This window comes from Manis pentadactyla, chromosome X (genome assembly GCF_030020395.1).
Source record: "Manis pentadactyla isolate mManPen7 chromosome X, mManPen7.hap1, whole genome shotgun sequence".
Lineage (NCBI taxonomy): Eukaryota > Metazoa > Chordata > Mammalia > Pholidota > Manidae > Manis > Manis pentadactyla.
Genome location: NC_080038.1, coordinates 32,888,076 through 33,032,254, shown reverse-complemented (window position 1 = coordinate 33,032,254; position 144,179 = coordinate 32,888,076). Strand labels below are relative to the sequence as shown.

Genomic DNA, 144,179 nt, shown 5'->3' with positions numbered 1-144,179 from the left:
TGTCCAGCAAAAGTCGATCACAGGTAATTTAGACCTGCAACTACTGCATCTAGCATAGAACCTAACTTATACTAAGTGTTCAAATACAATTTGTTCAATGAATGTTTTAAAGGCTTTCAAATGACCCTGTGGTCTTAGATTTCCAGTCACAGGGCTTCATAAACAATTTAACTACCAGAAAATTTCAGATTCATTTTTTTCTTCCTGAATATAAATTATATACTTTCAGATTTCTTATCTAGCCCTTGTCCTGAAAAAGGATGTCAACAATTTTTTTTAACAAAGGAGTGGCCATAACGGGGAAGCAAGGAAAAGGAAATCCTATTTTTTGTATCACTACACATGTGATATTGTTGCTGGATTAAGTATTTTAATTTCCAGACCTTATAGTTTTCTATCTTCAAAGGCGAATCTGTGCACTTGCTTTCCTGGTGAAAAAAATTTTTCAGCCATTATATGCCTTTAATACTATGTAGAACTTCAGAATTTAAAACTTTTATCAACCTAAAAGGTAACAAAGCAGGATGGAAGATTCAGTTTTATTTTCATTTTTATTCCCTTCCTTTCAGCTCTCATTCCACATTTGTGAATGCTCTCAGCACTAATAACCTTCCTTTGGGGCCTTCCTCTCCACTCAACATCTCAAAAAAAAAAGCATTCCCTGATGTTCAAAACTTATCTGTCATTTCCAACTAGACCTCAATATTATGACAAACTGCTCGAACTTTCACAGCCAGGCCATTTTGTTCTGTTGAACATTAAAAAATCTCACATAATACCAAACTAAGTTACTCTGAGACCATGATAAAATGAAACCAAACAGGGTCACCTCATAGGTTTGTCTAAGCACAGGCAAAATCAGTTACTGCCTCTCACAAAATCCCCAAAGGACTGCCCTGCTTTCAGACAGCATCTAATGTAGAGCAAATCTCTTCTTCCCTGTTCCTTCCCCCAAATCATATATTCAAAGCCCAAATCCTATGATACTTTCTTCAAATATCTGTTACTTGAGACACCCCACTGTCCCTCATAATGTGTGTTTTCTCTCTGCAATGAGTAAAATTCCAACTTATTTAACAACAGGTGTCTTCTTAGTCATCTTTGGCTGAAGGGCAATGACATGCTATTCTGGGGAATATTTTCCATTTAATCTACAAATATTTGAGAGGTGTTTTTAGAGTTGTCCAAAGCCGATATGCCTGGCTTCTTGTTTCATCTAATTGGGAAGTGTTTATTAGACAAGTTCATTTATTCATTCCAAAAATATTTATTGTGCATTTACTCCATACCTGGCACTGAGCTAAGTGCTGCAGATAAGGAAATATATAAGATGTAGTTTACTTTCTCAATGAGCTTACACTCTGGGAGGCAAGACTAACATATAAAAATATAACTTCAGTACAGGATGATAAACTGTATAGTAGAGGTAAGAACCAAGTAGGTAGTGCTTTGCATAAGAGGGCAGGATTACTCTACCTGGGAGGGAAATAGAACACTTTTATGAAAGAAGTTATTTAGCTGATAGGAAAGATGATCAGTGCTAATCAGTCGGACAATGGAAGAAGAGGTATTCTAGGTGGAGAGGAAGCACTTGAGGTAAATGGAATGCCTGGAGTGCTTGGAATGAGAAAGTGTGCTGCAAAGAGAAGTCTGGAGAGGAAGTCTGGGCAAGGCCCAGGTCATGGTGGGTTTAAATGGACTTAATCTCACAGCAACAAGAAGCTCGCCAGAATTTATGGAGGAAGCAATACAACTATAAACTGTGGCCCATGCATTCAAAGGGTTTACATTCCTATTAGGGAAATGAAACACACATACAAAACAACCAGAGAGTAACACAGCAATAAAGAATTATAGCACCCACATTGTCTTTGTCTACCCAGGAAATTGCTTGTAAATAGTTGTAAATACCACTCTTTGCCAGAAGGTACTCTCTGGCCACAGGAGCATGCTTGTTCTACATGTGGGAGAGTTCAGAAGGGCCAAGTGTTAACTTTTGCCCCTTCACTTACACCAAACCTTGAACTGATAAGGAATGGAAATTAGTGTATAAATATCTCTGTGTCCTCAGCTCTCAGTAGGTCAGTTCCAAGGCATGTTTTACATTATATCTAAGAAAATGCTCATACTTCCTCTTCCAATAAACTCAGAGTCTGCTTTTTCAGACCCCCAAACTAAGACAAAAATGAAGTAATAAATGATGTGTTACAGTCTCTGTTGGCTCTAGGAACTTCTGGAAGATCCCACTCTTTTTTCCTTTTATCCTCCAACCAGTATGGCTCACCCTTTTGGCCCCAGCACCTTGTTCCATATATTGCTCATGACCTTACCCCTATGTAGTTAACAGTCTATCCTCATGGTGTTCATGGCTCCAGGGGAGATTCAGCCTGGAAAGCCATGACTCCCATGAAAAGTTGTGGCTCTTACTCTGCTCTTGGCTAGGCGAATGAGTTGTCTGCCTTTCAACTTTCAAATGAAATCATCGCTCTTTGGGGGCACTGAGACCATTGTCAGTCACTGTAGCCTCCCAAATATTCATAAGTACAACAGCAGTGGCTGGGTAAAAACATTTTTCCAGATAGTGGTCACTTGGAATTCTCTGAGTAATGACAACCTTATTACTGGAATTGGCTATAAGTTCAATCATCTAAACATCCAAGTCATGGACCCACTGAGACTGGAGAAGAATATTTGAGCCTATTTCTCTGAAGGACATAGTAACTAGCCAGGTGTCTATTCTTGAGTCAGCTCACATTCCAATTATTATTAGCTGCTTACATCAGTAAACTTGTATTTAGCATGACACCTGTTGCAAATTGGATCATATTTCTTTATGCCTGCAATAACAATTTAAATCTCTACGAGCAGTCAGAATTTGGCATTGAATCTATTCCTATAACAGCATTAAATGGAAAATCTTTTTGGCATGGTGGGATAGAGTAAGAAGTAAAACCAAAAATAGAAATTGGAATATGATGTCTTTTTAAATGACTGGCCAAAAGCTAGTAAGAACTTTGAAAGTATGTATTAAAAAATAAAATGTGGTAAATTAACAGGTTATAAAATCAACACAAAACTCAATAATGGGGATGGTGGTTAATGGATATATACTTTTATTAAGACTCATTGAACTGTGTACTTAAAATCTAGGTGAAAATTTAGTTTTAAAAAGTCCAAAACTTGTATGAGAAAAACGATAACACCCTTCTGAAATATACAAAAATACACATGAACAAATGAAAGAACATACCGTGTTGTGGGCTATTAAAATTTATTATCACTAAGTTGTTAATTCATCTTGAGTTAATTTCTAAGTTGGCATACTGACTGAATATTTAATAATATTAAAGAATAACTATAAATTTCTTGATGTGATAATGGTATTGCAATTACATTAAAAAGAATTCTTATCTTTTAGAGGTACATTTTGAAATACTTATGAGTAAAATAATATGATTATCTGGGATTTGCTTCAAAAAAATCCAGTAGTGGAAAAGAAGTTATTGAGGCCATAGATGAATCAAGATGGCCATGTGTTGATAATTGTTGCAACTGGGTGATGGTATAAGAGGGTTCATTATACCACTTTCCTACATGTTTTTAAATTTTCATATTAAAGAGTTAAATAAAGTGCAAAGAATTTGTTTTTAATAAATCAAATTCTATTTATGGATATCATAATTTTCTATTTTCTCCCCTTATAACCATTGATCAAACAAACAAAACCTCAAAATATGAATCACTGTTTTCCAAAACCAAAATGAAAAGTAAGAAATGAAGGAAGGAAGGAAGGAAGGGAGAGAGAGGGGAAGGGAGGGAGGAAAACATGTATATATGATCTAATAAGGTTAGAATATATTGCAGATATTTTCTTCCTCTTGCAGATTCACAGTGCACATTAGCCAGTTATTCTTAATCAGATGAAATCAGAACTATCGGGAGAGTTATATATTTTCTCTTATTCTCTACATATAAGTGAAGCCCAGTCATCTGTCATTTTTAAAAGTTCCCCAGGTGATTCTAATGTACATTTTTTCATAAGAGTCACTGTGAGCATATTAAATGCCTAGAAAATTCTTGCAGTCAAGAAACTTGTTTGATATTGCTTACCTTGATATTTCCCAAATTTAAGGAAATCTCTTATCATGTAACACCTCTTAAGATCTCCCCATACCAGGGTTCTATAACAGGCAGCAAAATGCAAGCTTTATGCTTCTTTGAATGCTGTTTAAATGTTAGGAGCTTGGAATAGACTACCTCCAAGGTATCTTCCAGCTATAAAATTTGCAAACTCTAAGTAAGGCCCAGATCTCTAGGGATGAAAAGTGACCATCATGATTAACCTGTGCCTTTGTTCAGCCAAATGATTCCATCAATCAACAATATACCAATGAATTCAAATGTGCTTTTAGTCCATATTTTTGACAGCTTTCTGTCTTTCAAACACACTCCCATATCTCATCCCCCACCTTTCAGCTCAAATATATCATCTGAATAAGATTAGTAAAATCTTTCCAATGTATTTTTCATTTTTTAGTGGAAGAAATGGAATTTATGACAATACCTTTAAAAACAAGCTTTGCCAACAGGATAATTACAGCTTTCAAAGAGAAAAGTTTAGGAAAATAGCTTTTTATTGACCCCTCCAATTAAAATGCAAACCTTAGTGGGAGCAGAGCCCTTTGGGAGTTAACAGTTGTTGCTAGGGTGACCAACCATTCTGGTTTGCCAGGGACTGAGCTGTTTCCTGGGACACAGGCCTTTCAGTGCTAAAACGGGAACATATCTCAGACAAATCAGGACAGTGGTTGCCAACCACAGTTTGAAAAGGACGGAGAAGGTGTGCATTCTTCCCTGGGAGACATTATGCAACTGCCTTTGTCTTCCAGCCTTTTTCTACTCCTACCTGCATAGTGGCTGCATGTGGCTCAATGTCCTCCATTCCATTATTACCTTTTCTTGCTGTGGAAGTTGAGGTGCTGCATATTTTCCAATTTTACTCTGAGTATTTATTTGTCATCCCGTGGCAACAAGAGGAATGAAGAGTTGGAGAGAGCATCTTTGGCTGATACCTGTTTACATTACAACTGTGCTATATGTGGGTGAGGAGGCAAGGGCAGGGAGAGGCACATGTTGGAAGACATGATGTTGACTGGGAGGCACGGAACATAACTTTGCTCATCATTGCGCAATAGGCCAGTTGGTGCCCAGTTTGCATTGTCCCTTATTGATTGGTTAGACGATTGACAAACACAAAATCAAAGGCTTCTTTGGATGCATTAAAAAATTCTTTACCCAATCCTCCCTCATAATTTATTTGTTGTTTGCTTGGTTCTAAGGGCACCAAGTACCAATCACACTGGAAAGCTAATGCTTTTCAAGTAGTGTATTGCTACCATTCTAGCTAAGTTTATTGGACTGTAAAATCACCAGAGGGGACAGATTATTGGTCACCATTTCTATTGGTAAGTCACTGGGCCATAAACTGCAAGCGTTACACAGAATAACAAGACTAACTCCTCTGCTTTCCAGGCAACAGGGTTTTAAAAAAAAAATACCATACATTTATTATTTCTCAGTTTCTGTGAGACAGGACTCTAGGAACAACTTAGCTGAGCCCTCTAGCTCAGGATCTCTCATTGGTTGCAATCAAGATGTGGATTGGGGCTGTAGTCTCCCTTGGGAAGGATCCACCTCCAAGTTCACTCCCATGGCGGTGGGCAGGAACTTGCAGGTATTTGAACTGAGGGCCTCGGTTCCTTGCTAGCACTTGACTGGAGGCCACCCTGAACTCCTTGCCACATAGACTTCCCCAGTTGGCAGTCTGCTTCATCAAAGCCAGCAAGAGAGTCTGCTAGTCAGAGGGAAGTGTCACAGTCTTGTATAACTAATCAAGGAAGTATCATCTCTTCACTTTACCTTATTCTGTATGTTAGAGGCAAATAACTAGGTACAGTTCATACTCAGAGGGAAGGGATTACATATGGATGTGTAGGAGGTAGGGATGATGAGAGGCCATGCTAGCTGTCTGCATTCCATTTAGTAGTTTTGGAAGGAGCATAGCAAAGCGGCTGGCTGAGCTGCCTCTGAAGCCTTGTTTAGATTCCTGGCATTGCCACCTACTAGCTATATAGCCATGAAAAAATTGCTTAACATCTCTAAACTTCAGTTTCCTTATCTGTTAATTCAGAATAATGATAGTACTTAGCTCTCAGGGTGGTTGTGAGGGTTGAAGTTAAATGAAATCACTTATATGTACATTTAGCATGGTGCCTAGCATGTGGGAGGTACTCAAAAGTGTTAGGATTGGTTAGCCAGGGTTCCCAGCAGCACCCTGAGAGATGGGCAGATAGGTTAGGGAGCAGAGAAGGAGAGGAGGGCAAGCAAGGGTGGAATCTCAGCAAAAATCCTGCAAGTGGTAACACAGCCTGATCCTGCAGATGAACTTTCAGTGTGACAGTTGTATCATCTTGAGGTCAGGCAGCTGTGCTTTCATCCTCGCATGCTGTATATCCACTGCCTAACAACCACCCACATCAGGGTAGAGTAGGGGAATGGATACTCCCAGCACTAGCCCTCTGACCTTGTGGACAAAGCAGCGAAGCTGAGGGCAGCTCTCTGAAGAAGAGCTGCTACAGGGGCTGGCCTCACAATACAGAGAACATTGACATTGGTGGAGGGAGGGCACATAATAGTTAAATGGTAAAAAATGGCCTGGGTGGAGCCCTGATAATGTCTAGTATATTACTCAGTTAAACAACAGAGGTTCCAGATTGAGTAGAAGGGTAAAACAAGTTCACAGAAAATTGTGATTAGATACAAAGTATAATAATTGCTGTAATTGAAGTTTCAGATGGGATCTTGGCAGAGGTTTCAACCAAGTCTTTACAAGAGAGGACAGAAAAGAAGGCATCCAAAATGATCTTGAATATTGGTCATGATTTTAACAAGTAGAAATGAGAGAAGTAGCATGAATAAAGGCACAGAGGTAGGGAATCTGGGGTTAGGTTTAGGGAACAATAAGTAATTCAGTTTTCTTGCAGGATGTACTATGAGTAGAGGGGAGAAGCCAACCATACATGGGTTGGGGATAAATCACAAAGAAGCTTGAATGTAGGAATGAGAAATTTGCATTTAAATGAGAGGGAACTGGGTAGCTACTGAAGGTTTTTAAGCAAGTAAGCTATTGTTGCTCTACTTCAGCGAATTTATTTGACTTTGTTGGATATGATGGACTGGAGTAAGAAAGAAAGGGTAAGGGAAGATAAATTAGAAGCTTGTCACAAAAGACAATATGAGCTGTTGTGGGGATTGGGAGTAGAGCAATGGCAGTGAGAATGGAATATAGGAGGCAGATGCAGATACTGAAAAGTCTGAGGGTTTACTGATGTGGCAATTGACTGGATATAGGGAGGAACGGAGAACAGACTTTCAGTCTTTAGGAAAGAAGAGAGTTTGTTGGGGAACATAATGAATTTGCCTTTGGATCTGTTGAATTTGAGATGCAGTTGGGTTATCCCAGGGAATGATGTCCATCAGGGAGCTGAGAACATGGGAATAGAGTGTGAGGAAATCATTGAATTAAGAGAAGTAGGTTTGGTAGGTGAAACCATGGGCACTGGTGAACTTATCCAGGTTTAAGAGAAAAAAAAATAATGACCCATGACAGAGTCTTGGAAAACCTTTAGGAGCAAGAGGAGGACAAAAACCAGTGCAGGAGACAGAGAAGGAGTATCCAGAAGTTAAAAAAAAAAAGATCCTTCAGTGTCATAAAAGTCAGAAGAGAGAGGCTGAAGAAGAACATGGGAAGATGGAGAGGAATAGGGAGAAGGAGACAGCATTGGGACTGACAATTAGCAGGTCATCTGTGACACTGGTGAGTGGTTTCAGCGGGGCAGCAAAACCATTTCAAAGGGGTAAGCAATGAGCAGGTTATGATCATTTCCTTCAAGAAGTTTGACTGCAATGAGTTTGGCAGCTTATGGGTTGTAGGATATAATTATTTTTAAATACAGGATAGACCTAACAGTGTCAGCAAAGGGAAGGAACTGTAAAACAGGAGTAATTAAAAATATAAATTGATGGAGCCAGATCTAAAGTCTCACAAGAAGAGACTGAGGTCAAGATAATATATGTATTCTTTTCCTGTTCTTACAGGCACTGGTCAGGTAAATACACTCATTCATTACAGCTTTCTGTGGTTGATATTGTTATCCTCCTCATTTCCTTTAAGCTTAGAATCTTTTACACTGTTACTCAAATGGTGTCTCTAGTAAAGTATCTAATTTCAGATGAAGCTTGCCATTTGAGAGAGCAATTTGCAAAAGATGATTACAGCAGGGTGAGGAATCTTGGATGCCTGACTAGCAGTAAAAGCTCACAAATCCACCCTCCACACTCATCATTATGGAGGAAAGAAATCACCCCCAAACAAAATGCAATTTCCACAACTAATTTTTGGTTTCTGTATTAACTAAAGGTTACAGCAGCATTTATAAATGTAAGGACTTGGGGACAAGCTTGTTAGTCAGAGGCTCTAAACTGAACCAGAAATGGAAAAATCCTAAGACTAGTCACTATATTATTTTTGCCTCAGTTTATTTTTGTTGTTGTTGTTTGGATTTCTTTTCTCAAATACCTGGGGAAGGTATTTGGGGTTCTAAAATGGAACTGGGAATGAAGAAAATAAAGCTATCTCTATGACATTATTAGTATTTTCCCAGAGTATCATTCTGGATTACAAATATAAAATTAAGCTTCTTAGATGCAAGACCCTACCTTATGCAGACATTGGCAGTGGCAGCTGGATTCCCCTGCTCAGGGCTTGGAGGCGGTGGTGGTGATGCCTGAAAGCTGTACAGAGCATGCTGTACCATGTAGCTACTTTCCTGCTGCTAGATTTATATATGTCATGGTTAACAAAATAGGAATTGATTTAACCATATGGTATGTGCATGAGGTGGTTTCTTTTTGTCAATCTGTAGCCCACAAGAAAGAGAAAAACCTAAGGACCAAACAATGGAAAAGAAAAAATTCACAGATATGTAAATTAAGCAAACATTGCTGAAATAAAAAGAGCCTTGAATATACAGATGTGAATGGTGTACTGCATCCAAGGAAAATTTGATACTGAATGAGCATGCCCGTTATTAATGTGTCAGCTCCAAACATACCCTTCTGTATTCCACTTGGTGATGCTGGGGCTGACTGACACTCTACAAATTACATACTTCATTTGCCAACTACTTCCTTGTTAGGCTCTGACAATAGGGAACACTAGAGGGATATTAGAAGGCAGGATAAGGGAACATCCTTCCTTCCATTTGCATGATACTCCCCATCAACGTAGACCCAGCAAAGGCACTTTGTTCGTTCCTGTCTCCAGCTTCTTTCAGCATTGCCGTAACTGAATGTTCTTGCCCCTTCAGTAGAACAGCAGCAGCTTGAACTGCACACTCTTTAGAGGTCTGAGGTTCAGCTCTGCAGGGTCTTTTCAAGCTCCTGAAGTGATAACAACAGCCAGGCACCACCCCTTCCTTTGGGATTGGAGTCCCCACCTCCAAGCTTATAGATTCTGATCATCTCCTCTCTTTGTTTTCCCAGTCTTAGGAGTAATAGCTGTTTCCTACAGATAGTGTCTCTGGGTTCCTCCAGTGTTCTCTTATGTTCTTCCAGCCCTCTCACACCCTGTGTAAGTTTTCTGTATTAAATCCTCTCTGTTGAAATACCTAGTATGGTGTCTGTTTTAATGACTAGACTCTGACAGATAGAATGAGCAAGCATAAAACATATCTTAGTACATTTTCTAGACTTTAGGAATAATGAAGGTGTCCCATGGGCATAAAAAGATAAAGATAAAACCATACTTGTACAGCTGGGAAAAAAAAGATAAGGCCACCTGCAAGGGAAAAAATCAGGTTGAATTCTGACTTCTGCACAGGAGTATTTAACCCTAGAAAATAGTAAGTGCAGCAATGCCTATAAACATAAGGGAAAAGGAGTCCTATGAATATTATAACCATCTAAAATGTTGTTCAAGTACAGAACCAACGGACTGGAATTCCCACCAGTTGCATCTTCTCTCTGTTTATGTGGAATCCGTATTCTGTCCCTCTCAGGAAAAATGAATCTAATTGGGGTTTGTTCATGGAACCCTTCTGCTTGGTATTCCCCCAACTTGCCATCTCCTCCAAATTCTCGTTTCCCCCCCTCCAGTAGTACAGGGAAAGTCCAGGGATGGCTAAGGAGACATCCAATAAGAGTGAAAGTCCGGTCTCCTTTTCTAGTAGATATCCATAACCTTATGAGTAGTTCCCTTTAAGCCCCTAACTTAGCTTTGAAAAAGGGAAGCATCCTTCCCCAATCCAGTCAGAGAATACCAATGTATGGTAATAGTGAAGGGTCAAAGCAGCTCACTTTATAGATACTAAAAGATTGTGGGCTCTTCCCCAGTTCTCCCTTTATATTGGCTAGGAGAGGGATGGGGTAGGGGTAGGGTGGGTGGTGGTAGTTTTTGTTTTATTTTTTTTTTAATCTCCAATTCATATTCCTTGCAAGGGGGTGTATAACCCCAAATCTAGATAGCTTGATGAACTTAGATTTAGGGTACTAGTTAGTCTTTTGTCATCAACTTTGGGCCTTAACTGTAATTCTAGGGCAACAGGAAAATTCCACTCAACATGCGGTTGCACAATGAACCATTATTTTTGAGAAAGGTTAATCAGCCATTGGGTTACTCAACTGTTACTTTCAGTTGTATTCCCAACTGTACTTCTTAATGTACTGTGCTTAACTCAAATAACTAAATGAATGTGTTTAGCAGAACCACAAAATCTTAGCTCTTAGTTCTGATGTAGTAATTTATTTTGCAATATATAAAATTATATGTGCTCTAAGGAATGGTTTGTTAAACACTTTAAGATTATGAAATTTATACAACTGAATATACCCTATCCACATCTTGGGTATTTCCCCAAAAACTTGCAAAGAGAAACATCAACTTCTGGTTAGCTTTGCAAAGTAAAGTGAGTACGAGCACAATCTATTCATTGTCTGAGATGAACATACACTAGCATCGTCCATTAACAACTCTAATTAGGAGAACCTTCAATTAAAATAAAGCAGGTCTTGGGCTGAGAATAAACATGACAGAAAACAGTCAGGATCTGCTAATTATCTAATCACTAATGGACATTACTTACTTGAAGGATATTATGACTCATAAAAACAGTGAAATTTTTAAATTAAAGGACATATGCTTATTGTAAAATAAGTTAAACAAGACAGAAAAGTATAAAAAAGATCATAAAAATTTTCTCAAAACCCCAACCTAGAGATAAACACCTTTAATATTTTAGTGAACATCCTTATAGACATATAGGTAATGTCCTTTTTAAAACATCATATTTCGTCACTGTGTTGGGTATCTGTAACATACATTACCATTCCAAATGCTTCTCAATTTTCTCCATAACCTCTTCACATTCTTTCATTTTAGAGAAGTAAGATAAACGATTATCCAGTGTCCATTTGTAGACACACATCTGAGCTTGCGGGGTCGGAGGGTCAGGGAGATCTCTAGGAACCTGGAAGGTGAAGAAGTTACAGAGAATATTGAGAAGCATCCAGAAAGTTCAGGAGTTGCCCTTTATTTTAAGAAATTTCCCAACTTTGATAAAGAAGACTTTATTTAAAGGGAAAACTTTAGCAAGTTAGTTTTGCCTTATTGATCCCATGTCTGTGTTACATCAGTGTTAACATCTTTTTGTTTTCTTCTGTGTAGATCTTTTTTATAATTGTCTTTTTGGTGTCTCCTTTAATTGCCTAAGCAGGACTGCCACCTAGCTTCAGTTGCTAAACTTTCAGAATGTCAGAGCTTCCATCAAATAATGAGTGTCCAACTTGAAGGTCCCTTCAAATACCTTTATCACATATCACCTCAAGTACCTTTATCAAAGAGTGAAAGAGGTCTTTATTTGGACTATTAACAGTCTATGCTTTCTTATATTATCTCTACAGGCACTGACGATTTCAGAAGAAAAATATAATGATTTATCCTTGTGTGAACAGAGGATAACAAGAGTGAGCAGGACTTTGGCCACCCAGAGGATAGAACAAAGGAGAGTATGCCCTGGTCCTTGGTTAAGAGTGGCCAGCAAGGCTATCTATCCTTCTTCCCCAAGGAGATATTAACTTTCATACATCACTCAGAATATCAGGTGCCTTGTAATAGAAATAATTACTTGATAACTGACAGAATTGGTACTCAACCTTGACTGCACATTAGAATTCCCTGGGAAGCTTTGAGACAGTATCAATGACTAGGCCCAACCTCCAGAGACACTGATTTAATTGTTCCAAGATGTGTCTCAGATATCAGTGTTTTTAAGCTTCTCAGTGATTCTGCTGAGCACACAGGGTTGCAAGTCACTGATGGAAACGAATAGAAGGGAGAGGAAGTCTCATTGTGTCTATAGTTTAGATGGTGCGAGGTGTCAGTTTGAGCATCTTTTGGGGAAGGAGATATGGAAAAAATGGCAGGAAGTTTTCCCATTGTAGTCATTTGTGCTTCAGTGCTGTTTCCTTATAAGAAGGATAACTATATAATCTATCATCCCAATCAGGACAGTTGTGAAAGTGAAAGTGGGAGGTATGAACAATTATGCTAGGAAAACCGTTGTTAACTGTAACTGTCCAGGCAGACTGGGACCAATTGTCACTGAATATAGCTATGGCCTGTCCTCTCCTCTTGGTCTCAGTAAATCGCCTAAAGATAAGTTATACTGTTGTTAGTGTTTTAATATTTGCTGTTGGGAGACCTTTAAGTCACTTTTGAAAACATGTCTTTATCATGTCAAATTTTGGCAATCGATTTTTGGAAAGTCATTTTTTTTTGAGGGCTTAAAAAAATCTGCTTCCCTAGGATTCTTATTTCAATTTCACTTCTTCACTACCACTCCTTTGCAAGAGACAGGAAATGAAACCCACATTCATTGCCTTCTTTTTTTTTTTTTTTTTGCCACTGTGGATACTTTTCTGGACCTCCAGCCATAGTTTAATGAGAGAGGAGCTAGAAACAACTTGTTCAAATTAAGCTTTTAGTTGGTGTGTGGATTTTGCATGCACACACTGGGTTCATTTCCCATTAACAAGGATAATTAAATGTTAACTGGACTTAACACATTTGTGAATGCATAGTCTTAATTAATTGCCTTTATTGATTAGTTTTGTTCTTTTGGCCAAATGAAATGTCTGTGGAAGCTCTTTAAAGAAGTAGAATGTCCTATAAGTGGAAGGCATTCTTTTATCATTGGAAGTTTGTATTTTAAAACAGAGAGAATCTTCATTTTCCTGGGATGATTTGATTCAGTGTGTTTTCAGTTTTTTTTTTTTTGACCTGAAAACCATTTTAACAAATGAAATCTTACATGGAAATTCAATAAATAAAACAAGCTAAAGACCAGTTGCTTGGGTTGAAGTGAGAACAGGTGATTGGGGTGGGGATGAGGAGAAGGGGCCATGCCTTGCCTATTCGGTCCATTCCCCTCCTCTTTTCCAGATAAGGGTAGAGGAAGGGAGCAGAGGAGTAACTTTGGGTTTGGGAAATCTATGTCTTATTCCTAGTTTTAGTTCCACATTTTTGCTATGGCCCAAAACAGTAGTTTACTTCCACAAGTTTCCTTTTAAATAGAGAATGATAATAGATTCTGCCATCTGCCAGCCACTCAGAGATGATAGGTGAGCTCAAGGTGATAAATATGACATATTTCAATTTCTGCCAATAACAATTTACGTGAACCTATTTTATGTTTGTATAATAAAGTTATTACTAATTATTAGAAAAACAACAAGCCCAGAGAGAGAACAGGAGTCAGAAGTTTAGTTGTTGAGTTAAAGAGTATTTTAGCAAGAATCCTACTCTCTTTATATATTTTGTTATTCACAAAGCCAAAGTGATAAGCCTATAGTTTTGTTTGTTTCAAATTTTCTTCCCTTACGACCATTTTTCCATTAACTGGTGGATGGATAACAAATTGTAGTATATCTGCATAATGAATTATTAATCAGTAATCAAAAGAAGTAGACTTTTGATACTCACAAAAACATGGCTGAATCTCAACAATATTATGCTGAAGGAAATAAACCTGACACAGAGATCCCCATATATTCTATGATTTCATTTTTGTGACATCTTAGAAGACAAATCTAATCCATAGTAACAGAAAGCAGATCAGTAGTTGCCTGGGGCTGGAGGTGGGGAGGCTCGATCAACTAGCATGGGGTTCAAGGGACCATTTAGGTGTTTGGGAAAAGTTTTCCACCTTAATTGTGGTGGTAGTTACACAGGTTTGTAAATATGTTAAAACTCATCAAAGTATACACTTAAAATAGTCGCCTTTTATGTATATAAATGACATGTCAATTTAGTTCCTTAAGAAGTTTCATTTTCCTAGGACAGTTTGTTCTTGGCATGGATGCCAATAGAATAAGGTGAAATATTACAATGAACTAGTCCTCTGCAAAATATAGATCAGCTGGCCTGCTTTTATCTCTTGGATGCTATTATATCTGATTCTAGAAGCTTAGACTCTAGATGTGAATATTATTATTATATCTATTTCTGTGTTTATTCCTAGTTTAACTTTATCATCTGATTTATTTTATTTTCATCCCATTTTAATGCTCTTATTTTTTATGTTGAGATACACCCATGCAAGTTATGTGAAATCCTTCCTAGTCCAATGTAGAAAGAACATACATCATCTAAATTAAATAGAATACAATAACTTTATTTGGGTTTCTTTCATTGTGGACAAAGGTAATGTGTATTTTCACCGAGCTACACTTATATACATACTAACACACATACACACAACTACTAAACATTAATAGATTTAGAAGCCTGATGAAGTTGGTGGATTTGAAAGGATATCAACTATGATAGGACTAATAAATGAAATGTTTGTTGTTTTCTCTGACTCTTCTCCTAAAATAGAAATTTAACCAAGCATGACCAACAGCCAACACCCTGTAGGTGAGAAAGCTGGCAAGAAATAATTCTACAGAATTCACTGGAAAAGTATGATGCAGGTTTAGATATTGTTTATCATTTTAATTGTGGCAATGGAGATTAACAGCAATAAGCCCTGCTGTGGATTTAGGAATGCTCAAAATTAGCTTTTCTTTCATGGAATCAAAGGTGTCTCATGGCATCAATGAACTGTGCTGTTCAAACATGTGCTATTGAGAAATGTGCCCAAAGAAAAGTAAATAAATGAAGTTTTAGATAGAGAATTGCTGAAATAAATCTAGAAAGAGCCCTTATTAGGCACTTCCATATCTTACATGTGAAATATATAAGATTTATAAAGAAATATGTCCCCATAAAGTAAGAATAAGGAAATCAGGTTGTAAAACACAGAACTAAATTTGAAGGTACAGATGATGCCTGTATGTGATTGTGATTGGAATGGGCAATGCAGATATGTTGATGAAATTAAAAGTATCTAAAAATTACAGTTAAAATTTGTTCAAAATCCAAAAAACAACTAAATAAAGGTGAATAGTATAATATAAAAAGTAGAGCAACAAACATCATGTGTAATTTTTGTATCGGTTAATATTTGCTTTGTTGTAGGTTGAGTACCCTTTCTTTAAACTGTTTTTCATAAACAGAAATGCACTATTAACAAACAAATTACCCTCTTTCTCTCTGCTATGAATATTCATAAAGGAACAATATTACCACACAAATACTTTTCTTTCCATAAGTTAAAAGCAAAAATGAACTAAAATTAGGTTTCATATGTTGGAGATTTGCAGCAAAAGTATGGCATCAATATTATGCTCATCTTTGACTCTTGCCAGTCAATTTGTGGCCCATAGATAGATGAGCAGCAGCCGCATTACCTGGAAACTAGAAATGCAGACTCACAGGCCCCACCCCAGACCTCTTCAATCAGGATTAGCATGTTAACAAGATATTCAGGGAATTTGCATGCACTTTAGTTTGGAAACCCAGTTCTATACCATCAGTGTAGCCAGAATTATTCTAGAAATTGCTAGGGTGACCAAACATCCTGGCCTGCCCTGGACTGAGGTATTACCCTGGATTTAAGGCTTTCAGTGCTGAAACCAAGGAAGTCCCAGGCAAATCAAGATGTGTTGATCACCTTAAAATTAATGTAAATTCAATTTTAGAGTTGAGGAGGAAAAAAGAAATGGATGTGGGGAAATTACACTCAATTTCCATTAGTGTTAGGTCTTCTCTCATAGTCTATGTCTCTACTCACTAATTTTAAGCATTAAGAAAACAGATGCAGTGAAGAACAGCTCTCTGCTCTCAGATATTGAAATCTTACAGGTCTTTAGGTCCTCCTATGAATAAAAACATGGAGTCTAGGGTCAAAGGCTTAAGAGTTAAAAATCTGTTTTGTTCTGTCAGTAAACTTCTTGCCACAGCATTAATACACTTGATAGTCTCAGTAAGGCATTTTCTTCTGTTTCTTTCCTGGTTTCTCGTTCAGGATTGTTGAATAGCATCTCTGGCCTGCATGTGATTAACTTATAGTTGCAAAATCTCTAAGGAAGGCCACCCGGGATAGAGCTGTTTGCTCTTGTTAGCTGGGAAAACAAGGCTCTGTTTATTCCTTGTGCTAGTGTCAGGGGGACCCTGGCTTAATTCCAACACAGGTCTAAGTGTTGATTTCACGCAAAGGGATTATCTTAGGCATCTGTGAAAGTACTAAGGCAGCCTCATAGGAGCCATCTGACTCAACGCTGTGACTAGGGAAAATTGCGTGTAGAAAATACACAGTAATTTTCTTTTAACACATGTGATTAGCAAATAGTATGAAGTCAAATCAAATAAATAAAATGTCAATGATGCTCTCATTTGTCATAGACACTAGTGTTGGTTATGAAATCATGCCTGATAAATGTTCCTTTTGTATACTACTCACCCCCTGAGTGTGGGATGGGTAGTCAGTCACTGAAGCAGATGCTGCTGCTGCTCTGCCCGTAACCCCTCTAATCCCTTTACCATTTTCATGCTTCCTGGTGTTATGCAGGCTTGCATTCCCAATAGCCAGCACCTACATTCATCTTGTGGTCCATAGGTAGACCAGCAGCAGCATCACCTGGGAACTCACAGGTCCCACCCCAGACCTCTTGTATCAGGATCAGCATGTTAACAAGATGTCCAGGGAATGTTTTAGTTGGCTGACTGCCCTCAGGCAGCTGGAGACTGATTTGCCTGGATACATGGAAACCTAGAAGTGCCTGGGAATCTATATTCCCTGAGAGCAGCCTTTAACCAGTGACTGACAGCAAAGAGAATTAATATTCCAGCTCCCTCACCTGCTAATGGGGACAATTCTTAGGTGTGTTTTACACTGTCTCCATAACTCTCCTATGAGATTCACCCAAAGCAATATATTCCTTGGAGCACTTCTTGCTATCACAACTTGCCTGGCCCCCTTTCCTTCCTTGTCCCATTTCTCCATTTGCCTACTGCTTTTTCATGGAAATACCTCCTTATAATTTACTTTCATATGAACCTTGTCTCAAGGTCTGCCTCAGGGCAACCTAAACTAAGACACTCATGCTACATAATTTGAAAAGCATCCAAATCTCTCCTCTCTCAAAAAGATAGAGGTTTATACAAATAGACATGCAAATGGCCCTGAAACATATGCAAAAGTGTTATACCTTGATCATGCTAAGAGAAATGAAAATTAAAACTATACTGACATACTAGTTCTAATCTGTCATAGGGACAAAACTTTCAAGGTGTGAGAATATATCCACTGCTGAGGCTCTGGGGAAATAGGCAGTCCTTTACAGAGCTATTGTAACTGGAATTCCTTTGGAGGAGAACTTGTAACATCTTTACAATATTACATATGCACTTAATGCTTTGAACAAGCAAACCCACTTCTAGAAATCTAGCAAAAATACAAGATGACATATATTTAAAAAACTATTCCCTTCACTACTACATATAATAGCAAAAGATTAGAAATAACCCAAATGTCCTTCAATAGGAGACTGCTTGAATTAACAATGGTATATCTAAACAATGAAGAACTAGTTAGTGTTAAAAAGAAAGGGGAAGAGGGGCGGAAGATGGCGGCGTGAGTAGAGCAGCGGAAATCTCCTCCCAAAACCACATATATCTATGAAAATATAACAAAGACAACCCTTCCTACAATAAAGACCAGAGGACACAGGACAATATCCAGACCGCATCCGCACGTGAGAGAACCCAGAGCCTCGCGAAGGGGGTAAGATAAAAGCCCCGGCCCGGCGGGAGCCGAGCGCCCATCCCCCCAGCTCCTGGCGGGAGAATAGGCAGAGCGGGAGGGAGACGGAGCCCAGGACTGCCGAACACCCAGCCCCAGCCATCCGGGCCAGAGTGCAGACACAGTACGTGCCCAGGGGGCCCTGGATGCTAGGGAAACAGGGCAGCAAGAACAGTGAGCGGGCACCGGAGGCCGGGTGCCGGAGGACATAAGAAAAGCATGCGACCAATTTTTTTTTTTTTTTTTTTTGGTGTTTTGCTCTGGCAAGCACTTTTTGGAAGTCTTAAAGGGATAGGGCCCCCAATACTAGGAAAACAGGGCAGCAAGAACACTGAGCGGGCACCGGTGGCCTGGCGCCAGAGGACACCAGAAAAGCGCGCGACCATTTTTTTTTTTTTTTTTTTTTGCTGTTTTGTTCTGGCGAGCGCTTTTTGGAAGTCTTAAAGGGATAGGGCCCCCAATACTAGGGAAACAGGGCAGCAAGACCGGTGAGCAGATGCCTGAGGCTGGCACTGGAGAATAAAGAAAAACGAGCGGCCACCTTTTTTTTTTTTTTTAATTAAAAAAAAATTTTTTTTTTTTTAATTTAAATTTTTTTTTTTTTTTGTGGTCGTTTTGTTTTGGCGGGTGCTTTTTGGAAGTCTTAAAGGGGCAGGGTGGGACACTTAATCCAGAGGTAGGTAATCCCGGGATATCTGGGCACCCTAATCCCTGGGCTGCAGGGAGCAGGGAGGCCCCTTACAAAGATAAATAGCCTCCAGGCCCCTCCCCCTCCAACACGACTCCACCACTTTGCAGCGGAGGCACGAACCAGGCCACACCCACAGCAACAGCGGAGATAAACTCCATAGCAGCCTGGCAGGAAGCAGAAACCCTGTCTGCGCGCAGCTGCCCAGCACAAGCCACTAGAGGTCGCTGTTCTCCCAGGAGAGGAGGGCCACAAACCAACAAGAAGGGAAGTTCTTCCAGCCGTCACTCGTCCCAGCTCTGCAAACTATTCCTATCACCATGAAAAGGCGAAGCTACAGGCAGACAAAGATCACAGAGACAACACCAGAGAAGGAGACAGACCTAACCAGTCTTCCTGAAAAAGAATTCAAAATAAGAATCATAAACATGCTGACAGAGATGCAGAGAAATACGCAAGAGAAATGGGATGAAGTCCAGAGGGAGATCACAGATGCCAGAAAGGAGATCGCAGAAATGAAACAAACTCTGGAAGGGTTTATAAGCAGAATGGATAGGATGCAAGAGGCCATTGATGGAATTGAAACCAGAGAACAGGAACGCATAGAAGCTGACATAGAGAGAGATAAAAAGATCTCCAGGAATGAAACAAAGTTAAGACAACTGTGTGACCAATCCAAAAGGAACAATATCTGTATTATAGGGGGCCCAGAAGAAGAAGAGAGAGGCAAAGAGATGGAAAGTATCTTAGAAGAAATAATTGCTGAAAACTTCCCCAAACTGGGGGAGGAAATAATCGAACAGACCACGGAAATACACAGAACCCCCACCAGAAAGGATCCAAGGAGGACAACACCAAGACACATAATAATTAAAATGGCAAAAATCAAGGACAAAGAAAGAGTTTTAAAGGCAGCTAGAGAGAAAAAGGTCACCTATAAAGGAAAACCCATCAGGCTAACATCAGACTTCTCGACAGAAACCCTACAGGCCAAAAGAGAATGGCATGATATATTTAATACAGTGAAACAGAAGGGTCTTGAACCAAGGATACTGTATCCAGCACAACTATCATTCAAATATGATGGTGGGATTAAACAATTCCCAAACAAAAGCTGAGGAAATTTGCTTCCCACAAACCACCTCTACAGAACATCTTACAGGGACTGCTCTAGATGGGAGCACTCCTAGAAAGAGCACAGCACAAAACACCCAACATATGAAGAATCGAGGAGTAGGAATAAGAAGGGAGAAAAGAAAAGAATCTCCAGACAGTGTATATAACAGCTCAATAAGCGAACTAAGTTAGGCAGTAAGATACTAAAGAGGCTAACCTTGAACCTTTGGTAACCACAAATTTAAAGCCTGCAATGGCAATAAGTACATATCTTTCAATAGTCACCCTAAATGTTAATGGGCTGAATGCACCAATCAAAAGACATAGAGTAATAGAATGGATAAAAAACAAGATCCATCTATATGCTGCTTACAAGAAACTCACCTCAAACCCAAAGTCATGTACAGACTAAAAGTCAAGGGATGGAAAAACATATTTCAAGCAAACAACAGCGAGAAGAAAGCAGGGGTTGCAGTACAAATATCAGACAAAATAGACTTCAAAACAAAGAAAGTAACAAGAGATGTAGAAGGACACTACATAATAATAAAGGGCTCAGTCCAACAAGAGGATATAACCATTCTAAATATATATGCACCCAACACAGGAGCACCAGCATATGTGAAACAAATACTAACAGAACTAAAGGGGGAAATAGACTGCAATGCATTCATTCTAGGAGACTTCAACACACCACTCACCCCAAAGGATAGATCCACTGGATAGAAAATAAGTAAGGACACGGAAGCACTAAACAACACAGGAGAGCAGATGGACCTAATAGACATCTATAGAACTCTACATCCAAAAGCAACAGGATATACATTCTTCTCAAGTGCACATGGAACATTCTCCAGAATAGACCACATACTAGGCCACAAAAAGAGCCTCAGAAAATTCCAAAAGATTGAAATCCTACCAACCAACTTTTCAGACCACAAAGGCATAAAACTAGAAATAAACTGTTCAAATAAAACAAAGAGGCTCACAAACACATGGAGGCCTAATAACACGCTCCTAAATAATCAATGGATCAATGACCAAATAAAAATGGAGATCCAGCAATATATGGAAACAAATGACAACAACAACACTAAGCCCCAACTTCTGTGGGACACAGCAAAAGCAGTCTTAAGAGGAAAGTATATAGCAATCCAAGCATATTTAAAAAAGGAAGAGCAATCCCAAATGAATGGTCTAATGTCACAATTATCGAAATTGGAAAAAGAAGAACAGATGAGGCCTAAGGTCAGCAGAAGGAGGGACATAATAAAGATCAGACAAGAAATAAATAAAATTGAGAAGAATAAAACAATAGCAAAAATCAATGAAACCAAGAGCTGGTTCTTCGAGAAAATACACAAAATAGATAAGCCTCTAGCCAGACTTATTAAGAAGAAAAGAGAGTCAACACTAATCAACAGTATCAGAAAAGGGAAAGGAAAAATCATGATGGACCCCACAGAAATACAAAGAATTATTAGAGACTACTATGAAAACCTATATGCTAACAAGCTGGGAAACCTAGGAGAAATGGACAACTTCCTAGAAAAATACAACCTTCCACGATTGACCCAGAAAGAAACAGAAAATCTAAACAGACCAATTACCAGCAACGAAATTGAGGCGGTAATCAAAAAACTACCAAAGAACAAAAACCCTGGGCCAGATGGATTTACCTCGGAATTTTACCAGACATACAGGGAAGACATAATACCCATTCTCCTTAGAGTTTTCCAAAAAGTAGAGGAGGAGGGGATACTCCCAAACTCATTCTATGAAGCTAACATCACCCTAATACCAAAACCAGGCAAAGACCCCACCAAAAAAGAAAACTACAGACCAATATCCCTGATGAACGTAGATGCAAAAATACTCAACAAAATATTAGCAAACCGAATTCAAAAATACATCAAAAGGATCATACACCATGACCAAGTGGGATTCATCGCAGGGATGCAAGGATGGTACAACATTCGAAAGTCCATCAACATCATCCACCACATCAACAAAAAGAAAGACAAAAACCACATGATCATCTCCATAGATGCTGAAAAAGCATTTGACAAAGTTCAACATCCATTCATGATAAAAACTCTCAGCAAAATGGGAATAGAGGGCAAGTACCTCAACATAATAAAGGCCATCTATGATAAACTTACAGCCAACATTATATTGAACAGTGAGAAGCTGAAAGCATTTCCTCTGAGATCGGGAACTAGAGAGGGATGCCCACTCTCTCCACTGTTATTTAACATAGTACTGGAGGTCCTAGCCACAGCAATCAAACAAAACAAAGAAATACAAGGAATCCAGATTGGTAAAGAAGAAGTTAAACTGTTCGCTATTTGCAGATGACATGATACTGTACATAAAAATCCCTAAGGACTCCACCCCAAAATTACTAGAACTGATATCAGAATACAGCAAAGTTGCAGGATACAAAATCAACACACAGAGATCTGTGCCTTTCCTATACACTAACAATGAACCAACAGAAAGAGAAATCAGGAAAACAACTCCATTCACAACTGCATCAAAAAAAATAAAATACCTAGGAATAAACCTAACCAAGGAAGTGAAAGATCTATACCCTGAAAACTACAAGTCACTCTTAAGAGAAATTAAAGGGGACACTAACAGATGGAAACTCATCCCATGCTCGTGGCTAGGAAGAATTAATATCGTCAAAATGGCCATCCTGCCCAAAGCAATATACAGATTTGATGCAATCCCTATGAAACTACCAGCAACATTCTTCAATGAACTGGAACAAATAATTCAAAAATTCATATGGAAGCACCAAAGACCCCGAATAGCCAAAGCAATCCTGAGAAAGAAGAATAAAGTAGGGGGGATCTCACTCCCCAACTTCAAGCTCTACTATAAAGCCATAGTAATCAAGACAATTTGGTACTGGCACAAGAGCAGAGCCACAGACCAATGGAACAGACTAGAGAATCCAGAAATTAACCCAGACATATATGGTCAATTAATATTTGATAAAGGAGCCATGGACATACAATGGGGAAATGACAGTCTCTTCAACAGGTGGTGCTGGCAAAACTGGACAGCTACATGTAGGAGAATGAAACTGGACCATTGTCTAACCCCATATACAAAAGTAAACTCAAAATGGATCAAAGACCTGAATGTGAGCCATGAAACCATTAAACTCTTGGAAGAAAACATAGGCAAAAACCTCTTAGACATAAACATGAGTGACCTCTTCTTGAACATATCTCCCCGGGCAAGGAAAACAACAGCAAAAATGAATAAGTGCGACTATATTAAGCTGAGAAGCTTCTGTACAGCAACAGACACCACCAATAGAACAAAAGGGAACCCTACAGTATGGGAGAATATATTTGAAAATGACACATCCGATAAAGGCTTGACGTCCAGAATATATAAAGAGCTCACACGCCTCAACAAACAAAAAACAAATAACCCAATTAAAAAATGGGCAGAGGAACTGAACAGACAGTTCTCCAAAAAAGAAATACAGATGGCCAACAGACACATGAAAAGATGCTCCACATCACTAATTATCAGAGAAATGCAAATTAAAACTACAATGACGTATCACCTCACACCAGTAAGGATGGCTGCCATCCAAAAGACAGAGAACAACAAATGTTGGCGAGGCTGTGGAGAAAGGGGAACCCTCCTACACTGCTGGTGGGAATGTAAGTTAGTTCAACCATTGTGGAAAGCAGTATGGAGGTACATCAAAATGCTCAAAACAGACATACCATTTGACCTAGGAATTGCACTCCTAGGAATTTACCCTAAGAATGCAGCAATCAAGTATGAGAAAGATCAGTGCACCCCTATGTTTACCGCAGCACTATTTACAATAGCCAAGAATTGGAAGCAACCTAAATGTCCATCAATAGATGAATGGATAAAGAAGATGTGGTACATATACACAATGGAATACTACTCAGCCATAAGAAAAGGGCAAATCCTACCATTTGCAGCAACATGGATGGAGCTGGAGGGTATTATGCTCAGTGAAACAAGCCAAGCGGAGAAAGAGAAATACCAAATGATTTCACTTATCTGTGGAATATAAGAACAAAGAAAAAACTGAAGGAACAAAACAGCACCAGAATCACAGAACTCAAGAATGGACTAACAGGTACCAAAGGGAAAGGGACTGGGGAGGATGGGTGGGTAGGTAGGGATAAGGGGGGGAGAAATAGGGGGTAATTAAGATTAGCATGCATGGGGGGGTAGGAGAAAAGGGAGGGCTGCACAACACAGAGAAGGCAAGTAGGGATTCTACAACATTTTGCTATGCTGATGGACAGTGACTGTAAAGGGGTTTATAGGGGGGACCTGGTATAGGGGAGAGCCTAGTAAACAATATTTCGTCATGTAAGTGTAGATTAGTGATACCAAAAAAAAAAAGGGCAGTTCCTGTGTGGTAACCTCCAATGAGTTCTACACAAGAGTATAAAGGGCATATAAAAGTGTAAGCAAAGGGTCTGTTTGTGTTTATACAGAGGATCAAAGCCTAATTGGGCTACCCTGAAAATGAACTAAGATACGATATGAAAAAGAACTTCCAACATCAGCACTCTCTGGAAGACTCATGCCAGAAGATGATCATCAAAAAACCCCAACAAAGATCCACGCACTGCCACAGCTGTAGATGCACTCATCCCACCAGTTCCTGGACTTGCCATGAGAATGAAGGAGATATCTAAACTGGCCTGTGCCTACAGTAAAACAACAAATTTGACTGGATCTATACTGTTGGAACTCAATCAAGAATTAGGAGAAGTGCAAATTGAAGCGCTCCAAAATCTTACAACTACAGACTATTTACTGTTAAAAGAACATAAGGGATGTGAACATCCCCAGGAATGGGTTGTTTTAATTTGTCTGATTTCTCTCAGACTGTTCAAGTTCAGTTGGACAATATCCACCATATCATAGATAAGTTTTCACAAATGCCTAAGGTGCCTAACTGGTTTTCTTGGTTTCACTGGAGATGGCTGGTAATTACAGGTATGCTTTGGTTATGTAACCATACTCCTATTATGTTAACGTGTGTGCGCAATTTAAGTAGTAGCTTAAAACCTATACATGCTGAAGTTACTCTACAAGAAGATATGTCAAAGAAATAATCAATCTTCCCATGTTTTCTGCTGCCTGCTACTTCTGTAGCTTTTCTTCTTTCTTCCTAATTACAACCCTTAAATAGTATTCGTGCCTCATATCAAATTAACCGAGTATCATAATTCTTCCAAGTGGTAAAGATACCTCAAGACAAATGCTGGGCATAGAAGTTACAGGGCATAAATATGCAAAGAAGTAAAAAGCTAACCTTTTCAAACAATAAGGCTTCTCTCTCACTTACCAACTTCACATTTCCCTGTATGGCCCCAGAAGATGACTGGTTAGCCAGAGACAGGTAAGATTCCTCAAGGGAGGAACAACCTAAGACAGGCACAGTCGCAGGGGGGTCATCAGGTGAGAAATTGGGGATCAACAGAGGTGAGGCTTAGAACCTCACCCCCCTGTTCTGAGAGAAATCTTCTGCATACGTGGATGTTTTATTGCCCTTGTCTAGCTTGGATTAACACATAGTCTACAGGCACACACCTGATCATCTACATTTGCTCTCTTACAACACTAAACTATGTTTTCTACCTTTATCTTGTATCTACCTACCACTTCAGCATTTTATTAAAAATAATAATAATAAAGAGAAATGTGGTATCCACATATAAATCAAGTATAAAAATCAAATGAGTATTCATATTTGAACTGACTGTTTATAGTTCATAATGCATGAGCAAAACCGAAGGTTTCTGTGATGGCTGCCCTTGTACTGTTCACCATGTAAGAACTTATTCACTATGTAAGAATTTGTTCTCCATGTAAGAACTTGTTTGTTATGCCTCAGAAGATTGGAGACTGACAAAAATTAGGCTTGGGGTGGATTAATGATTGTGCATTGAGCATTGACTCCCCTATACAGAATTTTATTGTTGTTAACAACCATTTGATCAATAAATATGAGAGATGCCCTCACCAAAAAAAAAAAAAAAAAAGTATACACTTCCAATGGTAAAATAATAAGTAACCGGGATGTAATGAATATAGTCAAGATATTGTAACAGCTTGGTATGGTGATAGCTGGTACCTAGAATTGTCATGTATATAAATGTTGAATCACTATGTTGTACACCTGAAACTAATGTAATGTAATACTGTGTGTCAACTACCCTTCAATAAAAAAATAATTATCTACAAAAAAAAAAGGGGGGAAGAGAGAGATTAAAGAGGACACTAATAAATGGAAATTCATCCCATGCTCTTGGCTAGGAAGAATTAATATTGTTAAAATGGCCATCCTGCCTAAAGCAATCTATAGATTCAATGCAATCCCTATCAAAATACCTATAGCATTCTTCAATGAACTAGAGCAAATAGTTCTAAAATTCATATGGAATGACAAAAGACCCCGAATAGCCAAAGCAATCCTGAGAAGGAAGAATAAAGCAGGTGGAATTACACTCCCTGACTTCAAGCTCTACTACAAAGCCACAGTAATCAAGACAATTTGGTACTGGCACAAGAACAGACCCATAGACCAGTGGAACAGAATAGAGAGTCCAGATATAAACTCAAGCATATATGGTCAATTAATATACAATAAAGGAGCCATGGATATACGATGGGGAAATGACAGCCTCTTCAACAGCTGGTGTTGGCAAAACTGGACAGCTACATATAAGAGAATGAAACTGGATTACTGTCTAACCCCGTACACAGAAGTAAACTCAAAATGGATCAAAGACCTGAATATAAGTCATGAAACCTTAGAAAAAAATATAGGCAAAAATCTCTTGGACATAAACATGAGCAACTTCTTTATGAATATATCTCCCTGGGTAAGGGAAACAAAAGCAAAAATGAACAAGTGGGACTATATCAAACTAAAAGGCTTCTGTACAGCAGAGGATACCATCAGTAGAACAAAAAGACATCCTACGGTATGGGAGAATATATTCATAAATGACATATCTGATAAGGGGTTGACATCCAAATTATATAGAAAGCTCACACATCTCAACAATCAAAAAGCAAATAAGCCAATTAAAAAATGGGCAGAGAAAATAATAATAATAATAATAATAAGGGAGAAATGTGGGATTCACATATAAATCAAGTATAAAAATCAAATGGATAATCATAATTGACCTGATTGTTTATAGTTCATGATACGTGATCAAAACCGAAAGTTTCTGTGATGACTGCCCTTGCACTGTTCACCATGTAAGAACTTATTCACTATGTAAGAACTTGTTCACCATGTAAAAATTTGTTCGTTATGCTTTAGAAGATTGGAGACTGTTGAGAATTAGGCTTGAGGTTGATTAATGATTGTGCATTGAGTCCCCTATACAGAATTTTATTGTTGTTAACAACCATATGATCAATAAATATGAGAGATACCCTCTCAAAGAAAAATGGGCAGAGGAACTGAACAGACACTTCTCCAAAGAAGAAATTCAGATAGTCAACAGGCACATGAAAAGATGCTCCACATCGCTAATCATCAAAGAAATGCAAATTAAAACCACAATGAGATATCACCTCACACCAGTTAGGATGGCCAACATCCAAAAGACAAACAACAACAAATGTTGGCGAGGGTGTGGAGAAAGGGGAACCCTCCTACATGGCTGGTGGGAATATAAACTAGTTCAACCATTGTGGAAAGCAATATGGTGGTTCCTCAAAAAACTAAAAATAGCAATACCATTTGTCCCAGGAATTCCACTCCTAGGAATTTACCCTAAGAGTGCATCAGCCCAGTTTGAAAAAGACATATGCACTCCCTAAGAATGCATCAGCCCAGTTTGAAAAAGACATATGCACTCCTATGTTTATCGCAGCACTATTTACAATAGCCAAGAAATGGAAGCAACCTAAGCGTCCATCAGTAGTTGAATGGATAAAGAAGAGGTGGTACACATACACAATGGAATATTATTCAGCCATAAGAAGAAAACAAATCCTACCATTTGCAGCAACATGGATGGAGCTAGAGGGTATTATGCTCAGTGAAGGCGGAGAAAGACAAGTACCAAATGATTTCACTCATCTGTGGCGTATAAGAACAAAGCAAAAACTGAAGGAACAAAACAGCTGCAGACTCACAGAACCCAAGAGTGGACTAACAGTTACCAAAGGGAAAGGGACTGGGGAGGGTGGGTAGGAAGGGAGGGATAAGGGGGAAAATGGGGCACTATGATTAGCACACATAATGTAGAGGGGGGGACATGGGAAAGGCAGTATATACAGAGAAGACAAGTAATGATTCTATAGCATCTTACAACGCTGATGGACAGTGACTGTAATGGGGTATGTGGGGGGGACTTAATAATGGGGGGAGTCTAGTAACCACAATATTGTTCAAGTGATTGTACATTAATGAAATCAAAATAAAAAAATTTAAAAAATAAAGGGGAAGATCTCTACAAAGTACTACAGAAAAATCTCCAGGATATATTGTTAAAAGCAAAACAAAAGCAAGATGAAGTAAAATGCATGTAGCTTGCTACTTTTTGTATTAAAAAGGTCTTGAGAGACACACACACACAAACACACACAGACACACATGCTTCTCTTTTTAAAAAGAAACAATGGAAGCAAACAAAAACTAATGAAGAGTATTATAGGAGAAGGGAGGAAATGTGTGGGTAGGAACATTGATGGAAGCTAGAACTCTCTGGATGTACCTTAGTCTATAATTTTGACCTTGGAATCATATTTTTTTACACAAATAAGAACCAAAATTAAATTAGAAATAAAAGCAAAGCAACCTCTAAAATATAAAACAAACTTTAATTATGGAATCTAATTATAGATCAATATGGTGTCTTAGCCACAGAAGAATTATGTCAATCACTTTAAAATGCATCCCTTCTATATCTCTTTACATTCTCTGAGGAATATATCCTAAAGACCAGTAACCCCCAAGCAATCTTACACAGCAATTGTCTTATTTTTAATGATTATGTTATTATTTTTGAGACTATGATATATGAAGGATAAGTCAAATTACTCATTCTGTTAATTTAATTAGGAATAAATATTTTCACTCTAAGAGAAAAGGAATATAAAGTCAAATAGGAATGATGCAAGCTTAAATTTGACTTAGAAATATCAACACGAACAAGAAATGCTGGCGAGGATGTGGAGAAAGGGGAACCCTCCTACACTGCTGGTGGGAATGTAAGCTAGTTCAACCATTGTGGAAAGCAATATGGAGGTTCCTCAAAAAACTAAAAATAGAAATATCATTTGACCCCGGAATCCCAGTCCTTGGGATATACCCGAAGAATACAACTTCTCAGATTCAAAAAGACATATGCACCCATATGTTTATCGCAGCACTTTTTACAATAGCCAAGATATGGAAGCAACCTAAGTGTCCATCAGTAGATGAATGGATAAAGAAAGTGTGGTACATATACACAATGGAATACTATTCAGCCATAAGAAAGAAACAAATCCTACCATTTGCAACAACATGAATGGAGCTGGAGGACATTATGCTCAGTGAAATAAGCCAGGTGGAGAAAGACAAATGCCAAATGATTTCCCTCATTTTTGGAATATAACAATGAAGCAAAACTAAAGGAACAAAATGGCAGCAGACTCAGAGACTCCAAGAATGAGTTAGTGGTTACCAAAGGTGAGGGGTGTGGGAGGGTGGGTGGCGAGGGAGGGAGAAGGGGACTGAGGGATATTATGTTTAGTTCACATGGTGTGGGGGATCACCGGGAGAACAGTGTATCACAGAGAAGGGACATAGTAGATCTCTGGCAACTTGCTGCACTGATGGACAGTGACTGCATTGGGGTATAGGTGGGGACTTGATAATATGGGTAAATGTAGTAACCACATTGTTTTTTCATGTGAAACCTTCATAAGAGTGTATATCAATCATACCTTAATAAAAACTTTTTAAAAATTAAAGAAATATCAATACAAACTCATGATTTGTTTTTCACTTTCTAAAAATGTGCACATTTCCTAATTCTGTTCACTGCAAAAGTGTAGAATCTACAGCAATGGAAACCCAGTAGGAATGAAGACCTCTAACATTCCCACTTACAGTCTCTAAATAGCATTTGCCACAAAAAGGAATCAGCTTCTTAAAGTGATGTTTAGTTCCAAGTATGGAGAAGGAAATGTGTAAAAGAAATTGGAGACATCATGTATTTTAGAAAGCAAGGAATTGTCAAAATCTGTTGGGGTCATGTCAAAAAGATTCCTGTGTGTGAAACGTGGGACAATTTCAGCATCAAAAGGATTAATGAAGCATACCAAATACATAAATGTATATGAATTCACAATATTTGAAAAAGAGTGAGCTTCTTTGGAAGTTACTAGAACTTCAATTTATTATTTTAAAAATTGATTAATAAAGAGAAAGAATCAAATATTCTATTTCTCATACAAGCTGTATTTTAGGGTAACTACATAGTTGATGCACAGCATTTCTAGCAGCAGTCATCAAAAGTTGTCAAAATCATTATGTGGACGTCAGTAGGGACCTTTATAATGGAAAGATCAAGCTTACAATGCCTGAACACAGTCATCAGTCAAGTCACAGAAGGAAACAATATGACCTTATTGTCCTATAAGCCAAATAAGATAACAGAGGACAATCTAACGAAAATACTGTTTACCAAGGTGTGGGCATGTTAAGGAAGCCAACATGAATGATGAAGTATCCTAGGATTCACATGAGCAGGGGGCCATAAACCCTAGGCCTGAAGGGGTAAAGAGAGGGAGCAATTGGTGGAACCTAAGAAGAGTAGTGTAGTTGTAAGAGAAGGTCACTCAGTGGGAGCTGTGGCATATGGGAGAGAAATGTAACCAGTGCCAATCTGTGGCAACCCATCAGAGAAGCAAGCAGAGGAATAAACACCTCAATTTCAACCTCTTTCTGTCCTATGATCTATAGATGTATACCATTGGCTAGCCAGGAGCCAGAGGACAAACAAGTCTGTTGATACAGTCTATAAAAGTTGGTTCCTGGGGCAGAGAGCAGGATGGAGAAGAGTGGAGCATGGAACTGCAGGGATAAACAGAATATCTGACACACAAGTCACAAATCTGTTCACCACCAGTCTGACTCTTTAATAGACCCAAACAAAAGACCACACTTCTTAAGGATGCTCCCAGCATTAAAGATTTCTCAATTTCTCACTCACATTGAAACCAATAAGAAGTAGGCTAGTGTTGCAATAAATTCCAAAGTCCTCAGTATGGAGGTTACAGTGACCTTGTTTGTTCATCCCATTTGCCAACTGGCAGACGAAAACACCTATGTTGAGATTCAAGATCTGGTTAGTTCCAGGAACTCTAGAGAAAGATAAAACCTGTAACATATCCAATCTGTCTGTCCCCTTGTAATTCCTTTAAATTGATTTTAAATATTAATCCTCTTAACAAAATCTTACCAAAACTTGAAACCTTCCTTCCTCTCCAACTAAGTCTTCCAGAGCTCCTATTCTTCCTTTCCATGAAGAGACCTAATATTTGTCATTTAATAACTAGAGTGACCATAATATACAGTTGATCCTCATGATTCACAGGTACTATATTTGCAAATTTGCCTGATCACTAAAATGTATTTGTAACACCAAAAACAATACTAGTGTTGCTTTTGCTGTCATTCACAGACATGGTCAGAGGGGTGAAAAATTTGAGTTGCTCTCTCAGTGTGCATGTCTCCAGCTGTAGTTGAACGTGACTATGTTCTGCCTTCTTGTTTCGGCTCTCATACTGTAAACAAGTGTCCTTTTAGCAGTGTATTAGTTGCCACAGTTTCCCTGTTTTTGTGCTTTTTGCTGGTGATTTTGCTGTTTAAAATAGCCCCAAAACACTTAGTACTGAAATGCTGGCTAGTGTTCATTAGCACAAGAAGGTAGTGATGTGCTTTATGGACAGAATATCTGTGTTAGATAAGCTTCATTCAGGTATGAATTAAAATGCTTTTGGCCTTTGCTTCAATGTTAACGAACCAACAATATGATGAAGTCAGGTATCTTTAAACGTTAACACAGATAAAACAAAGTTATGTATTGATGAAAATGTTGTTATTAAAGACTGCAGGAATCCCTAGGAGCATTTGTTCAGTATTTGCTAATTCAGTTTTTACAGTGACTTTATAGAACACAAATATATGAATAACAAGAATAGACTATTAAATAGAAGAAAATACTGTAGGAAGTGAAAGGTGGATACCTAGACAACAACAGGTGAAAGCTGGGATTAGTAGCACTGTAACTCGGGTGTTGCAGCCAACTCCCACCAGCTTACAGAGCTGATTGTGTGCATCTCCCAACTCCACAGTCATGGAGGCCACTCTTGAAGTTGGCCATTGTGTTAGTATTTACACCATGGAAATTGGCAAAACCTACATATCAGAGAGCCAGTTGATAAACATTTACAGGTACACCACTGACTGTAACTCGTCCTTTCTCTAACTCTCCCTTCAAATTCTTTTTGTTGAAGTACAGGCATCACAGCAGAGCTACCAACAATTATCTCAGCTGCCTGTAGCACTGGAGCAAAAAGTTCTCGAGTGGATGACTGAACTGTGTGGCAAAATTCTATGTTTACTGACTTCAACTTGATACCCCATATGCCTGCCACTGGGGGGAAACAGTTCCTCCTTAATTGTACCTTCAACTTCTCTCATAGCAAAATCTAACTGAAATTTTGATGACAAAGGAATCTGGGAAATACAGTCTCCAGGCTTTCAGTCCTGTGATACAAGGGAGAACTTAGAAAGTGGAGATGATACTGAATACCAGAAAACCCTATGTGACACTGAGAGGAAATAACTCTGATATAACTATATATCAATAAACTAGTCAATAAATATTTCCTATGTGCTTGGCACTGTGCTAGGAGATTTTAAACAGTAATTTTCAAACTGTGGGTAAAAACCTATAATAGGATGTAATATTAATGTATTATGTTGTGTCCAATGTTATTTTTTTAATAAAATTAAATGAAGCAGAATAAAATGGAATTATCAAAGTGTATCACATGTAGTATGAGTATATACTATTTGTAAAACTTTTATCTCAGATAGATATATACATATGTGTCTACTTGTTTGCAAAGCAAAATATATTTCTTACCATGAATTACAGTCAAATACAGTTTTAAAAAAGGTAACTTTGGAGCAAAGATCAGCATACCTCTTCTTTAAAGGGTCAGATACTAAATATGTTAAGCTTAGAAGGCCACATGGTCTCTGCTGGGACTACTCAATTCTTCCTTTGTAGGGAAGCAGCATAGATAATAAGTAAATAAATGGACATGGCTTGTTCCAATAAAACTTTATATACAAAAACAGGAAGATGGTGACTAGAATTTGACTCACAGGCCATACTTGGCCAACTCCTGCTTTAGAGCTTCTCAAATTGTCTGTGGTAAATCACCAGATTTTTGGTTTTGTTTATTCCTGCGCAGGACGAATATACAATTTGTACCATATGCAACTCATTCAAGTGAATTCAGCAACACCCAGTCTGGCCTATGCCTTGCTCAACAAGATGAGTGCAATGATCATGCACTTAAACGTAAGGTGATGTTAAATTTCTTTAAATGATTGTAAATACCTACTATTAGTTTCTGTACTTATCTTGTTGCAAACTGGTAGCAAAGATTTCACAGACCAGGTACTAGCTGTTGTCCACAACCCACATTTTGAGTAGCACTTCTTTACAGAATACAAAAAATAAAAGATACCTCCATTGTATTCAAAAGGCTTATGAGCTAATGGAGGCAGACCTGTTAACAAATAACAATAATACAAGGTAGAACACAATATCTGCTCTGATACAAAAACTGGTTCATAGCACGTGAACATACCTTTCCCAAACTCTTGATCTACCTTCTGAAATGACCAATTGTGCTTGAGATTTTATGAGGGTGTAAGTGAGAGTGAAGCCTTTTTCAAAGCACATGAAGTCCAAATAATCCTTCCTAGAAAGTGAGGTCTCTGGGGAGCATCCAGATAGTCCCAGGTATTAAAATGAAGAGGCTGCTAGAAGGTAGGCTGATCAGATCTTCCCCTCATTCTTACATTGCAGCTGATCTAGTTGCCAAAATCATTTGGACATTCTCTTAGGGACAAAAAAATATTGGAACTCTTCTTTACGGAGTTGCTGAAATATAAGTTAAAAATTTAACCTATTTAAAATTTATCTTTAGTTGTATTAAATATGCTCTTTCAAAAACAATACCATGTGAGGAATGGTTTTATAACATGACTTTTTCATCTTTCATAATTTTAACTAGTAACATATTATTTTGTCCCTTTCCCCCTTAAGGTACTCAAAAAAGGTTTGAAGCTGCATTTTCGAAGTCTGTCAGAGCTAATAAGTTTTCTTTTGGTGAATGCAAACCTGCATGGATAACATTGAAAGATTCTTGTGAATCAAATATGACACATTATTTTGGCCATTATAACCTGATATAATTAAGTGTGGGGCATCTTTCCCCTTCATAAGAACCTATGGAATGAGAAAGTTAAGTAACATTATCTTAGTTTTACAAATGGATAAATGTAGATGCAAGGCATTAGATGCTTGTTCTAGGGCCACTTGGTCAATTGGGTCTCCTGATTAATTAAACTGTAGAGATGGCATGCCTTCCAGTACTGTTTTTGTCCCTAAGAGAATGCACAAATGATTTTGGCAACTACATCAGCTATGATGTAAGAATGAGGGGAAGGTCTGATCAACCTACCTTTTAGCAGTTTCTTCATTCTAGTATCTGAGACTATCAGGATACTCCTCAGAAACCTCCCTCTCTAGGAAGGATCATTTGGGACTTGGTGTGCTTTGAATAAGGCTTCACTCCCACTTACACCCTCAACCCCACCTCCAGCCTCTCCTCTCCCTGCACACTACCCTAGAAGAGTTATACCCTCAGCTACTTTTAAGTTGAGCTGACATCTGGAGGGATTTCAGACACTGACATTTTAGAAAATAAGATTTTTATTTTGCTGTCTTGAGGAGCAAAGACCCAGGATTTATTACCAGGACAAGAGTGGGACAGAAAGAGAACAGAGTATGAATTTTGTTTGAGTTTATTTGTTTTTATTATGCTATGAAATAGAAAGCTTATGATTATCCTTGATAACATACCCATGAGTAATCAGGTCAGAGAGGAGGACTCTGTATCAGTCCTTTCACTAAAAAGAGAGGAAGATGCTGCCAGCCTCTGAAACACTCCCCCATGGGTTATAGATCTATTAGGTAGGCATCGTCCCTCTCCCTGCCAGCAGAATGTAATTAATGCCATGGAGAAAGCTCAAGGGTGGATGGGGAGCACACATTTTATAAAAAAGCCTAACCATCTAAAATCTGAAATGTATGTATTTAATTTTCTCCAGAAATGGCTTGCAATCATTTTTCCTCATCACTGCATTTTTTTCAGGATGGAGAAAGCCATTGTGTTTGTGGTACACTTTGAGTTATTGGAATGACTGATAACATGCAACTTGGATGATTCAGAAAGAATTTTTATTCTCCTTAATGTATTATTTTAATAAGTAAAATTTAAAGCAGACTATTTCTCCAGCTTAATTGCCTTTGTGACAGTCCATTGAGTCCCCATAGTTTACATAATAAAGCTGACTTTGTTGAAAGGGTGACCTGACTGGCCAGAGGAAAAAGAAATCACTGTTAGGCCTAAACTTATCCCCAATGTTGACTCATCTTCCCAGATACTTCAGCACAATCTTGTTCGCCTTGATCAAGGATATAGCAAGAATGAGACCATTGATATGAATCAAGAACGCTCCCAAATTCTGTTTCTGGTTCTTCCAAGGCAGGATAGCAAACTCAGCATCTGGCAAATGGGCCATAACCTTTCTTAGGTCACAGATCTTTTGAATATCTGATGAAAGTGTGTTGATCCAGGTCCTTTAAGATGGGAGTAATCATGCAAGGGGTTTATTGAGAGAAAGCCTTCTGAGAGAAAATGTGGGGGAGGAGGGTAGAACTGGGGAGGCTAGGAGAGCCACCAGACTGAGGAGAGAGGGAAGGAAAAAAGGTTAGGTGGAAGTGTATTAGATTTCAGTGCAGTTTTAAGAGAGTTTGGCAAAGCTCTGAGGGAGTCCTTGAGCCAAAGTTGCCTGTCAGAGTCCCACATCTCTGAGAAACACGCCTGCCTTAGGAGCCCTGCCATACTCACTCTGCCTGGGAGCCACCAGGGCTCAGTCAGCTACCCTCCCGACAGTCAGAGGTCTAAGAGGGGCATTCTCATGGCTGCTAGTCTACTCCTTGTGCTACACAGATATATTTCACTTAAATTCTGGGAACCGATCCTTCATGGTTCCCATGGGACTCTTTTCCTAAGGAGAAAATTTTTAAAAGTGGGTTAGTGATACGAATTACAAATCTTGTTGCTGCAATTGGTCTTGGAGCTGCAGTTGGTACTTATCCTCTCACTCCTCTACTACCCATTTTAAATTTCTCTCACTCTCAGCTCACCTCTGTAGGTGTTCCTGGAGAAGTGTCAAGTGTTTCACTTGGGTAGCACACACATTCCTCCTGTTGCCATCATGTAAAAGCAGCCCTACTTCTCCTGATGATCAGCGTCAATTATTCTGGCCGTGATTGTTACTCCTCTTCTTGCCTGCTGGTCCTCAGGCACAAAGAGTCCAAACTGTCTAGTGGTAGCCGTAGTTTGTAATTCAGTGAGACCCTTCCTGCCTCCTCTGGCAAGGGTGTCCTCTTTGAGGAACATGCCTACCAACACTGCATGCCCAGAGTTGACAGGCCTGGAAGCACTGAGTCCTCCAGTGGTAAGTGGGACCACTCATGCTTTCATTCCTTGGTCTCAGGATTCGTGTATTCTTCCTGCTGGGTACATAGTACCAAATAGAGGTCTCTGATTTAATATATACACTGTGTCCTGAAAGGCACTCCCTTCTTTCAGAGTGTTGCTTCAAAACTAATATTTTGCTTATTCCTTTCAAAAACTATTCCAGTGTTCTATCAGGCTGGCTGTTAGTATGGATCCCATGTTCATGGGCTTCTTCCTCACCTCCTTTATGTAAAATGGGTCCCCTGGTCAGTTGCTGTGTTGCATCAGATTCCCTTGTGGATCAGGCCTTCCATAATCCCCTGGATAGTGGTACTGGCTGAGGCTCTACAGGCAGGAAAAGTGAATCCATGCCTGGAATAGGTGTCTATCCCTGTGAAGACAAACCATTAACCCTTCCAGGGTGAAAGGGCCTCAGTGTTGTTGACTTGACACTAAGTAACCAACAGATAGTGCCATGTCTGGGAGCTCAGTATGGGTCTCTGTTGCCAATAAGGCGGATATTCAGAGGTGGTAGTACCTAGATCAACTCTGGTCAATGGGAGTCTGTGTTATTGGCCTACATCTTGACTACCATGGCCACTTCATGAATATGTCCATCATGCCAGTTCTGGAGTGGCTAATGACAAAGGCTAGCTAATGTCAGTTGGCTGAATGATTTTGTCTACTTGGTTGTTTGGTGCCTCTTCTGTGGTGGATGCTTTCTGGTAGACATTTACATGTGATACAAACATCTTCACATTTTGTAACCACTCACTCCCATATGCCTCTGCCCCAGAACTCTGATTTTCTAGTTTTCCCTTCCATTTGCCATTTTCCACTGCCAATGAATCTGAATATTCTTACCTCAGACAACTGTTCCTTTCACATAAAGTGGGTGACCAGATGCACCACTTCAGCTTCACCCATTGGGAAGATTTTCCTTCCGTTGTCATTCAGGGCCATTCCTGAATGTGATGTAATGTAGCCAACATCCATTTTCAGCTTTTACTCACACGTTGAGCCAAACCATCTGTAAACCAAGCAAGAGCTTTATTCTTGTCATCCAGCTATTTGTATGAGAACCCTCCCACATATGGCTATAAGCTCAAGCCATGATGGGGCACTGATACCACTCTTATGGGTGACATGGGAGTCTGGGCTACCTGCTCATGCAGTTTACTTGTGTCCTCTGGTTTTGCTCGGGCCCCATCCTGCACATACTATTCGCATGTTATTGTGGACTTATGCCAAACCTGCCTGACTTTATGACTTGATGGTTCAGAAAGAACCCACTCTTAACTGGGAGCTCCAGCTGCATGGTCCTTGGTGCCCATGGTCAAATATTTTGTCTCTGCCAGGGCCCAATAACATACAAGAACCTGTTTCTCAAAAGGCATATCAATTTCTGCTGTGGTTGGTATGCCCTTGCTGCAGACTCCCAGGTTCTACATTGTTTTTCTCCCTCTGGAGCCTGCCATAAGCTCTATAATGTATCTTTTTCCATCACTGACACTTGTAACACCATAAGGTCTGCTGGATTTTATGTCCTAAGAGGCAAGGTTGCTTGTACCATAACCTGGACCTTCTGCAGAACCTGTGCCTACTCTGGACCATACTTAAAGCTGACAGTCTTCCATGGTAGAGGAAAATTCCTAGGAATGTAATGTGCTGCCTCCAGAACCTAAAGAAGCCTACCAGATACTGTGCATCCTTCTCTGTGGTAGGGAATGTAAGATTCAGCACTGCTGCTTACTTTGGAGGGGATATTCCAGCATCCTGCTGCACTTTGCCACTGGGATCACCACCAGTGAAATCTTTAGCAGTTAAGTCGCCACTCTGTGCCAGGGACTATTTGTACCCCACCTACCAAGCAAGACAGTGTCATCTTTGCCTATAGGGCAGTAAATAAGCAAGTTCTAACTCCACATCCTACTGCCTATATTCTCAGATTATTCCAGGTATGACTTATGTAGTTTGGGTCCTGCAAGAAATAGATGCCACAATAGGACTAGACATGCAAGAGATTTATTAGGGGCAGTGACTATGAGGGAAAATGGGGAGGAAACTGGGAGAAGCTGGAGACCTCAAAACAGATCTGACTGGGTGAAGGAGAGAGAGAAAGGAGAAAGAAGGTAGGAAGGTTGGGTGGAAGCATCTTAGATGGCAACACAGTTCTGAAGGAGTTCTGCAAAGCTGTCAGGGAGTCCTCGAGCTAGAGATGCCATCAGAGAAGTTCTGCATACTGGCTTGGAGCATGGCCTTGCATCAACACAATGATGAATTTCGGAGTGTAGCAGCTGGGGCCATCAGTCACTTAGGGTCCTTGTAGCCCTTGGAGATCTGAGAGGTTTGTTTCATGGCTGCTACAAAGCTTTGTTTCCTTTAACAGAAAAAAAAGACTAATATACACATGTAAAAATGTGTATAATTTCAAGGAGTTCATGGACCCTCTCAAGTTCATTCGTTGTACCCTATGGATGGCTAAAAACACCTGATTTCAGAACTTATTGCTGATGTCAGTTGATGAAAATAGACTGCTATGGGCTTTTATCTGGAAGATAAATAACACACCTTCAAAAGATTATATATTTCTTCAGGATGTATTATAGCCTCTTTTTCCAGACATTATAGATAGTCTGGATATGTTGTATGGGAATCCAATAAGAACCCCAGCCAAAATAATCCCATTTGGGAAAAACTTTTAGCAGTAGGACTGAGAAGCAATGGCTTTTCTGTCTTGCAGCCCTCTCTTATCTCATAGTTTGGAAGAGCAAAATTAGGTGAACCTAGCAATTTTATAAGGTTTAACTTTTGTTTTAATGAAGAAGGTACCCAAGTTCTTTAATCAAATACAATGTTTTCAAAATGAAATTCCTCTTTGGTATGCAGTGCAGTGGAATATATCTCCAAATCCAGACAAAGGATAACCTGGGGCAATTGATTTAATTCCTGTGCTTTGGATTCCCCTACCATTTTTAATGTTTAAAAATAGAAATATCTTTATTTATTTATAATTTTGAGATAAAATGTATATACTTCAAGGTGCATAAATATTAAAAGAACAGCTTAATGAGTTTTTACATACACTTATGTGACCACCAATCAGATCAAGATAGAGAACGTTTCCAGGACCCCCAGAAGGCTCCTTCATGCTCTTCTCCAATCGGTACCCATTCACATAAAAGTAATGACTATTCTGACTTCTATACCATAGATTATATTTGCCTGTCCTTGAACTTCAGGAGCTCCTTTTGGTCTCGGTTCTTCTACTTTGCATTATGCCTGGGAGATTCATCCATGTTTTTGTGAATGACTGTACTCCATATATGTCCATTGTTGTGTAGTATTCCACTGTGTGAATATACTGCCATTTACTGATCCATTGATAGACATTAGCCAGTTTGGGGCTATTATGAAAAATACTGGCACAAGTTGTTAAAAATGTCTTTTGGTGGACATAAGCACTCATTTCCCTTGAGTGCACATTGCCAGGTCATGAAACATATGTATGTTCAGCTTTGCAAGTTATTGCCAAATAGTTCTGTAGTGTGGTTGCACCTATTTACACTCCTATCAGCAAAGTGTAAGAGTTTTAGTAGTTCCTTATCCTATCCTAGCCTCAAAGACAATAGGTATTGTAATTCCTTTAAATTTGAGCCATTTCAGTGGGGATTCTCCACCTTTAAGTAAGACTAACTGAGCTATTATCGGCCAGGAAATGGGCACATCATGTCAGTGCTCTCAGAGCCTCTTAGAGAGCTTGGGATGGTTTTACCTTGCTAGATACCCACAATTATGGTGTGGATATATTTTACTGGCCATGTATTACAGAATTCTTGGTTCTTTGGAAGTAGACCTATAGAAATAACAAGAAGAAGAGTTTTATCATTACAAAAGCCCTTAGAAATCCAATGGAAATGATTCCTGGAAACTGAACAAGTGTATGGCCTAAATTGAAGTGGTACAAGGAGGAAAATGGCCATTCATGGACCAGAAAAGTGGTCAGCTTCAGAGGAAAGAATGTATCATATGTTTTATTACTGAGAATAACTGTCCACTCTTATTTAAATATGTGTAACTCTCAATGACATTTAAAGGATTAATAATTGGATAATAAAAGAGCTTGGACTTGGTTTGCTCAGAGAAACAGATGTTTGCATCCATACTGTTCTGCTGTTATTAAGCTTTTACTGATGAAAAAAAGGAGAGGGAAGACATTAGTACTTATAACTAAGTTTCCTTACTTTATTCCACTCTCAGATGCATGAGCAGATAATATGTTTGTTTGATCTATTAATCTACAAATCAGTATTTGAAGACAGGAAATATAGATTGAGCACATCCTTTGATCATTTTCCTTAACTATTCTCACCCTAAAACTGCCTGATTTGTCTATGGAGCTCTATTTCCAAAAGTATCAAAAATGATAAGAATGAATAAACATTTATTAATTGCTTTCCTTGTGCTAGGTAAGGGCATAGGAGTCCTTGCCTCTGTTATCATATTCATGGTTCATACCAAGTATCTTGGTTAAGTTCTTATCATCCCTGTGAAACTGACAGATTATATTATATTAACACTGCTTTAGAGATAGAATTGCAGAGGCAAAGAGGTGAAGTGATCTGCTTTTATGTTTCATGATCATTTCAAGTTCAGATTCAAGTTTATTCTTTTTCTTTGACTTTTAGATTCAACTTCCAAGTCCTGTCAGGTTTCTCTTGTATCAATTCCTCCATTTCTACAACTGCTACTCCAGTTCAGGGAACAAAATATCCATAAAGACTCATTTCCTAAATAAACCTACACAGGATCACCAGATCAATCTTGGTGAAACATTACTTTCATTATGTCCCTCTCTCATACCAAAATGTTCATTGGCTCTCCAAAGCCTGCAGGACAAATTCCAAACTTAGGAGTTGCTTGATGAAAGTACTTCTCAGTTTTTCACCAACATACTTTTCCAAATACTTCCACACACAAATCCTGTTTCAAACAATATGGACTACTCACTGACCATCAAACAAGAATTCCCATCTTTCGTAATTGCTGATAGCCCTGGCACTCTAAATGCCCTTCTATTTTTTCCCCACCTATCCAAATGTTAATAGTCCTTCAGTGATGGAGTCACATCTATCAACTAACCTAAAATGTTGTCAGTCCTGTAGGAGGTATTTTCTCCTTTCCCTACAGTCTTGTGGCTTTCACAGTTGAATTAAGCAGACTGCAAATTACTTACAGAGTAACAACAGAATGTATGGTGGCATTGTAGATTTGAAAATAAATTATATACTGCTTGACCTGAAAAACTCAAAATGTGAGATGACAACATAAATGGAAAATTTAATTAGGAAATTAAAGTATATCAGTAACATTTTTTGAACATGCAGTATGTAGCAGGCCATACAGTATTTTCTGTAGACTTGCACATTTATTTCTATGAGTAGGCACTATTATTATCCTCTGTTTACAGATGAGGAATCTGAGGCTTAGAGATGTTATAGAACTTAGCCAAAGACATCCACCTAATAAGAGGAGAGGTGTAATTTGAATAGCCCATATTCTTATCCTATAGTGCACTTAAGTTATGATCTCAAGTACCATTTTACCAGAAGGAAGACAGGAAGATTGGGGGAATGTAACACATTGAAAGACTAATAGGAAGGTGAATACAGAGAAGCAGAGGAAGGCAAGAATAACAAAGGAGAAATAAAAAGATGAAGCGAAGCATGAGCCAATAAAATGGAGCTTAGGATTCTAGAGCTGGTTCTGTCAACATTTGTCTTCCAGGTCCTCCTTTTATAAACAGATCTGTTGCAGATTCTTAAATGGCTTAACCTCCATCAAATATTTGGTTCTCAACTTTGAAGCTGTGGAAATGCCATTTATTGGTTTGTTAACAGTTGAGTAGACTTTAAAGACTAATTCATACTAACCAAATACCTAAGAGATTGATGGATAAACCAGATAATAGTATATTCATGTACAGTGACACTATTTTACAATACACCCAACTCATAGCTATCTTCACAAAACATGCGTAATGAATACATCCTATCGTTGTATTTAGAATAAAAACCAAAAACCAAAATTCTTGCCTTGGCCTGAAAGGCCTACATGGGCCAACCTCTGCTGTACTTTTCAGACTTGTCCTATGCTCCTCTTTCTTGCTCACTACACTCTAGCTATAGTCATCTTCTTCCAGTTCCTTGAAGAAACCCAACACTTTTTCACCTCAGGGCCAGCCTGTACACTATTCTCTCTAGCTGCAGTACTCTTCTCCTCCATCCTTCACTTAATTATGTGGGGATAAGAAATTAAATACCTTAATTTCTTTTATTGACCTTACTTAAAGAAATGTAATTTTTATTTAATTAATAATTTAATAATTAAATAAATTTAATTAATAATTATATTAATGAAAAGCCTTGAGGGGAGATTATCTTATTAGCATAAGTACTTTGAGAATTAATTCAGAGTGTTATGGTAACTACAAGTCTCAAGAAGATAACAAAAAGAAGTCAGAAGAGGAAAAAGATGGTGGAGTAGGAAGGAAAGGCAGAAACCTCCCTCCCAAGAACATGTAAAAGAAGAAAATACAGCAAATACAACTAAACCTGAAAACCACATGAACATGGTAGAACAGACCTCCTACACCTGGGGAAAAAGAGAAGACCTCACAGAAAAGGGTAAAGTGGTAGAGCCATGACTGAGCAGGACCCAAGCCCTCCCCCCACCACAGTCTACAAGTGGGAGAAAGATGAATGGAGCCTGGAGGTGGTAAGAGCCCAGGATTACTGAACACTTGGCCCTGGAGATCTGATCTAGCCAGCCCTGAGAGCTCCTGGAACACTATGAAGGAGCATGAGCCCACACTGCATTGGGTTCTGGTGATTAGCAGGACTGAACACCAGGGACAGGTGGAATACTCTGCGAGGCTGAGATTACAGCCACTGTGGGGGACAGGCACGCTCTGCCGTTCCTGAGACTCAAAGCACGGGTGGCGGTTGGAAAGACTTGCCAGCAGTGGGAGGGGTACCAGAGGGGTGAGGGTTGGATGGAGCTTTCTCCCCAGGAGAAAGGGTGGGTGAATGATACCACCCCGCCCTCTCTCAGCCCAACAGGTTGGGAACTCTTGGGAACCCCAGATGCTCCATCCCCCTCACTGACAACTCAACCACGAGTTGCCTTCATGCATGAACTGCCAGCAAACCAACCCACTTGGCCCATCAGCAGCATCAAACTTTGCTGCCTAGCAGGCAGAGGAAAATTTCCCAGCTTTCTTGGCCCCATTTCAGCCCAACTGGGGAGGTGTGTGCAGAAGCCAGCCCTGAGAGCTCCTGGAACGCTATGAAGGAAGTTCTAAGAGGGAAATATATAGCAATACAGGCTTACCTCAGGAAACAATTCCAAACACTCTAAACTCACAATTAATGAAATTAGAAAAAGATGAACAAATAAATCTCAAAATTAGTAGAAGGAGGGACATAATAAAGATCAGAGCAGAAATGAATAAAATAGAGAAGAATAAAACACTAGAAAAAAATCAATGAAACCAGGAGCTGGTTCTTTGAGAAAATAAAATAGGCAAACCCCCTAGCCAGACTTATCAAGAAAGAAAGAGTGTACAAAATCAGAAACAAAGAAGGAATAATCACAACAGATACCACAGAAACACAAAGAATTATTAGAAAATACTATGACAAATTACATGCCACTAAATTAGACAACCTAGAAGAAATGGACAACTTCCAAGAAAAATGAAACCCTCCAAGACTGACCCAGGAAGAAACAGAAAATCTGAACAGACCAATTACCAGCAATTAAATCACATTGGTAATCAAAAACTCCCAAACAACAACAATCCATGTCCAGATGGCTTCACAGAAGAATTCTACCAAACATTTAAAGAAGAGCTAATACCATCCTTCTTAAAGTATTCCAAAAAGTAGAGGAGGAAATACTTCCAAACTCATTCTATGAGGTCTACATCACTCTAATACCAAAACCAGATAAAGATACCACAAAAAAAGAAAATTATAGACCATTATCTCTGATAAACATAGATGCAAACATCCTCAACAAAATATTAGCAAATTGAATTAAAAAACACATCAAAAAGATCATCCATCATGACCAAGTGGGATTTATTCCAGGGGTACAAGGATGGCACAATATTCATAAATCAATCAATATCATAACCACATTAACAAAAAGAAGAATAAAAAACCACATGATCATCTCAATAGATGCTGAGAAAGCATTGGACAAAATTCAATGTCCATTCAAGATAAAAACTCTCCACAAAATGTGTGTAGAAGTTACATACCTCAACATAATAAAGGTCACATAAGACAAACCCATAGCCAACATCATACTTAATAGTGAAAAGCTGAAAGCTTTTCCTCAAGATCAGGAACAAGACAAGGATATCCTCTCTCACCACTTTTATTCAACATAGTACTGGAGGTTCTAGTCATTTCAATCAGACAAAACAAAGAGATCAAAAACATTCAGATTGGTAAGAAGTTAAACAGTCACTGTTTGCAGATGACATGATATTATACATAGAAAACCTTAAAGAATCCACTAACAACTATTAGAACTAATAACTGAATTCAACAAAGTTGCAGGATACAAAATGAATACACAGAAATCTGTTGCATTCCAATATACTAACGATGAACTAGCAGAAAGAGAAATAAGGGAAAAAATTCCATTTACAATTTCATCAAAAAGAATCAAATACCTAGGAATAAACCTAACCAAGGAGGTGAAAGACCTATACTCTGAAAACCACACTCATGCGAGAAATTTAAAAAGACACCAATAAATGGAAAACTGTCCTGTGCTCATGGATAGGAAGAATTAATATTGTCAAAATAGCCATCCTGTCCAAAGCAACTTACAGATTCAATGTAATCCCTATCAAAATACCAACAGAATTTTTCAATGAACTGGAGCAAATAGTTCTAAAATTCATATGGAACCACAAAAGACCCCAAATAGCCAAATCAATCCTGAGAAGGATTAACAAAGCTGGAGGGATTATCCTCCTTAACTTCAAGATCTACTACAAAGCTACAGTGATCAAAAGAAGTGGTGCTGGCACAAGAAGACACTCATAGATCAATGGAACAAAATAGGAGAGCCCAGATATAAACCCACACATATATGGTCAATTAATATATGATAAAGGAGCCATGAATATCAATGGGGAAAAGAGAGCCTCTTCAACAACTGCTATTTGGAAAACTGGACAACTACATGTAAGATATTGAAGCTGGATTATTGTCTAACTCCATACACAAAAGTAAACTCAAAATGGATCAAAGACCTAAATGTAAGACATGAAACCATAAAACTTTTAGAAGAAAACATAAGCAAACATCTCTTGAGCATAAGTATGAGCAATATTTTCCTAGACTCATCCCCTCAAGCCAGGAGAACAAAATGAAAAATGAACAAGTGGGACTACATCAAACTAAAAACCTTCTGTACAGTAAAGGGCACTGTTAGCAGAACACAAAGGCATCCTAAGTATTAGAGAATATATTTGTAAATGGCTCATCTGATAAGGGGCTAACATCCAAAATATATAAAGAACTCATATGCTTCAACATCCAAAAAAGAAATAACCCGATTAAAAAAAGGGTGGAGGTCCTGAACAGACACTTCTCCAAAGAATAAACGCAATTGGCTAACAGGCCCAAGAAAAGATGCTCCACTTTGCTAATCATCAGGGAAATGCAAATCAAGACCACAGTGAGACATCACCTCACACCAGTTCAAATGGCTACACTACCCAAAAGACAAGAAACATCAAATGTTGGTGAGGATGCAGAGAAATGGGAACCCTCCTACACTGTTGTTGGGAATGTAAATTGGTGCAACCGCTGTGGAAAGCAGTATAGAGGTTCCTCAATACACTAAAAATAGAAACACCATTAGACTCGTTAATTCCAGTCCTATGCATTTACCTGAAGAAAACAATATCCCTGATTTTAAAAGATATATGCACCCCTGTTTATCACCACACTATTTGCAACAACCAAGATATGGAAGCAACCTAAGTGTCCATCAATAGATGAATGGATAAAGAAGAGGTGGTACATATACACAATGGAATATTACTCAGCCATAGAAAGAAAAGAAATCCTGCAATTTGCAACAACATAGATAGATCTAGAGGGTATTATGCTCAGAGAAATAAGCCAAGTGGAGAAATTCAAATACTATATGATTTCACTTATTTGTGGAATATAAAAATGAAGCAAAACAGAAGGAACAAAGCAGCAGTAAACTCATAGACACTGAGAAGTGACTAGTAGTTACCAAGGGGTAAGGGCAAGTGGAGGGGGGTGCAGATGAGGAGGATAAAGGGGCACAAAAATTCTCCATCATGATATAAGTTGGCCACAGGGATGGTAGTACAGCATGGAGAACAGAGTCAATGATTCTGTAACATCTATGTTGATAGATAGTAACCACACTAGAGAGGATGAGGATTTGATAATATGGGTAACTGTTGAACCACTGTGCTGTACATTTGAACCAATATAGGATCGTATATCAACAATACTTCAATAAAAAAAAGGAAACAGCATGGGGTTTCCTCAAAAAATTAAAGTAGAATTGCCATATGATCCATCAATCCCATTTCTGGATATATCTCAAAAGGAAATGGAAACAAGATCTCAAAGAGATATTTTGCACTGCCATGTTCACTGCAGCATTTTTCACAATTGCCAACATATGGAAACAATGGATGAGTGGATAAAGTATATATGAGATGGAATATTATTCAGCCATAAAAAGAAGGAAATACTGCTGTTTCCAATAACGTGGATGGACTGGACTGTGAGGGCATCATGCTAAGTAAAATAAGTCAGGCAGAGAAAGACAAATACTGTATAATCTTACTTATATGTGGAAGCTAAAAAGGCCAAATTCATAGAAACAAAGTAGAATGCACGCACCTCAACAAACAAAAAGCAAACAATCCAATTAAAAAATGGGCAGAGTTGCTGAACAGACACTTGTCCAAAGAAGAAATTCAGATGGGCAACAGACACATGAAAAGATGCTCCACATCACTAGTCATCACAGAAATGCAAATTAAAACCACAATGAGATATCACCTCACACCAGTAAGGATGGCCACCGTCCACAAAACAAACAACAACAAATGTTGGTGAGGTTGTGGAGAAAAGGGAACCCTCCTACACTGCTGGTGGGAATGCAAGTTAGTTCAACCATTGTGGAAAGCAGTATGGAGGTTTCTCAAAAAGCTCAAAATAGAAATACCATTTGACCCAGGAATCCCACTTCTAGGAATTTACCTTAAGAATTCAGCAGCCCAATTTCAAAAAGACAGATGTACCCCTATGTTTATTGCAGCACTATTTACAATAGCCAAGAATTGGAAGCAACCTAAATGTCCATCAATAGATGAATGGATAAAGAAGATGTGGTACATATACACAATGGAATATTCAGCCATAAGAAGAAAACAAATCCTACCATTTGCAACAACATGGATGGAGCTAGAGGGTATTATGCTCAGTGAAATAAGCCAGGCAGAGAAAGACAAGTACCAAATGATTTCACTCATCTGTGGAGTATAAGAACAAAGGAAAAACTGAAGGAACAAAACAGCAGCAGACTCACAGAACCCAAGAAAGGGCCAACAGTTAACCAAAGGGAAAGGGACTGGGGAGGATGGGTGGGAAGGGAGGGAGAAGGGGGGGAAGAAGAAAGGGGGCCTTACAATTAGCATGTATAATGTGGGGGGGGGCACGGGGAGGGCTGTACAAGTAGTGATTTTACAGCCTCTCACTATGCTGTTGGACAGTGACTAATGGGGTAGGTGGGGGGGACTTGGTGAAGAGGGGAGTCTAGTAAACATAATGTTCCTCATGTAATTGTAGATTAATGATACCAAAATTTAAAAAAGTAGAATGGTGGTTGTCAGGGGCTGGGGGCAGGGGGAGAAATGGTGTGATATGGGTCAAAAGTTACAGACTTCCAATTACAAGATGAATAAGTTCTGGGGATGTGTGGTACAGCACGGTGACCATATTTAGTATATTATATACTTTAGGAGAGTAGTTCTTAAATGTTCTCATCACACCCACACAAATGGTAATTATGTGAGGTGATGGATGTGTTAAAGTTATTGTGGTAATAATTTTGCAGTAAATATGTGAATCAAATGAGAAAAAAAGAAGTCAGAGGACATTTACATTCCAGTGACCACATAAAAAGACAGTGTTGGAAATATAGTTAGTAGGGGCATACGTTTTTATGGAAAAAGATATGTGCTCTGTTGCTTGTTGATAGGATAAGTTCTTCAAAGAGATGTTCTATGACAAGGCTTATAGATACCAAATGTCTAAGTGTAACAACTACTTTTGCCTATAAAACATGTTTGTTATAGAAACTTGTAGTTAGCTGCTCATTTAAATAACATATTTTTGTAATAAGAAACGGAATGGGCTCCCTTAAGCAGTAAATGAACTTTCCAGTCGTACAGCTTAACATACAGTTGTAGAAAAATTGGCATCACCTCAGACAAATTTGACCCAAATCCCATGAAAAACCTGGGTCACGCCATGATTCTCATCAGTCAGGGCTCAGTTTCCTTCTCCGAGAGGTTTTCTCTGGGCACCTGTATTTAAAGCGGCATTACTCAAATTCTGGAAAATCACTTGGTAAAACTATAGAGGCCCAGTACCTCTCTACTTCAATAAGCCAGCGCCTGCAGGTTTTTTATTAGCTCTCCAGGTGGATCTGATCCTCCCCAAAGTTTGAGAACTACTGATCCAAATGTGTACTCTTCCTTTCATCCCTTTATTCTCTACTAGAGGATCTTATTTGTTTCCCTTACAGCTTACCACACTATCTATTTACATGCGGTTGTCTGCCCTCCCTACTAGAGTGTAAGCACCATTAGGGCAGGTGTCATGTCTTTCTGGTAACCCCAGTGCCTGACAAGTTCCTGGCACAAAGCTGGGGCTCAAAACAATAGAGGTCTTGGTATGTGTAAGATCAATAAAACAAGATTTCAATGTAGATTTTATCCATAGTTCATGCAGCCAAGACTTGCTTTATAGAAGTGAGTCATAAACTTTTTATTTTCCATCAGAAAATAAAACTTTTTGAGGAATGCTACTAAATAGTACAGATAAAATCGAAGTAAGTAGCTGTTCTGGTTTAATCAGGAATGGGTGTTCCAGAGTTCTCATTTGGCCTCCCTTGGATCCCAGAAGGCAATATAGGACCTTGCTTCACAAGGGGTGGTCTTTGTCTCAGCAGCATCAGTGGATGATACAAAAGGAATGGTAAGTAAAACCGCTGACACCTTAGCACGAAAGCAAAGCATAGAACCAGAATTCATTTTATTCTTCACTGTAGCATACAAGCAATTTTTTTAAAAGCCAGACTCACTTGTGAATGTCATTGATGAAGCAGTAAAAGTCATTAATATTAAATTTCAACCCTTGAATACACATCTCTTTAATATTCTGTGTCATAACATGAGAAGTAGGTATTTAAGCCTTTCTGTTGCATAATGAAATATGATGACTGTCTTGAAGAAAAGCACTTATGCAATTCTTTGAGCTGTATGTTGAACTAGCTGCCTCTTGCATGGTACACCAGTTTTAATTGACCAAAAGGAAAAAAAAATAACATTGGCAAACTGTGCATTAGGACTTAGGTTTTTGCAGACATCTTAAAAATGAAAGAGGTGAACCTGTCACTTCAAGGGAAGTAGATGACAGTATTTGTTGCCAAAGATAAAAGTTGAGCTTTCAAGAGAAAATTAGAATTGTGTAAAATTTGTATCTGTTTTGCAATACTTAAATGTTATTCTAAAGTGATAGGTAGTTGCCTTAGTCCATCTGTGCTGCCATAACAAAATACAACAGACTGGGTGGCTTATCGACAGCAGACAGTTACTTCTCACAGTCCTGGAGGTTGGGAAGTCCAGTATCAAGATGCCAGTGTGGTTGTGTCTGGTGAGGAACACAACCTGATTCATAGCTGGTGCCTTCTCACTGCATGGCAGAAGAGATTATGGAGCTCTGTGGGGTATAAGGGCACTAATCCCATTCATGAGGGATCCACCCTCATGCCCTAATCACCTCCCAAAGGCCCTCCTACTAATACCATAATCTTTGGGGGTTAGCAGTCCATTGTATGAATTTTGGGAGAACACAAACATTCAGGCATAGCAATGGTGATATTAAGAAATGTAATTTAAAATTTTTTATGTAATGTTCCATAATTTGGAAGATCTGCATAATTCCGTGAGCTAATAGTTTCCAAATGACCAATGTGGAATCACACATGGGTAAAATATCTATCCAAAGTGTAAGACAGGCATGTCTAATATAAGTGTGTAAAGTTCATTGATGGAGTTTAGATTCCAAATCGCAACTAATCTTTAAGGAGCTATCACTTGCGGATTTTCAATGTAACATCAAATAATATCCATGATTACTTGAAATTTATTAAAACAGCTCTCCCTTTTCAACTACTTATCTGTGTGAGGCCAGATATTCTTCCTATGCTTCAAACCAACATAGTACCACCGATGGAATGCAGAAGCAGATATGAGAATTCAGCTGTCTTCTATTAAAGTAGACCTCAAAGAAATGTGCAAAAATATAAAACAATGTCAGCCCTTCTATTCATTAACTTTATTTGTTTTAAAAAATATAGTTTTTTTCATAAAAATATATTATTCATGTTAACCTGTAAGGGGTTTACTATTGTTATTTTTAAATGAATCAATAAGTATTTCTCAAATTTCTGTTTCAATTTTTACTGTTATATACTGATACATATATCCTACATAGACAAAAGCTCTTTGGTATCTTCATAGTTTATGAGAATATAAAGAGGTCCTGAGACCAAAACATTTGAAAGTTGCTGTCTTAAGAACAGTTTGAAACCTTTGTTTGAGCAGTTGTAGCCTCAGACAGAGATGAATAAAACCTGATGAGTTCTTCCTAATCTCTTTCTCCTTTTATCAGCGAGACCCCAAGTCCATCAATTGCCAGATGCCTCTGATTTATTTCATATAAATGGTCATTCCCACCATGCTTTCCTAAGCAAAGCATTTAGTCACCTTGGTTAGATTTTTGGACTTGCTGGCTTCCGTGGTTTGGTTTGGCAAAGTGCCAGTTGGCTCACCTGGGCGGCACATTCACAAACCAGCTGGTGGAGAGAAATGACTCACCTAAAGCACCCAGCAGCTGGGTTCTTGGCAAACTTCAGAAGACAAGCTCATTCCTTGCACTTTTCTTGGACACCAAGTATTTTACTCAATATATTTATGATGACAGGATAGAATGTTGTTACAAAGATCCAAAGAAAAAACATATAAAGCATTGGAAACAATTGATCAAATAAAAAAGGGTTAATATTTACTGAGCACTTGCTTTAAGCAAATGATCTTATATATGTTATTTCATTTAATTCTCCCAACAACATTATGAGATGGGTGTTATTGTTCCCATTGTAGAGATAAGGAGAGCAGGGTTCAATAGCTGTTAGATAGCAGAAGAGGGATGAAACCCAGGCCTCAGTGGGTCCAAAGACAGACTAATTAAGAGGATCTGGATTGGCCAAATGCCTTAAGGTTTTGCTTTAGGGATGTGGGGACGAACACACCTCAAATAAGTCTTTAGAACTGCCTCAGACTAATGATTCTCAAAGTGTGGTCTTTGGACCAGCAGTATCAGCATCCCATGACACTTGTTTAAAATGCATATTCTCAGGTTCCAACCTAGACCAGCTGAATAAGAAGCTTTGGAGGAAGCCAGGAAGACAATGCGAAGGGCAGGCTCACTAAGCAGCTGCCAGGCTTGCCTGTCTTAAGGTACTAAGACACCACAGAACTAAAATCAGAAATATCGTGCCAGCTAACTCTTATCTACTCTTCTCTGGAGAAAGCAAATTAGTCTCCTATTCTGTGCAGCTGATAGAGACCTTGTTATGAATATGAACTTGTGACTGGAAAATAATATTTGTTACATTTAAAGTTCTACTTCCTTTTAAGAAAGGCTGACCCTGGTAACTGGAAACTTTTTGCTTATTAGGCATGAGCTCTTCAGCATTTGTCTAATGGCTCCTTAATTCTCTACTCCTCCGTTGGTGCCTGAAGGATGAACAGTACAATACAGACCTCTGAAACATCTTATTCATGGATCATCCCAGATCAGAGTCCCTAAAGGTAGAGCCTGAGATGGACATTCTTGTGCAAATGATTTATTGAGGAAGCACTCTCAGAAGAAGGGGAAGCAGGTTAAGCAGTAGGGGAAGCTAACCAAAGATGTGGTCTCTGACACCAGCTTCAGCCTGATCCCATGCGGAGCTCTGGAGCATGAATTTCACCACAGAGTTGTCTTGCCTAGAAGGAAGGGAGCAAGTCTTTGTACACCTCTCTCAGTCATTCATTGACTGTGGACTGCTGGTTGTGAGTTGGGAGCCAGAGTGCAACGTCCTGTCCTAAGTGGTTCCTGGTGGATGAGAGCAGCCTTCAGAGAAGGGGGCAGCTATGAGGCATTAGCAGCCAACCCAGCTGGGGGCTGGGCAAACCCAGGTAAAAGGATCTGGACAGGGCACCACCATCACCTGTTATGTGGATGTCTTTTGAATCTCTGCTTGTGTCTCTGGATGTCTGTACCCATCCCTGCCTCCTCTGTGAACTCTCCTCTATGGCCTATGGCTGCACAGAACCAGAGTCCTGGACCAGCCAGCTTCCTATCCCCCACTCAGCCTGTGAGGTAAATCAAATCAAGCGGCTACATTTGCAGGATCCCAGATAGCATGCAGAGGGGCACTGAACACATGCATTATCTCTGCCTATAGTATATATGTCTAGCCTATGAACATTTTCTTATTTCCTATTTTCTTCTTTTGCAAACTGAAGGGATAGTCTGGATTATTTGTACACCTCATTCCAGTTTAAAAATTCATTTGCCTAATGATTTTCCTCCAGAAGGCAATTGTGCTTGCATTTCCTCTGGGAATGAGTTTCACAGAATAAATAAATAAATAAAAATTAGAAACTAAGTCTGGTGTCATTGATATAAGACAGGCACTATTAAAACCGTGAAAAAATTTAGTCCATGTCTGGGATTTTGCTTCCATTTGCTCTGACCAAGGTTCTTTCATCAATAATTTATATTAAATTTTCTGGACAATTATTAGGGATGAATTTCTGTAAAATTTAAAAGACTGAAGAGTTGACCTCAAATTTCTGCTTCAATGATTGGTGTCATGTATTTGCTAGTGACAAAGCTGGTCAGACACTACCGTTCCCATTATAGAGCCTTAATGAAATTGTGGCAGAAACTGAGGCAAGACACCAAAACCATCACTGAAGTGTCCCTATGTGTCTCATTTTAATCAAGTACAAGGTGGTATTGAAAAAGATTCCCGATGTGAATAGTTGATGGTAGTGCCAATCCCTACCAGATCCTGGTCCTTTGTGTGACCAAAGAAAGCACCTCTTCAGGCTTAGGACATTCTGAAAAATGTCCTCTCTGGGTGGACAACTTGTGAAAAAAATGTCACTCCTTCCTCTTGGCTATAAGGCCTACAGGAGGGTACACAACGAGGAACTGAAGTGCAGACCAGGTTTCAACCCCTCATCACACCTTTCACCTGAAACCTTTGCACAAAACACAACTGGCACATCAGTATATGGTGTTCCTGGCTGTAGGAGTCTGATCATTGTGATTTGACTGGTTTTCCATTCTTTGATATGACCTTTCATATTTGTCAAAAGAATCAATCCTAACAATTTCTTGCCCTTTCTCGTCTCCAGAGGCTGCCTTTAGCCTTTGGCTCATGGCTCCCTTCCTCCTTCTTCAAAGCCAGCAGCACAGCTAGCATCTTCTCTGGCTTCTGACCTCCTGCCTTTCTCTTATAAGAACCCTTGTCATTATATCAGGCCCACCCCAGCAGAGTCTCACCCCATCTGGAAACACACAGACTACCATTTTGCTTTGGTTTTCCAAATTGCTGAGTGGTGCCATGTCTCAAGACATTCCTCAACCATCACCATAATCCAAACATTGATAGAGCTTCTAAGACAAAAAAAGAGTGTGTTCTGCATACCCTCTCTGCATATATTCTTCCTTCATTTTTATCACATGAGAAGACTTGCCTTGCAGGTTTGGCATTAGACCAAGGAGCCCCTGCCATTTTAACTGAGGTTCTAGGGTCACCTGCTTGTATAGAAGGTCTAATGTGGTATTGCCAAGTTCATCTGTGCAGATCTTTCTGCCTGGGGATTTTATAATGATTAGTGTAATATCCATTAGAAATATCTGATGTTGAATTATTTTTCTAACGTTCTTGGAAACTTTTCACTGAAAAAAAAATAACTGATGATTCTTCTCCAACACTGAAATCATTGCAGTATAATCACTTCATGTTTTCTACTTCCAGTGTTACAGTGGAGAAAGCCTGGAAGAAAGGAAGTCTTTGGCTAGTTATATTAATTAAGTGGGTAGGATTGATTATGTATACCAGAGATGCAAAGGTCCTTACAGTGGTTACATAGGAAGGGGAATGAGGGAGGAAAGAGAAAAAAGAAACAGGAGCTACAAATAGCTTTGGAAAAAATTAAGGCTCAATTTTCCTTCCCTGTTTTCTTTATTCTTGATGATATAAATAATGTCTCCTTAAGATGAAAAGTGAAGGAAGCAGAGAAATTCCTACAGGTTTGGGTTCAGAAGGATGTTAAATTGTGTGTACATAAAAAAGAAAGCTTTGGTGCTCTTTGAAGTAAAGTGACTATGTTCTGTCAAGAAATGTTTACAAGTCCTTCCTGATTGAAGGAAGAAAATTATACCTTCCATTTGGTGCAAAGAATAAGAGCTCATTACCATGGAGGACTGTTTAGAAAGTGGCAGGACACTTGGATTGTCTTTTGTATGTAGGCAATTTGAGGGAGAGCCTCCACAATCCACATGGCACCTTCTGCTTAAATAGTTCCTCTACTCTCTGTTGAAAGAAGATAGTCCGCTGAACTTCCTTTTCCAATAAATTAGAATACACATGAAAGTCACCTTTGATATTTACTAGAAAAATTGATTTTTTTCGGGTAACATTATGAGCCTTTTCCCCCTCTACAAAACATGCTTTATTGCATCTTCATTGCAAATCTAATTTGTAATTCATCTCTTATTACTCACTCATTTAAGTCATAACTATCTGCTGAAGAATATCCATCAGCCAACCTGGAAACATTCTTCTAATACTAGAAGTGGAATGTAAAGATCATTACATTTTTTTTTTGTCCTCTGTAAAATACATTATTTCTTTTAAAGTTACAGTTACATAATTTAACATTTTCACTAAAACAATGTGAAAATAGATCATAATAATTCCACAATACAAATTTTGGCCACCCACAAAAGACATCCAGCTTTAATTACATTATAATAATCCAGTAATGCACTTTTTATTATCCTGCAGAAAAATTGGAGGAAAAAACGGGCAAATATGTGTCAAGTAGTGAATTTATGGAAATATCCAGTGTGTAGTATGAGCAGATGCATAATAAGCACAAACATGAAAAAATGAAATTGCTTCTGCTGGAGAATTTGCACCTATGAAAATGTCAATCTCTAATGGATCTTACATTGCAAACTAGGTTTCCATGGTTTTACCACTTGTTCACAAAGGCTTCTCTAGGCTTGTAACATTAAGTATTCATTACAGAGAAGAGATGTGCGTTTTGAAAAGACCTTCCTTCTCACAAATGACTGGGGGAAAAATCCATTGTTGGGGTACAGGGATAGCTGCTTTCTAAGAATGTCATCATTTGCCTCCATAAATGAATGTCTGCCTAACTCACTTGCCTGAAAATTGTACTACATCAGCAAGATATATCATTTGGCTTCCTTGTTGGTCCTGGGGGATATGAACACAGCCCACAGATCTACCAGCAGCTGACTGCCTGGTAAATGTTTACTTATAAATTAGCATGGGTGATAATTTATTAAGGTAATAAGCATAGATTACATTTAATGGCTTAGACATTATGCATTATGAACGCAGTATTTTATGTTTAGTTGAAGCAAATGTGTATGATTATTAATATGATACCCAAACGTAACTCAGAAATTGTGAATTAGAGAGCTTAACCCAAGTCAAGCTGTGTATTACTGTGCATCAGCCCTTAAATTAAGGGTTTCAGGAAGGTTTCACAATAGCAAAGTGAGATGGTAGCATTCACCTATAGCATGTATCAGAGTTTGCTTATTTCTTAGATTTTCTTCTCCTTCCCCCATAAACTGACTCATTCTGGTACTGAAGATAAGCATCACAGCATCAGAATTTGGGCTTCTGGAGCTGAGGTGAGTAATCTGTCAGCAGAGACACCATGACAGCCTGGGGGATGATACAACAAAGAAAAAGAAAGAAATGGGAAAACATCAGCAAGAGTATACTTAAGGACCTAGGGAAGAGGAACTGGGTTTTTGCAGCTCTTGAAGGCCTAATGGTTAAAATGTGTTTTCCCAAGGAAATGATAGATTTCTGAACTAATATTTATTTTTACTTGGATAAAGGAAGGTCAGGAAGGCTCAGACCCAAATATGTGCAGAAACACCATGCTTACTTAGGCCTCATTCCAGGACTAGTGAGTGAGAGAATGGAAATGAGATACCACAGTGATAGCCGTGACTGCATTTTTTAGTCATAAATGAAACTTGGTATTGGTCGGTTTTCAAAAAATATAATCGCTCCCATCCTCATATTTACACTGTGGTTTGGTCAGTTGTAACATAGAGAGGCTTAGAATAAAAAAGATATTGAGTAATAAAAGTAAATCATTTGGGTTAATGAATAATGTCTTTCTGAATCTGAGTTCTTGTGAAAGAATTTTTATAACCAAGAGTACAGCTTCCCATCAGGCTGTCAGCCACAAATGGTCATTTTTTCACCTTTACTCTTCCCAATTCCCACAATAATAACCATACTAGTAATACCAGAAACAACAACGACAAACGTTTGTTGAGTGCTTCCTGTGTACCAGACTAAGTGCCTTACCATGTGTTAGTCAGTTAAGGAATATTTGCCAGGTACTGTGCTCGGCGCTTTGGTGAGCTAGAGAGAAATGTGTACACATTATCTCACTGGATGAGGCACTGCTCTAAGGCAGCTTCTGTTATTACCACTTACAGACCACAAAATCAACAGGTAGGACACAACTGGGTTTGGACCCAGGTTTCTCTGACTCTATTCTTAAAGGGTAGTTTTAGTGCCTTTCAGGTACTTGCTTTCTCCTTTCCACCATACTATACATGTGTCCATAGCCTGTATCAGAAGGGCAGGTCTTATATTTTCAAAGCTGTTCACTGAATGTATTTATTGAATAGTTACCATATGTTGGGCCCTGTGAGGAGTACTTTATGTGCATCACACCATTTTAATATCCTTTCCTACTGTGTGAGGTTGTAAGAGAGAGAAAACAGATAAGGAAACTGAGGCAGGGGTATTTTCCTGAGTGGTGGTACTAAGGGGTGAATTTGTGCCTGCCTATCCCTAGACCTTGACCACTGTGCTCAGATGACTCTTAACTCATTTAATTCTCAAAACCTTATGAAGTTGTTTCTATTTCTATCCACATTTTCATATGAATAAACTGGGCTTAGAGAAATCACAGTGCTTGCCTAAGATCACACAGCCAGAATTTTAACCTGCTTCCAAAGCCTATGTTCTAGAGGCGGAGCCAACATGGCGGCGTGAGTAGGACAGTGGGAATCTCCTCCCAAAAACATATATACTTTTGAAAATACAACAAACACAACTAGCCCTAAAAGAGAGACCAGAAGACGCAGGACAGTGGCCAGACTGCAGCTACACCAGCGAGAACCCAGCGCCTCGCGAAGGGGGTAAGATACAAGCCCCGGCCCTGCGGGACGCGAGCGCCCCTCCCCCCAGCTCCCGGCGGGAGAACAATAGGCAGAGCGGGAGGGAGACGGAGCCCAGGACTGCCGAACACCCAGCCCCAGCCATCCGGGCCAGAGCGCAGACACAGTATATGCCCAGGGGGCCCTGGATACTGGGAGAACAGGGGGTAGACCTCAGAGCGGGTGCTGAAGCTGATGCCCCTGTGACAAAGAAAAGCGGGGGCTTTTTTGAAAGTCTTAAAGGGACAGGGACTTAACAGCTTGACGGAAACAACCCAGGTCACAGTACAGCAGCTGGAAATTACAGGGAAAACCGGGTGCACTAACCCCCTGGGCGACAGCTCTGAGACCCCTCACGGAGGCAAACAGTCAAGCAGCCCCCCCATCCATCACCCCACCGGGCGCTGCGAAAGCAGAGAAGCAGCCTGAGACAAATTCCGCCCACAGAAAGGGAAATTTCTCCCTTCCGGCCAGGCAAGACACAAAGACCCACTCTACACGCAATTACCCAACACAAGCCACTAGGGGTCGCAGTTGCCCCAGTAAAGAAAGGCCAGTAGTAAGTGAAAATTTTGGCCCTCCCAGCTGACAGTCAATAGCACCTGTCAACATGAAAAGGCAAAAAAATATGATTCAGACAAGACTAACCCAGACAGCTTCGGCATCTGCTACATCTTCCCCTGAGAAGGAATCTGGGGAGATAGATTTAGCCAGTCTACCTGAAAAAGAATTCAAAACAAAAGTCATAACCATGCTGATGGACTTGCAGAGAAATATGCAAGAACTAAGGAAGGAGAATTCAGAAATAAAACAAGCTCTGGAAGGACTTCAAAACAGAATGGACGAGATGCAAGAGACCATTAATGGACTAGAAAACAGAGAACAGGAACGCAGAGAAGCTGATGCAGAGAGAGATAAAAGGATCTCCAGGAATGAAAGAATTTTAAGAGAGCTGAGTGATCAATATAAAAGAAATAATTTAAGAATCATAGGCATTCCAGAAGAAGTAGAGAGAGAAAAGGGGATAGAAAATGTCTTTGAAGAAATAATTGCTGAAAATTTCCCCAAACTAGGGGAAGAAATGGCCTCTCAGACCACAGAGGTACACAGAACTCCCATGACAAGGGATCCAAGGAGGGCAACACCCAGACACATAATAATTAAAATGGCAAAGATCAAAGACAAGGACAAAGTATTACAAGCAGCCAGAGAGAAAAAAAAGGTTACCTACAAAGGAAAACCCATCAGGCTATCATCAGACTTCTCAACAGAAACCCTACAGGCCAGAAGAGAATGGCATGATATACTTAATGCAATGAAACAGAAGGGCCTCGAACCAAGACTACTGTATCCAGCACGAATATCATTTAAATATGAAGGAGGGATTAAACAATTCCCAGACAAGCAAAAGTTGAGGGAATTTGCCTCCCACAAACCACCTCTACAGGGCATCCTACAGGGACTGCTCTAGATGGGAGCACTCCTAAAAAGAGCACACAACAAAACACCCAACATATGAAGAAGGGAGGAGGAGGAATAAGAAGGGAGAGAAATAAAGAATCATCAGATTGTGTTTATAATAGCTCAACAAGCGAGTTAAGTTAGACAGTAAGACAGTAAAGAAGCTAACCCTAAACCTTTGGTAACCACAAACTTAAAGCCTGCAATGGCAATAAATTCATACCTTTCAATAATCACCCTAAATGTAAATGGACTGAATGCACCAATCAAAAGACACAGAGTAATAGAATGGATAAAAAAGCAAGATCCATCCATATGCTGCTTACAAGAGACTCACCTCAAACCCAAAGACGCGCACAGACTTAAAGTCAAGGGATGGAAAAAGATATTTCAAGCAAACAACAGAGAGAAGAAAGCAGGTGTTGCAATTCTGGTATCAGACAAAACAGACTTCAAAATAAAGAAAGTAAAAAAAGACAAAGAAGGACATTACATAATGATAAAGGGCTCAGTCCATCAAGAGGATATAACCATTATAAATATATATGCACCCAATACAGGAGCACCAACATACCTGAAACAAATATTAACAGAACTAAAGGAGGAAATAGAATGCAATGCATTCATTCTAGGAGACTTCAACACACCACTCACTCCAAAGGACAGATCCACCAGACAGAAAATAAGTAAGGACACAGAGGCACTGAACAACACACTAGAACAGATGGACCTAATAGACATCTACAGAACTCTACATCCAAAAGCAACAGGATACACGTTCTTCTCAAGTGCACATGGAACATTCTCCAGAATAGACCACATACTAGGACACAAAAAGAGCCTCAGTAAATTCCAAAAGATTGAAATCCTACCAACCAACTTTTCAGACCACAAAGGCATTAAACTAGAAATAAACTGTACAAAGAAAGCAAAAAGGCTCACAAACACATGGAGGCTAAACAACACGCTCCTAAATAATCAATGGATCAATGACCAAATCAAAATGGAGATCCAGCAATATATGGAAACAAATGACAACAACAACACTAAGCCCCAACTTCTGTGGGACGCAGCAAAAGCAGTCTTAAGAGGAAAGTATATAGCACTCCAAGCATATTTAAAAAAGGAAGAGCAATCCCAAATGAACGGTCTAATGTCACAACTATCAAAATTGGAAAAAGAAGAACAAATGAGGCCTAAGGTCAGCAGAAGGAGGGACATAATAAAGATCAGAGAAGAAATAAATAAAATTGAGAAGAATAAAACAATAGCAAAAATCAATGAAACCAAGAGCTGGTTCTTCGAGAAAATAAACAAAATAGATAAGCCTCTAGCCAGACTTATTAAGAGGAAAAGAGAGTCAACACAAATCAACAGTATCAGAAATGAGAAAGGAAAAATCACAACAGATCCCGCAGAAATACAAAGAATTATTAGAGACTACTATGAAAACCTATATGCTAACAAGCTGGGAAACCTAGGAGAAATGGACAACTTCCTAGAAAAATACAACCTTCCAAGACTGACCCAAAAAGAAACAGAAAATCTAAACAGACCAATTACCAGCAACGAAATTGAAGTGGTAATCAAAAAACTACCAAAGAACAAAACCCCCGGGCCAGATGGATTTACCTCGGAATTTTATCAGACATACAGGGAAGACATAATACCCATTCTCCTTAAAGTTTTCCAAGAAATAGAAGAGGAGGGGATACTCCCAAACTCATTCTATGAAGCTAACATCACCCTAATACCAAAACCAGGCAAAGACACCACCAAAAAAGAAAACTATAGACCAATATCCCTGATGAACGTAGACGCAAAAATACTCAACAAAATTTTAGCAAACCGAATTCAAAAATACATCAAAACCATCGTACACCATGACCAAGTGGGATTCATCCCAGGGATGCAAGGATGGCACAACATTCGAAAGTCCATCAATATCATCCACCACATCAACAAAAAGAAAGACAAAAACCACATGATCATCTCCATAGATGCTGAAAAAGCATTTGACAAAGTTCAACATCCATTCATGATAAAAACTCTCAGCAAAATGGGAATAGAGGGCAAGTACCTCAACATAATAAAGGCCATCTATGAAAAACCCACAGCCAACATTATATTGAATAGCGAGAAGCTGAAAGCATTTCCGCTGAGATCGGGAACTAGACAGGGATGCCCACTCTCCCCACTGTTATTTAACATTGTACTAGAGGTCCTAGCCACGGCAATCAGACAAAACAAAAAAATACAAGGAATCCAGATTGGCAAAGAAGAAGTCAAACTGTCACTATTTGCAGATGACATGATACTGTACATAAAAAACCCTAAAGACTCCACCCCAGAACTACTAGAACTGATATCGGAATACAGCAAAGTTGCAGGATACAAAATCAACACACAGAAATCTGTGGCTTTCCTATATACCAACAATGAACCAACAGAAAGAGAAATCAGGAAAACAACTCCATTCACAATTGCATCAAAAAAAATAAAATACCTAGGAATAAACCTAACCAAAGAAGTGAAAGACTTATATTCTGAAAACTACAAGTCACTCTTAAAAGAAATTAAAGGGGACACTAACAGATGGAAACGCATCCCATGCTCATGGCTAGGAAGAATTAATATCGTCAAAATGGCCATCCTGCCCAAAGCAATATACAGATTTGATGCAATCCCTATGAAACTACCAGCAACATTCTTCAATGAACTGGATCAAATAATTCAAAAATTCATATGGAACCACCAAAGACCCCGAATAGCCAAAGCAATCCTGAGAAAGAAGAATAAAGTAGGGGGGATCTCACTCCCCAACTTCAAGCTCTATTATAAAGCCATAGTAATCAAGACAATTTGGTACTGGCACAAGAACAGAGCCACAGACCAATGGAACAGACTAGAGAATCCAGACATTAACTCAGACATATATGGTCAATTAATATTTGATAAAGGAGCCATGGACATACAATGGCGAAATGACAGTCTCTTCAACAGATGGTGCTGGCAAAACTGGACAGCTACATGTAGGAGAATGAAACTGGACCATTGTCTAACCCCATATACAAAAGTAAACTCAAAATGGATCAAAGACCTGAATGTAAGTCATGAAACCATTAAACTCTTGGAAGAAAACATAGGCACAAACCTCTTAGACATAAACATGAGTGACCTCTTCTTGAACATATCTCCCCGGGCAAGGAAAACAACAGCAAAAATGAACAAGTGGGACTATATTAAGCTGAAAAGCTTCTGTACAGCAAAAGACACCATCAATAGAACAAAAAGAAACCCTACAGTATGGGAGAATATCTTTGAAAATGACACATCCGATAAAGGCTTGACGTCCAGAATATATAAAGAGCTCACACGCCTCAACAAACAAAAAACAAATAACCCAATTAAAAAATGGGCAAAGGAACTGAACAGACGGTTCTCCAAAAAAGAAATACAGATGGCCAACAGACACATGAAAAGATGCTCCACATCGCTAATTATCAGAGAAATGCAAATTAAAACTACAATGAGGTATCACCTCACACCAGTAAGGATGGCTGCCATCCAAAAGACAAACAACAACAAATGTTGGCGAGGCTGTGGAGAAAGGGGAACCCTCCTACACTGCTGGTGGGAATGTAAACTTGTTCAACCATTGTGGAAAGCAGTATGGAGGTACATCAAAATGCTCAAAACAGACTTACCATTTGACCCAGGAATTGCACTCCTAGGAATTTACCCTAAGAATGCAGCAATCAAGTATGAGAAAGATCAGTGCACCCCTATGTTTATCGCAGCACTATTTACAATAGCCAAGAATTGGAAGCAACCTAAATGTCCATCGATAGATGAATGGATAAAGAAGATGTGGTACATATACACAATGGAATACTACTCAGCCATAAGAAAAGGGCAAATCCAACCATTTGCAGCAACATGGATGGAGCTGGAGGGTATTTTGCTCAGTGAAACAAGCCAAGCAGAGAAAGAGAAATACCAAATGATTTCACTCATCTGTGGAATATAAGAACAAAGGAAAAACTGAAGGAACAAAACAGCAGCAGAATCACAGAACTCAAGAATGGACTAACAGGTACCAAAGCCTATGTTCTAGAACCAATACCCTATGTTGCCTTCAGGATACAAAAATGTATTGAGCAAATACTTAGGGTATTTATCTGGCACCATTCTAGGTATAATAAAGAACATTACAGATAAGATTAAAGCCCTCATCAAAGAGTTTCCACTACAATGGGGGAAAAGGAAACAAACAAATGAGCACATATCAAGTAGTGATAAGTGTCATTAGAAAATAAAATTAAAATGGGATCAAGGAGGCAGGGGAACCATGGAAGAGTGGGTGGCCAGGGAAGGCCTTGTTAAAGGAATGACATTTAAGTTGAGATCTGAATGACAAGGTGGAACTAGGAAGGCCAAACTCTGGGATAAGAACATCTTCCAGGTAAAATATTTTAAGCTTTTTTTATGGGTTCCTGGGACCACATCTCAGGTTTGGTTTTTGTTTTTGTTTAATGGGTATTGCATGTGTCAAATTTATTTCCAAAGGTAAAATCTGGGAAAGTGAACTTGGAGTAGAGTTGCCAGATTTCGTTAAATAAATAAATACAGACAGTTAAATCGACACTTTAGATATAAACAACACTTTCTTAGAATTATAATTATGTTCCAAATATTGCATGGGACATACATATATGAAACAAATATTCATTGTTTATCTGACATTTCAGTTGAACTGGGTGTCCTGTATTTCATCTGGCACCCCTAACTTGCAAAGATGTTAACAGGCGATAAAACACTGTGAGTCACATTACATTTGCATTGGTGTTGTGTATCTAGGGGTCTGGAGTGTCAGCTCTTTTGCAGGTTCCCTTAGGTCCCTTTAATTCTACAATAAAATCTGTAGGCAGAGGAAGAAATCCACCTATTTTTTGTGAGTCCTATTGTCTTAATAATTACTGAAAAATATAAAGCAAGCTTTGTGGGGAGGAGAGGGGTTATTATCTTTTTTAACAAAGGGATCCAAAGGCCTAAAGACCCCTGAGAGAATGATGTGATTACTAGAGTGTTCTGAACAGCATTGCTGGAAATCACTTGGGTTGGAGGCCTTAAAAAGCTACTCTAACTGCTGAAAGAGTACACTTCTGCTTTAAAAGTGTTTTGTGCCTTTAGAGCAAGCCTGTTACCCTATTTAGTTATATACCTTACATCAGTAATTGTGGGCATCTCAGAACTTGAGGCTAGATTATATCTTTCCTTCCTTCATCTATCCTGATTTTAAATGAAATTGTGTGGAAATAATTTTCTAGAGTGTAGTGCTATCCCATAGAACTTTCTGCAATGATAGAAATGTTCTATGTCTGTGCTGTCATTTACAAATAGTGTAGCCACCAGCCATGTGTGGCTATTGAGCACTTAAAATGTGGTTAGTATGCATGAGGAATTGAATCTTAAATTTTATTATATTTTAATTAGTTTACATTTAAATTTAAATAACCACATGCACCTAGTGGCTACTGTATTGGATAGGGACATCTAGAGGAAAACAGAATATTGTGCCGGTACATCCCAGAGAAAGCTATCACAGCAGTACTGAGCCCAAATGCCACTCTAATTAAGCTAATAATTATTTCTTTGACTATAAAATAGGAATTTACATTCGACATTCACCAAGGTCTCATCCCACTTGAAAAATGCTATGCTTCTGTGAATTGTACAGGCTGTGTGGAGACCACACAATATTCATTTTTTCGTATCTCCAATGCCTGGCAGCGGGCCTGGCACACAGAGATGCTCAGTATATGATTGCTGAAATGGACTGAACTCAATGTGATGTCCAAATCCTGTAGCGCAGGCACACAAAGAGGGCAGCCCCTGCAGCGGCACCTCTGTTCCAGCATCTGTGTCAGGTATCAGTAGTCATTTAAGCCACTTCCTTTCCAAGACCACAGGCAGGCTTAGAACCTGCTTTACACAGGACACCAACTAGTCTGTTGATGAGATGGAAGACCCGAGCTTAAAAATCTTTTGACTTCTATATAATTATCTGCTTGTTTTTTTATGTGAGGAAACTGGGACCTGGAGAAGAAATACTTATGCAAGATGGCACAGCTGACTGGTCTGAAAGACAGTTATAGAACTCAAGTCTCCTCACTCCCACCAAGTATTCTTTCTCTTACAGACTCACTGCCTTCATTTTGATATAGCTCTACCTCTTGCCCTCTTTAAAATATATTTTCCCCTAATAATAGCAGGTAGATCAGGAAGGTAGGGGATGGAGAGATGGTCATAGGACTTGGGTGGAAAATGGGTAAGCATAAGATTTTACTCTGTGTATGTGTATACATAGACATATCTCCTCATAAACATCTCAACCATGTGAATACGTTATGTATTTAATTTTTTAAAGTGAATTCAATTAAAAGATGTTTAATAAGCTGTTTAAAAATTCAGAAGTACAGAGCATCTTCATAAATTATGTTTAAGAAAACTTGTAGTTTTTCCCCTCTGAATTTCTACAAAGGACCTATTTTAACAGATTCTATAAATATCTATAAATAATTATAGATATAACAAATTTAGACCTGATATACAATTTTCCGTTACAAAAGGAGTCATGATTGGCTTCCAAGTAGCCATAGTGGAACTCAAACCTCTGCTGGCCCCTGTATTAGATCAACAATAAAGATGATGATGGTGATAATAATTACAGTAATAATTACAGAGTATTACTACCATAGTAAATGTTTTGCATGTATTATTTTAATGCTCATAATAACCCTATATGTCCCTATTGATAGGTTAGATAAATAATTAGCAGTTAGTCCTTTCCCCCTTGTTTTTCTCTACTCCAGAGGTAGAAACCTATAAACCACCTTTCCAAGACTCCCTTGCAGCTAGAGGGCAGCATGCCACTCAGCTTCATCTACTCAGGACTTGAAGCCATAAGTGAACAACATGCAGTGGAAGCCATCCTCTGAGAGACTGGATATTCTTGTCCATATGCAGGTGGATGTATATGGTTCAGCTGGGGCAGCTATAATGGAGTATTTGGTATTTAGTTTCAAGGACCTTATTAGGATCCAGGCTATGGGTGGCTGTGTCAGTGGTGTTTTGGCTACAAAAGAACCACAGTGTTGTTGGGCAATTTTCCTGCCTGTCTTGTTTCCATGTATGTGGTATCCAAGAATGAGTCACGGCACCCTCTTTCCCTAGAGATTCTGAGACCTGTTTAATGTCTTTTAATAAATTCCTTTCCATTTATCTATCTAGAATGGACTCCATCATTTGCCAGTTAAGTTCCTGGCTAGTGTTTTAATTGAGATCAGTTAAATCACTAATAGCTAAAAAATGGTGATACTAAATTAAGGCCCTTGAGTATTCCATTTCCCTTGTATTCACAGGGTGCCATTTGGGATATTATAAAGTAGAGACATGAGGTTGATATTTCCTAAAATAGCAGTGATGAAGATATAACTAGTGGCATTATGTTATAGGGACCAATAATTTTTAAGATTAGTTTTGCTGCAATTCTGGAAATATTCAGTACCTAAACACCAATGTTCCTATATAGCCAAAGTCAAGAACAGAACCAAAACAATTATCCAGGCAAGTCACAAAAGGAAGAAAGAGAGGAGGAAGGAAATAAGACTTCTTTGAATGCCCATTCTGTGACAGGCACTGAGTTAGGGGCTTCTATACACATTAACAAGGGGATTGCAAAATAAGAATTATACAATTTACAGTGGGTAGCAGGCAATAGTGGCCACTGCTCAGGCTGATCAAAAGCACTACAAATTTTGATTAAATAGATATATTTGGAAAGGGATCAGTTTTACTCCATTAAAAATACACTCTAGGGGGATCATGGGAAGATGGCAGCGTGAGTAGTTCAGAGGACATCTCCTCCCCAAAACATATATATTTATGAAAATACAATAAATACAACTATTCCTAAAAGAGACACCAGTGGATGCAGTACAATAGCCAGGATACATCTACATCTGTGAGAACTCAACATCACACGAAGGGGGTAAGATACAAGCCGCGGCCAAGCGGGACCCGAACGCCCCCCCCACCCCAAAACCCAGCAGGAAGAAAGGAGTCAGAACAGGGAGGGAGTGAAAGCCCAGGACTGCTAAACAACCAGCTATAGAAATCCGCACGCGGAATGCAGACACAAGGTGCACGGGGTGCTGGATATTAGAGAAACAGAAAAGCAAAACCTGTGGGAAGTTCCCCGCAACCAGCGCCCCCAAGACAAAAGAAAAGTGAGTGCTTTCTGCAAGTCTTAAAGAGACAGGGACCCCATAGCTGAACGAAGTTGTCCCGGCACACTTAGTCAGCAGCTGGGAATCCCGGGGAAACTTAGGCACCCTAAATCCTGTGGAGGCAGTGCAGCTCTGAAGCCCCTAATGGCACTAAGCAGCCTGCCAGTCATTCCTCCAACTGGCGCGGACCCCAACACACCGGCCCAGTAGCAGGAGAGTGGCAGCGCATGCCGGGGATGGCTGCACCACAAGGGACCGGGAGCAGATCCGTGTGCCAACAGCACAGGAGGGGATGAGGAGAGGCTTGTGCCAGCCCGCAGCAGTGCGACTGAATGGCCCAGGTGCGGCTAGCGCTCACAGGTGGCAGTGGAGCCAGAGGAGCCCGGTAGAGGCCCACGCGCACCTGCACCGGAGGCAGAGGGAGCAGGCGCGCTCCCAGCAGCCAACCAGAATCCCAGCCCAAGGCAGTCGCCCGGACCAGACCCAAAGGCTGCTGCTGGCACACAGCTGCCCAGCAGGGGCGCCGCTAGCACAGAGGAGCGCACCTGGCGTGCCTGCCACTCCCCGCAGGGCTCCGTACTGCTCTGACGGAGACCCCGCCCACAGCAGCTTAGGGGACTAACCCAGTGGCTGCTCCAGGAGTGCGCGAAACCAACACAGGCAGCGGAGAAGGGCAAGGCATCCAGCAAGAAGGAAAGGACTTTCTTCTCCCAGCTAACACACCCACAACCTGCCTACAGCCACTGCTATCACCATAAAAAGGCAAAAAAATTTAGTCCAGTCCAAGATACTTCAAACAACGCCTGAGAAAGGATCTGCAGGAGCAGACCTAACCAGTCTCCCTGAAAAATAATTCAAAATAAAAATCATAAACATGCTGACAGAGCTGCAGAGAAATATGCAAGAGCTAAGGGAGGAAGTCCGGAGGGAGATTACAGAAGTGAAACAAACTCTGGAAGGATTTATAAGCAGAATGGATAAGATGCAAGAGGCCATTGATGGAATAGAAACCAAAGAACAGGAACGCATAGAAGCTGACGCAGAGAGAGATAAAAGGATCTACAGGAATGAAACAATATTAAGAGAACTGTGTGACCAATCCGTAAGGAACAATATCCGCATTATAGGGGTACCAGAAGAAGAAGAGAGAGAAAAAGGGATAGAAAGTGTCTTTGAAGAAATAATTGCTGAGAACTTCCCCAAACTGGGGGAGGAAATAGTTGCTCAGACTACAGAGGCTCAGAACTCCCGAGAGATGGGACCCAAAGAGGACAACACCAAGACACATAATAATTAAAATGGCAAAGATCAAGGACAAGGACAGAGTATTATAAAGGCAACCAGAGAGAGAAAAAAGATCACGTACAAAGGAAAACCCATCAGGCTATCATCAGACTTCTCAACAGAAACCTTACAGGCCAGAAGAGAATGGCATGATATATTTAATGCAATGAAACAGAAGGGCCTTGAACCAAGGATACTGTATCCAGCACGATTATCATTTAAATATGAAGGAGGGATTAAACAATTCCCAGACAAGCAAAAGTTGAGGGAATTTGCCTCCCACAAACCATGTCTATAGGGTATCTTAGAGGGACTGCTCTAGATGGGAGCACTCCTAAAAAGAGCACACAACAAAACACCCAACATATGAAGAAAGGAGGAGGAGGAAAAAGAAGGGAAAGAAATAATCATCAGACTGTGTTTATAACAGCTCAATAAGTGAGTTAAGTCAGACAGTAAGGTAGTAAACAAGCTAACCTTGAACCTTTGGTAACCACGAATCTGAAGCCTGCAATGGCAATAAGTACATATCTTTCAATAATCACCCTAAATGTAAATGGACTGAATGCACCAATCAAAAGACACAGAGTAATAGAATGGATAACAAAGCAAGACCCATCTATATGCTGCTTACAAGAGACTCACCTCAAACCCAAAGACATGCACAGATTAAAAGTCAAGAGATGGAGAAAGATATTTCATGCAAACAACAGAGAGAAAAAAGCAGGTGTTGCAATACTAATATCAGACAAAATAGACTTCAAAATAAGAAAGTAACAAGAGATAAAGAAGGACATTACATAATGATAAAGGGCTCAGTCCAACAAGAGGATATAACCATTATAAACATATATGCGCCCAATACAGGAGCACCAATATATGTGAAACAAATACTAAAAGAATTAAAGGAGGAAATAGAATGCAATGCATTCATTTTGGGAGAATTAAACATACCACTCACTCCAAAGGACAGATCCACCAGACAGAAAATAAGTAACGACACAGAGGCACTGAACAACACACTAGAACAGATGGACCTAATAGACATCTATAGAACTCTACATCAAAAAGCAACAAGATACACTTTCTTCTCAAGTGCACATGGAACATTCTCCAGAATAGACCACATACTAGACCACAAAAAGAGCCTCAGTAAATTCCAAAAGATTGAAATCCTATCAACCAAATTTTCAGACCACAAAGGTATAAAACTAGAAATAAATTGAACAAAGCAAGCAAAAAGGCTCACAAACACATGGAGGCTTAACAACATGCTCCTAAAAAGTCAATGGATCAATGACCAAATTAAAATGGAGATCCAGCAATATATGGAAACAAATAACAGCAACAACACAAAGCCCCAACTTCTGTGGGACGCAGCAAAAGCAGTCTTAAGAGGAAAGTATATAGCAATCCAGGCATATTTAAAGAAGGAAGAACAATCCCAAATGAATAGTCTAATGTCACAATTATCGAAATTGTAAAAAGATGAACAAATGAGGCCTAAGGTGAGCAGAAGGAGGGACATAATAAAGATCAGAGAAGAAATAAAATCGAGAAGAATAAAACAATAGAAAAAAAAATCAATGAAACCAAGAGCTGGTTCTTTGAGAAAATAAACAAAGTAGATAAGCCTCTAGCCAGACTTATTAAGAGAAAAAGAGAGTCAACACACATCAACAGAATTAGAAACGAGAAAGGAAAAATCACGACGGACCCCACAGAAATACAAAGAATTATTAGAGAATACTATGAAAACCTATATGCTAACAAGCTGGAAAACCTAGGAGAAATGGACAACTTCCTAGAAAAATAAAACCTTCCAAGACTGACCCAGAAAGAAACAAAAAATCTAAACAGACCAATTACCAGCAACGAAATTGAATTGGTAATCAAAAACTACCCAAGAACAAAACCCCCGGGCCAGATGGATTTACCTTGGAATTTTATCAGACATACAGAGAAGACATAACACCTATTCTCCTTAAAGTTTTCCAAAAAATAGAAGAGGAGGGAATACTCCCAAACTCATTCTATGAAGCCAACATCACCCTAATACAAAAACCAGGCAAAGACCCCACCAAAAAAGAAAACTACAGACCAATATCCCTGATGAATGTAGATGCAAAAATACTCGACAAAATATTAGCAAACCGAATTCAAAAATACATCAAAAGGATCATACACCATGACCAAGTGGGATTCATCCCAGGGTTGCAAGGATGGTACAACATTCGAAAGTCCATCAACATCATCCACCACATCAACAAAAAGGACAAAAACCACATGATCATCTCCATAGATGCTGAAGAAGCATTCAACAAAATTCAACATCCATTCATGATAAAAACTCTCAACAAAATGGGCATAGAGGGCAAGTACCTCAACATAATAAAGGCCATCTATGATAAACCCGCAGCTAACATCATACTGAACAGCGAGAGGCTAAAAGCTTTTCCTCTGAGATCAGGAACAAGACAGGGATGCCCACTCTCCCCACTGTTATTCAACGTAGTACTGGAGGTCCTAGCTATGGCAATCAGACAAAACAAAGAAATACAAGGATTCCAGATTGGTAAAGAAGTCAAACTTTCACTATTTGCAGATGACATGATATTGTACTTAAAAAATCCTAAAGACTCCACTCCAAAACTCCTAGAACTGATATTGGAATACAGCAAAGTTGCAGGATACAAAACTAACACACAGAAATCTGTGGCTTTCCTATACACTAACAATGAACTAACAGAAAGAGAAATCAGGAAAACAATTCCTTTCACAATAGCATCAAAAAGAATAAAATATCTAGGAATAAACCTAACCAAGGAAGTGAAAGACCTATACCCTGAAAACTGCAAGACACTCTTAAGAGAAATTAAAGAGGTCACTAACAAATGGAAACTCATCCCATGCTCCTGGCTAGGAAGAATTAATATCGTCAAAATGGCCATCCTGCCCAAAGCAATATACAGATTTGATGCAGTCCCTATCAAATTACCAACAGCATTCTTCAATGAACTGGAACAAATAGTTTAAAAATTCATATGGAACTGTTAAAGATCCCGAATAGCCAAAGCAATCCTGATAAGGAAGAATAAAGTTGGGGGGGCTCTTGCTCCCCAACTTCAAGCTCTACTACAAAGCCACAGTAATCAAGACAATTTGGTACTGGCACAAAACAGAGCCACAGACCAGTAGATCAGTATAGAGACTCCAGACATTAACCCAAACATATATGGCAAATTAATATATGATAAAGGAGCCATGGACATACAATGGGGAAATGACAGTCTCTTCAACAGATGGTGCTGGCAAAACTGGACAGCTACATGTAAGAGAATGAAAGTGGATCGCTGTCTAACCCCATACACAAAAGTAAACTCCAGATGGATCAAAGGCCTTAATGTAAGTCATGAAACCATAAAACTCTTAGAAAAAAACATAGGCAAAAATCTCATGGACATAAACATGAGTGACTTCTTCATGAATGTATCTCCCCGGGCAAGGGAAACAAAGGCAAAAATGAACAAGGGACTATATCAAGCTAAAAAGTTTCTGTACAGCAAAGGACACCATCAATAGAACAAAAAGGTATCCTACAGTGTGGGAGAACATATTCATAAATGACAGATCCGACAAAGGATTGACATCCAAAATATGTAAAGAGCTCACACGCCTCAACAAACAAAAAGCAAATAATGCAATTAAAAAATGGGCAGAGGAGCTAAATAGACAGTTCTCTAAAGAAGAAATCCAGATGGCCAACAGACACATGAAAAGATGCTCCACATCACTTGTCATCAGAGAAATGCAAATTAAAACCACAATGAGATATCACCTCACACCAGTAAGGATCAACACCATCCAAAAGACAAACAACAACAAATGTTGGTGAGGTTGTGGAGAAAGGAGAACCCTCCTACACTGCTGATGGGAATGTAAATTAGTTCAACCATTGTGGAAAGCAGTATGGAGGTTCCTCAGAATGCTCAAAATAGAAATACCATTTGACCCAGGAATTCCATTTCTAGGAATTTACCCTAAGAATGCAGCACTCCAGTTTGAAAAAGACAGATGCACCCCTATGTTAATTGCAGCACTATTTACAATAGCCAAGATATGGAAGCAACCTAAATGTCCATCAGTAGATAAATGGATAAAGAAGAGGTGGTACATATACACAATGGAATATTACTCAGCCATAAGAAAAAAACAGATCCTACCATTTGCAACAACATGGATGGAGCTAGAGGGTATTATGCTCAGTGAAATAAGCCAGGCAGAAAAAGACAAGTACCAAATGATTTCACTCATATGTGAAGTATAAGAACAAAAGAAAAGTGAAGGAACAAAACAGCAGCAGAATCACAGAACCCAAGAATGGACTAATAGTTACCAAAGGGAAAGGGATTGGGGAGGATGGGAGGGAAGGGAGGGATAAGGGCGGGGAAAAAGAAAGAGGGCATTACAATTAGCATGTATAGCATGGAGGGTGCACGGGGAGGGCTGTGCAACACAGAGAAGACAAGTAGTGATTTTACAGCATCTTACTAAGCAGATGGACAGTGACTGTGAAGGGGTATGTGGGGGGTACTTGGTGAAGGGAGGAGCCTAGTAAACATAATGTTCTTCATGTAATTGTAGATTAATGATACCAAAATAAAAAAAAATACACTTTAAATTCTAGTAAGCAATAACAATCTATTATGAACTTTCTGGAAAAAAATACGTGCCATATAAACAAGTAAGGTTCATGGATAATTTGGGTTGCTCATTATTTACCAAAGGGCATGAATGACCAAGTTGGGGCCACACAGACAACTCCTTCTTATCTTTCATTCCCCATTTCTTGCTTACCATGATTGTCCACTTTCTGTTTTCAGCCTCTGGGAATACTAGTGAACGTGGAGAATAAAAAACTTCATCATCCACTTCTTCTGGCTTTCTGGGCAAGCAGTGTAAAAATGTCCAGTCAGAGGCAGCTACTTTGGCAGTCTAAAGAAGAGATGGAGATAAGACTGTGTTTTGAATATTACATGTGGCTATCACATTTGTGCTCTTCAATATTTAAGAATACATATGACCTAGAGTCAGCGATCAACGCAAAGGGAGGGACAAAGGGGCAGAATGAGAGTATAGGCTCAAGACACCCAAGGGAAATGTATATGGTCCTTTGAACTTCTGGAACTTTAAGTCATTTTTGCTATTTGGGGAATCGTCACTCCAGATTAAACCACTGACTCAGTTTTCTGGAACTCTGTCTAATGGGTTAGTGGACATTTCAGTAAAGAACTCTACTATGTAATATTGGCAAAAGTCACCAATTATGCCCCAGTACATTTTTAAAGTTGCTTTGATGTGATTGTATTATATTTTGAGCTTGTTTCTAAATTATGGTTTTTAGCACTTGAAGCATATTTCAGCACTAGTTAAAACAATTTTGAAAAGGAGTACTGACATAGGAGTGCATTAAATAGGATTATGGGCACTGTGCACTAGACATTTCATTCTTAATGCAAATGTCCTAACAATCTTAGTTTTCTCCAGCAGTTAAATCCTGAAAGTTACATTTTCCCACCCATTTCCATTGTTCACTTACAGATTCATAACTACATTCCCTCATAATTTCTTACTTCAAAATTACTGTCTTTGTACTAAAATGTTCTTTTACCTCCTACCTTATTACTAAGTTCAGAACTTTCCAAGTTTCTAAAATATTGGCAAAGTGACATGAGGAATAACATTTGAACCTGTCATAGGTAAGTGAGATGACTGTTCTTCAGGCCTGTAGTCCAAACACCAGAAAAACATTTAAGGTTGGTCAAGATAAGTGTAAGGTAAACCACAGGAAATTTAAAATTTCTCCATGAAAATATTTGCCATATATATGACAAGGGATAGGTCTTAAGTAACTCCTATAACCAATAATAAAAAGGCAAAAAGCAATAGAAAATGGGCAAAGGATATAATAGAAGTTTATAGAAAAAGACAGGGAAATGGGCAATAAACATGAAAAGATGTTTAACTTTATTAGTAATCAGGGAAATGCAAATTTTAAAAAGCAGGAGCTACAGGTTTTTTAAATTAAAAATATGAATAACTTTAGAATGGAGAATGTGGGGGTAATATAAATTGTCAATCCTTTTTGGATGGGCAGTTTAACAGCATTTCCCATATTTTAAAAAGTATATACCACTTCACACAGAAATTCTTCTTCTGGGGATCTATTCTCCAGTAATTCTTGCACAAAGAAATATGCATAAGGATGTTCATTGCAGCATTGTTTGCAATTGCAATAGTTGGAGATAGTTTAATTTATCAACAGGAAACATTTTAAGTAAGTCATGATCCACTCATACTGTGTAGCCATTAAAAATAATGAAAAATATCTAAATGAATGAACAAGAAAATCTAAGATGTGTTAAATGGGAAAAGAAAGTCAGGATAATATTTCTGACATACCATTTATGATAAATCGATAGGTGTGTGTGTGTGTGTGTGTGTGTTTGTGTGTGTGTGTAGGCATATGTAAATTACACAGAAAGGGTCTGCAAAGAGACACATCAAACTGTTAAACAGTGGCTACCTCTGGGAATAGTCACTGTTAAGGGGATGGAGGAAAGGAAGGCATTTTCACTTTTTACTTTCCCAACTTCGTTCTATTGGCATGTGTAAATAAGGAGCTTGTATTTATACATTACTTTGTCAATAAAATATATATTGTAATTGCTTAATCCCTTTCTCCATCAAAACAGATTAGTTGCTCTGCTGACAAAATCCCAATGTACACCTAACTTTTAGACTAGTCCTCCAGAGCAGTGGTTCTCAAAGTGTGACCCTGGAGCAGCAGCAGCTTTACATCTCCTGGCAACTTGGTAGAAATGCAGATTCTTGGGTTCCACCCCTGACTTATTGATTCAGAATCCGTGGGGGAGTGGAGTCCTGCCAGCTGTGTATTAACTCCTCCAGGCAATTCTAAACATGTTCAAGATTGAGAAGCATTGCTTCAGATCTCGATGAAGGCATCAGATTAGATGGGATTCCCGTGGGTTTGTCTTGGAGGCAATTAGCAAAACTAAAGTGGACTTGAGAGTCCTTAGAAAATAGAGGCAAGGACTGAAGAATGTAATTATGGGGCTCTTCTTAGAGGAGAAGTCAGAAGAAACTGCATGCAAAAGAAATAACCTAATGTCTCTAAACACCCTCAGAGTAAAGCACTCTGATGCCTCCATTGCTGGGAGAAGGAAAAGGTTGCTTCTCTTTTCTGCTTGAGTTTTATTAAAAAGAAAACCACAGTTCCAAAATGGAGTCACTTCTGCTAGGCTGAGTCAGCAAACCAGGGCTTAATACCTCAGTGCTGCAATTAGCCTCACCCCCAAATAAAAGGTGATAAGAGAATCTGCATGATAAAACCCCTTACTCTCCCTCTTAAGGGTAAACGACCTGTCCTGAAACAATCCTTTCTTTTCTTTTGCTAATAACTTCTTGCCTCACTCTCCTTCCTGTAACAACCTTCCATTTTGTACAGCTCCTTGGAGCATCTCTCTGCTTGCTAGATGGGATGCAGCCTGAATTGTGAATCACTTACTAAAGCCAACTTGATCTTCAAATTTACTTGGTTGCATTTTGGTTTTTTTAACAGCTTCACATTCCTTCATCTAGGACAAAAGTGTCTTTCCAAAGGATACAGCAAATCTTCAGGAGAGAAATTCTTGGGGGATGCAATCAGTGAGTCCTTTATAGGGAATGAAAGGAGAGTCTTCTCTCCCCAAAGTGAATGAGTGATTAGATGGTTCTGGGCTTTATGAACAGGGAGAGGCAGCAATTTGTACCTTCATTGTAACCTGGTAACCTTGGAAATCCTGGAGCCGCTTTTTCTTCTCCTCTTCTTGTCCCATACTTATCCAAGTGTCTGTAATTAATACATTGCCTCCGCGAGCTGCTTCCAATGGATCATTCGTCAGCAACAGCCTGGTACCATCCTAGCATACACAAGCATGCTGGTTAAACAACTTCATGGGACAGAAAGGCAATTATAATTTCTCATATAAGCAGCATACCTCCTTGGCATACTGCTCTGCCAACTTGGTGATACTGGGATCTGGCTCGTAACCCTGCAGGGGGAAGAAACCAACTGTTATTTAGGTAATTTGATTATATGTGCTTTCTTATATATGCATTATTTTCCTTTCAACAATATTCCTGCTCTCCTTCTCATTTTTGTCTGGAGTTGTAGCCCAGCTATGTTCAGTAGAATATGATATTTACATCTAAAATTTCAAACCTTAATAGTGCCTTTTTGGAACTTAGAAAGGTAACCAATTGCCCCATTTTTCATTATTACCTTTGATCTGTTTAGTCATAATGATAAACAGGGTGTGGTGCTTTCTAGATCTTGGTAGCACCTCTTCTTGTTCCTTTAATAGTTTAGGATTATACACATAATTCTACAGCCTACTGCATTTTGTCTCTTTCCACTAGATGTTTTCTTTTTTAATGCTTTTGTGTATGTGTCTGAAATGCTTTTCTCCACCCTCTCCATGTGGATAATGCTTTCAGGTCTCAGCTCAAGTGTTTCCTCAGAAACCTTTCCTCAACCACCCGAGCTAAATATCAATACTAACAGCCCACATGCACACATCTTACTCTTTTGCACTCACCAGTAAGTGTTCTGAGTGCAGGGCGCTTGCTTTCAAATGGCATTTCCACAGCAAGCGCACCATTTTTGCTAAAATGTGTTTGTTTGGGATGGTTTGGTGAGGGCAGAGTCAGATCTTGAGTGACCCAAGTGAGATGCCCTAGGGCACAAAATCTAAGGAGGGTTCACTGTCAGAGTCCAGACAGCCCAAATTTTGCATGATAAGCACCTCACTTGCTCACTCTGGTCTCAACTCTAGGTGAGAGGACATTATGGGAGCAGCTAAAGCACGCAGGCTAACCCAGACCCAGTGGGGAGCCCCTCTGCCCCTATCCTCACCCTCTAATCTGTTCTGTACACAGCAGCAAGAATTATTTTCTCTGAAGCCTTCAAAGTTTACTACTTGTTTCTTATGTCAAAGCTGATTAAGGTATCAAGACTCCCCACCAACATCCCTTGCTTCTGTCTCTTTTAATTCTTCTTAACATCTTGCTGCAGGAAAGCCAATCTTATTGTCATCCCCTGCACATCTTGCCCTTTTCTGCCATCACAGCCTTTCACCCTTGAATGCCTCCCCCTTGTCCCTTCCTGGGTGTCTTCATCAGAGCATGTCAGCTCCTTCTTTGTCAAAACCCTAGCCCAGCCTCACCTCTAGACCCTCCATATGGATGTCTTGTCTGTTCAAACACCACGATTATTCTCACCTTCGTCCATCCTTCTCATTTTCCTGAATTCTTAGCATTTATGATGAGTTGGTTTTTATATATTCTTGGTAGGGCATTGTGGTGGACGCTGTGATATGCCACCCAAATCCCCCTTCATGAATAAAGGACTTATTCCCCTAGCTGCTGGGCATGCTGCCAGGAGATCACTTTCAGCTGTCAGCCCTCTTTGGGCACTGCCTCGGTGGCAGAGAGCTGACTCATCCAAGGTGACATCCCTTCCAGGGTGACCCATATTCAATGACTAACTGACAGCAGGGTATGAAAACCTGACTCCCTTCTCCCAGCTCTGGACAGCTCTGAATGGCCATTTTAGATCTAGAACTCTCTGTATGGTCAGCCGGGCCTGTTGTTGGGCCTGCATGGCAGCTTGGCTTCTCCCTTGTCCCAGTCGTTCTTCCTTCCCCCCCTTCTGCAGGTGTGGATCTCAAGGACCTGCCCTGTAAACACCCTGCACATGCTGCATGCTTAACTCTGTCTCGGAGTCTGCTTTCGAGAATTCTCAGCCCATGACAGCCATGTTCAGGTTTGTTCATTTGAAACTGTGTTTATTTGCACATGATTATCTCCTGTAGTTCCTCCTCTCATTACAAAATTTTTGAAGAAAGGAATCATTCAAATGGTGATGATGATGGCCACAGATATTTTAGTGCCTTGACCACCCTCAAAGAGCCGTCAGTTCTGGAGCTTTGTTTATTGGGATTTGGGAAACTTAATAAAGCCTTGCTAATTTAGTAACTAATATTGTGCCTATTCATACTGGTAAACATAAATGAAGAGACTTTGCTATAACTCTACGTGCCTCCTGCCATAAAAATTTAGCCTTCCCTTTAGTAAAGGAGTAGGTTTTATACTCCCTAATATAATTATTCTTAGAGAAGGAATCAATAAATACTTAGAGAACCAACAGAGAGGTTTGGAAATTAGAAAAATCACCCAACCTTGCATGCAATGGGCCATGACTGAGAATACAAAGAGGAATTCTTTACTCACAGATCAGCTTCCAATACTAAATGACTTATTGGCTTTTACATAAATCTTAAAACCAGACGAAGAAGGTTATTAACAAACCCAGTTCAGTCTAAATATTCACTTAGAAAAATGTTAAAATCATTACCATCAATAGTTTATAGAGCTATTTTACACTCAAGGACAAAATTATGTTCTCTTGAACATGGAAGTTTTTCTCAGTTGAAGAATGGGGAAATAGATTAATTATGACCTTGGAAACTTTTCAGGGCCTCTTAAATTTATAATAAATTCCCTAGCTTTATCTTTAAAGGTAATAGGTCTACTTATAATTGGATGGAACAACTTCTGCACTATCAGACTTTCCTGAAGACTTTTTAAAACTCTTACTCCCACTAACATTTAACCAGGTTTTAGTGCTCTTTATCATTTAAATGAGTTTCTGCATAAGAACAATACTGAAATTACTCAGTAATATTGGAATTTTTTCCTTTGATCCTAATAAAACATCGCTGACATGCAACAAAATGTTTAAGTCATATATTTCTCCAACAGAATAAAGCCTTTCCAAAAACATCATATTGCAGGGAATAATGATTGTAAATGTATGTTTTATCTGTAAAAACTAAAGGCAATAACAGTTTGCATTAATATAGAGCCTTTCCTCCAAATGGATTTGTAATGACAGTGTATGAACTCTTCCCATAAAGTGAAGAAGAACATCCTTAAGCCAATGTCCGATCTGACCCTTTATTTCAGTTCATGCTGAATGAAAGAATTATCTGTCGTCAGAGTTATCTCTCTGAGTCCCCAAAGTTTACTACAATAGGGTGGCTTCCAATATGTGCTATTGCCTATGCCTGCCATTTCTTGTATGACAAGTGTAGGTAGAATAGTGTCCTATAAAAATTCATTCCCAACCAGAAGGTCAGCATGTGACCTTATTCAGAAGTAGGGTCTTTGCAGATGTACTTAGTTAAGATAAGGTCATAGTCAGTTAGGATGGGTCTAAATTTAGTATGACTAGTGTCCTCTAAGAGGAGGGACATTTGTACAGAGAAACACAAATAAAATGGGAAGAAGATGAAGGCAGATTGGAGTGATATTAGCCACAAGCCAAGGAACACCTGGGGCAGCCAGAAGCAGTTGGGATGGGGCAGGGGGAAGATCCTCTCCTAGAGGCTGCAGAGAGAGCATGGCCCTGCCAGCACCTTGATCTTGGACTTCTAATCTCCAGTACTGTGAGACAATAATTTTCTGTTATTTTAAGCCACCAGTTTGTGGTAATTTGTTATGGCAGCTCCTGCAAACTAAGGCAGCAGGGTGCATTGACTCAAACTGGTTCAGCAAGAACACTAGGGAAAAGCAGCAGACAAGGCCAGTGCTCTGTCGCGTACAGTCAGAATGATCCCTTTGGACAGTTTTTGTTCTCTTGCTCCCTCTCTGCATTTTATTGTGCTTTTCACAACTAGCACTTGCAGCTCTTCTTCTGAAGATGGCCCTCTGGCTGCCTGGCTGCTTTTCCTACTGGAAGTGCCAGGGGATTTACCATCACACCTCTCCTCGTTGCCCTTGACCAATGCCTGCTTCAAAGGAAAGCCCACCTTGCTTGCCTCAGCTTGGGACAACTCCGGGGCATAACGTACACTCCAGAGCTCACCTGGGGCATCAGGCTGAAGCTCCCTTCTGTGGGACTGTGCCTGACACAGCACTAGGATGACCAAATCATCCTTGTGTGCCTGCCTATAGTCCCATTTCCCTGGAAGTCCTTCAGTCTGAGGCAAACTGGGATGGTCAATCACTGTAAATGGCACTTGCTTAGATTTTTCCCTTTCTCTGGCCTGTTCCCCTATAGTCCTACAGATCTCCCTTAGGAGTACTTCCCTAGAAAGTTATCTGTACACAAATCCTCATCTGGGGCTCTCCTTGTGGGGTACCTGGCCCAAGACACTGGTGGGGTGGGTGGGGAAGAGTGAATGAAAACCTTAAGGAGTTGGATATTTCCTATGGGAGAAATTCATCTTTTAATGCACCTTGTATAATTCATGTGCCCAGTGATTGGCAAATAAACATCTCCAACTCAAGAAGCAGAAGCAAGGAGGAATTTTTAGCCCTCACGTATTCACCTCTGGTTGTCTTAGCTTATCAGAATGAACCACAGCATGACTATCGACGTAACAGCAAATGGGTGGTTGGTCAGAAAAACACTGGTGCACAGTAATTGTGAATGGTCTGTCTGAGAAGGTCAATTCTCTCTTTTACTTTGTTCTAAACAGTTTCTTTTTAAGGGAGTTTTCCCTTCAAAGACTCCTGATAGGATATTAGTAGCCAATGAGAAAGGAAATCAAAACAATTCAGTAGAGATGGAATATTTAAAAGATTCTGTGGAGATCCTTCAGGAATGGTTTGCATATGAGTCTCTAATAAGGTTAATTTTTATCCTTTAAAAGGCCTCTTTGTTTTGTGTGAAACTGGTAGTATCTTAACATAGGACAAGGGTGATCTGTACTTTTTGATTTTGGTGTATTTACTTATGGGTTAATGTTATTATGTAGGTGAAACATTGACATGCTAAGAAATTGAGACCATATAAAAGGATACACTGTGAAAATTAAGCCTCCCTCCTACCTCTATCCTTGAACTTCTCAGAGGCAGCAACATTTACTAGTTTCTTGTTTATCAAAAGGGTTATTTTGGACCTATGAAAGAAGTCATGTTTCTTCATTCTGTGAGAAATTAGCAGTAGGGTAGAAAGTATGTGGTGGACATCTTCACAGCCATGTAGGACTCAGATTTAAAAAGCTGAGAGGCCCCTGCAATTGGGTTTTGAAACCCTAACGTGGTGTAGATGCCATTACTGTGACCTTCACATTAGATTGACATTTTTTCTACTAAACTGGAGTATTCCAAAAATCAAAGCATCCTCCCTATGCCTTGGAAATTCTGTGGGGCCTGGATTTCATTGCTTGCTTCAGACTTTGTGGTAATAATGCACAAGAATGCCAGTCATTATAATGGTGGGTTTCAGGACATTCAAAGGGATAATTTAGACACGCTTTTAACACAGACTCACAAGATGAAAGCCATCAGCCAAGACTATCTCCTGTTATAGAGATGGGAAATTGGGCACTCAAGAGGCTAGATAGCTTTAACTGTAAGGCTGGTAACAAACCTAAAGTTTGAGACCTCACCTGTGCTGTCCTTGAATGGAAAACAGGTTTGCTTTCACTGGGTAATTGCATCTAGGGATGATTTGAGAGGGGGTTAGTTTCAAGGCAGAAAGTTTCCCTACCTTTGGAGTAGCCGCCTGGAGGTGCATCCCGAATTTTGCCGCACTCATCATAATGGAGTGAAGGATGTTGTTCCCATCCCCAATCCAGCTAAGAGTAAGGCCCTTCAAAGAGCCATAGTGTTCCTAAAGGGCAAGGGATAGGGGAGAGGAGATGCAGGAGGAAATCAACTTGTGTGAGACAATAATTAGGGTTTAAAGAAAGGAAACAGTCTTCACCTGAATTTTAACGCTTTGTTGGAATGGATAAACTACTGGTTTGTTTTTCATTAGACAGTGATTTGATAACGTGAGTGTACAATCACAAAAAACAGCAAAATACACTACTATCTTAAATCAAGACACCATATGAACTCATAGGGAGCTTCTTATTTTCATACATTTCAATTATGAATCTTTGTTGAATTCATTCATTCATTCAACAAACTGAGCACCATCAATGTCCACTTTCCTTGGCCCTGGAGATACAACAATGCATAATGGAGACAAAAAGGCATGGCCTTTATGGAGCATACATTCGTTAGCATGAGAAAGGGGAATACAGTGCACCTGAATCAGTGTAGCATGCTGGCTGAGTATGTTCCCATTTACATAAAGCTGAAAAACATTCCAATTAATATTCTTGGTTGTTCATGGATATAAATGTAATGTAGTTAAACTGTAAACATGTGCCTGGGAATTATAAATACAAACATCAGGATAATAATTTCTTTGTGGGGTGGGAGAAAATGGGATCAGGTTAAGTTACATAAAGGGCTTCAACCCCATCTGTAATATTTTATTTGAAAACAAAAAAATTCTAAAATAAGATTTGACAAAACTGTGTATTGAGCATATGGGTGTTTTATTTTCCTTCAAGTGTCTGTAGGTTTCATATATTTTGTATATTTATATATTATAAAGATAAGATAAAAAAAGAGAAAAGTGAAGCAATTTGGAGATCATAGAACTGGGTGGTCAAACTAGGATTCAAACCAAGTCCATCTGATTTAGAGTCCACGCTCTTAATAAGCTATTTATTCATTCAACTCCTATGTATCTCCTATGTGAAGGCATTGCACCAGGTCCTGCAGGGGACAATATGATGAATTTCACTGTTACTCCATGAATTTGTAATGTAGTAATGGTGAAACCCCAGAGGGAAGCATTAAATTATCTGGCATATATGTAAAGGCACACCTGCGAACAGCTACTCAGTATCTAACATCATGGTGTCATCCTCTCTGTATGAATGTTATCCTCATCACCAAAGTTTCATTTGAACTTAACCTCACATTCATATTTGTGTAGCTTATTCAAATGAGGAGGAATATGGACCCATCCAGTTGCCCTGTCTCTCCAGAATAATCCATAAACACAGAAACCATGGTTGTCAGCATTCCCAGTAGCAAGACCATGTAGACTGGCTGTGGCAAGCCGAACAAAATGAATCTTTCAAAGTTCTTCAAGATACTCACTTGGGGGGACATGGCTACATTTGAGCCTTGATTCTATACATTCTGCATGTTCTTAACTCCAGTCTTAAACAATTAGTTTATAAAAATGACAGAAAGCGGCCTTCTTCTCAGAAAGTGACTTAGTAATGGACTATTTTGAATATTCCACCAGTCCTCACTCCCAAGCCCCAAAGCCTGATGTATGTAGGATTAAACAAGGCTTTTCCCTTCTGTATACTCCAGCATTCCCTGTTGATCCATTGTGTTAAATATGACACCAAAAAGGAAATGATTGAAAGAACAGGGGTGAGAGAGGGGCTAAAAAGAGGTTGGGAACAGGGCTGAGAACAGAAAGATCTTTTAATTTGTTTTTAACAATGCCCCGTCTCCCTTGGAGAGCTAATTACATGTAGGCAAATGCTGTAATTCTTTGCCAAGATGATATTTGAAAACAAAACACCAATACCATCATTTAAATGGTTCCAATTAGAGCTAGTCAGGAACTATTTATTGAATTGCTCTTCTGAAAGGCAAAGCAATAAGCCAACCTGGAGTGTGAGATAATCAGCCAGGATCTGGATAGGATGGTACAAATCTGACAGCCCATTGATGACTGGGATGGTTGCTTCTTTAGCCAGGATGTCCAGATCTGATTGTTTATACACTCGAGCCAACACTGCATCTGTCATGCTAGACAACACACTGCAGCAAACAAAAAAAAAGATAATCTAAGTTAATTATGCTTAATAATTCCTTCTTTAGTACATCTTAAATAGTAATAGTGAAAATTCTAATCATTAGCATTTCTTAAGTCACAACTTAAAACATGACAGATTTAAAAACTAACACTAAACATGTAGTCATTACAGAAGTCAGATGCTATTTCCAGTGGCCACTGATTTTACTCTTTTTTAAAGAGTTAAGAAAACAGCTGTAGGCCTAGAGTCATGAAGATGAAATATAATTGATAAGCAGCAGTCAGTAAAGTTAAAAGGGACAAGACCAAAAACAAGATAAACAGAGAAACATTAATGACCTGGCATATGGCTAATTTTCTTTTGCATCATCCCATAGACAAATAACCATTTTCACTATAACATTGGAATTATCAGTGTGGCAGCCATGTAGGCACACACAAAGATTGCCTTGTAAGAGAGACTTTTCTGGGTGGAGTGCTATTAGCTGACAGCCCCCACCTGATGCACCTGCCCTTGAGGATCCACTGCAGAATTCCTACCAAGGCCACACTCTCCCAAGGCTCTTCCCACCAATGACTGAGATCAGTGAGGGCATCATAGCCAGGCCACTCTGATTCTCTGATGGGCAGTCTTTGGGAATTCTCACTGGCCTAGCCAGATGAGACTTTCTCAGAGCTCTGCTACGGTCTGAGGCTTTTCCATCCCTTCTCTTTTCTTCCTCCTCTCCTTTTACTAGAGTTAGACCTGCATTGTGGTCTTAAGGTTCTTCCCTCCTCTTCCTGCTTCCTCTTGCCTTAGTCCTTCACAGTTGTTTAACCTCCCAATTAATTTCTTGCATGTCAAATTCCATCTTGGAGTCTGTTTCTCAGTGAATTTGAACTGCCACAGAGAGCAATGACTCCTGAAGGGGTTAACCTGAGAAGGCATTCAACCCTTGCCCCTGCTCTCCACATAGCTATCAGCCTCTCTGAAAGACAGAAAGTGCTCAACATCGTACAACACAAAAAATCCACCAGGAAAGCAAGACAAATCAACTCATGGCCATGAGTTCAACATAGATTCCCAACTTTTTGTTTAGCAAATTAAGGGCATGAGAAACAAGCAAACTCATATAATATGTAAATATCTTCATTTAATAAAAGAAAGAACATCTTAAAACCAAAAAAGGAGTGAATGACTGTCTTGCCAATGGGTTCCAACCCCAGGCAAGTTCACTATGGTTTCAGTGAGACCAAGGAGTGACAATGGAACATTCTTGGGGTGAAAGGGCTTATTACCGGGCTTGTTCTCCCCTGCAATAGGTCAAGCACTAGAATTACATCTGCATCCAGCAGTCTGCAGGTCTGTAATCCTCCTCAGTCTCTGCCTCCTCCCAGAGCACTGGGCAGAGCTCTTAATATAGTGACTTAGTCAATAATAGCTTATTGCCCATGGGTATGGATGCAGTAGCCTAGCAGCAGGCCAGTTACATCATCAAGTAGTTTAGGTTCAGGTGAGGATCCTGGCCAGAGGAGCCTTCACTTTATCTACAGTGGGCTGCCAACTTGGTTTTCATGAACTTTATGTGTTTTTGAGTTTTGTTAGATTTCATGTGTATCACATGTAAATGTTATCTTAACCTCATGGGTGAGAAAACCAAGGCTTTTGAAAACCTTGAAGTAATTAGAGCACGGTTAGGAAAGAATGAAGAAAGATGAGGCTGAAAAAGGGAGATGCTAGAAGAGCAATTAGAGAAGTCAATGCCCTATGCATGCGAGCCTTTCAAGAAGATTGAAAAAGGACAGTTGTGGTTCCCTCCCTCGAGCAATCCTAAGAACTCTTGGAGCAAAGCAGCCAAAAGGCAAGTATGCATTGGCTTTCCCTGTCTGTAATGTGGACCTGGTATCCCTGGATCCTCTATGATATACTCTGATGGAAGAGTGCCCAGTCTGCTTTACTGAGGTTGCCCAACACCTCCTAGAACAGAGGTTCTCAACCTTGGCTGCACATCACCTATGGAGTATCACCTATGGAGTTAAAAAATATCCTGAGGCCATATTCTGCCCTTTGGAAGGTTAAATCAGAAGCTATGGTGGGGGGTTCACATCAATATTTTTAAAGCATCCAAAGCTATTCCAATGTGAAGACAAGGCTGAGAACCATCATCCTGGAAAATAGAGAGAGAGGAGAAGGGAAGAGAGTGGGATACTCTGGGGCTGGATAGAGCAATGTATTGATGTGGAGGAAGTCTTAGTTGCTGAAATCCCATATTATAAAAAAAGTAAGGGATAGCAACATTCTATGCTATACTGGAAAGAACGAGATCTCATACACTTATAAAAGAAGTATTGTCTTGTACACTCAGTCACTACCCAGAACAGTCCCATGGTGTTAGTGGAGCAACAATGTTTTCCCCCCTTGTTACTTTTGTTAAACATCCCTAGTGCCCAGATTTTGGTCTTAATATTGTTCTATACTAAAGAAAAAGGAACCAGAAATCATTAGCAGATAGGCAATTCCATGTTGTTGGGCAGGACAAAATCACTATAGATCTGTAATACACTGGTATTGCCTGAGAGCAAAAGTGACTTTAAAAATGGCAGGGACAGTGCTGAAAAGAAAAAGAGCCAACTTAGAGCTCCCACGTGTCATTTGATCATTTATGGTAATAAAAGTCTCTAAATAAAACAAGTTGTGCTTGTAAAGGGCCATGCTGCTCATAAGAAAAGAGTTATATAAAGAAAATGTACAAAAATATAATTGTAATACCAAAGGATGACTATTACCATGTACATTTAAATTTATTTACTTAAATAATAAAGTACTACATATAGCTATTGATACAGATAGAAACTTTGTGGGGTTTTAAGTATATTTCTGCTCGTAAAGTATAGATATGTACTTTTAATGTGTGTAAACCACAAAGAATTAACAAAACTTTTCATAATCATACTAGAAATAGTAAAATCTGTAATACATACAGTTCTCATTAGCATGTGCAGTCTTATATAAAGTGAAGTAGGAGTCCAGCAGTTAATTAGTACTAGTTAGCAATATATAATTTCCAATTAGGAGGACAATATAACCATGTATTCTGAAATAATAACTTAGCTGTCCTGAAGAAGAAATCTAAATTTTCAGACTCACTTTCCTGTCTCTGGGAATGAAACCTGTTGATGACCGAACTAATTATTTTTAAAAAATGCCAATAAAAAAACACATGTTTTAAAATTTTGAAACCTGGCCAGGTTAAAAATATATCATGAAACTATTACAATGGGTAATGAGCTACCAGAGATTAGAAATAAATAAAACTTACAGAATACCTCATCTATCAATGTTTTAAAAAATCAGAATTTGTACGAAAAAAAGAAATATGGATCCTCTGGTAGACAGAATAATGGCTTCCCAAAGATGTTCATGTCCTAATACCCAGAACCTGTGACTATGTTACCTTACGTGGCAAATGGAATTTTGCAGATGGGATGAAATTAAGGATCTTGAGATCAGGAAACACTCCTGGGCCGGGCCTGATACAATGACAAGGGTTCTTATAAGAGAAAGGCAGGAGGTCAGAAGCCAGAGAAGACAGTAGCCGTGCTGCAGGCTTTGAAGAGGGAGGAAGGGAGACATGAGCCAAAGGGTCTAGGCAGCCTCTGGAGACGAGAAAGGGCAAGAAATTTGATTCTTCCAAAAGGAACACAGTGCTGAGGACTCATCTTAGACCTCTGACCTCCAGAAGTGTAAGAAAATTAATTTGTTTTGTTTTAAGTCACTAAATTTGTGGTAACTTGTTAAAGTAGAAGGAAACCAATAGAGATCCCATGATAAAAAATGAAAACTGTGTGACAAAAATATATTCAATGCAGTGGGCAGCAGCTTGACTTTAATTCACCTTTAACTTAGCAACCAGTTCCCACAACCCAACCAAAATAAGTGGTCAGCAATCCACTTAACCTTCATCCCTAGCCTCCTGAGATGACATATTTTTTCCTTTCCAGTCTGCTAAAATGACATACATAAACCCTGAAAAGGTATAGTCCTTTGGAGAAATCCTCACAACCCAGCAGTGTATAGAAGTCTAAATTCCAGGACCATGTAATGACAAGAATAAAAGTAGGGATAAGACTGTAAAACAAATTAATCTCTTATATTAATAGTATTGTGCCCAGTTTTGTTGTTAAAATATTAATCCGCTCTGTAATCAATGGGGCATTTTATGTGCATTGTTTCCTTTTTTCAAAACGTTTAGAGCATTCAAGGAAATATGAAATGCTAGGCTTGTGATTAAGTTAAATGTTTAAAAGCATTTGGTTAAGTTTGCAATCAGGGTTTGAATGGGGGAGGAGACTTGTTTTGTTTATTTGATATGTATTTGATGTATTGGTTGTATAAGTAGTATGTGAATGTTTCAAGCAGTCATTCTGAAACTTGAACATGCTTCAGAATCACCAGGAGGGCTTTTTTGAACACAGCTGGTTGTGTTTCTGATCAGTAGGTCTGGGTTGGGGCCCAAAAGAACGCATTTCTAACAAACTCCCAGATACTGCTATGCTGCTGGTTTGGGAACCACACCTTAACCACTGAGGAATGTTTGCTATTTGATGTTTGAAGGAATGCTACATGTTTGATAATTTGTAAGATTAATATATTGGACTATAAACAAAGTAGAAAGAGTAGGGAATATTCCTATAGAAACAAAAAAGCCCTTGAGCATTGAAGTATCCATGGGAAGAAGGAAATCTGACAAAGCTTTCTAGAAAATGCTACTTCAATCCCTCAGCCACCAAAGCTGAAGGTGAAGTGAAATCATTGATATGGGGAAGAGGAGCAGCTCCCAGGCTGTTTCCACCCTGGAATCAGTGGGGGAAATAAAGATGTTAAAGACCTTTAAATAGACAATTAGTTCATATTATTTTGTCAGTGACGTTGCTTTCTACTTTATGTTTAAAATCGCTATAAATCATAGAGAAATCACCACTCCTATTTTTCTTCTTCCAGGTTACCAAAGACCTTTAAAAAAGAAACAAAATATTTTCACTGGAACAATGCAAACCTGTAAGTAGAGCTGGACTTACAGGCCCATGAACAATAATCTGGGCTTTCTATATCTCTCCATCAATTTAAAACCCCAGCTTTAAACATTGTAAGAGCTGTGTTATATGTGCTACAAATGAAAGGTTGACAAGTTAAAAACACTCTCTACCTCTGTAATGACTTTTCATTTTGGTCTTTTTTCATTTTCATTGAATATAGAGAGCTCTGTTTGCTTTCTGGAGGATGCCTACAGCTTTGCAGACAATCTTAGGCATCTGTCAAAAACGGTAGTAAAACAATTTTTGCAAAATCCAAATTACCCCAATTTAAAGTTTCTCACTCATAATAGTTTCCTCTGGACATTTAATAGCCAACATTAGGATTTAAAAAATTATTAACAGATTAAAATATTTATTCAGCTTGATTTTGCTTGAATGTTTAAAATGTGGTCTATCCCCCAACCCCACACACATACCATAATCTCTTTTCCTACTATTTAGAAAAAGGAGAAGCATGACATAGAGCTTTAAATAGAAAGAACGTACAGGAGAGAAAATGTGAACAGTCATTATTTCTGGATGATGCAGTATTGGTGGTTCTATCTATACTTTTAAATCACTTTCTAGTATTTCCTACCAGAAGGAGTATTACTGTAATAACTAGAAAAAAACACATCAAAGGAAGTTTCTCCCAAACATGATTTTGAAAGTAATTGAAAATGAACTAAGGCTTCTTAGAGCAATGGCTAATTTTGGCTGTGGCAAAGAACTGTGCAAGATGAGCATGCAACATCTTACCATATCAAAAAGCAAGGGAGTTAAAGATCAACAGAGTTATATCAAAATGACCTGTAGCCAACTTAAAAACAGATCACACTGGCCAAATGAGGAACAATTTGGGCATCAATAAGAAATGTAACTACAATGAATTGAAACCTTCAAATATATTAAAATGCCTGAGTCTATAAAGATCCTAAAAAACAAAAACATTGAGAAGAGTCATAACAAGACCAATTTTGACTCATTTTAAAAGAGAACTCTCAGTTTGCATAAACTCTCATCAGAACAGTCAGACTGTATAAAAGTGGAACAAGATAGTGCACAGTATGTAAAGAGTGCCCTGGGTAAAGAGTACACATAGGCTCAAGGACAATTTTGAAGGAATGGTGGGAAGAAGGCATGAAAAGGATGGTTGATCTAAATAACCCATAAAGATCTTGCCAACCTCAAGTTTCTATTATTTTTTGATATCTTTTCCATTGGTATAAGATCAAAACCTGTTTAGGAATTAACTAAAATACTCAGAACGTCAAAACAAAACAAAATATACTATAAGTGAAGTTCCCCATGGCCCCAGGAAGGCCTGACGCGGAGTCTGTATATTCGGAAAACAGGTCCTAAATTGAAAACAAAAACAATTGTGTGCTTGGCCAAATCTTAAGAGCAAATGTGGATATTGAGGAGATGGGCAATCACACAACAATCCTGAGGCGCTTAGAAGTTACTGAGTTGTTTCTAAACTACTGGAACACAGTGAATTGTTGGAAAAGCCAAAGGCAAACAGAAGTTGTATTCTCGTAGGGTCCTGCTATGCATTCTTCTTTTTGTCCCCATCCTGCCTTGAATCAGACAGTGTCCCCTTAAATTCCAGTTTATTATCAATGACATCTCCAGTCAGTGAACAGCTCACTGGCAAACAGTGGGAGGAATTTTTGGTTGTGCATAATGATATTACCGAGGCTCATAATCATTACAAAAAGGGTGTTCCCTATTTTTTTTTTTTTGTGGAAGTAGGCCAAGGACCTGGAGGATACATAGACTTTATCAGTGTAAATAAAAGAATAAACTTGCTGACTGAGTCTCCCTCAGGGAGGGAGAATATTCCAGTGCTCTGGTATCTCTACCTAAGTTATTATTTTAGTTTTATCAATATAAGAATGATGAGGAAACAAGATACTACCTTCAGCAAACCTAGATTGGCATCTCTCAAGTGGGCTGGTGTTGGAAGAAGCCTAGGGATATTGAATGAAATTACCATATGCAATTTATTCACAAAGGCTTCTCTAAGGGCCAGATTACTTTGACTTAGATGTTAGTTCCTAGTTTTGAGAGCCTCAGAGATAAGTGGCTAGGGCATAATGGCATTCAGAGTGAACTCCTCAAAATGAGTTGCAGAAATTTCAGTGTTGGATCAGTGTAAGCTGACAAGGAGACCACAGAGATGACTGGAATTTAAGTCAGAGCTTGTCCTGAGATTGAATTAGGCCAAAATTTGGTTCAACCAATATTACTCGAATTTCTTCTGTGTGCCTTTCCTTTGCAAGCATTATCTCATTTACCCTGATACAGTTCATCGAGATAAGTATTTATATCTCCATTTTCCAGCTGAGGAACCTAAGACTCAGAAGCAACTCATCCAAACCGTAGAGCCAATGTGGTATGAGCTCGGACTTGAAGTGAAGTCGAAGCCTGCTTCAAAGGCCCTGCTCTTTACACCATGGCAAACTGCCTCTAAACTATGAATATGTCATAGTTCATGCTGTGAAGGACTGACATTTTAGAAAAAAAATTTTTTTTTATTATCCAATGTACATCACAGTTCCCCCTCCCCCACCCCCTTGCCCACTCCCCTCCCCTTTCCTGGAATATTCAGCCATAAAAAGAAGGACTGGCTTTTGTTACCATTTACTCAAGGACATTCAACTGCCATGCCCACTAGTTTCTTGGTGACTTCTATACACATTGATGGAAATATCACATTTCCTATTAGATACCAATTTATTAATATCTAATTAGACATATATTTCCCATTGGGTGCCAATATTTTTAAACATTTTACTAAGAAACTTAAGAAAGAGTACCTTTTTCAGTCTTAATATCATTGGTAGAAATACCTTAGTAATAGTATTCTAGCTTTTTAAAACATTCCTCTTAATATGACAATGGTTCACTTCTTCTCTTAAGGACTATGTCTCATCCATAAATCCCTCTGTAACTTCCATTATTTGAACTATATGAGAATAACAGTGATTTTAATCCCCTCCATGTTGCTGCAAGGGCATGTGAATATGTGGTTGTATAGTGGACTGAACAGAGTCCTGCAAATTCATGTCCACCCGGAAACTTAGAACATGACCTTGTTTGGAAGTAGGGTCTTCACAGATGTAATAAGCTGAGGTCACACTGGAGTAGGGTAGGCCCTAAATCTGATGACTAGTGTCCTCATAAAACTAGAAGATATGAGAAGCATACAGAGACGAAGCCTAAGTGAAGATGGAGGCAAAGTTTGGAGTGATGCAGCTGCATGCCAGAGAATGCCAGCAATTACTGAGAACAACCAGAAGCTAGGAAGAGACAAGGCAGGATTCTTTCCTAGAGCCTTCAGAGGGAGCATGGCCTTGCTGACACATTGATTTTGGATTTTTAGTCTCCAGAACTGTGAGAGAATAAATTTCTGTTGTTCTATGTCCCAAAGTTTGTGGTAATTTGTATTGCACCCCTGGGAAACTATTATAGTGGTTTATGCTGATTTTCCTTTCTACTAGTTTTACTTTGGGAGGACACACTTTAGCAATCACTACCAGAAGTAAATTCCATCTATAGGGAAAGTAATTAGAGTAGAACAACATTACATTATTTGATTTTACATGGAGCCTTTCATACATGTAGTTCCTGAAGCTGCATTTCTAAGCATTGTATTAAAGGGAAAATGACTGCAAAGCCATTATGCACCTTTCAGTAGTGGACTCAGAGCATTAGGCATGAACAGCTGTCATTACAGAAGAAACACAAAGCCTTGAAACGGGCGTGGTATGTCCCACTGCTGTTCCTAAGTTCCATCTGATTTTAAACTTCCAAAGAATCACTGATCTGAATCATACGAGGTGTCACTTCTGGTGGCAATCTAAAAGGACAAGCCAAAAGCAAGGGGAAGAAAAGAATATCCAACTCTTAACCCAGGTAGAGCACCAGAGAATTGACAAAATCTGAAAACAGCTTCTAATCTGAAGCCAATTTAACTGAATATATACTATGTATATGTTTTGTACATATGTACATGTCTTCCGATATGTGAGGGGTTGCAAAAGAGGTGCTAAGAGAGATTTTTCAAAAGAGTGAAGTGAGCAATGGTTGATTCTATCCAGCGGGAGCCTGGCCCTACAAGGATCCACTCTGAACTGAGGAAACAATTCAAATCTTCAGGCCATCCTCCATGGGTGTAGGATACACTCCCTGACCAGTTATTGTATATCTAGGTAAAGGACATTTAGCAAAATCCAGAAGGGAGATGAGAACATACTTGTGCAAAAAAGAGTTCACATAGCAGTCCTGAGATGACTACCTTCAAAATGCCTATTTCCAAGGTTGGCCCTTGGCTGGCATCTGGGAACTTGGGCTTGGGGAGAGTTCCCACCATTCCTAGAAATAATAAGGATGACTTACTGCCTAAACTGTTTGTATAAACACTGTGGGTTATGCTGAACACCACCTTGCCTTCTGGAAGTCTAGAATGTTGGCTCATGCTAGGCACAAGGTGCCTGTGTCACCAGCCCTCAATGAAGATCTTGGGCACCAGGTCTCTAAGGTGCTTCCTGGTACAAAACATTTCACATGTGTTGCCACAACTTGTAATTGGGAGAATTAAACATGTTCTGTGTGACCCCACAGGGAGGGGACCCTTGGAGGCTGGTGCGTGGTCTCCCCTGGACTTGGCCCCAGGCGCCTTTTCCCTGCGCTGATTGTGCCTTGCATCCTTTTTTTGTAGTAAATTGTAGCCATGAGTGTGATCATCTGCTGTATCCCGTGAGTCTTCCTATTGAATCGTTAAACCTGGGAGTGGTCTTGGGGACCCCTGACACCCCAGCTCTTCCACAACATCAGTCAATGGCTCCAACTCAGTACCCCCTTCACTCCCCACTAGTGCCCTCAGATTACACAGACCTAGCTAAGGATAATTTGCTCACACTATTTTGTGAACAGGTTTTATTATTGTAATCAAGAAAGATAAGAGCAATACATTTTATTTTTAATATGTACTTAGGTTTATAACTCCTTGATCTGATTTTATTTTTCCTTCCTTTGGTGACTGAGACAGGACCAACTTGTGAAGGTACTTTTTTTAATTTTACAGATTTAAAATATGTTTATTTTCTGATTTTGAAACATTGCTGGCTGTTATTCTGTTCCTGAATACGTCTAAGCTTTTGTACCAGTAGTTCTTTCTGTCTGTGATGCTCTTCCCATGGCTTTGTATACCTGGCTCTGTGTTTTCAGTGAGTTCTCAGCCCAACTTCTGCCTCCTTAGAGGGGCTTTCCCTGACCACGCAATTTAAAGGAACCCCCACCCACCCCCCACAGATCACCCTGCTTTAGTTTCATCATAGTACTCATTTCAACCTGATACTCTATTCACACCTTGTTTATTTAGTGAAAGCCTCTTCCCTCCGGAATATAATTTTCACTCGAACAAGGATTTTGTTTGATTTGATCAGCATTTCATTCTTAGTGCTAAAACAATGCCTGGAAGAAAAACTAGGCATCCAATAAATATTTTTGAATAAATGAATAATTAAATCACTTGACTAAATAAGTAACACTTTGGAAAATGCATTTGACAGCTTTCAAGAGACTGGCTCAATTTTTTTTTTCTGTTACCACACTCCCTGTGTTCCCCCTCAGGCTCTTCTTTCGCCAATGGACAGTCATGTGTTTTATTCGACCAGGCCCCCAAAGCAGCCAGGCAGGCAGATGGAGAAGAAACATCTTTAATCAGTGTCAGGTAGGCACTATTCTCTTGATTTGAAAGGGCCAGCACTGTCGTTCAAGCATCATCCAATCTCTTGGCATCTTACAAAGTTTAACTTCTACAAGAAGCCAGGAGGCAATTATTATGGATTTTATGGTGCATATTGGCAGGGTAGATGTCATTAAGATTCACTTTCTTGTAGCTCCTGTTCAACTCCTTCTGTGAAAGGCAGTGGATTTCTCTTGTCTTCTTCAATTTAGATTTACTGAATTTCTGAATCTCAGCCATATCTTATTTGTTAGATATTTTGGCAGATTAAGCAATAATAGGGTACACAAAAGAAAGTCAGACTTCCACAGTAGCTATTCTACCCACCTTTCTGACATCCCCGTCTTCCATTCCAGCCTCTGCTGATATTGCATTATTGTTATTCTCCTTGGACCCCAAGGATTTCCTCCTGCCCCTCCCTAACTGCACCTGTCTTCAAGGGTCAGCCTTCTGCAATCCTCCCACTGTGAGATTTTGGGGCTCATTTTTTACCACCAACCTTATACCTCTATTTCTCCAGCTCTCAACTTCACCCAAGGTCTTTATCTCCAATGGCTTGTGGGCATTTGTACTTGGAGTTTCAACCTTTAGCACAATAGGTCCAATACCTAACCTATCCCTTTTCCCCAAGGCAAAAACTCCTTTCATTTCCCTGCTTCTGCTAATATATACTATATATTTTAAGAATAACAAATTTGAAATCATTTTGACTCCACTGTCAATATACCCTTTGCAGTCAGTTATCATAAAACCATATAAATATCTTATTAGCTGGTCCTTCTTTACCATTCCTTTCACTAAGGCACTAGCATGGATTGACCACACAAAAGTCCAGGATTACTGCACAGCCTCCCAATTCAGGGTCTCTCAAAGTGTGGTCCAGCCACCCTTCCAGAAGAATCACTTGAGGAGCTTGTTAAAATACAGATTCTCAGACACCATCTGAACCTTGACCTGCAGAATTAGAATTTCTGAATGTGGGGCCCAGAATTCTGCATTTTAACAGGTTATTCAACATAATTCTCAAATTAGTTTTAGAACATTTGAAATTCTCTCTACCTTGTATCTCCACCCTGATCCAAATTACTGGGCATCTGTCTATACACAGTTTACACTGGGTCACACCTCTGGTTAAAGACTACCACCTTCTATCTGATATATTTGCATGCATTTGACAGCATAAAGTGAACTTTAATGATAATAACTCCCTCACTTTATAAAAGAAAAGGAAACTGAGACCCGGAGAAGTTTTCTCCTATGAGGTCACAGAGTAGACAAGTGGCAAAGCCTGAACTAGATTTTAAGTCTTGTGATTTCCAAGCTATGCAGAGAAGAGTTCACATAGCAGGTCTGACTGCTAGACTTTGAAAGGCCTGCTTGTAAAGTTGCCCCTTGGCTTGCATCTGGGAACTTCAGTTTGGGAGGGTTTCCACCATTCCCAGAACTGATAAAAGTGATTCACTGTGCCTAAAATGTTTTACAAACCATATGGTTCAAACACCTGCTTTCCTTCTGGGAGTCTAGAATTTGGCTACATATCTAACAGAGGGTGCTATCTGGCCATCCTCCAATAAAGTCCCTGGCACCAGGTTTCTAAGGAGCTCCCCTGGTGGGCACCATTTCACACGTGTTGTCCCAACTTGTTACTGATGGAACTCAGTGTGTCCTGAGTGAGTCTCCTGGGAAAGGACTCTTGGATGCTTGAACCTAGTTTCCCTCAGACTTTGCTACATGTGCCTTTTCCCTTTGTTCATTGTCCTTGGCATATTTTCACTGTAATAAATCATAGCTATGAATATGATTATATGCTGAGTTCAGTGAACCCTCCTGGTGAATCGTCAGACACAGGGGTGGTCTTGGAGGTCTCATGATACAAAGCCAATGCTTCCCATAGCTTACTTCATTGCCCCTCTCATGGGCTGTTTAGAAAAGGCAGTAGGGATAGTCAAAACAGCATGATCTTTAAAAAAAAAAAAAAACAGCATGATTTAAATGCTGACTTAGCTGTTAAGCTCCATTACTTCTCTGAGTCATGGTTTCATCGTCTATAAAATTGGGCCAATAATACTTACTTTGTAGGGTTGTTACAAAGATTTAGAGATAGTAGTCCAAGAAGTCCATACAGACTTTAAGGAGGAGCTTTTTTTTTTTCCTTCAGAGTCTTTGGATAAAATGGAGTTATCAGAAGGAATTCTATGGATCCAATTTTATGTATTCATATATCCAGAAAGCAATGGGATTAATTATGTGGACTAAAAAGTCCTAGGCATTTTGGAACTTGTGAGCAGATTGCTTTTCTCAGGATCTATATAGAGTTCCTCCAGCTAAGGATTTATAGTGGGAATTCTTGTATGGGAGCGAGCACAGGAAAGAACATGTTCATACTCATCCTCAGCTTTCCGCCCATGCTTGGCTAGCTGTCTCTTGTTTTTGGAGTCCTTCCTACTGCACTGATTTCTGGGCCCTGACCTTTTTCTGGCAGCCAGTCTGCACTCCTTAACTCTTTATTGGATGCCAGCTCTTCCTCCAACTGCACTCTTCTCCAGCCACTAGTTCACTCATGACTCATTAACCATCATTCACTTGGTTCTATATGGAGGATCTCCACTGAAACTTCTCTCCTGGCTGTGTCCCTGGCTTCATCCCTTAACCTGCTTGTAGTATTTGCTCTTGAACAAAGTCTACTGAACTTTTGTGGAAGCAGAATTATCAGGCAAATATAATCCCAGTCAGAGGAATAAAAGCTCATTTATGGTTATTTATTCTTTTTCTCCCTTGCATCCAGAAGATGAACACAACACTTCTTAATACTAACATTGTCCCATCTGAAATAATGTCACTAAAAGGTTTAAAGTTATTTTAAATCTCTTCAGCAATTCAAATGAGGTGTATTCTTCAGTATATACGGTGTAGCAGCCATAAAAAGCAGATAGTGTCTGCAAGGGATTACTTTACAGCACATGATTTTCAGGAGAAAACCATTAGTCTCCAATACCAAGGGCAAAATATTTAAAGAAAGACATTTGCTCTGTATTTCTCAAGCAGACATAATATAATGGTGAGAGCATTTCATTGCATGGGGAGTCAGAAGGCACATATTTCAGTGTTCAACTATAGTATAGTGGTTAAGAGCCTTCTCCCACCTCTACTTTCATCTAGGTAAGGGTGAGCTACTAGTACTTGCCAATAGAATGTGACCGGAACTAATTGTGCCACTTCCCTGCTAAGGTGGCTTTGAAGCAAATATCCCTTCCCCATGCTCTCTTGCCCTAGCTCCTGGATAGATATTGACTCCCAAGGTGACCTTGGAGACCACGTGTTGAAGATGGTAGAGCCACTCTCCTACAGTCTCTGAATAGCCAAATAAGTAATCAGTCCTTCCCTCTTACCTGTCAGGAACATTGGCACTATATTAAGCTATTGACATTTTGAGATTTTGTGTTATAGTAGCTAGTATGTCCCTAATTAAGTTGTTTCACCTCTTTATGCCAATCTGTTTGGGTAGTTATAAGGATTAAGTGAGTTAAAACAATGCCTGATACATAATAAATGCTCAATAACCATTAGCTATTAATATTATTACCTGCTCTGATGTTAACTAGTTGTGAGTCATCGAACATGTGAATTTTCCTGGACCTGCATTTCTTCAATTGTAAAATGCAAGCGTCATGTTTGATGATTCTACATTTCTTTACGTTTGAAATTTTATAATCAGAAACCTCTTCATATTGCTAAGAAAAAAATTATCATAACTCATGGAAAGTGGCTAGAGGATGAGGGAGAAGCATTCAGAACATTAGGTACAGAGGGAGAGAAGGAAAACAGAACAGCGCAAAGGGCACTGAGGGGGGAAACCACATTACTTAAAGAGAAGCATATGTTCTTTTTGAAATGTATCCATTGCTTTGGAAATAAACTTTAAAGAGAAGAAAATTTACAAACCGGGCTGTGTCCGTGAGACGTTCATTCACACCCAAATGAATATCTTGTGTGGTAAGAAAACAAGGGTGTCCTCCTAGAAGTGCAAAGCCTACAATAAAAGTAAGAGAAGAAAAGCATTTTGAAAAAAAGAACCAAAGCAGGAAACAAAATCATGAGGAACTGGCATATATCAGTTGAAAAAGTCAAAATCGTTAAAGCTCTCCAACCTCTGTGATAGGAAATTCCCAGCAAAGCAAAATGAGGAACTAAGGGAAGTACATGAAAATGGTATCTCACTGGAATGCTACTCAGTAACGAAAAGGAATGAACTGCTAATACACACAACATGGGTGAATCTCACAAGCATTAGGCTGAAGGAAAGAAGCTACACACAAAAGAGTAGACAACATATAATTCCATTTATATGAAATTCTGGAACAGGCAAAAGTATTGCAGTGGTAGTTTTAAGTGACTAAAAGTCAGCAAAGTCAAAGGGTCATTCTACTGTTTCATTTATCCTCCAACCAAGACAAAGCTAAGCACCATTCACGTATTACCCTTACCACATTTCAACTCTCCATGGAATGTGAGATTATTGTAGACATCTGAGCAGATGAGGACAGCTCCTACCCCATTCTCATCTTTTTTGACTTTTGTCTGAGTAAGATGGGAAGCCGTTGGAGGGTTGGAGCAAAGGAATGACAAAATCAGACTTATGTTTTAATAGAACATGTGTAGTGGGACAAGGGCAGAAGCAGGGAGACTGACTGGTCAGGAGACTATTGCAAAAATCTGGGTGAGAGTTGGTAGCTTGGGCCATGGTAGTGGCAGCCGAAATGATGATTGGATTCTTGAAATATTTTGAAAGTAGAGTCAGCACTCAGCTGATGACCTTGCCCTCACCTCACTGAAAAAAATGGTAGCAATCAAAGAACTTCCAGATTCCACCTCCCGATTTGCCCACCTGCCAACCTCTGTACCCCTATTCTGCTTTCCTTGTTGAGCGTAGATGAATCTTTCGTGCCCCATGTATGCACTAGAAGCTGTAGCCTGCTTGCCTACTCAAGAACATTGCTCTAGTGGTTCTTCCCTTCCTCCCTTACATTACCTGCATCTTGAATAGGCTATTCTCATTTTGTCACTCATGAATAAAAAAAAAACTGTAAAGTTTCTCTTGCCTCGATTTCCCCTACTAAGGTATCCCTTTACTTCTTCACCCCTTGGCAGCAAAACTTTGGTTTTTCTTTCTCTCTCAGTTCCTCTTTTCTCATCTCCCTCAAACCTATTCCCATAAGGCTTTGGCTCCCTGTAACACTGCACCAAAGCTTCTCTCAGCAAGGTTACCAGTGACCTCCACATAGCTACATCTAGGGCCATTTAGGTTCTCATTTTTCTTGACTTAGCAGCATTTAACAAAGTTTGTTCACCAACTTCTCTTTGACAAACTTCCTTTACAGTTCCTTCAGGCTACCACACCTTCTTGTTTTTACATCTGCCTTGGTGGTTGCTGCTTTGCAATCTCCTTTGCTAGTCTCTTCTCTTTTCCTTGACCTCTTCATGTTGATATGTCCTAGGGCCAGTCCTTGGTCTTCTTCTCTCTATCTACACTCATTCCCTTTATAATCCCATCAAGTCCCATGGCCTTAAATATCATCTACATGCTGATGACTCCCAAATATCTCAGGCCAAAGCTCACTTCCATACTCTAATATTCAACTGCCTTTTCAACATCTTTGTTCGTGTGTCTAATAGACATCGCAAACTCAACATTTCCAAAACTGAACCCAATCTTCCTGTCCATCCTGCTCCACCTAGTCCATCCTGCTCACAGTTGCTTAGACAGAAACCTTGAAGTCATCCTTGATGTCTCTATTGACTGATACATCAGAAATCTTGTTGGCTCAACTTTCAAGACATATCCAGAATCTGTCACTCTTACCCCTTCCTCTGCTACCACTTTGGCTTGAGTCTCTAGGTACTATAGCTACCTTGACACAGGCTTCACTGCTTCTCTCTTCTCTCTACTCCATGCCCCGGTAACTTATTCCCAGCAGAGCCATCAAAGAAATCCTCTCAAAATATAAGTTAGATCATGTCCCTCCTTTTTCAAAACCCTCCCAAGATTCCCCATTTCACTCTGAATAAAAGTCAAAGTCCAAACAATAGAGTATATGTTTTTCCCTCAGTTCCAGACACATTCTTCTCCTTGCTGAAAGCACTTAATACTTTCCAACATACTGTATCATCCACTTATTTACTGTATCTATTGTTTATGTCTGGGTAGCCACTAGAATGTAGGCTCCATGAAGGCAGGGATTTTCCTCTGTTATGTTCACTGATTTTCCTGTTTTGTATCACACTCAAGAACCTAGAATAAATACTGGTACATAGTAAGTGCTCAACAAATACTTGATGAATGAATGTAGAAGGGATTTTGACTCTGGAAAGAGGACCCATTCTTTTTATTTCCAAACATCTCCTAATTTTGTTAACAGAACTTGATTTTCTATTATGTGTGAAGTGAGCTAGTAGAGTTTAATGATGATTATAATCAGTAATTGCTCTTGAACACTTAATCTGTTTCTAAAGAGGGAAAGTCACCTAAAAAAGTATGAATACTGCACATTCATCAAGAAAGTATTTACTGCACAGACTGTATGCCTAACATAGGGATTAATGTCATTGAGGGTTGAGGTCTATGTAGGAAGGTTCCAAACAAAGTTTGAGACCTAGCAGATCTGCTCCAACTTGTACTCTTACTCTGACTAGAAGTCATTTTACTGTAACAACCCAGGATTTGTTTGTTTTCTTTTCATTTCTCCCTTTGTACTATAAAGAAGATCACCATCAAGCCTGGACTTAGGAGGTAGGGGTTGGAAGAAGGGTGACAGGAAATATTAAGAAGTAGGAGTCAAGGCCTTTAGCAATTCTTGAAGGAGATAAAATGAGGGGACACTGCCTCAAAGAAAGAATTGCTTCTGCAATTTTGGTGACAGATCAAAAGAAGCCTCAGACCCCAGTCCAGTCTAAGCACAAATCAAGCATTTGCCAGTCGATCAGACCTGGATGGCAATAAGTGCTTTGGGGAGGGTGTCAGATGTTCTATAAGGTCACCAGAAGCTGCCGTTGCTGAGGACAGGAGGGCAGAAGGATAGGTCTCTGCTTCCTCTTCACCCTTAATCCAGAGAGGTCTGCTTTTATATGTTTCTTTTGTTAATGTGTTCACATCAGATATTTTGGAACAAAGGATTTCTGCTGTTAATATCTTAATTTCTGTCTGGGAAAATAAAAGTACATCTAATTTTGGTCTTTCTTTTCCTCACAGATACCTGCACAAGCTTTGAAAGAAGGTATATAAATAGAATTCATACACTGGGAATAGGAAGGCACTGGGGGCTCTTGCTGGTAGAACTAAGGCAGTCATTAACTTCTCTGTGCATCACTTTCATACCTGCAGAAAAGCACCATGATTCTTATATTGCCACCTTTGTAAAGATAATGAATTTGACATAGCTTGGAAAGTACCAGCTTCTATTTCACCTTGAAAGTCAAATACCAATGTTAAATAATGAAAAGACCCATCTCTTAGGATGCCCTGTGCATTTTTCTATGCTCCTGCACTCACCAAGATTAATAAATGTATCCATCTATCTACTCAATTAATTTGCTAAGAGAATATAATCATCAGTAACCCACAGGAGAATCGAGCAGTTTGCCAGGCAGGCGTACACAAAGAGTGGGTGAGCAATGAACGATCTAAAAATTCACACAGCGACATCGGTACATCTCACAAACAGAACGCTGAGCAAAAGAAGCCAGACAAAAAAGAGCATATGCTGAATGGGCCCATTTATATAAAGTTCAAAAACAGGCAAAATTCATCCTGTGAAGCCAGGATAATGGTTACCCTTGGGTGGGGAGAGTAGCGACTGGAAGGAGATATAAGGGAGGGCCTCTGGGTGCTACTAACATCCTGTTTCTCTATCTGGGTATTAGTTACAATAATGTGTTCACTGTAAGAACTCACTGAGCTATACACTTCAGGATTTGTGCACTCTTTGTAGACATGTTATACTTTAATAGAAATAGTACATGAGCAGTTAATATGGCTCAAGTTGGGTGATGAATTTTATTCTGTCCCCTGAGGTAAGTATCTCTGCAACTCAGGCTTGGGATGAAATCCTCAAGGCCATCCTGTGAGGATCACCTCAACCCAGAGGCTGGCACAAATCTGGGGCAGTGATAGACAGTTTACATCCTGTTTTCAGTCTAAATACCAAGGTAGCAAGTTTTGATGAATTATTAAGATGCACATGCACACAAGAGGAATCCTCTACCATGTTTTGGGTTGAGGTTTACTGTTTCCATAAGCATTCAAAGCAACTACTTACTCTGATGGATTCTCCTACCATTGAGTTTGGCAGGATGCCATATGAAATCAGCCCCATGGGTATTTATGAGGGTAACGATGAATACTCTGTGAACTGTGACGTTTGATGGTCATATGTTCCTTTCCTCATGTACTTGTGGTTACCGTTTGCAATTCTGTGTAGGTTTCAGAGCACTTATTTATAGAAAACCATCATTTAACAGAATGTTTACTGCCTCCTGTAGAAACAATTTTCCTGGAATAAAACATGACTATTACATGTCTGAATTAAATTAGATATTTTAAAAATACATTTAATATTAGCTTCCAGTCCTCACTCTGCCATTTATTAGCTATGTGTCTGTGGGCCATTTGCTGAACCTGTTTTAGCCTGTTTCTCTCTTACCCTTATAAAGTTGTCATAGGATTAAGTGAGATAATCCATGTAATTAATGAAGAGCACTTGGCACAGGGTCTGAACCCAAAGGCTTATGAAGTCTTCACTCCTGGTTTTATTAATTGTTTAACTGCCACATTATATGTAAATGGCAAAATTAATCACCTACTCAGGGACAGTGATGGAAAAAATAACATTTGAACAGAGAAAAGTGGTAGAAAACAGCAACAACTAAGAAAAACAAATTTTAGAAAACTTGAAATTGAGAAATTTCTACCTACTAATAATGGCTTCTCTTGATGACTTCAAAAAGAACACCTATCTTAAGTACTAACAGGAAAAAAATGGTAAAGTAAAATACAATTCTGTCCAGTTTATGAAAGACAAGTGCTGAAAGGAAGCAGAATTTGAAAATTACTGGCTGGTTTACGCACTATGTGTTTTTCCTTTACTATATAGTCAGATGTCAGCATGATCTCTTAAAGGAGCCAGCTTTAAAGAGCAAAATGTTCTCATCTGTTTTCTTCGTAGGTCTGTAAAGATTAGGTGACATCTTGTATGTTTCCCCTCTTCCTCCTTTCCCTCAAGAGGCAAAGAGAGTGGATTAATAAGAACAATGAACTTGAGATTTGAATCGTGGTGTTATTTATATTAATTAAGTGAATTTAGCAAGCCACTTAATCCCTCTGAGCTTCATTTCGTTATATATTTGGAGAAACTCATTACTGATCATTGTAAGGCAAGAACCTCATAAAACTGCTGTTTGCCTCTAAGCCCTAGAAAGCTTCAATGCTTTTAAGCAGAACAAGATCTTTGAAGAATCAACTAATATATTTTTATTTGTGGTGCCTTCCCCTTGATTCTATCCATTTGCCCATTTATGCTGTCATATCATTGTTTCAAGGGAGTTCTGAAAAAGCAGAAATTCAGAGAAAAAGAAAAGAGGTGATGTGTGGCTTATGAGTTTCAAATAGGCTTTTTTTTTTTTTTTTTTTAAATAATTATTTTTTATTGAAGGGTAGTTGACGCACAGTATTACATTACATGAGTTTCAAGTGTACAACACAGTGGTAGAACATTTATATACATAATTCTAGGTTCCAGCTATCACCCTACCAAGCTGTTACAATATCTTGACTATATTCCTTATGCTATACATTACATCCCGGTTACTAATTTATTTTACCATTGGAAGTCTGTCCTTTTTTTTTTTTTTTTTTGTGAGGGCATCTCTCATATTTATTGATCAAATGGTTGTTAACGACAATAAAATTCTGTATAGGGGAGTCAATGCTCAATGCACAATCATTATTCCACCCCAAGCCTAATTTTTGTCAGTCTCCAATCTTCTGAGGCATAACAAACAAGTTTTTACATGTAGAACAAATTCTTACATAATGAATAAGTTACATAGTGAACAGTACAAGGGCAGTCATCACAGAAACTTTCGGTTTTGCTCATACATTATGAACTATAAACAGTCAGTTCAAATATGAATACTGATTTGGTTTTTATACTTGATTTATATGTGGATACCACATTTCTCTCTTTATTATTATTATTTTTAATAAAATGCTGAAGTGGTAGGTAGATACAAGATAAAGGTAGAAAACATAGTTTAGTGTTGTAAGAGAGCACATGTAGATGATCAGGTGTGTGCCTGTAGACTATGTGTTAATCCAAGCTAGACCAGGGCAATAAAACATCCACGTATGCAGAAGATTTCTCTCAGAACGGGGGGGTGAGGTTCTAAGCCTCACCTCTGTTGATCCCCAATTTCTCACCTGATGGCCCCCCTGCGACTGTGCCTGTCTTAGGTTGTTCCTCCCTTGAGGAATCTTACCCGTCTCTGGCTAACCAGTCATCTTCCGGGGCCATACAGGGAAATGTGAAGTTGGTAAGTGAGAGAGAAGCCTTATTGTTTGAAAAGGTTAGCTTTTTACTTCTTTGCATATTTATGCCCTGTGGCTTCTATGCCCAGCATTTGTCTTGAGGTATCTTTACCACTTGGAAGAATTATGATACTCGGTAAATTTGATATGAGGCACGAATTCTATTTAAGGGTTGTAATTAGGAAGGAAGAAGAAAAGCTATAGAAGTAGCAGGCGGAAGAAAACATGGGAAGATTGATTATTTCTTTGATATATCTTCTTGTAGAGTAACTTCAGCATGTATAGGTTTTAAGCTACTACTTAAATTGCACACACACATTAACATAATAGGAGTATAGTTACATAACCAAAGCATATCTGTAATTACCAGCCATCTGCAGTGTAACCAAGAAAACCAGTTAGGCACCTTAGGCATTTGTGAAAACTTATCTATGATATGGTGGATATTGTCCAAATGAACTTGAACAGTCTGAGAGAAATCAGACAAATTAAAACAACCCATTCCTGGGGACTGTTCACATGCCATATGTTCTTTTAACAATAAATAGTTTGTAGTTGTAAGACTTTGGAGCGCTACAATTTGCACTTCTCCAAATTCTTGGTTGAGTTCCAACAGTATAGATCCAGTCCAATTTTGTTGTTTTACTGTATGCACAGGCCAGCTTAGATATCTCCTTCCTCATTCCCATGGCAGGTCCAGGAACTGGTGGGATGAGTGCATCTACAGCTGTAGCAGTGCGTGGATCTTTGTTGGGGTTTTTTGATGATCATCTTCTGGCATGAGTCTTCCAGAGGGTGCAGATGTTGGAAGTTCTTTTTCATATCATATCTTAGTTCATTTTCGGGGTAGCCCAATTAGGCTTTGATCCTCTGTATAAACACAAACAGACCCTTTGCCTACACTTTTATATGCCCTTTATACCCTTGTGTAGAACTCGTTGGAAGTTACCACACAGGAACTGCCCTTTTTTTTTTTTTTTTTTGCTATCACTAATCTACACTTACATGACGAATATTATGTTTACTAGGCTCTCCCCTATACCAGGTCTCCCCTATAAACCCCTTTACAGTCAGTGTCCATCAGCATAGCAAAATGTTGTAGAATCACTACTTGCCTTCTCTGTGTTGTACAGCCCTCCCTTTTCTCCTACCCCCCCATGCATGTTAATCTTAATACCCCCCTACTTCTCCCCCCCTTATCCCTCCCTACCAACCCATCCTCCCCAGTCCCTTTCCCTTTGGTACCTGTTAGTCCATTCTTGAGTTCTGTGATTCTGCTGCTGTTTTGTTCCTTCAGTTTTTCCTTTGTTCTTATATTCCACAGATAAGTGAAATCATTTGGTATTTCTCTTTCTCCGCTTGGCTTGTTTCACTGAGCATAATACCCTCCAGCTCCATCCATGTTGCTGCAAATGATTGGATTTGCCCTTTTCTTATAGCTGAGTAGTATTCCATTGTGTATATGTACCACATCTTCTTTATCCATTCATCTATTGATGGACATTTAGGTTGCTTCCAATTCTTGGCTATTGTAAATAGTGCTGCAATAAACATAGGGGTGCATCTGTCTTTCTCAAACTTGATTGCTGCATTCTTAGGGTAAATTCCTAGGAGTGCAATTCCTGGGTCAAATGGTAAGTCTGTTTTGAGCATTTTGATGTACCTCCATACTGCTTTCCACAATGGTTGAACTAACTTACATTCCCACCAGCAGTGTAGGAGGGTTCCCCTTTCTCCACAGCCTCGCCAACATTTGTTGTTGTTTGTCTTTTGGATGGCAGCCATCCTTACTGGTGTGAGGTGATACCTCATTGTAGTTTTAATTTGCATTTCTCTGATAATTAGCGATGTGGAGCATCTTTTCATGTGTCTGTTGGCCATCTGTATTTCTTTTTTGGAGAACTGTCTGTTCAGTTCCTCTGCCCATTTTTTAATTGGGTTATTTGTTTTTTGTTTGTTGAGGCGTGAGAGCTCCTTATATATTCTGGACGTCAAGCCTTTATCGGATGTGTCATTTTCAAATATATTCTCCCATACTGTAGGGATCCTTCTTGTTCTATTAATGGTGTCTTTTGCTGTACAGAAGCTTTTCAGCTTAATATAGTCCCACTTACTCATTTTTGCTGTTGTTTTCCTTGCCCGGGGAGATGTGTTCAAGAAGAGGTCACTCATGTTTATGTCTAAGAGGTTTTCGCCTATGTTTTCTTCCAGGAGTTTAATGGTTTCATGGCTTACATTCAGGTCTTTGATCCATTTTGAGTTTACTTTTGTATATGGGGTTAGACAATGGTCCAGTTTCATTCTCCTACATGTAGCTGTCCAGTTTTGCCAGCACCACCTGTTGAAGAGACTGTCATTTCGCCATTGTATGTCCATGGCTCCTTTATCAAATATTAATTGACCATATATGTCTGGGTTAATGTCTGGATTCTCTAGTCTGTTCCATTGGTCTGTGGCTCTGCTCTTGTGCCAGTACCAAATTGTCTTGATTACTATGGCTTTATAGTAGAGCTTGAAGTTGGGGAGTGAGATCCCCCCTACTTTATTCTTCTTTCTCAGGATTGCTTTGGCTATTCGGGGTCTTTGGTGTTTCCATATGAATTTTTGAATTATTTGTTCCAGTTCATTGAAGAATGTTGCTGGTAGTTTCATAGGGATTGCATCAAATCTGTATATTGCTTTGGGCAGGATGGCCATTTTAACGATATTAATTCTTCCTAGCCACGAGCATGGGATGAGTTTCCATCTGTTAGTGTCCCCTTTAATTTCTCTTAAGAGTGACTTGTAGTTTTCAGAGTATAAGTCTTTCACTTCTTTGGTTAGGTTTATTCCTAGGTATTTTATTTTTTTTGATGCAATTGTGAATGGAGTTGTTTTCCTGATTTCTCTCTCTGTTGGTTCATTGTTAGTATATAGGAAAGCCACAGATTTCTGTGTGTTGATTTTGTATCCTGCAACTTTGCTGTATTCCGATATCAGTTCTAGTAGTTTTGGGGTGGAGTCTTTAGGGTTTTTTATGTACAGTATCATGTCATCTGCAAATAGTGACAGTTTAACTTCTTCTTTACCAATCTGGATTCCTTGTATTTCTTTATTTTGTCTGATTGCCGTGGCTAGGACCTCCAGTACTATGTTAAATAACAGTGGAGAGAGTGGGCATCCCTGTCTAGTTCCCGATCTCAGAGGAAATGCTTTCAGCTTCTCGCTGTTCAATATAATGTTGGCTGTGGGTTTATCATAGATGGCCTTTATTATGTTGAGGTACTTGCCCTCTATTCCCATTTTGCTGAGAGTTTTTAACATGAATGGATGTTGAACTTTGTCAAATGCTTTTTCAGCATCTATGGAGATGATCATGTGGTTTTTGTCTTTCTTTTTGTTGATGTGGTGGATGATGTTGATGGACTTTCGAATGTTGTACCATCCTTGCATCCCTGGAATGAATCCCACTTGGTCATGGTGTATGATCCTTTTGATGTATTTTTGAATTCGGTTTGCTAATATTTTGTTGAGTATTTTTGCATCTACGTTCATCAGGGATATTGGTCTGTAGTTTTCTTTTTTGGTGGGGTCTTTGCCTGGTTTTGGTATTAGGGTGATGTTAGCTTCATAGAATGAGTTTGGGAGTATCCCCTCCTCCTCTATTTTTTGGAAAACTTTAAGGAGAATGGGTATTATGTCTTCCCTGTATGTCTGATAAAATTCCGAGGTAAATCCATCTGGCCCGGGGGTTTTGTTCTTTGGTAGTTTTTTGATTACCTCTTCAATTTCGTTGCTGGTAATTGGTCTGTTTAGATTTTCTGTTTCTTCCTGGGTCAGTCTTGGAAGGTTATATTTTTCTAGGAAGTTGTCCATTTCTCCTAGGTTTCCCAGCTTGTTAGCATATAGGTTTTCATAGTATTCTCCAATAATTCTTTGCATTTCCGTGGGGTCCGTCGTGATTTTTCCTTTCTCGTTTCTGATACTGTTGATTTGTGTTGACTCTCTTTTCTTCTTAATAAGTCTGGCTAGAGGCTTATCTATTTTGTTTATTTTCTCGAAGAACCAGCTCTTGGTTTCATTGATTTTTGCTATTGTTTTCTTCTTCTCAATTTTATTTATTTCTTCTCTGATCTTTATTATGTCCCTCCTTCTGCTGACCTTAGGCCTCATCTGTTCTTCTTTTTCCAATTTCGATAATTGTGACATTAGACCATTCATTTGGGATTGCTCTTCCTTTTTTAAATATGCTTGGATTGCTATATACTTTCCTCTTAAGACTGCTTTTGCTGTGTCCCACAGAAGTTGGGGCTTAGTGTTGTTGTTGTCATTTGTTTCCATATATTGCTGGATCTCCATTTTGATTTGGTCATTGATCCATTGATTATTTAGGAGCGTGTTGTTAAGCCTCCATGTGTTCGTGAGCCTCTTTGCTTTCTTTGTACAGTTTATTTCTAGTTTTATGCCTTTGTGGTCTGAAAAGTTGGTTGGTAGGATTTCAATCTTTTGGAATTTTCTGAGGCTCTTTTTGTGGCCTAGTATGTGGTCTATTCTGGAGAATGTTCCATGTGCACTTGAGAAGAATGTATATCCCGCTGCTTTTGGATGTAGAGTTCTATAGATGTCTATTAGGTCCATCTGCTCTACTGTGTTGTTCAGTGCTTCCGTGTCCTTACTTATTTTCTGCCCAGTGGATCTATCCTTTGGGGTGAGTGGTGTGTTGAAGTCTCCTAGAATGAATGCATTGCAGTCTATATCCCCCTTTAGTTCTGTTAGTATTTGTTTCACATATGCTGGTGCTCCTGTGTTGGGTGCATATATATTTAGAATGGTTATATCCTCTTGTTTGACTGAGCCCTTTATCATTATGTAGTGTCCTTCTTTATCTCTTGTTACTTTCTTTGTTTTGAAGTCTATTTTGTCTGATATTAGTACTGCAACCCCTGCTTTCTTCTCACTGTTGTTTGCTTGAAATATGTTTTTCCATCCCTTGACTTTTAGTCTGTACATGTCTTTGGGTTTGAGGTGAGTTTCTTGTAAGCAGCATATAGATGGGTCTTGCTTTTTTATCCATTCTGTTACTCTGTGTCTTTTGATTGGTGCATTCAACCCATTAACATTTAGGGTGACTATTGAAAGATATGTACTTATTGCCATTGCAGGCTTTAAATTCGTGGTTACCAAAGGTTCAAGGTTAGCCTCTTTAGTATCTTACTGCCTAACTTAGCTCGCTTATTGAGCTGTTATATACACTGTCTGGAGATTCTTTTCTTCTCTCCCTTCTTGTTCCTCCTCCTCGATTCTTCATATCTTGGGTGTTTTGTGCTGTGCTCTTTCTAGGAGTGCTCCCATCTAGAGCAGTCCCTGTAAGATGTTCTGTAGAGGTGGTTTGTGGAAAGCAAATTCCCTCAGCTTTTGTTTGTCTGGGAATTGTTTAATCCCACCGTCATATTTGAATGATAGTCGTGCTGGATACAGTATCCTTGGTTCAAGGCCCTTCTGTTTCATTGTATTAAATATATCATGCCATTCTCTTCTGGCCTGTAGGGTTTCTGTTGAGAAATCTGACGTTAGCCTGATGGGTTTCCCTTTATAGGTGACCTTTTTCTCTCTAGCTGCCTTTAACACTCTTTCCTTGTCCTTGATCTTTGCCATTTTAATTATTATGTGTCTTGGTGTTGCCCTTCTTGGATCCTTTCTGTTGGGGGTTCTGTGTATTTCCGTGGTCTGTTTGATTACTTCCTCCCCCAGTGTGGGGAAGTTTTCAGCAATTATTTCTTCTAAGATACTTTCCATCTCTTTGCCTCTCTCTTCTTCTTCTGGGACCCCTATAATACGGATATTGCTCCTTTTAGATTGGTCACACAGTTCTCTTAATATTGTTTCATTCCTGGAGATCCTTTTGTCTCTCTCTATGTCAGCTTCCATGCGTTCCTGTTCTCTGATTTCAATTCCATCAATGGCCTCTTGCATTCTATCCATTCTGCTTATAAACCCTTCCAGAGTTTGTTTCATTTCTGCGATCTCCTTTCTGGCATCTGTGATCTCTTTCCGGACTTCATCCCATTTTTCTTGCGTATTTCTCTGAATCTCTGTCAGCATGTTTATGATTCTTATTTTGAATTCTTTGTCAGGAAGACTGGTTAGGTCTGTCTCCTTCTCTGGTGTTGTCTCTGTGATCTTTGTCTGCCTGTAGCTTTGCCTTTTCATGGTGATAGGAATAGTCTGCAGAACTGGGACGAGTGACGGCTGGAAGGACTTCCTTTCTTGTTGGTTTGTGGCCCTCCTCTCCTGGGAGAACAGCGGCCTCTAGTGGCTTGTGCTGCGCAGCTGCGCACAGACAGGGTTTCTGCTTCCTGCCCGGCTGCTATGGAGTTAATCTCCGCTGTTGCTGTGGGCGTGGCCTGGCTCGGGCAGCTACTCCAAAATGGTGGAGTCGCGTTGGAGCAGGAGCTGCTGGGAGGCTATTTATCTCCGTAAGGTGCCTCCCTGCTCCCTGAAGCCCAGGGGTTAGGGTGCCCAGAGATCCCGGATTCCCTACCTCTGGATTAAGTGGCCCGCCCTGCCCCTTTAAGACTTCCAAAAAGCACCCGCCAAAACAAAACAACGACCACAAAAAAAAACAAGAAAAAAAATTTTTTTAATTAAAAAAAAAAAAATTTTTTTAATTAAAAAAAAAAAAAGGTGGTCGTTCGTTTTTCTTTATTCTCCGGTGCCAGCCTCAGGCCTCTGCTCACCGGTCTTTCTGCCCTGTTTCCCTAATATTGGGGTCCCTGTCCCTTTAAGACTTCCAAAAAGCGCTCGCCAAAACAGAGCAGCAAAAAAGCAAAAAAAAAAAAAATGGTCGCGCGCTTTTCTTATGTCCTCTGTCGCCCAGCCTCCAGTGCCTGCTCACTGTTCTTGCTGCCCTGTTTTCCCAGTATCGAGGTCCCTGCACTCTGGCCCGGATGGCTGGGGCTGGGTGCTCGGCAGCCCTGGGCTCCGTCTCCCTCCCGCTCTGCCTGCTCTTCTCCCGCCGGGAGCTGGGGGGAGGGGCGCTCGGCTCCCGCGGGGCCGGGGCTTGTATCTTACCCCGTTCGCGAGGCGCTGGGTTCTCTCAGGTGTGGATGTGGTCTGGATATTGTCCTGTGTCCTCTGGTCTTTATTCTAGGAAGGGTTGTCTTTGTTATATTTTCATAGATATATGTTGTTTTGGGAGGAGATTTCCGCTGCTCTACTCACGCCGCCATCTTCCGCCCCACATTCAAATAGGCTTTTTGAAACTCATTACAGAGATAATAGCTTAAGAGAAAAGGAAATTTTGAATTTCAGCAGCCTTGGATTCCAGGCACAAACAATAGATTTGAAAGAATGCATGGAGAGTCTGAGCCAGTTTTTGCCTCCTGCTTTATCACCTGGCCTCCAAAACTGGGACAGGAAGGGGAAGAAGAGGAACAAAAGAGAAGAAGCAACAGAAATAGAAATTGATGGACCTTTGACACTGTATCCTTCTGTCTCTCCCATAGGCCAAGCATGGAAGGGTGGGGAGCAAGGTGGAAATTTCAGATGCATTGGGAAACTCCAGAGCTGAGAACACCTATGTCTCACTCTCAAGAGGCAAAGGAGGTAGCAAATGTTATGCTCCCTGGCACCCAGCATGAGGAAGGAACAATAGGGTAGAGAGAGTCTTACAGTATCTCTGGGTCCAGTGTGGCATAGAGAGCTGCCAAGAGGCTGAGAGAGCTAAACCAAGAGATAGTTTCAGGTATTGTGATCTGAGTGAAGCAAATTCCACAGTGAACAGAAGACAGCCAGGGTCCAATGGGGACACAGAAGTCTCCGCAGCTTGCAGCATGGACATTTGATGATGCTGCCTGATGACCAATGACCAGATCGCTATAGCCCTAGATGTCTGGACATTCAGATGCTCTCCAGGACTTGACCATGACTGCGGGGAACAGGAGAGGAGGCCCTAAATCAATAACGTAAAACCCTGAAACAGCTGAGGATTGCCTAGTGTTGCAGAGATTAGGTTTCCCCTACCCAGCAAAATCAGTAAAAGCAAGGAAAAGTTCTTTATGTATGAGAAAAATACACATTTCTTGCCCGCATGAGTTTGAGGCCTGAGAATTTGTGCCCACTTGCATTTTGTACTGAACATTAAGAGCTATTTAGGACTTCTACTCAAATCTTCCTGGAATTCCTACAACTGAAGCTCACCTTTTTGCTTGCAGCCTCTGTGAGAATTGGAAAAAGCATGCAAAGGCTGGCACTGCTACTCCCAGGGACAACATTTTCCTTTTGTGGTTGCCAAAGAGACAAATCCCCCTACAGGGCTACTCCTCCCAGGTCCTCACCCTCCAGCCCCCTCTTCACACAGGAGCGAGTTTGTCTGTGGCCTCACCTGTTTCTGTGGACAATCTTGTTCGAGTACTCCTTTTTTCAAAAATCATGCCCAATGACTTCCCTTGTAATAAGGGCACATACTGAAAAGCAAGGACAAGAGTGCAATTAAAATAAAAAGTATGCTTTATATCTAATATCAAGGATTATGTTTCAAAACTTATTCTTTACATTTTCAGAAAATGTTAGAATACTTAATCACTGCTTCCAAGTAAATATTCAAAACACTATTTTCAAAGTGAACTTCAAGCATGTTTTTTTATGTTCCATACAAATGGGGAAGAGGAAGAGGAGCTCCCCCAGCTTACTGAGATGTAATTAGAAAGTCTTATTATTTGCTCTGGGTTCAACCTGAGCACTTGTTCCAAAGTATAGTAATATTTCATACTAGAACCGCCTTCTTACCTAAATCCATGGAAATGCCTATAAATGTTCAATGACCTTGAAGATGCTTGGTTTGGAAGTGTTTTGTCTGCTAGGAATATGCTACCCTGTTGCAACATGGGACATGAAGACTCATAAAGTGAAGCCCAGAGTTTTAACTACACTTTCATCATGCCTCCTCATAGGAGTACAAAGGCTTTATTTCTGAAGTCCTTTGAAGCAATCTGGGGAGTTTGGGTGTGGTGTGGGTCTCTTCCTCCTTCTGGTTATGTAGATGGACTTCCTGATAAAATGAATTCTCAAACAAATAGATTCCTGTCAGCTAACCTTCCTCACACTCAAAGTGTGAAGAACAGGCCTGGGATCTTGGGAGACCTTTTCTCCTTATTTCGGGTCTTGTGTGAGACTGTCAACCCGTAGCAGTTGGAGTCACTCCTGTTTCCAGAAACTCCTGATCTTAGGAACTTGGAGAGCTACTAAACTAGATAAGAAAATGAAGGTTGTGTAAAACTTTCTCAACCTGAAACCAACTCTTTAAAATGCTTCTGCACAAGCTTGAAATACAAAAATGTTTTCACAGTTAAGCAGTCTAAATGAAGCTGCTGCTTTAACTGTGTTTCAAACATAAATTGCTCAAAATGCAGAATGATGCTTATAGCTAAGCACCATATCCCATCTCTTCTCCTACTTGTTCACCATTTAATTGTTTTTTGCTAATCTACAATTTTCCAACACTGTCACATCATTGTGAATTTTTTGACATCATCCTAATGATCATGTATCTGTTATTCATGCACAATTGAAATTTGTTGCTAGAAAACAAAGTATCAGCCTTGTTTTTAACTTGATAGAAAACATGCAGAGAAAAGAAAGGAGATATAAAAATAAAATATTTCTGAAGAAACAGCTCCTTAGGTTCTGATATAGTTAGTAAGGAATGTCAACTCTCCACATGAAAGAAGTACAATGACTTGTCATTTAATAACTGATTTTTACACTTTTTATGTGCCTGCACACTCAGTGATAATCAAGTACCTTGACTGTGTAGTTTCATTACTTAGCTACTGTTTAGGAATCTTAATGTATTTTCTTTTCCCTCTTTCTTTGAAAAGGCTGTCTTTAAAATGGCTGACTGGTGGTAGTGGAAGAGAAGACGAAAATGCTACATACCTCTCCTTTCTGTTTTATCCTAAATTTCAGATCTGCTGATAGCCACAGCATATACTTGATTTCTTCTCCTGTAAAGTTCTTCAGAGTGAGAAGGTCACGACCTTTCAGCTGTACTTTGTTTTGTAGTGGTTGTCCACAGCTACAACAAAAGAAAAGGAGAAATGCATATTTAAGGAAAAAATCCGTGTCCTATGGTGATTCGTTGTTTTATTCTTGAAATAGAAAGTAGCAAATCACATGTAGCCTCATGTGTCTGTGTAAAGGGCTCATGCATTAAAATTGATAGGGCTGCATGGTCCATTTTAGTTATCCAGTATTTTGGATGTCGATAGAAAAGAAAAATTTGAGTGGAGAGGTTGAATTATTATTTACTAGTTATAGTCATATGAGTGCTTTGCTAGACTTACTAGCTGGGCAACTTCATGCAAGTTACTTAACCTCTCTCTGAAAGCCTCAGTTTCTCACTAGAAAATGAAAATAACAACTTCTTAGGGTTTACAGGATGAAATGATGTAATACATGGAAATCAGATAGTATCTGACATATAATAAGCATTTGATAAATTTTAGCTATTATTGAAATTCTTTGATTACACAAACAGAATTTATAATGTACATACAATAGAAACAACTTCATTCTTTTTCACCTACTGCCCTTCAAATCTATTCTTGGAAATTTGTTCTTTACTTGTCCCTGGTCAAATACAATGGACGCTGTGGCTTTTCTAGTAACTTTCAGAAAAAATGTTTTAAAAGTCCTCTGCTTACTTAATCTCTCAAAGAGTCTCAGTAAAATAATGTGTAATAATAGTAATGATTTTTTTACCTTTAAGAAATGTACTGCAAGTTAGTTAAAACTTTCTTCCTTCCAGCTCATGCCTAATTCAAGCTGGCCTCCTTTACAGGGAGAAGAGGGACCCTGGGCTGTTTCCTCTGTCTCCTTGTCTTCGTCAGTTTCTACCAGTAAAGCCAAGGGAAGGTGAAGAGTTAAGGGCCAGGCAAAGTGTGATTCTGTTCTAGCAATCTGGCATTGGTGTAAGTGCCTGAGACTGACTCTTTCTCTTGTGGGAACGCCCTTATCACTGGGAATTTCTCACAGCAGTCCTCGAAGGCCAACAATTACATTTCCTCTGCCACCTAAGGGAATACTTTTCCAAGACTCTTTTTGCTGTGATCTCCCCACCCCTTCATGTGGTCTCTTGGTCATGATGTGAAACAATACCATGCTAGGTCTCTTTCTCAATCCATATTGGTTCATGGGAAGCCCTTGTGACCTTTGTTCTGCCAAGAGTCAGGTCCATCCCAGTCTAGACTCTTCTCTTGTTCTGTCGTCAAAACAGCTAGCCAGCCAATCCTTCTTCCTTTAGATTTCCCAAGTATAGGCTTGGCATCAGTGTACTGTGTCTCCAAGCTTTCCCACTGAAGAGATTGGTGCCATTGGGGCCACTTTCTCTAGGTTTAAGGTGAGGGAAGAGTACCCCTCCATGTGGGGCACATCATACACAATGGTAACACTTCAAAAATCCTCTTCTAATCTACAACCCATCTCTTAGTATCTGAAATCCATTTGAGAAGCTGGAGGTGGTCACCAATGGGTTGCAAAACTACCTCTTATTATCTCCTTTGCAAGTCCTGTTTTAGTGGTCTAGCATTTCACTTTGGAATGAGGAAGGGTCAGAACCTATTAGGCCTGGACATAAACAGAGGCAGAAAGGCCCATTTTAATATTGTGATGACAGTAATTGTTGCTTGGGGTAATCGATATGTAAAACAGACAATATTTATTATTTCATTATTCCCAGTATTATCTTTATAATAATAATAATTAGTACTGTATACCACTAGAAATTCTGAACAACTAGGATCAAATTGCAGTTCACTAATGTATTGAACATTAATTTTAGTAGGAGTATAAAACAACTGTTACAAAAAGATCATGCTTAAATACCAGCCTAAGAAAAGAGCTTGTGCTCTTTGAGATGAAAAGTAAATTCTCTGGTGGGATTTAGTTATGTCTTTTTGCAATGATGACAAGATGATAGCTTGGAAAATCACAAATGCACTCAAATTGTTTTTTTCACTGCATGATGTCAAATAACTTAGACAAATGACTCTTTCACTAAATGTCCAACTTTCTGGCAGAGTTGATTGGTTCACTTAATGTTCAGTAGTTATGAATACATTTTTCTCAGTAGGCCTTTTGTGAGATCAAGCCCTTCAGAGATTCTAGTTAGTAAGGAAAGGAACATTCATAAAAACCAAGGGTTTGTGATAAGTTGGCTAATGGTTGACTGATTGATTTAATATATTAATGACATTTTCAACTCCAACAGAAATTAGTGTTTTCAGTTTATATGTAGAGCAAGTTTTGGGCAACATTCCTATTTCAAAGATGTGCCATTGTCTCCAACTTTTAAAAATATATGACTCATATGCCGTCCAGATGGAAATTTCCTTGAAACAGTGCTCCTCAATTTTGTTTGTTACAGATGACGACATTGAAAAATTTTGAACATAGAACTACAATGTATGTTTACTTATTTATAATAAATGTGTTACTATCCTAATGATGCACATTACGAAACATAAAAATAAATAAAAATGTAGAAGTTTAGAATAAGTAGAACCCAATATTTTAAAAGTGAACTTACAAGCATACAAAAATATTTTACTGGCTAAAGAAGTTTCTAGAACAGACTTTCATTTTCTTCCTTCTACTGAAACCCTAGTAAAAAGCTTATAAAACTGAGTCCAAGATTGGATAGTAGTAATAGTAATTTGATAATTAGAGACATAGCATTTAGGCAGGAAATTTTTTTTTACATCTGTATTTTGATTATATGTTTTGTTCTGATCATATTAATTAGTGATAATATTAAGCAACACTTGGAATATACAAATACTGATATTGTTGAGATGTTAACCTTTTGACTGATATTCATGCATTTCTCAGGGTCAGCTGGATTCTTCTGGGGAATCTGTAAACAGGTTTAACATGTCTGGCCTGGAATGGACAGCTTAATTTTTCCCAATTCGCATTTAGAGTAGCCTTGAAAATAGTTTTTTCTTCTGGGATAAGATCCAAGCAACATAAAATTACGGAGGTTAAACTCTCTTGACCATATGTCTTACAATAAAACATTAATGTTCCATGACTTCAGACTTCCTCCAATATTAGTTTTAAAGGGGGGGAAATCTTTGCTGGAAAACCCTGCTCCCTATGATTCAAGGAATTTGGGAAACTTCACTATGAACTCACATCCATCAACAACAGGGAAAACAACCCAGGAGCTAATTCTGAGGCCTTATTTTTTGCCTAGAGCTCAGACTCCCAGTTATTTGGGATCCCACAAATGCTGAATGTCCAACCTGCTACACTTGAGGGATTCAATACCCAGCCCCACTCTCAGCCCTTGCAGGGTTTGGTTGTATCTATTTTCTAAATCCTCACAGAACTACAAGTTTCATTTAAACGAATATCATACATCTTAGAATTGTGGTGGTGTTTCTATTGAATCTCAAAGAAAAAGAATTGGACATGAGAAGGAAACGGAAAATTTGCAGGGAACTAAATTTTCTCCCGTTTCCATGAAAGGCAATAGGAAATTAATGATGAAAGAGGAGGCCCAATGACACCTTTAGCTACTTCAAAAAAGCTCCAACTTCCAGCTCTTATCACCCAAACAGAAGACAGATCAGGAGAGGTAAAAGGTCTCTGGGGTTTTCTCAGATATGCCCTTTCACACTTCAAGAAGTTTTTTAGTTGGAGCTGGGGTTAAGGTTGGGTTGAGGGTCAGGGTTAATGTTCTGTTGTTGGGATCTCATTGTGAGATGATGCTCTTTTTATTTCTCCATTGACGGAGTTGGGTTTTAGAGCCTGAAAGAAGATACAAACATCTTGCTTGAATCTTCCCTTTTTGTCCAGACCTTTCATTTAAAAATGTATATGGCAACAGAAACCTTATTTCAGATTCTTTTTCTTCGACCACAAGTGATTTAGACGAATACCTCCTCGTGACTGCAGTCTCCACATGGCAGCCGCTGACAGTGTTGCCCTCACTCTTGTTGTCCTGGAATCCCACCTCCAGTAAATGTTAGCAGATGACCTTTTTTAAAAAAATACAGACAGTTCTGGCTTTGCACAGTAGTGTGGGACTGTAAATAACCATTAAATCTGAAACCTTAATAATCAATGGAGAAGATCATAATTGTTCTGTGACTTTCAAATTGTTTGTCAAAACCTTAAAAATCCTCTTATTGTCAGTTATAAATGCATAGGGTAATGAAAAAATACAGTAAAACCTGTATCTATTTAGTACGCTGTAATTTAAAACATTAGAAACATAGAGAATTATAGCACTTGATTTCTTTGTAAGAACTATCAAGAGTAGTTTGAATAGTTCATGCCAACTGCAGAGCATATAATTTACAATCCGGAGCAAAATATCTTGTCTATGCTTCGGTACACTGTCACACTCCTTTCTAAGTTTGGATCAACTTCCAACATTATATCCTTTGCACCTTCGCCGTTGTGAAGTATCTTGGAGAATTCCCTTAATGTGAATTGTTTTTGCTAGCAGCACTTGCTCTAGAACAACTTCATTCTGGTTGCACAGCTAGAGTCCCTCAGTCACTAGCAGGGTCAATAATCCCAATGTCAGCTCTTTCTTCTATAAATACATTCACATTTGATTCAAATTTAACTGCTTCTGTTGTTTTATTTCTTTGTTGCACTTCCATCTCTGTTGGACAATTCCCTCTTGTCGTTATCCGTTTTTATAAAATGTAGCATAGATTTATCGCTGAGAGAAATGAAAGCAGCACAAATACACTCTTTGCTGTTTGTAAACTTGGGTAACAGATGTGCAGTGAGCAATCACCAAAGACTTTGAAAGAAGTGATGCGATTGGTCACTGATCATGATGTGCATCTGTTATTTACACAGTGATTTGTGGACTGAAGGATGAAGCTTTCACTTTATGCAGCTACTCACAATTAATATACCATAGCAACTAAACTTGAACTGTGTACTTGGAAACCTGGTGTTATTTAACTCAACTGTGATAAGTGAAATTCTTGCATATTGGGACCATGCAAAGGAAGGACTGCCTGCACTCCAAATGCTTTCCCATCATAGGACTTTTTCATGTACCATCCTCTCTTCCCAGAACACTCGACCCTCAGCTCTCAAGGCTGGCTCCTTCTCGTCCTCAGGCTGGGGGCTTAAATACCACCTCTTGCAAGATTCCTTCCCTGACTGTACCAAGTGGTCTCCATCTTGCCTTCATTTTGTTCATAACACTTAGCACAATTTTTAATACGTATTTATGTGTCTGCTCATTGCTTACTTTTTTACCTTCCCATTGCATTATATAATCCATGATGCCAGGGATCCCATCTGTTTTATTCATTAATATATGGGACAGAATAAGTCCCCAGGGTTCTTGGACACAAAAAGGGTGGAGAGAGAGATACTGTGTATCTGGTTATACTGGCATGTAATTCACTCATTGCAGTGTCTGGGATATAGTAGCCATTCCATAAAAATTTTTAGGTAAATGGATGAATGAATGGTAGTAGGTTTCTGGGGTAGAAATAAATCAATATATAAGAAATTCAGCAGATTTCTGGGAATGAATTTAGAGCTATTTGTCATAATGGGTTTTCAAGGCCCTGACCAAAGTCTGATGATAAAAAAGATGCCAAGAATTTGCAAAACACAATTAATGTTGAGGCAAGAGCAAGTATGGGCTGTGGCCCAGGCTGAACACAAGGCCTGCGAGTCATGGAGGAGAACTGATTGTGGCCTAGTGTGTTGCTAAAGCCAAAATCCCTCAGGGCTCAACCTCTCTGGTACAGTATTTGCACTACTGCGGACAGTAGTTCTGCATACGCATGTAGAACAATGTTACAGCCTTGGATCCTAGGCACAGCTGTCTGAGTCAGTTACACACACCTGGAAATCTGGTGTGAGGACCTGGTAGGACAAGGTTCAGCTCACAGCACCATGAGGGCCAAACCCAAAGTACAGCAGTAATAGTGCACTCGATTGATATTTGGGTTTCCTCTCCCCATGAATCCCTTTGGGACAGAATAAGTCCCCAGGGTTCTTGGACACAAAAAGGGTGGAGAGAGAGATACTGTGTATCTGGTTATACTGGCATGTAAGGGCTTGAATGATCAACTGGAATTTTTGTTTAATTGCACCTCAACTGGTGAAGGGGGTCATACTGTTTACACCATTGAAAAATCATTAGACTAGTCAGCACCTATCTCAGTTCTACCCAGGAAGTGGAGCAGGAAATGTTCACTTAGGAAAAAGACCTGTTTTTCAGATATTAAGAGGTAACCAGGAAAATGTATCACTGAAAGGAAAGTAAACACAATGGTTCCAGTTTAAATCCCTATCCTGTTTACTGTCTCCTCCTAGACCTCCCCTTGGCTCCAAAATGGAGCTGCCAGACCTCTTTCCTAAGCTGCTTAAAATTTAGAGAAAAGTAGAAGAGCCCCATAATTATACCATGTTGAAATGCCTCCACCACAGCCCCCTTTTTTTCTGATCAGTATCAAGCATTTCTTGGTTTCTCATGATAAATCCACACTTGAACTAGCCAGGTAAACCCACTAGCATAAATGGCTACTAGGGTCTCACAGAGGCCCCATGCTTCAGTTGGAATCAGCCAACTCTGGTTTCACAAGCACTTGAACCAGGGCCAAAATCACTATTTTAGTGTTCCCATAAAATGCTTGGTCTTCTTGTACTCAAATGTCTTCTTGGTAAACCAGACCTAAACCACATTATCATACTTATGCCAACACATAATAGGGAGGGTACAATATCGGAGAAAACAATGGGAATCGTGTACAGATTTTCCATCAAACTGTCACTGAAGTCTGGTTAAAGCCAGAGCTTTTGATAAAGGCCAGACTAGTTCTTTACATTCATTTTATCCCTTGAAAAAAATAATTATAGAGATTTCTCAACCCCAAATCACTGAATGCTAAGAAGTGAAGCCAAGGTAATAGGAGATCCTGTGTTAACTATACCCAAATATCTTCCTAGCTAGAAAATGGAAGAGTATTCACTATTGGCAGAATGAAACCTTTCATTGCTAGACTCTGCATTTTCCAACTCTGGTAAAGTGCTTGGAGCATAGGGAGAGACATGGATGTGTTACCTTGTATAATTGTATTTTGTTGGAAGAGAAAGTGCTTGATTTGAGTAAAATATGGACACTCAGAAAAAGACTTTGCCAGAGTAGTAGGAAAAAATTCAGTGTTAAATGATATTTTGATCTCCATGGAGAATTTGAGATAAAGACTTTATCTTCTGGAGGCATAAGAGAGAGCCAATGAGCCAATGGTTGAGATTTTGATGTTTCTTTAATGTTGCAGAATGATACAAAAGTTAAGGTGTATTTTCTTGTAATTTTTTTCCTTACTGAGATATTTTGGTTATATCTACAAAAAAAGGGTATTGTGCAAGGGTAGATTGGCCAACTTGATCAAATTGGAAGGATCAAAGTAATCAAAGCAATACAATGAAAAAAGCAATGGTTTTAAAAATTCAAATTCTAATCCAAGTTCAACTATGACCTTGGGGAGATCATTTTCCATCTTTGGTCTCAATTCCTCATCTGAAAAAACTAAGAAAATGAACTAAAATCATTGATCCTTCATGTCTTTGTTTTCCACAGCACTCAAGAAGTTTATAAATACAAGATTTCCCATGAGTCCTAATAGAGTCATCAGACTTCGCAGTAGCCTTTCACTCCTTCCCTTTCTTCTTATCTCAAGAAGACGTATTGCAATAGTGCAAGGGAGAGTGACTTTATTTTCACAAAGTGCTTGAATCTGATGCTAATTGATTTGAAACTCAAAACCAAATCATTTCCAGGTTTCTTTATTATCAACAATAGTAATAATAATTTATTAACAAAAGTTACTTGCAACCTGTCTGTTGTCACATACTCAAAATGTGGTATGCATTACTATTGATAACTTGGTGACTAAGCAATGTTTAAGATACACTAGATTGTCAATATTCTAAAACTGTGAAACTTCCCCTCATCTGAAAATTGAAGAATCAGATGAGGGTTAGCTTTTTGCAGACCTACTATTAAAGGGCTAGAAACCCAAACTTGTGGAAAAATCTGTGGCTGCCTTTATAGTATCTCTTTAACCTTTGTTAAATTACTAAATTACTAAAAATAATAAATAGAAATAAAACCAAATTCTACCACTGGCCAAGGAAAACATCATACCCGCTTCCATTTCTGGTCTCTCATGCCTTGTATAGTTTTCCGAAGTCAGGAAATATGTTTTTAAAAAGGCATTCATTTTTAGGTATGCCAGAAAATATGAGTGATCGAAGGGGACTGTTTTCTTTTCTCTATGCAAGAGCATGGATGGCCTGTAATCACTTCATCTGTGTATCCATGTGTGTATAGGTGGGCATGTGTGTGGGATGAAGGGAACATAATGAATTATGTAAGCCCTTAGGTCTGGAATGGAATACTTGAAGACCAGTCACCTTCAGCTCCAATCCATAACCTCCACAGAATTGGGTGGCATAGCTCAATATTCTCTGAAGAAATTTATACTTGTGAGATGGAATTGAGCTGCATGTACAAATTGGTCTTCTCTGATAAAGAAAGAGATATTTTTTAGTGGTTTCTTTAAAGGCTATAAGTGGTTTCCCTAATAGGCAACAAATCATAGGATACTGTCTATTATCCAAACAGAGCCAGACTCTAGAGCCTTGTTTGTGAGATGAAAAGCCTATAGACTGCATGGTTTTGGCAGTCTTGGTGTGTAAGCCTATTGATTTTGTAAAAAAAATAATAATAATTGACTAAAAATGATTGATCCAGGAGCCTGCATGGATGGCTTTAGCCTCACTTAGGCTGTTATTTTATCATGTCCATGGCGGTATGGCTGCTCACTTCAAAACTGTGCAGTCTCTGTTCTGTGGCATTGCCAACCCCTAACCATACATTTTCTATTATCCTCTAGTGTTACAATTATGTGGTATGTTTGGTAACAAGGGACCTCCACCTTTCCCAAGAGAGATGGGGAGAAAAGAAGAGCTCGAATCTTTGTGGAAGGCTGAAAATCAAAGTCAAAGTACACCACAGGCTGACAGGGAGATTTTCCCTGTTGTTGAAAGGTCATCAAAGGCTGTAGGTCTTATTGGGGATCAGCAATCCTGATCTAGCTGGCACGCAGTGTGCCTAACTAAAAGAGCAGGAAAGAAAAATACCCACGTCACATGAGAACACCATTTCAATGTTATCCCATTTTTCAATACTCAACGCTCCTAAGTTTCTAATGACATAGATGATTCAAGGCCTTCATATTTTCAAATAACAGGTATGGATTTGGGCTGATTTAGCCATGCTTTCACCCCAGCCCCCATGCACTGTGCAGGATTTTCAGCATTGTAGGTTGGCTACTGGTTACAGACAGTAGAATATTAGTAAATACCAAAAGAGCCCAAATGTTGGAAGAGGTTTTACTTGCAAAAATTTAACCCATAATAACTGTAAAACAAATCAGTCATTGCTGCAATTTTCCAAAAAGAGTTCAAGTTTAAGTTCCAAGCTTTGGTTATTCATTCAATTGATTATTTTCAGCACAGTGATGATTCTTTGTCAAAAACTACAGAACAAAACTTTATCTGTTGTAACTCATTGGTGTGCAATAATAAAATGATGAACATTTGTCTGTCACTTTCACACACGTTATCTCAGATTATCACCAGACTTTGACTTCATGTGTCTGGAATGAAATATCTTATCTTATTTACCACGGTACATCCAACACCTTGCATAGGGTGTGGCACTAAGCAGGTGCTTGATTACTATTTATTAAATGAATGGTTGAACCACCCTGTAATGTAGGCATAGCAGATATTTCTTTTTCCTATTTTATAGGTGAATCAATATTATGGAAAAGTTTAGTGACTTGCTCAAGGTCATATAGCCAGCAAAAGGTGGTGACAAGCCTTGAAACTAGTTCTTTAGACTCCAAAGCCTGAGCTTTCCTTCGTTTTCTTGTGTTACATCGTCTAACTCTGGCACTAATTGGTAAACCCCATAATCTCTTGGGACCTCATTAACTTTATCTGTAAAATAAGAGAAGGCATTTTTCTGTGACCCTGAGGTCCCACCTACTTCTAATGTATGTGCTTAATTTATAGTATCACTTATAATGTCCTTCTGGCTTCTGAAAGTCTTATATTCACCAAAGGGGTGCTAATGGTGGAGTCTAAAGACCCCAGAGCTGTCAGCTGGCCTGGAGAAGAAAGGCTCAGGGCCACTGTCACAGGTCTACTTCCCAACAGCACGAGAAAACTTCAGACTAGAAACTTCTTCCTTTAGGAAGTCAGTGGGGGTAGTTTTGAGGTTGGTGTAGGTTGCAAAGACCATCTGGGAAAATTCTGTCTGATTGTTAACATGCAACTACTCCAGAAGCTCTCTGGCAACAATGTCCGAATTTGATGGCCTTGTTTCCCAGTTAGCTCATCACCCCTGTCCCCTTCCCCATGGATGCACTGCATGCCAACCTCCACCATACACTCAATGGCTGTGAGCAGTATGTAGCTTCTGTAATGAAATCACTGGAGACAGCCTCCTCTTCCATGCTACCAAGAATTTCAGAGATAGATTTCGAATTTGAATTTTGCTTTAAAAATATCATTGTCTCTCCTCATCACATAAAAGGCTCCTTGCAGCATCTCTGTAAATATTTAGTTGTTATTCAGGGCCTGTTTTGTTTTTGTTTTTTTAAAGAATGGATTAAACTCCCATGCCCTGGAATGATAATATTGTTTCCAAGCAAACCCAAATACAAGCTGAAGGCCCTGTATAAAGCAGTTCCTCTAATTTTCTTCAGCCAGTTGCTCGTTCAGAATGTACCCAAACAGAAGATGTCAAGAACACTTGATCTGCTCTACCTGCCACGGTTAGTACCCCCTCCCTTCCCAAGCACACGATGAAATCTGGTTGCAGAGGACAAAGAAAGGAAGGCTCAGCTAGAACTAGAGAAGCTACCTCAAATAAAGGTAGAACCTGGCACTATACCCTGCAAAAAGAGGCCTTTTGAGGCTGCACTCCTCTGTGGAATAGAACTTCATTTATTACTCATGCTTCTTAAGTCAGATTTAAATCTCTGGCCGTCACTTACCGAAAATTTCGAACCACGAGATGGTGACCATTTCTAAGAATCACGTTGTTCAACAGGTTCCTCAAATTAAATAGCATCTTCTTTTGATAACAAAAAGGATGATTCTATGCTCACCAAGGTAGCCAGTGGAGTCCACCTAAAATCCAGGAATGCTTTCAATTGCAATGAGAGAGCAAAGGGTAGTAACACCCTTCACCTACCTTATCAAATTGCCCTGGTTAGAGATATGCAGGGCAGGGTACAGGAGCATTTGAACTTTAAGCCAAGCTCCCCCACTATGTTTTTTTTTTTTTAAGAAGGAATCCTGACTCTTTTGGTGTCCAGACTCCTCATTTTTCATAATGTATTTATGCTGTCACATACTTGTACAAAATCAATTGACAAGTGCTCTCTGAGTGTCTAATATATGCCAGGCACTGCGGTGCTGGCTGCTGTGAAGGTACATAGAAATAACTCACTCAGAAAATATGAACTGGCAGTGCAAAACCCCAGATGTAAACATGACAGCCCTGAGTATTTGCAGTGATATTACTTTCCTACTCTGAGTCCCAGCCTTTCCATGAAAACGAATAGAAAGAAGTGCCCTGGAGCTATTTTTTGATGGCGAGAGGCTGGAATGGGGGTAGAGGTATAGCAAAACACTCTCAGTCCTGGAGCCCCCGCTGTGCCGTACACATGGTCAGGTCTTCAATAAATAGGTAGTTGTCTCTTAATTCCAGGAGGAACCCACAATCAGTAGAAGTGATATGCTCCTCCCCTGGAGGCCTCTCCAGATCAATAAAGGCCACCCAAAGCTTCATATTCATTCGTTTACTCACAGTTATAAATCCGATGTTTTCAAATATATTCTGGGTCCAGATCCTGGGCTTGGCAGCAACTTCAGAAAAGGAAGATGACCTCACCGTTGTAGAGTTTACAGTTCAGTGAGGGCAATATGATTCGTAAATAAACATGAATAATACAAGCCCATAGGAGAGGTCTGGATCAGGTGCTATCACCCCCAGGAAAGGGGAGGGCAGGAGGCAGGGAAGAGGGAAAGGGGTGGGGGCTGTTTCTGCTGGCCATTTATATGACTTAAGCAAACCCAGGTAAGCTGCTTGGTAAAGATGTATGTAATGCCAAAAAAGGGTTATGGCCATTTTGGGGCAGGGATAGTGGTGATGTCATACTTAATAACAGCAAGAAAATAAGCCTTGACAGTATTTCCTTCTACGTGCAGAGAATGAGATAAAGAGAGGAAAGACTGAAGTTTCCAAACCTCTGCCAAATCTTCGGTTTTGGAGAGACCATTCCAGGCAAAAGCAAGTGTTTGCAAAGGCATGGAGGTAAGACAGTATAGGGTGAATGTCCCAAGTCAGAGATTAGATGATATCTTGTTTGAAATGACGGGAAAGCTTCTTTGAAGAGGCAGAATGGGCTAGTGACTGGATAGGTTTTGGAGAGCGAAATTGATCTCCACAGAACAGGGAAGGAAACTGTATGTCTGCAGGGAGAAGAGGTCGAACTGCATGCTAATATAAAGCTGGTATTTTCAGTCAAGTGTGTGACCTACACAAACTGCTTGGGGAGGAATCTAGAAGCATCTGCAGTGCTGTGGTAGAGAATGTGTTTCGGTGTGCAAGTGGGATGAGGTTAATGGCAATTTCACTGAATCTCCAAAGACAAGTATCTCAAATGACATCTGGGTCACACGTGGAAAACACCTTTAGGGTTTGACATTCATCTTCAGAATTCTACCAGGTGCTCTTATCGATCCACTCCATGACTCCTGACTTCTCTAATTCTACTTCAACTGCTTGGTTTGGCTCTCTACCTAGTTGCCTTTGTTCACTCAGCCCTCCATTCACTCAGTTTTCTCTGGCACCACCAATAATTGTGCAGCCACCATGAGCTGGGTCTCTGTGCTGGGTAGGCCCCGAGGGATGCAGTGATAAACAGGAGTGATGAGTCCCTTCCCACATGGAGTGCACTGTCTGGAATGATGCCAGAGCACAACTTCTGTCTCTGTCCACTCACCCCAGCCATTCTAACCAAGGGGGAGGCTTGTTCCTTGCTCCCTTTCTTCCAGCCCCATGGGACCTCCAGCTTGGCTTGTTTCTCACCCAGCTTCCCTCATCAGGGTGTAGGGGTAGGGATTAGATGGCGTTTCCTGGAGGAGGTAGGACTGATCCTGGATGCATTGGGAAGAGTCATGGAATTGTCAAAACTGGAGGGGGCTACAAAAGATATTACAGCAAAGGAAGGAACCTGTGAGCAGACCCAGAGGAAGAAACAATTAGGGCATGTGGGGTAGCAACAAGTGGTTCCCAGTTGGAGGTCACCCCAACACTGACCATTTAAATGAAGCCCTGCCACCACCAAGCGAATCATGAAAAACATAAGACCATGAGTATCCACGTCCAGTTTGTATCCCCTTTGCGTTTGGTCTTCCCTACATACCCGCCCCTTCCGAGTGCAAGCACCCACAGCTGATATGCATACCCCCCTCCTCACCACTCAATCTTCACCCCCACGTGGGCAACCAGTGGGGCTGAGCCTCAATTGCCCCTGGTGGTTCTGGGCTCATCCACACAACCCACATCAGCTGCCTTCCTTTCACTGTCTCCCTTCCCTCCCTCCCCTACCAGTGCTTCCTGGGATCATCTTCCACATAAACCCCTTGAACTCAAACCCCTTTCTCAGCATCTGCTTCTGTGGAAACAGTTTTTCAATATACTGCTTCTGTTCTCCTCTGCCAGGCCCTCTTATCTCTCACTTGGTATGTGGGCTGTTAGTGTCCACACGTTTGTCTTCTATACCATATGGAACCCTCACTCTCAGCTTTAGCCTTGGTTCCCTTGCAACTGGTGGTGTGCTGGTAACGTTTAATTACCAGCTCTTCCAAAAGAGAAAAAAGCCCTGATTTGTGGCATTGACTGATTTGTGTGGTGTAAAGGCTCCCATTATGGCCAGCTTCAAGCTACCCAAGGGACACTGCCAAATGTGGAGCTGGGACGAGAGGTTTAAGACTGGCTCTTGAAAGCAATCATGAGCTGCTCCCACCACACCACTGCTTGCCACTCCCGGCCAGAAAGGAGGATTCTTCAAGGTTTGGAAAGGAATATTGGAGCCAGATTGTAGAGGGCCCTGAAAGCCAGATTATGGAGTTAAGAATTTAATCTATAATCAAAGGAAGATTATTAGAGCTTTAGAGCTCAGGCAAACAAGGGGACATATGTCATTATCTGCATTGTGTTTTGAAAACATTAATCCAGCACATTGTATAAGCAGTGGGGAGAAAATGAAGGCAGAGACAGAGCAAGTTATTGCATTGTAACAAGGGCACAAGCACATACTGGGGCTGTGGAAATAGAAAATGGGATGCATGCAAGAGATGTAGGGATAATAATCCACCTATCAGAACAATTGATAGGATATCAAGGGAAGGGAGATGGAGAAATTAATGGGACTCCAGGCTTTCAAGTTTATCCTGTCACATTTGAGTCTAAAATTATAAATGTTGCCACTGGAGATGAACAGAATGTTAGTTTCCTGACAGTTAAAGCTTGTGAGCATCATGTATGAACTTGTAATATTTCTTTGAAATTGCTACTGTACTTCACTAGTGAAATCCAAGCACTGAAAAGGGAATCCATGTGACGTAAATAAGTATGGGAAGGATGTTTGAAGATCAAATGTGACCTCTGGCTGTGTTGCTAACTGATGGTGAATTTGGCCAAGTCACCTGACTCCTATAAGACCCTCAGAATCCTCATCTGTCCAATTAAAGGTTTAAAAATATGAGCTATTACACTGCTTGGGAAACTTTAACATGCTAATGAAACATGAGGTACAGTGTTTAAGAGACTCAGCATAGCTATTGCCAAAGATCTTTTGCAAAATTGAGCTCTGTACAGGTAACACATATGCCTGTTACTGCAGTGAGGAGCTCTGTTTATTTCAGATGGTTACTAATTACATACACACTTGTTACAGCTGGCTGTCTGGAATCTTTAACATCCTAAGAAACATAAAACATTTGCATGCAGTACGCTCTTTAGTTACAAGCTCTGTGGGATTGTTGCTGGTGATCTATTTTCCACTGGATATGAATAAAGAAGTATAAGTCCCTCTCAGACCAGTAGTCATCCTGTGACCATAATGAACAGCTTTAGAATGAAGCTATGGTTTGGCAGAGTGGAAGGAAGGAATCTTGGTCATTTAGGACATCACTGAGTTGCAAAATCAACCAACCTCATGACTCTCCCTACCACTGTACACCTTCTTATGTAAAATGATAAATGTCCTTTTTGTTTAAGTCTCTGAGTTTAAGTTTTTCCTATTTACAACCAAATGCATGCTAATACATGATTTGGCTTAGGCTTTTGAAGGTTTATTTTCGGTAAAACAGGGAAAGAATAGTGTCCTTCAAGATGTGAGTCCTAGTTCAGAACTAGTCATTTATTGGTTGAATGACCTTGGGCAAGTTGGTTTTCTTATTTACAAATAGAAACAGTGCTTCTTTTCACTCCTTAATTTTGTTTTGTTTGTAAAATGAAAAATATATGTTTTGTTATTTAAAAATTTTTAATTAGCATATAGTAAACTTATATTTTTTTGGTGCACAGTGCTCTGAGTTGTAATACATGTATAGATTTGTGTAACCACCACCACAATCAGGATACAGAACGGCTCCATCTCCCCACAAAAGTCTGCTTTAAATCGTTTGGTAGTCACACCCTCCTGCTACCCCTAGTCCCTGCATACGATCTTTTCTCTCACCCCATACCTTTGCTATTTGTAGGATGTGCCGTAAATGGAATCATATAGTACATAATCTTTGGAGCCTGGCTTCTTTCACTCAGTCTTTGAGATTCATCTGTATGCTGTTTTTATCATTAGTTTGTTTCTTTTTATTGTGGAATAGTATTCCATTGTATGGAAATATAATAGTTTGCTTATCCATTCCCCATTAAAGGACATTCGAGCTGCTTCCCAATCTTAGAACATATAAATGCGCTGCTACAAACATTCCTGTATAGGTTTTTGCATGAGGTAAGTTTCATTTCTCCAGGGTAAATATTGAGGTGTCGAATGGCTGGATTATGCAGTAGGTATATGCTTAACTTTCGAAGAAAACTGCCAAAATATTTTCCAGAGTAGCTATGCCATTTCGTAGTTTCCCCAGTAATGCATAAGAGCTCCAGTTGCTCGGCATCCTTGCCAGCACTGAGTATTGTTAGTATTTTTCATTGTTGCCATTCAGATAGGTATGCAGTCTATGGCCATACCATTCTGAACATACCAGATCTTGTCAGATAGGTATGTAGTGGTTTCTAGTTGTGGTTTTAATTTGCATTTCCCTAAAAGGTAATGCTGTTGAGCACCTTTTCATATGCTTATTTGCCATCTATGTAGCTTCCTTGGTGAAGTGTCTGTCAAATATTTTGCCTGTTTTATTCTTTTCCAGTTTTATTGAGAAATAACTAACATACATCACTGTATAAGGCATACAGCATAATGGTTTGATTTATATATATTGTGAAGTGATTAAAATACGTTCGACTGACATCCCTCTTCTCATATAGTTCTAATAAAAAGCAAAGAAAAAAGGAAAAAATCTCTTTGTGATGAGAACTCTTAGGATTTACTCTCTTAGCAACCTTCCTGTATATCATGCAACATACCTACTTTAGTTTTTAACTGAGTTGTTTCTTATTGTTTAGCTATGAGTGTTTTTTATATATTCTGAATACAAGACCTTTACTGGATATGTGATTTGCAAATATTTTCCCCCAGTCTGTAGCTTGTCTTTCCATTCTCTTGATAGTGTCTTTTGCAGAGCAAAAATTTTAAGCTATGATCAAATTCAATTTACCATTTTTTCTTTTTATGGATTACACTGATACATCTGAACTTTTTGCCTAACCCAAGGTCACAAAGATTCCTCCTATATCTTCTGAAAGTTTTATAGTCTTTACAAGTTAGATTTAGATCTATGATCCATTTCCACCTGAGTTTTGTCTAAGGTACAAGGTTTAGGTTGAGGGGTTTTTGGGGGGAAGCATATAGATGTTCAATTTCCCTTTTCTTAAGAGGCTTCAATGTCCTAGGTCATAGTCAATTTGCTGAAGAATCCAAAAAAATCCCCTTATGTTAATGTCCCTGGAATGCTTCATAAGCTGTAAAGCTGTGTCCTATTGTAAGAATGTATTTTTATGTGGCTTGGATCTGCATGGAAATTGCCAATAGAAAATAAGTTAGAATTATGATAGTTAAGTAAATCACCTATCAGCTGGCTACTATTTTTCTCTCCATTTACATGTCACCCATAGAGCTCCTACTTTATAGAGAATCTGAAATTTACTTTTTAATTAACAGATAGTAATGAGACTTAGTCAAAATATTGATCCAGGGATGTTTTCTTGCTACATCACCACTAAGTATTTGTTCAAACATGCAGGCCCAAAGGGAAATTGTGAAATCAGTGAGGATTATGTCTGATCCCCTGTCCACCCCTTTCCCCACAATATCCTTTTACTTGAGGCACATACACAAGGGAGTCAGGTCCTACATGAATATCAAAATTCTGAACTAGAGCATGAAATGCTGATCATCAAATTCAAGTGTAATCTCTCCTCTCTCTTGTCATAAGATCACATTTCCATTGAAGTCATTCTTCTGTTAATCATTTTCTCTAGCAGTTGTTGACTTTAAGCAAAGCCCAGAATTATTCAGAGCTTAGATTGGGGCAAAAATCTCAAGTTTTCATATCTGGTGCTTTTTATCTTGTGATCTGGTAAATGTCGGCCTTAGAAGTCCAGATTAGGAAATGCACCCACAATTTCTGAGGTAGGAAAAGGGCAGACAGATATGGGTAATGATCCAACCTTAGTGTCAGAGGCAGATGAGATGCAAAAGGCAAGGGTATCTTTCATGGGTGTCCTTTTACTTGCTAAAGCTCCCACCCAGAATCCTAGAGCCATCTTTTCCCCCATAGGCTGATTTCAATTCCTCCCCTTGAAAGCACAGAGGTCAAAGTCTGCATGAAGGAGATTTATTGGCAGACCAAAGGCTATCAGGTATTAAGCAAACAGGGAAATCACAGAGGTTCAAAGTTCATCAGTGTCTCAACAATCATCCCTGATGCTCCCTTAGGACTGCCAGATATTTCTAAAGTTTGAACAATGCGGGGGCCCTGTGAGGCTACTTGCATTGCTTCCTGCTGCCCAGGGTTTGGTCTAGAAGCACTGTCCCAGTAGTAATTTCCATGGCAATATTCTCCCCTTGAGCCCAGGACTCATATTCTAGATGTCCTCAAAAATCACTGCTTGGCAAATGCCTTCCCTGCCCATTTCTAGTTCTTGGTGAAAGCTACAATCATCTCTGTGGTTGGTGTCTCTCTCCAGACACTACCAGGGAAGTCTTCTTGATCTGCTCATGATTGTTGTATTTGACTACATCTTCTAAGTAAGGTCTCTGACCTAACCTCAAGCTACTAGCTAAACAGAACCTTCTTCTCTCAAGGCTGCTCCACTGGGAACAATTCTGTGGTGTGTAACGATAGGACCTACCCAGGGACCAGGAGATTAACAATGGGAATCTCTTTCCTGGAGCTTTGTTGACTCTTTGGAGTCTGGTTCATGGGGACTAGGCACTCACCATCACCGATTTCATTCTCTAGAATTCTTCAACTGGAGTTCAGCATCCTTTCCTCCAGGAAGCCAAGGAGCTCATGGATTCCCAGATCGTCCTCGATTGTTACCCAACGTCTTGCATTAAGCAATAAGCAAATCACCTGGGAAGCCATATAAGGAGAATGAATCCATGGATTTAGGAGTCAGTTGCTGTTGGAGAGCTGCTTATTATGAGCAAATTTCTCATCCTCTCTAAGCCTCAGTTTGCTCCTCTGTTAACTGGTGGTACTCCCAGTACAGAGTACTGTAGTGCAGAACCTGGCTCTGCGTTCAATGTTAGCTTTTCTTAGTTGCTCGAATCCGCATATGTGGTGAGAGGCCCCATCTCCATCCCAGTTGTTGGCTGAATGTAGCCACTTTCTTAGAAACAAAAGTGTCAAGGTGCCCTGCTTTTTTTCACCATTGTCCCCTAATCAAAAATAAGAAACAAAAACAATGTTTCTGAATGAGGTGTGTTTTCTTCTCTGTTTTTCCTTTTTCTCTTAAATGATGGGAAAACCAGGGACTTTGTTCTCTCTCAGTACTTGAGTGCCTAACTTTTCAAGTTTCTAATCTTTCATTGTCTGACAGTACTTTCTTTCTGTAACCCTGACATGTAACCAAACTATCTCATTTGAGATGGAAACAAGATAAAGTAGTTAATGATTAAGTGCTTTGAAAATACAAAGGACTCTATGTCTAGTCATTATTGCCTTCCAGTGTAATGAAACAGCATAATAAAAATGGATCATAAAATCTCTTTGCTACCATAGCCACTACTCTTTTTACCAGCTAAAATATAGAATTATAACCTGTTTGTTCAAAGCAAACAGGGACATGAAAACAATCCAGTCATTTTCTAAAGGAGGTGTCCCTAATTGACTGAACACAAAATGACTTGGGAGACATCAGCAATACATTTTGCAAAGTTACATATTACAATAACGCATCAGGCACACCTTCAGCTTCTAATGACATCACCAACTCTTTCCCCACCTATAAGCTCTTTTTCTGCAACGAATATGCTGTTTGCATCTCTTCTGCATGTATTAGTTGTTTTATATCATTACCAGGTGTTTGTTCTTCTGCACCATGTATCATAGCCGCAAGAGACTGGACAGAAAGGATAAATAATCCAGCTAACCTTGGGTTAGGTAGGGGACAAAAAGAAATTGCATTCTTAAGTTTAGAAGAAACTGATCATCTTAAAGTGAAAGCCATTTACTAGTTTCCTATTGTAATTCCAAATGGGACAGCATTTTAAACTCACCAGGTGTAGCTCCCCTGCCTGGAAGCCCACCTGTTTGTTTGTATTTGGGGAAGCCTAGGGATTTTAGTAGGAGTCTACAAATGATTAAGACATACTGAGAGATGCAAAGAATTGGGATGCCACTGGAAGCTCGACCATATTCACGACCAAGGATTCAGGGTTGTTTTGGAACCAAACTCATATAAAAGTGTTTAACAATTTTGAAACTGACAGTGATTTTTTAGTATGATCTGTGCTATTCTTTTCTTCTTCATCCTGATACCGCCCTTTGATTTGACAAAATAATGTTGGCACCTGACACTATTCTTTAACTTTATTAAGTGAGTGTAATTAAAAGTTATTTGCGTTCAATTATTTGCCTCTCTGCTTCTTTGATTGTGCTTTCTCTTTTCATCAATACCAATTTTAGCTTCATTTAATCAAAGTGGTAAAATAATTGGATAGATAAGAGATTTAAAGTAAAACTGATGCATCAACCTAGATAAGACCCTAAGGTCTCCTGGAATATTAATTTCCTTTATCACCATTCTCCCTAAAGTTCACCTTGATTTATATATGCATTTGAACTTGGGGGAGAGTACTAAGGAAGCTATTGAAATCAATGTGAAATGTCAAGCGGCAAGTAAGGCTAAAATGTTTCAGTATCTAATATTATAGGAGGAATTCCACAAATAGTATGACTTGCTAACATATGCAGAAGCTTCATATACAATGAGAAACTGGGTCAAAATGATCATTTACAACTACTCAGTAGATGAAAGATCTCAGTTTATGCATTTATTAAACTTTTAATGTAAGCATAGTACCTTCCTTACTAGATTCTTGAGAGGTCTCAGATCATAGAATGTGAGACATAGTTGGACCCTGAATATCTTAATTCAACTCTCTCCTGAAGAGGACCAGGGAAGAACAGTGACTTTCTCCAAATCAGTAAAGGAGGGAGGAGGAGAAAGAAAGCATGGGAGAGAGTGAGAAATAGAAAATGGAGTCTGGAAAGCTCTTTCCATTACTGACGGACAGAAAAGGAGGTGTTTTCACTGCCCAGCAACCAAAATTCCTCCATTTCTCATTGTGTGACTCTTAGTGTAGAGTCCTAGTGTAGAAATCTTCCTTCCCTATCTCTTGCCTCTGCATAGCTAGCAAATGCTCTCACCTGGGCCTTTGAATCTTGAAGGAGTAAAGAAAAAGAGCCAGGGAGGTGAGATTTACAATGCTGTAATCTCCCAACATTTCCAGCTATTTCCAGTGGCTAGCACAGTCCTGCCTTGGTGACTAGGCCCAGTGGACTATAGCAAAGTCAGCAGCAACATCTTAACCCAATCCCTTGCTGCCTCATTGCCCTAGACACCCCCTTAGCAATACAGTGGCAAAACAGCTGACTAAACAATTGCTTATGGTCACCTGGAATGCTGATTGAGAGTACAGTTAAGGAGAGTAGTAGCAAGGGTATGAGCAGTTCAGTGCCAGCTAGTGAGGTGGTTGCTTCTTGTAATGAATAGCTTAATGGTGAAAAAAGTCATCTGCCTCAGCAGATCTCAGATGGTCAAAGATAAATTCAGCCTTTAGTTCACTCCTGTGTGCTGATGAGTTACAATATCAGTGGTACTCACAGCCCTGACAGGTTTCTTAGGTGCATATTGTGGCATTATCTTGGTTAGACTGAAAGCTGGAAAACTGACATGGAAATATACAAGAGGATTTAGAAGCCCCTAAGACAGCTGAACCCTTAATTCTCATTGAATCTCCCTTGCCAGCTTGAGAAATCCCCCCTAGCTTGTCTTATGAAACTGTTCTTTCATTGATTGAGGATGTGCTTTTACCTGAGGGAGTTACCCTACAAGAGGAAGCCAGTCTCTTCATCCCCCAACTCCAATTCCAGGGATCATCAGATTCCTACGTGACACTGGGGGGGGGGTGTGGCAAAAACAAAATCAAATGCCAGAGAAGGCCAAAGAACTCCTGGATTTCTAGTTTATACTGGAAAAACTCCAGGAAGTGTGTATGGACATAGAGTGTAGGGATGCTTGATTAAGGATGAGAAATGTAATTTTGGATTGGTCTGGATCCAACAATTCAAGATTCACTGTAGACTGAGCAGCCATATTAAATCCAAGGGGTGAAGAAGGAAAATGCTCCCCGTGGGCAAAACTTCAAGCCATACACTTCCCTGGCATTTTACCTGAAGGGAGAGAAACTCTGAACGATGGGTCTGTACCAGTTCATAAGCAGTGTTAATGGTTTGGCCAAGTGATTAGGGACATGAATGGAGCAAGATGAATGAGTAGAGACAAGGAGGATTCAAGAAAAATGTGGGTGGGCTTCTCAGAGGGTGAAAATATTGATGTCCCTTGTGAATCCATACCAAAAAGCACACAGGTATAAGAGTCTCTAATGTCTGTTTCATTTATTTCTTTCCCCGTTAAAAAAATGTTACATTGCATTTTAGGGACACAAATATAAATGTTGCCTATATGAGTAGCAGCTAAAAAAACCCCAACATTGTATTGAGAGAAACACATGTTCATTGAAATTGAAGCTCAGGTATTAACAGCCCAAGAGGGTTAGGTGTTCTATCAGGAAAATGTTGATTAGGGCCTCTATGTGTGGGCTTGTATATATATTTTTGGCAGCGCACTATTTGAAACCCCAACTGAATTTGAGGATCTCAGTCCTGTTCTCTTGTATAAAGATCTAGAGAGATGAAGGGACCTTCCTAAGATTAGAAAATAAGGGAAGGAAAAAAATGAGAAAGAGAAGACAGAGAACTGGAAATAAAAACTAAGTATCTGTACTTTTGTTTGATAGCAGATTAATAAAGGATATTTAGGGGGTCATTTATTTAATGGAGGTTTATCTTTTTTTAAGAGGAGACAGAGAAATGCCTTTTTTTTTGGAGCTCTTTCTGAATACCTAGAAATCCCTAAACATGTGTCTTGAAAGAAGACAGCAACCAGCTCCCATCAGGGAAGCCCAAGGAGACAAATATTCCCTGTCCCCACCCCTTGGCAGAGAGTGTGGCCTAGTAGGTGAACTAGCCTCAGCCAATCGGATGCCCCCACCCAGGACTTTGTTCTGGAGAATGTGACAGAAAGACAAAAGGACAGTGAGATGAGAAGCATAATGAAAGCGGTGGCTACACCCAGCAGCAGGGTCCTAGCTAGATTGCTCCTGCTGGGTTCCTTTCCTTGGTCTCTGCCTTGTTTTGTGAGCTTCATTTCCCAGTCTCCCTACTGATTCTCTGCACTAGCTGATCATCTCAAGTGCTAGATATCTACCCAGAGGGCTGACGTGCAATGGCTCCATCAGTGAGCGTGCATGTCTTCTAGCATTTGGGTGGATTTGGCTGTTGGAATCCCAGCTGGAGAATGGGGGGAAGAAGTAGAGTGAAGTCGGAATATTTATTCTCCTGGTTTCCCATGAGGTTATCTTGGGTTGGGTGTTCCTCGATAGAAATTCACTGTTCCTTTCAACTCTCTCTCCTTTCCAGTTCTAGTAAGCAGGCTGTCCCTGCATCTCTTGGGCTAAGGTCCTTGTATTATGCCTTGTGGTTGCCCAATCCCCTTCCAACTCTGGGAAATTAGTTTCTTTGTAAATAAACCCTCCTCAAATTATTCTAATAAGAGGGTGTTACCTGCTTTTTGGAAACCTGACTGAGATGCCTTCAGGAACATTCGTTTTCTGGTTAAATTTGTGCCAAAGAAACCTAACAAACAGCATTCTGAGAGGAAGAGAAAGAAGGAACAAAAGCTCAGAGCTGGGGTCAAAGGTGAAATTTTCAGTGAATAGTAATAAATGAGATTGAATGTAGCCAAGGGACCCTGTTAGGAAAAGGTCACCCATGTTAAGGCACAGAAAAAAAATAGCTCAAAATACATTTAGAGTATTCAAACCTGATTACCAATCACAAAGGGCAATTGGCTAACAGCTGAGGTAAAAGAGAACTTCTGTTTACAGATACACAATTGTGGAACACTCTGGCCATTCATTTTTCAGCATCTGGACGGTCATTAAGTCCTCCCACCCTCCTTCCCAGTTCCTATAGTGTTTTGCATAAAATAAAATGTACATGGGCTCTTCCACGTATCTCCTTCGCAGTGTTCTTTGCTGTCAGAGACAGCTACACCATGTTTGCAATGAGGCAGCATGAAAAAGCTATTAAGCTAGCTCCATCTAGATGCTCCAAGTCTAACTGCAGGGCTGCCTCCAGCTTCACCATGGGAATATGTACAAAGTAATGAAATTTTTTAAACACAGACCATGAAACAAAACACGGGAATTAAAATTATGTGGGAAAGTAAATAATATGTAAAGAGCTTACTGAAAGCCAGAGACCACAGATTTTGTATGCACCATCTCATTGAAACCATACAATCCTGCAGATTGGGAGCTATTATCCTGACTTAACCGATGACGAATCAGAGGCAAAGAGAAAACAGCTTGCCCAGATTACTCAGGTAACAAATGGGAAAGCCAGAATTCAAACCCATGCTATCCCAAGCCTTTTTCTAAACTGACCTGTGTGTCTCCCAGGGGATGCTCGAGACAATCTGTCTGGGGGGGAGCAAACCAAACATTAGAACTTTTAGTTGTGTTTATTTTGTATCTCATCATTTTAAATATTTTTGTGTATGCTTTATGATATACATAACATAGTAGTACAGTAGTACATGCATACAAACACGTAAACACACATGTATTGCTTCTGCTGGCTAGCTTTCCTTGATTGCTGCTTTCATTTTTTTCTGAGCCTCAGTCCTCCAACTTCTCACTGATTCTGTGTACCAGCTGATTGCCTCCAATGCTAAATACATACCCAGAAAAGCTGATTTGCATGAGCTCTTATGTCTTCTGGCTTCTGGTTGTTATGTATGAGGATGTGGGAATCTATAAAGTTTGAAGACCACCAGTCTGGACTCTTTCAAGAGGCAGTATGTGTAGTGGTTAGGAACATAGATTCTGGAACTAGACTGCATGTGTTCAAACCTCAGCCCTACCATGTTTACACTGAGAGAGCTTGGGTAACGTAACCTTTCTGTACCTCAGTTTCACTTCTGTAATATGCAAATTTAGACAATTAATACACAGTGTGCTTAGACCGATATCTGCCACAAGTAAGAATGTAATGACATAAGCCATTACCACATTATATGATCCTTCAAGTAGTCATCCAGGAAATTACTTAGTCATGCAACTACTGCCATGTATCCGTCACAACTCCTCTCTGGGAACTGTCTCTGGAGTTTGTCTGTGAGCCACCTGAGATCATTAATTAATTAACATTCACTAATATAATCGCTTACAGATCATTAACACCTGTAAAGTGCTTTAATATTTCCTTGCTTACTGGTTTGGGGTGGGAGATGAGTTCAGTGAAGTAGAGAGCCAGACCGTGTAGGCTATGATTAGAACTTGGGCTTTTATCTTGAATCAGCAGGGAAGCCAGTGGAGGGTCTTGAGAAAGAGGAAAGCATGCCATGTCTTTAAAAGGATCACTCAGACTCCTGGGTTCTGAATACTGTTAGGATGGAAGTGGGGACATCAGTTAAGAAGCAGCAGTCCAGGTGAGAGGTGATGGTGTTTTAGAGCAGGGAGGTGACAGTGGAGGTGATGAGATGTGATGAGACATATATATTTTGAAGCTAGAAATTTCTGGGCATGTACTGAAAGGAATAATGTAGGCAAAAGGTCTCAATCAGGTATCTGGTATACAATAAAACCAATAAAAAAACACAATCATTACCACTTTGTGCTCAAAACTTGTGCAGTAATCAATGGGTAGCTAGTTTGCTCAGGATTGGTATGAACTAGGGTCTTCTAATGTATTTTGCTCCTTCTTAACATATTTTAAATTTTCCTCAATGGGCAGATGGCATAGTCCTAAGAACTAGGATTCTGTAGCCAGATAGGGGTTCAAATCTGGGTTCCACCTCTTACTGAATGTTTGACCTTGAGGAACCTCTCTGTACCTCAATGTCTTCATCTTTCATCTGTAAAATGGGGAGACTCAATAAAATACACCCCAGAGCATTTTGTGAAGACTCAATAAGTTAATGTTGCAAAGTACTTAGAACATGCCTGCCGCATAGTGAATGCTCATTACATGTTAGCTATTATGATTGTCAGCTTCTATTAGTTTTTTGGTTTATTATTTTTCATTTTTATCCTTTTGTTTTGATTGAAAGAGCAAATTGTGTACATTGTAAGAAAAATTAAAACCATACAGATTAGAAATTAGAAGGCCTCTCTAATTTCTCATCCCAGTGAGAACTATTAAACAGTACAATAATATTGGTCCAGGTTTTTACCTAATGTAAATTATTCCTATCTATATATGCATATATATTAATTTACATTTTATAAAATGGGATAATACTCTGCATATATCTTTGCAACTTGTGGTTTCTCCCGCTTAAAATTTGATCTTTGGGGAAGGCAGTATAGGACAGAGAAGACAAGTAGTGACTCTATAGCATCTTACTACACTGATGGACAGTGACTGTAATGGGGTATGTGATGGGTACTTGATAATGGGGGGAATCTTGTAACCACAATGTTGCTCATGTAACTGTATATTAATGATACCAAAATAAAAAAAAGTTTTGATATTAGTTATTTTTCCAACTAAGTACACATAGAAGTATTACTCTAGTTTTCATGGTTGCATAGTATTGTATTGTGTGGAAGCTGAGTAATTTACTTATTCATTAGCTTATTGCAGTAATTTAGGAGTCTTTAATTTCTTTTTTTTCCTCTACCAAACAACACTGCAATGAACATCTTTGCACATACTTTTTGGTGCAAATTTTTATATTTCTGCAGAAAAGAGTTCTAGAAGAATTTTTCTACAGAAGTAGTTATGATGAGTAAGAATTATATGGCTTTTAAAAATATATATAATATGTATTGCCAAATTGCCTTTTGAAAAGGTCATACCTTTTTGAAATTCCACAAACTGTGAATATTTGTGCTTATTTGTCCAGCTAATTAGATCCTGGCAATCTTTCGAATCCTTGACAGACTAATACACAAGTAAATAAATAAATAAATGTTATCGTTTT

The 144,179-nt window shown here is 39.4% G+C and overlaps 1 protein-coding gene across 3 annotated transcripts; it reads right to left on the bottom strand.

Moving 5' to 3' along the window:
* Nucleotides 1–50,090: 50,090 nt before the first annotated feature.
* Nucleotides 50,091–128,414, bottom strand: OTC (ornithine transcarbamylase). 3 transcript variants are annotated; one of them, XR_008995115.1, is made up of 12 exons: nucleotides 128,197–128,414; nucleotides 117,011–117,149; nucleotides 115,458–115,539; nucleotides 100,459–100,546; nucleotides 85,558–85,711; nucleotides 83,577–83,699; nucleotides 78,016–78,069; nucleotides 77,788–77,937; nucleotides 74,813–74,950; nucleotides 57,242–57,396; nucleotides 55,887–56,004; nucleotides 50,091–53,398 (listed from the first exon to the last, which is right to left on the bottom strand). XR_008995115.1 is itself a non-coding variant. In XM_036879496.2 (10 exons), exons 1-10 carry the CDS (start codon nucleotides 128,271–128,273, stop codon nucleotides 57,337–57,339), a joined length of 1,065 nt encoding a protein of 354 aa, XP_036735391.2. In that variant the 5' UTR covers nucleotides 128,274–128,414; the 3' UTR covers nucleotides 56,268–57,336. The 3 variants fall into 3 exon arrangements, 1 of the variants encoding a protein (XP_036735391.2); XR_008995116.1 differs by lacking the exons at nucleotides 50,091–53,398; nucleotides 55,887–56,004 and adding an exon at nucleotides 56,011–56,260; XM_036879496.2 differs by lacking the exons at nucleotides 50,091–53,398; nucleotides 55,887–56,004 and having other exon boundaries at nucleotides 56,268–57,396.
* Nucleotides 128,415–144,179: the final 15,765 nt, after the last annotated feature.

What these genes read in the sequence shown, in the direction of transcription:
- OTC (XM_036879496.2), bottom strand. Translation starts at nt 128,273, where the DNA reads ATGCTATTTAATTTGAGGAACCTGTTGAACAACGTGATTCTTAGAAAT. An exon ending in AAGATTGTCCACAGAAACAG is followed by an intron (nt 100,547 to 115,457) that starts GTGAGGCCACAG and finishes CTTTTATTGTAG; the next exon opens with GCTTTGCACTTCTAGGAGGA. An exon ending in ACAGAAAGTGGACAATCATG is followed by an intron (nt 57,397 to 74,812) that starts GTAAGCAAGAAA and finishes ATCATCCCCCAG; the next exon opens with GCTGTCATGGTGTCTCTGCT.